General features: G+C 40.4%; 2 protein-coding genes, 2 long non-coding RNA genes and 1 pseudogene across 7 annotated transcripts; 2 read left to right on the forward strand and 3 right to left on the reverse strand.

Annotated features, from left to right (window-relative positions):
* Positions 1-14,216: 14,216 nt before the first annotated feature.
* Positions 14,217-14,714, reverse strand: LOC109446649 (uncharacterized). The gene is made up of 2 exons (XR_002137248.2): positions 14,575-14,714; positions 14,217-14,439 (listed from the first exon to the last, which is right to left on the reverse strand). It is a non-coding gene; the product is annotated as an uncharacterized LOC109446649 (long non-coding RNA).
* A 156-nt stretch (positions 14,715-14,870) lies between these two features.
* SCAF4 (SR-related CTD associated factor 4) lies at positions 14,871-76,764 on the forward strand. Of its 4 annotated transcripts, none has more exons than XM_019730173.3 (20): positions 14,871-15,336; positions 36,697-36,780; positions 37,655-37,699; positions 39,194-39,355; positions 40,413-40,548; positions 40,900-41,042; positions 41,680-41,829; positions 45,761-45,912; positions 46,264-46,372; positions 47,711-47,875; positions 48,378-48,463; positions 49,372-49,562; positions 50,384-50,484; positions 51,187-51,300; positions 52,086-52,242; positions 53,440-53,597; positions 55,441-55,606; positions 55,694-55,780; positions 55,940-56,131; positions 72,333-76,764. In XM_019730173.3, exons 1-20 carry the CDS (start codon positions 15,307-15,309, stop codon positions 73,247-73,249), a joined length of 3,345 nt encoding a protein of 1,114 aa, XP_019585732.2. In that variant the 5' UTR covers positions 14,871-15,306; the 3' UTR covers positions 73,250-76,764. The 4 variants fall into 4 exon arrangements, with proteins under 4 accessions (XP_019585732.2, XP_019585734.2, XP_019585733.2 ...); XM_019730175.3 differs by having other exon boundaries at positions 56,006-56,131; XM_019730174.3 differs by having other exon boundaries at positions 48,378-48,451.
* Positions 76,012-83,502, reverse strand: SOD1 (superoxide dismutase 1). The gene is made up of 5 exons (XM_019730176.3): positions 83,344-83,502; positions 79,825-79,918; positions 78,333-78,402; positions 77,431-77,548; positions 76,012-76,218 (listed from the first exon to the last, which is right to left on the reverse strand). The coding sequence occupies exons 1-5, from the start codon at positions 83,413-83,415 to the stop codon at positions 76,111-76,113; spliced, it is 462 nt and encodes a 153-aa protein (XP_019585735.2). The 5' UTR covers positions 83,416-83,502; the 3' UTR covers positions 76,012-76,110.
* A 140-nt stretch (positions 83,503-83,642) lies between these two features.
* On the forward strand, positions 83,643-88,148 carry LOC141570148 (uncharacterized). Its single transcript, XR_012494062.2, has 3 exons — positions 83,643-83,755; positions 87,306-87,394; positions 88,024-88,148. It is a non-coding gene; the product is annotated as an uncharacterized LOC141570148 (long non-coding RNA).
* A 4,399-nt stretch (positions 88,149-92,547) lies between these two features.
* On the reverse strand, positions 92,548-96,425 carry LOC109446644 (homeodomain-interacting protein kinase 2 pseudogene; annotated as a pseudogene).
* Positions 96,426-144,179: the final 47,754 nt, after the last annotated feature.

Here is a 144,179-nt window from a genome sequence, read left to right on the forward strand (position 1 = left end):
CTACTCTGGATCCCAATGTCACAGCACTGGTTCTGTCACCAAAGCAGTTATTCAGCCCTTCGCTCACCCTCTGGATTTTTAGGAGTCAGACCCCAGTTAGTGGGCTGCCTTAGCTGCCTTAAACATGGTTTAGACACCAGTCCTCTGTCTCCCACCTACAGAAAACACATTTCCACACATTCCCAGTGACCCCTGAAATCTTCCTCATGAGGCACAAGGTTAGAACTTTTTCTGAAGAGAGCCAGGTAGTAACTATTTTAGGCTTTGCAGTCTTTCTTGTAACTACTTGGCTCTGCATAGTAACTTGAAAGCAGCCACAGAGAATACATAAACGGATCAGCATGGCTGTGTCCCAGCAAACTTTATTTATGAAAACTGGAAGCAACCAGATTTGGCCTGCAGGTCTAAAGCTTGCTGACCCCTGAGTTACAGGTAGCATTCCTCCATCCCCCAAATAGCGAGGGCATGGTGGCCTAAGACAGGCACCCACTTTCTCATTACCAATCTCTCTACACCAATTCCTCTCTGTACTCTGACCCCTTTTATCATCTCAAAGTGTGGAAGGGTGTTTAAGAGTAGTGAAGGAATTTCTCAAACATTTCCCTTGAAAATCTTCACACATGGATTTGTCTCACAGTCACTTCTGTAATTAATAACAAATAGGCATCTTAATTGAAAATGAGGCAGGAAGAGTTTCAAATGCATTCAGCTTGAGGTAGCAGCATACTCCAGCTGGGGCATCCAGAAGAGAGTTGAAAGCTATAACTTGAAAGTCACAAAGATGAACTGGCCATAGTTCCTTTCTCAAAAATGGCATAGCCATCATTCCCCATGCAATCATATGCTGCCTTGCATTTTCCAACAAAGAATGTTGTGCATACCCTTAATTTCCATGTTAACTGGAGTCTGACATTACAGCAGCCTTATTGTGCTTTGCAGTAAAACAGATGCCACTCAGGGTTATGGAGGTGACGAGAACTAGTTTCCTTTAAACTGAATGACCCTGACGGCTTTGCCTTTGTGAGTTCTTGTGTCTGCTTTCACAGATTTTTGTTTCCTTCCTCATTGTCTGCAGCTACTTCTTGTAGTTGTCAGTTTGCCTACCTCTAGCAGCTTCCCTCCCTATTTTGCTACTCTTAGTGCGGTTGGATTTAAAAATCAAAGACGCAAGGTGTTAGAATTGTTAGATAATTATACTAGGAATTAGTGCTGAGAGACTATCCAGTGGGTGACATCCATGATCTTAATATGTGGACAACAAGACATCTATTTTGGCTGCTTGCAGACTCGTTTTTATTTATTTGTTTGTTTGTTCGATTAAGTGGAACATCTTCCGGCTGCCTACAGACTTATTTATTCACTCGTCATTTGTTTTACTTTTTTTTTGTTTGAATGCAGGTGTTCAGCCATGATATGTTGCCCAGAAAATTATCTTTGGTTTGGATGGGGTGGGGATCCCTTTTTTAATCTTCTGATTGATTTACGTATTCACACATATACAAAATTTCATACAAATGCATACATGTGATCTATGTATTTTTAGGGCACTATTTTTTTCATTTTTGCTTGCCTCCCCTCCTGCCTTCATATGGCCACATTAGGGCCCCTTCCCCCCACTGTAATGGAGTCAACAACTGAGTATATGTCCGTCCATATTTTCTGCATGGTTATACAATCATATAACACACACTCACTCACAGAATGTCTGTTTGCATAGCGGTCAATCTCTATTGCCCATTCAATAGGCATACTTTAGCACCCTTCCTCCTGGCTAACAAAATTTATTTGTTCAGCTAGTAGGCAAAGATATCTTATTATAGTTTGAAGGAGTCACCCATATACTAGCCAATTAATCCTGATTGGTTTAAAGTAGAAAATCCCATTCTTTTCATTGATTTAAGGATGAGCTGACTCAGTTCCGGTCAATAAGAAGTAAGGGGAACTGTGTGGAGAAGGTTCTGGACTAGCTTCCTTTCTTCACATAAGGAAATGAAGTATGATTGCTGGATTTTACAATGGACCCACTTGAGATTCATGGTCATGAATGTTAACTGAGAATCAGATATCTCAATCAAAATACCATTTTGTTTTTTCTCCAAAATGGATAAACTTTAGCTGAAATATATATGAAAATGCAAGGGAACTAGAATAGTCAAGATAATCATGAAGAACAAAATTGGCGGACTTACACTTCCTGATTTCAAACTTTAACTATAAAGTTATAGTAATCAAGACAGTGTAGTATTTTTGTTCAAAGGACTAGAATACCAAGTTCAGATATATACTCATACATATGTAGCCATTTAATTTTTGACAAAAGTGCCAATGCAATTGGAAAGCTTTTGAATAAATGGGGATGGAACATTTAAAAAAAAGAAACTGGAATTTATCTCATACATACATACGCAAACATTAATTTGAGATAAACCACAGACCTAATATGAGCACTAATACTATAAAGCTTCTCAAAGAAAATATGAAGGATACCTTCACGACTTTGGGGCAGGCAAAGATTTCTTAAACAGGGTACAGAAATGCTTTAACTATAAAAAAAATTAATAAATTTTACTCCATATTAAAAACTTCTGGGAACTTCTGTGTCTAATCATAAGGTAGTAACAAGCTCCAGTATTACCCTTCCATCATTTAAAAAAAAAGGAAACTGGAAAATATATAGGAAACAATTTTCAGGCATTGGACAAAAGGCAAATTACTGACAGAACAAACATAGAATTATCAAGACTTTTCATGGGAAACTATGCAAGCCAGAAAACAATGGAAAAACACATTAAAAGTGCTGGGTCAGGGGGGAACCCTATAAATGTAGGGTTGAAAATAACTTTCAAAATATCTTTCTCACATAAAGGTAAAATATAGACTTTTTCAGATAAACAAAAGCAGAGATTTCACTGACAGCAGACATGCACTATAAAAAATATTAAAGGAACATATTTAAGGAGAAGGAAATTGACACCATGTGGAAACATAGATCTATACAAAGGAATGAAGAGAACTGGAAATATGTGGGAAAATATGAAATCATTATCTTATTTTTAAAATGTTTTAAAGAGAAAAATGATTGTCTAAAGCATAAACAATACTAATGTATTGTGGGCTTATAAAACATATGTAGAAATAAAATACAGGACAACAATAAGCACAAGGATTGGAGAGGACATACATAGGTTAAAAGTAAAAGGATGGAAAAAAAATATCATGCCAATACTAATCATAAGAAAGCCAGAGTGGCTATACCAATATCAGAAAAAATAGATTTCAGGACAAGGGGTATTACCAGAGATAAAGAGAAAATTTTCCTAATGATAATGGGATCAATTCATCAAGGAGACATAATAATCCTCATTTTAATAACAGAGATTCAAAATACATGAAGCAACTACTGACAGAATTGAAAGAAGAAACAGACAAATCCACAATCATAGCAGATGTCAAACCTCTCTGAGTAATAGACAGAATTAGTAGACAGAAAATGAATAGGGGTTACCAGAGGGTAAGGGGGAAGAGGGATGGTAGATGAGGGTAAAGGGGACCCAATACATGGTGATGGAAGGAGAACTGACTGGGTGGTGAATGCACACTGTGATATATAGACAATGTATTACAGAATTGTGCACCTGAAATCTATGTAACTTAACTAAAAATTGTCACCCCAATAAACTTTAAAAAGAAAAAAGAGAGACAAGAAAATGAATAGAGATAGAGAGGACTTAATACTATCAGCCGATCTGACCTAACTGATGTTATAGAACATTCTAACAACAGCAAAATAAACATTATTTTCAAGTGCATATGGAACAGTCATCTGGATAGACCATAGGCCGAGCCATAAAACAAGTCTTGATAAATTTAAAAGGAATGAAATCATACAAAGTACAATCTCTGACCACAGCGGAATTGAATTATGAATCAATAACAGAAAGATATTTGAGAAATTATCAAATATTTGAAATTTAAATAATACTTTTCTAAATAATTCATGGATAAAAGAAGAAAGCATAAGGGAAATTACAAAATATTTTGAATAAATGGAAATGAAAACACAACGTATCAAAATTTTAAGAGGGAAATTTAAAGTTTTAAATACTTATGTTACAAAAGAAAAAAGTCTCAAATAAATGATCTAAGTTCCCACTTCAAGAAATTAGAAAAGGAAGAGCAAATTAAATACAAAGCAAGCAGAAAAAAGGAAATAATAAGGATAAGATTGAAAAATCAATGAACCAAAAAGAACACAAAAAAATAGAACTAATCAAAGAAACCAAAAGGTGTTTCATTGAAAAGATCAACAAAATAGATGAATCTCTAACTACACTGTAGTATAAGAAAATTTTTAAAAGGACATACAAATTACAATATCAGGAATAAATGAGGAGATATCATCACAGCCATTAAGGGATAATAAGATAATATTATGAAAAACTTCGTCAGTAAATCATTAATCTTTAAATAGACAAATTTCTCAAAAATATAATTTGTAAAACCTGACTCAAGAGATAGGATACCAGAAGAGCCCTATATACACTTTTTTAATTGAATTATTAATATAGAACCTTCCCATAAAGAAAACTTTAGCTCCAGATGACTTCACTGGTGAATTCTAACAAAATCCTATGGAAGAAATAATTTCAATTCTACACAAACTCATTCAGAAAAGAGAGAAGGAAGGAAACACTTCTCAACTCATTTGATGAGAATAGACAACTTGGAAATCAAATCATTACAAGAAAAGGAAACTACAGGTCAATATCATTCATAAACATAAGAGGAAATATTCTTAACAGAATTTTTGCAAATTGAATCCAACAATGTATAGAAAAGGTAATGCCCCATGACCAGTGGGGTTTAACATTCAAAAACCAACCAATGCAATTCACCATATTAACAGAACAAATAGAAAAACCAAAACATCTCAATAAGAAGGAAACAGCATCTGACAAAATTTAACACCCATGGGGTGGGCCTGTTAGCTCAGTTGATAAGGGCATGGTGCTGGTAGCACCAAGGTTGCCAGTTCATTCCCCTCATAGGCCACTGTGAGCTGCATCCTCCTTAAAAAAAAACAAAAACAACAAAAAAACCCATCCGTGATTTAAAAGAATAACAATAAAAAAAACTCTCAAGAAAATAATAAAGCAGAACTTCCTTAACCTGTTATAGGACATCTATGGAAAACCTACAGCTAACAACTTAAGAAATAGTGAAAGAATGTTTGTCCCTGAAACACAAAAGTATTCAGTCTCACTACTTTCATTCAGCATTGTGCTGGAGTACTAGTCAATACAGACAAGAATTATTAAATAAAAGATATAGAGTGGCTAGAAAAAACTGTCTTTCTTCTCACAAGACGTGATCATGTACAAATGGCCAATGTGCATATGAAAAAATGTTTATCAGGGTAGATGTTGGACTTTGAAGTAGTCCCATGGGGAAAGAACTATCTGTTTTTGCTTACCATGATATCCTAAGTACCTAGCTGAGTGCCTGTCCTTAGTAGATGTCCATATTTATTTTGAGAATGAATGAATGAATGAACGGGCAAACGTTAGATTGGGGTGGTTCAGTCCTGAAAGGTGACATGTCACTTCAGTCAACACTTGATTTTAATAGTTTCAATTTTGAAAAAAGAATCTTAGATCCCTATTTTTAAGTCAGTCAGGAAATGGCTGAAATTATTTTCCTTTATTAGTTACCTGTGTTGATTAATTTTATGTGTCAGCTTGACTGGGCCACAGAATGCCCCGATATAAACATTACTTCTGGGTTTGTCTGGATGACATCAGCATGTGAATTGATGGAATCAGTAAGATGGATTTCCCTCTCCAATAAGGATGGGCTTCATCTAATCCATTCAAGGCCTGAATAAAGCAGAAGGTGGTAAAAAGGAGGAATTAACTCCTTTTTTCCTGCCTCACTGGTTGAGCGGGGACACATCATTTCATCATTTCCTGCCCTAGGACTGGGATTTACACCATCAGCTTTCCTGGTTTTCAGGCCTTCTGCCTGGGACTGAGCACCAGATGTCTTGATTTGCCAGCTTACAGATACTGGATTTTATGTATGTATAAATCTCTCTCTCTCTCTCTCTCTCTATATATATATATATATATATATATAAATTTCCAGATATATGAGTAAATATATATACATATACACACTAGTGGTATACATACATATATATATATGGTGCTGTATATAATATATATGTATTATATATATAATATATATGTATATATATTATATATATATTATATATATTATATATATATACACACTATATATACCGAGGGTGCCAAAAAAATGTATATACCTTTTAAGAAAGGAAAACTGTATTAAAATTGTAATAATATATACCGATAACAAAAGATGAATACACATCACATTTGACTTCTGCAGTTACAAAAGGTGCTCAAAGTGGTTACCATCAATGCACAGACACTTATGGTTATGGCGAACTACTGCTAGAGCAACGTTGACCACAGTGTCCACTTGTCTACATTTTTTTTTGGCACTGCTGGTGTGTGTGTGTGTGTGTGTGTGTGTGTGTGTGTGTGTGTGTATTCTTATGGTTCTGTTTCTGTGGAGAACCTTGACTAATACATTACTCATATGCTCACCATAAGCTCATCTGCTTATTATCATCATAGCTACAATCATCTGTCCAAAGTATTTTAGGTTTGCTGCAAACTTATCTGTATGATGTCTTCTTTTAAGGAGACTGACTCTTTCTGATCACAAAAGTAATGCATGCCTTCTGTGGGAGTCTAGAAAATGCTGAAAAATTAAAAAGAAAATGAAAATTCCCCCAAATCCTATCACCCCAATTGCTACTGAGCTCTTCCTTCTTCCAGTTCCTGTTTTCCTTATAGTCTGTCCCACTATTTTGGCACTAAGGGCATAATGGGCAGGAAGATAGAGGCTGACACAAAAAGGAATCATGTGGGTCCTTTGAGGACAGAGGGGGCCATCCATGTGGAATTTTCCAGTGGGCACTTGGAAATGCAATTGTATACCAGGAGATTTCACATCCCTAAGTGAAGCAGGCAGAGGGATCACAGATGTGACAGATAAAATCTCAGGGAGGGGAGGAGGATGGCCAGAAAAGGAAAGTAGACCAAGGAAAAAAGAGGAGTCTTGTACAACATAATTAGTTTATATTTGCTCCAGAAAGGATATGGGATAAAGCATTAAAAAGAACCTATTTTTCTTGAATTCTTATCTATAAATGTTTTCCTGGACTCTTCAGGAATGAGATGCTTTCTCTCTATGTTCTCTCCACCTGTGGACTATAGCCAGCATTCCTTTCAAGAGAATGATTTGACATGGGAGGGGCACAGAATTAACCAGAATATTACTTCCTGAACGCCATCTTTTCTTTCCTCTGCAAATTGATTTCATCTACTTTTTTTAAAAACATGAGTTTGGAGAGATCCAAGATAGTGGAATAGATAAATGCTGTGCTTGCCTCATCCTGTGAACACATCAAAATTACAACTAAATTACAGAACAATCAACCTGGAGAACCATCTGAAGTCTAGCTGAACAGAAGTATTATAACTAAGGATATAAAGAAGAAGTCCCATGGAGACTGGTAGGAGGGGCAGAGACGGACTGGTCCCACACCCAAGTGTGGCGGTTGAAAATCAGGAGAGATATCCTGGCCACATATGTTTCCCACAAAGGATCAAGGTACCCCAGCCTCACACCAGGCTCCCCAGCCCAGAGTACTGGTGCCGGGAAAAGGAGCTCCCACAACTTCTGGCTGTGAAAAACAGTGGGGATTCCAACCATCTGGGTGGGACGGAAGGCTACAGGAAACCCAGACATCCTCTTAAAGGTCCTGCGCAGGCACTCATCCTGGGCTCCAGTGGACTCTGGGGGCATTGGAGACACATGAAGAGAGACTGAGTTGTGTACCTTCGGGGCAAGGACTGGAGGGACAGTCCCCATTCTCCCTGCATGGGGCCCTCCTTCTGTGCAGCTGGCAGGCGGGCGCCATCTTTCCTGTGTTGAGCCCACCCCCACAGACCAAATCGGAATCTGATTGGCCTGGTGCGCTCCGCTGCTCCACCCTGCTGACTCACTCAGACCCTGCCTCACCCAACTTGCATACTGCAGGAGGCTTTATCAGCAGCTGAACCTTATGGGAGCCAGCAGGTGGCAGCAAGCCTCAGAGTGTCCTGGCTTTTTGCAGAGGTACCCCAGACCCGGTACTGTGGCAGCTGACCTCGGTTCGCAGCGTGGCCTCTCCCATGTGCCTCCAGGTACAGCACAGGTAACGACCAACCATGAATTGCTCCTACCAGGTACTCCCCAGCCATTCACAGGCAGTGGGCAGTAGTTGACCTGGGCCTGCACTGGGGCCCCTCCTAAGAGGCCCCAGAACCAACATACTTGGAGGTTGGCTTCAGACAACAGCAGAGCACCACCCAATTAGCCCCACAAGTGGCACATCCAAAGGGCAGTCTTGACAGGCATCAGAGCCCCCTGGGGCAAATCCTGCTCTGTGGGGTTAAGCCTCCCCCACCCCCCCGCACAGCAGCCCATAAGCTGTGGACATGGCCAAACCCCACAGCCAGTCAGCCTGAGGGTTAATACCACCCACTGACATGCCAATAGCAATCAAGGCTCAACTATAATAGGAAGGCACACAAAATCCACATAAGGGACACTCCTGAAGCACCTGGAGCAACTGACCAGGGAGACTGTGCCAGGCCCCCACAGGGTACCTACTACATAAGGCCACCCAGCCAAGACTGGGAGATACATAGATCTACCTAATACATAGAAACAAACACAGAGAAGCAGCCAAAATGGGGAAACAAAGAAATACATTCCAAATAAAGAACAGGAGAAAATTCTAGAAACAGAACTAAACAAAATGGAGGCTAGCAACCTACGAGAGACAGAGTTCCCAACAATGGTTATAAGGATGCTCAAGGAACTTCGTGAGAACTTTAATTTGAGCTGGCAAGCACAAAAAAAAGGACATAGAAACCATAAAGTAAATCAGAAGTGAAGAATATAATAACTGAAATGAAGCATGCACTAGAAAGAATTACCAGCAGACTAGATAAAGCAGAGGATCAAATCAGCAATTTGGAAGACAACACAGCAAAAAACACCCAATCAGAACAACAAAAAGAAAAAATAATCCAAAAAAATTAGGATAGTTTAAGAGACCTCTGGGCAACACCAAGCGTAACAACATTTGCACATTTGCATCATAGGGGTACCAAGAGGAGAAGAGAGAAAGTAAGGGATTGAGAATCTACTTGAAGAAATGACTGAAAACTTTCCAACCTGGCAAAGGAAATAAACATACAAGCCTAGGAAATACAAAGAGTCCCAAAAAAGATGAACCCAAACAGGCCAACACCAAGACACATCATAATTAAAGTGCCACAGTTTAAAGACAAAGAGAGAATCCTAAAAGCAGCAAGAAAAAAGTAGTTACCTGCAAGGGAGCTCCCATAAGACTGTCAGCTGATTTCTCAACAGAAACTATGCAGGCTGGAAGGGATTGGAACAAAATATTCAAAGTGATAAAAAGCAAGGACCTAGAACCAGCAAGGCTGTCATTTAAATTCAAATGACAGAAAAGAGCTTCCCAGACAAGAAAAAGCTAAAAGAGTTCATCATCACCAAACCAGTACTATAAGGAATGTTAGAGGGATTTATTTAACATAGTTCTATAATGCATTGGGTCCCAAATGCAAACTGTCCAAAGCTGAACTCAGGGGGAAAAAAAAAGATAAAAAATATAAATAAGAAAATGGCAATAACTACATATCTATCAACAATTCTTTCAATGTACGTGGATTAAATGGTCCAATAAAAAACATAGGGTGGCTGAATTGATAAGAAATCAAAACCCTTACATATGCTGCCTATAAGAGACTTACTTCAGATTGAAGACACATACATACTGAAGATAAAGGGATGGAAAAAATTATTTCATGAAAATAGAAACAAAACAAACAAACAAAAAGCTGGGGGAGAAATACTTATACCAGACAAAACAGACTTTAAAACAAAGGCTATACCAAGTGACAAAGAAGGACCCAGTAATACCCCTTCCTGGTACTTATCCAGAGAAATCCAAAACGCTACTTCGAGGGGACATGTACATCCATATGTTCACTGCAGCATTGTTTACAATTACCAAGATGTGGAGGAAGCCTGGTTGTCCGTCAATGGAAGAATGGATAAAGAAGGGGTGGTGTGTATATACAATAGATTATTGCTTAGCCAGGAAAGGGAATGGGTTCTTGCCATCTGCAATGGCATGGATGGACCTGGAGGGTGTTGTGCTGAGTGGAATATGTCAGACAGTGAAAGACAGATGCAATGAGATTTCACTTATATGTGGAATCTAAAGAACAAAATAAACAAACAAACTGTAATAGACTCATAAATAGAGAACATTTTCATGGTTGCCAGATGGGACGGGGGTTGGAGTATGGGTAAAAAGAAAGGGGGAAGGGATTAAGACGTACAAATTGGTCGTTACAAAGTAGTCATCGGGATGTACGATGCAGCATAAGGATTACAGTCAATAATATTGTAATAACTACGTATCATGTCAGATGGGTACTAGATTTATTGGGGTGATAGATGGGATGGGAGTTGGGGGACAGGGTGAAAAAGGTGAAGGGATTAAGAAGTACAAATTGGTAGTTACAAAATAATCATGAAGATATAACGTTAAGCATAGGGAATATAGTCAATGATATGGTAATAGCTGTGTATAGTGCCAGGTGGGTATTAGACTAGTCAGGGGGATCACTTAAATTATATAAATGTCTAACCATATGCTGTACACCTGAAATTAATATAAAATAATATTGAATATCAACTGTAATTGATAAATTTAAAAAGGGGGGAAAGGGGAAGGGGAATAAGAGGTCCAGATTTCCAGGTATAAAACAAACAAGTCATGGGGATGTAATGTAGAGCATGGGGAATATAGACAATAATATTGTGATAGCAGGGTACAGTGTTAGATGGTTGCTGGATGTATCATGGTGATCACTTCTTTAGGAATATAAATATTGAATAACTATTGTGTACACCTGAAACTAATATAATATTGTATACTATCTATATTTTTAATAAAAATCTTTTTTTAAAAAAAGAAAAATAATAAACACACGAGTTTGTTTGGAATAGCTTTTCAGAACTGTTTTCACACCCACATTATGAACCCATGAATCTGTTTAAATCTATGTTCCTTGAGAGAAAATAAGTTTGCAAGTGGATAAAATGTCTTGCTGATTTTGCTCAGTCACATGTACTTACGATCCTCCAGCCATCTTTTTGATAGGTCGCATTCCTGCTGCTTCAAGGTCTGCTCACAAAGGACAGTTCTCATGACTTTATGTCATTTGCTAAAAATTTCCTCTTGGAGTATTTGATTTGTCTGCCTGGAGTGATAGAGATGGAAGTCCAGCAGTAGCTATGCAAATGGCTGCCAGATGTCTCAGAGCAGATAGAGGTGCTGCCATATTCTGAACAGAAAAATGGTAAAAAATGCTCCCAAAGCACCCAAAGATAACACATATTCCCCAACTTGTTTAAAAGAACTCCCAAACACTACTGTGTTTCCCCGAAAATAAGATCGGTCTTACATTAATTTTTGCTCCAAAAGATGCACTAGGGCTTACGTTCAGGGGATATCCTCCTGAAAAATCATACTAGGGCTTATTTTCCGGTTATGTCTTATTTTCCGGTTATGTCTTATTTTCAGAGAAACACAGTATCAAAATAAAAACCAAACAACTTTATCCAGAACAGAACCTCCAAAATCTATTTACCTCAAACACAAGAGTCTTAAAAGCCAAATCTTGTTTTTTGTATTCAAATCTCAATAGGATGGTGCACAGAAAATGTTCTTCTTTGGCCCATCATTCACTCAATTCAACAGCCATTATAGAGACCAGCAGCTATAATGCATTGAGTCCCAAATGCAAACTGTCCAAAGCCGAACTCACCACCTTCCCCACAAGCCTCTTTCTCATCCCAGTTCAAGATTTCGACCTTCCTTAGCCAAATCCATTTCCCTGACTCACAGGAGGAAAGAAGATTGCTTATATGAATTGAGGGAGAAGGATCCTATTAGGCTTTGTGCACCCACTTTTAAGTTCGGCCACTGTTCACGGGAAGAGGTAGAGGAAGGTGGGGGCAGAGCATGGTGGAGTACTGCAGACTTTTTTTGTTAGATAATAGCAACACACAGTAAGACATGCTACCATATGCATGGAAGCATCTGATAGATGTTGAGTTTGGCTGGGAAGCTTTTCAGCACAGTGCCTTGCACAAAGTAGGTGCTGGATAAACGATTAATAATTGAAAGATGATGTCTAAACATCGGCTAGCTGCTGCATGGGCCTGCATACATGGAGGAACAGAGAGCAATTTTGCGTGAGAGCAAAGACCAACATGTGTCAATTCCCAGATATGTCCAGGGAATGACAAAACATGGGTTGTGCCCTGGCAGTAGGCCAGAAACATGGTGTGGGGATCTTGGACAGTATTTATCCAGTGGACAGTGGATATTCAGAAAAGCCAAGGGATTGATCCACTAAGAACTGCATTTTCTAATGCAATGTTGGTGGTCCTATGGATGACTCTTACAGAAACAAAATGGGTTTTGAAAACATGATAAAAAGGTAGTGATAGGAAGTCATATGAAGTAGATGATGGATAGGTCTGAAAAGAATATTTGGATCTATTTTGTTTGTTCCTTTGGTAAGAGTACATTTCTCTATCTTAAAAGAAACAAGCACATTCTCCCTTCGTCCTGCAGCTTTCCTGGTGCCTTCACAACTTGCCTTCACAGCCAAGTTTCTGTAAAATATCTCCTGTTGCCTTCCCCTCTGAGTGCAAATCAGTTTGGCTTCTGCCCTCACCACTCCTGCCAATGTTTCTGCTGAGGTCCTAGATACTATCAAGGTACTTTCCAACTTTCCAATCCTTGTCTTGCTAACTTCTGCATTCAGCACGGGATGGGAGGACTGCTTCTCGCGTGCCCTTTATCTGCCTCTTCTTACTCCAACTTCTTATCCCTACATACCTGCGATCTCAGTCTCATTTCCATGTCTGTTTCAGCTCCTCCCACACCAGCTGTGCACTAATGACTCCCAGATCTCTACCTCCTCTCAGCCATCTCTACTGACTCCACGTGTTTATCCAACTGCCTCATACACATCTTCACTTATTTGCCCCAGGGGCAGCTCAAACTCCATAGGCCCCAGAAGGAAATAATCTAATTCATTTTAGTTAACTGAATGGGGCCTCACTTGCTCAAGTATAACACAGGGGTATTACTAATAGACACCTCAGACAGAAGCCTGTCGTGGAGACTAAATAATACAGAATAGCATGTTGGATAGACCCTGGCACATGTAAACAATTTACAAGTGTTAACCATTATTCTGCCTTCACTCAAACACATTCCTTCCTCCCGTGTATTTCCTAAATTGACTTATAAACCCAACCAACCACCCACATCGATCAAACCAGAACCTTGACCATCTTCTTTGACACCTCTCTCCTCCTTAACCTCACAGTGGCTGTCCCAGCCTGTCTGTTCCACTTCTTAAACATCTGACCTTGTCTCTCCTTCTCCACTCCAGCGCCTTAAGCCCTCAGCATCCCCTGGGACTAGGGCTATTCTTTCCCTGACCCCACTCCTGTTATTCTACATCTTTTTTTTCTGAAACAGCACATTGCATGACACCACCCTCTTCTTACAATCTTTCAATGGCTCCCCACTGCCTTGGGGTCCAAATCCAAACTCTTTGGAAAGGCAGATTCTTCAGGCCCTGGTCTCAGTCACTCTCTCTCAGTCCACCTCACTCCCCCCAGCTCCAGCTGGTCCTCCTTGGGAGAAGTTGGTGTCACAGTGCTCATTAAGCTCAGTCAGGCTGGACTGTCTTCGCCAACCGCTGCTTCTCCTTCCAGATGTACCTCAGGTGCCACTTCCTCCGAGCCTGACTGGACTTCTAGTCGGATATATTTCTTCTTTGTTCCCCTGGGGTCTCTATCCTTAGAGTTATCATGCTGTAGTAATCATCTAATGATGTGCCTGTCCTACCCACTAAACTGAGTTGTCTGAAGGCAAAAAATGTGTCTTTTATGTCTATGTTCCCAGAACCCAGCACGGCGCCCAGAAGACGGTAGGTACATACTCAGGGGAAGTGAATCAGGGCAGTGTTAATCACCAAAAAGGAAACAAGGTGGTTTGTGTAATCCGTATCACGGTTTGGCGAATCCACTTCTCCCCGCGGTACAAGGCTGTTCCAAGGACCAGGGGTTGCTTTAGGCCTGCATGGAGACCCAGTGCCTGTGTCCTTCTTAGTGCTTCATCTCGCGCAGTCACAAGCCACAAGGCTGCATCCGCAGAGGCTGCACGGGAGCCTGCAAAAGCACGCACAACCAGCTGAGGTTAAATCCTGCGCCCTTTGTTCCAGGCAGCAGAGCCAGCGGCTCCGTGCCCGACCGACCGGGTCGGGTGCAGGGCCTGCGTGGGCAGAACGGCACACAAAAACGCACCGGGGAGCGCCGCATCCAGCAGGGGCGCGCGTGCGCGCGGACCTTCCCCCTGCCAGCCTCCCGGCCCTGGTAGCTCCTGCTCTACGGCAGCCCTAACCCGACCCAACCTCGCCGCTAGGCCTTCTCCCCCGCGCGCGGCCGCCGCGAGCGGGAAAGCGCCTGGCGTCCCGGCGTCACGCGCCAGCGCCAGCTACCCGGCGCGCCGGGCGCGGGGCGCGGGGCGGGACGGGGGCGGGGCCAGCGCGGGCGGGGCGGGGCGGGGCGGGAGCCGGGCACAGGAAGCGCTGGGAGGCCCGAGCCGTCCCAGGGTGCCCCGCGCGGCGAGGACTCGGGCCGCTGCCGCCATCCCGCTGGCGAGAGGGAGAGAGAGAGGCCCGCCCGCTCACCGGCCGGGCCAGTGTGGGCCAGTGCGTGAGGGCGCTGGGGGCCGTGTCAGCGAGACCCAGAGCGCAGCCGCCACCACCAAACGGACATGTTGGAGTCCAGCGCCGCCGCCGCCGCCTCTTTTTCCTCATCCTCCGAACGGGACTGAAAGGGGGCCCGCCACCCCTCCGCCTCCGCCCCTGCCTCAGCCGCCCGCCTCGCCGCCTCGTCTCAGCCTCTTTCTGCCCGACAACTAGCTTCGCCGCTCGTCGCCTGCCTCAGCCCCGGCCGGTTTCCCGGCCCCGCTCAGCCGCGGCGCGAGGTCTATGTGACCGGCGGGCCCGGAGCAGCCGCCGCCGCAACGCGAACATGGACGCCGTCAACGCCTTCAACCAGGAGGTGAGGGGTGCTCGGGGCAGGGGGGAGCCTGGCCTGCCGTGGTAGCCGGGGCGCCGTTTCTCCCGCCGCCGTAGGTTTAAAGCTTTGGTCGGGGTGGGGACGCTTCCTGCTCCGGTTCCGGAGCGACGGGGCCTGCGCGGAGCGGCCTGTGGCCCGGGAGAGGTCGCGGCGGCCACGGGAGCCGACCCCACACCCCTCCCCCACTGCTCACCCCCAGGCGGCGACCTCGGTCTGCCCCCCTCGCCCCCTTCCGGCCTCCCCCAGCCCGTGTCCGCGCCGGTTCCTCTAACTTTGCCCCCTTTCGGATCCGGGCGCTCACGCTCTCTGCTTCCAGCCCCGTTATTGGCTTCGGCTTGCCGGGGAGCCCGCAAGGGACTAAGAAAGAAGCGCGGGCGGGCGTGTGGATTGGGGGCGGGGGAGCGGGAGCATCTGCGGGTCGCCGGGCTGCCGGATCTGCGGCCTCAGCTCTCCTGTTGCTCAGGCCGCAGCGCCGCGGCGGCTGGACTCTGATCCCGGGTCGGGGAGGAGTTGGAGAGGGTGTTTATCCCCTCCCCCAGGATTCACACACTTCGGAAATGGGGTTAACAAACGGAGAGGGGGTGGCTCTTTATCATTTCGAGTCGTGAACCCAACACTCTTTTGGGTTCTGAGGCCCAACGTGACACCTAAAAAGTTGAATGGGAGAGAAGAGCATTTGCTCCGCCTTAGTCCGCTAGAAAGCCGACTGTGGCCTCCAGTGCCCCACGCTCTCACCCCTTCCGCGGTAGTTAATGCTCAGCTCGGTTCTACGGGAGCATTTATACGTGAAAACCTCCCCAAACCGGGAACAAAGCTGCCTGCCACATTAAAGCTCTCTAGTTTTATTTCAAGTCATTCCAGGTGCGGCGTAGAGTCCACACGTCCTATTCATCAGAATGGATTGGGAGGGGGGGGTGGATCTGACCATTGATGATTTAAAATGCAGTTACAGAATGGAAACTTGTCATGCATTGAGTTGGATTATCTTCATTTTTCAAATACTGCAAATAAACCCAACATTTAAAAAAAAACATGTAGTAGTTCTAGATGTCCTGATGGGAGTTAAAAACTTGCTACGTCTCACAATGAGATTTTGTAGATTCACTTGATAGACTTGTAACAAAATTATAGCGTAATAACTTTCTTGTTGTAGTGTAATAACTTTTGATTTGCAGTGCCATAATAATGGGACCCTCCAGTAAAACTGTGGTTAAGACTGTTTATTGTCTTACAAAGTAATCTACAAATAATTTGTCTTCAATTGATGGGTACAGAAAATGTCTTAACTGCAGTAGTTGCAACTGGTGTTGGACAGTGTCTTGCAAGGTTCAGTAGTGATGATTTTTAAAGTAACGAAATAATATTTCCTAATTTTTGATGGCCAGGGAATTTGTGATAGTGCTTCAAAGATTTTAGGGTCCTGAAGGTAGAATTCACTGGAATGTTGGCTCCATGAGGGCCAAATGGGAGAGGCTTAATGTTCTTTCCCTCCTTCCCCCACCATAGCAGGTGCTTGGCAAGTACTTATTGAATGAATAAGAATTTATACAAATAGTACAACAATTTCCTTTAAGATTATGAGTACATTTCTTACCCAAGATGAAAACTGGATATTTTTATGGCAATTTTTAGTGAACAAAGGGATTTTGTGTATTAAGATCAGAAGTATTTAATTCTCATTCAGGCATTACGGAAGTTGACATTAATCATATTATTAAGTAAAGCATCTTGTTAATTCTGGAAAAGTGTGATCATAGTTTTTACTTGGAAAAATAAAAATTAGGAATGATATTGACTCCTTGAAAAGGGGAAATGGCATTGTAAGCTTTTTAAATGTACAAAATGAGAATTTTTTTGTTATTTCTCATTTTCCTCAAATAATTTTCATTTCCGTTCCTGGTCTTACTTTATGAATTGCAAATTGCTCCATGTTAGGTATGTGTTGCTAATTGCAACTCTCCTCTGAAGCACACTGTCTTCTGGAGAAATTAGTTTAACTTTAAAATCCATCTTTTGCCTGCTTGATTTGAGTGCTTGTCAGTTATTTCTCCCCATTTATTAAATGTTATTTATTCTTTCTAACCTCAAATCTCCCATCTTTCTTCATTTTGCAAACTTTTGAGTGCCCACTCAGCTGTAAAACCATGTCCCGAATATAGTGGCACTATGGAGGACCTCTGCCCCACAGGAGTCCAGGCTAATAGAGGACACAAGTTAGACAAACAACTTCAGTATGTGTTAGAACAGCTTTCATTGGGACCCTTATAAAGTAACATGAGATGGCCATGGGGGATCAGTGAAGACTTGGGAAGGGAAGAAGGTAGCAGTTTGGGGATTTCAGAACGTGTAGGAAACAGATTAAAAGGTAACTGTGCTGAGAAATAAGGGAACAGTAGTTTGACTCCGGAGGCTACTGGCAAGTAAGGATGGTTAAGTAGTTCCGGGCATGACAAGTTTTGCGCCTAATGTGTTCGAGTTCCATTTTTAGACTGTGGATAAGCTAAAGGTTTTAAGTTGTGGGGTGATACAATCAAAATACTGCTTGATTTGTCGTATGTATTGTAGAAGGCAGAGATGTGGGGAAGAATGGCGGGTTGGGGGTTGAGGAAGGAGAGAGAAGTAGAATCTGAACTTGGCATGTCTGTAGTGGGAATGGAGAGGAAGGGAAGGATGTGGGCCAGAGGCATCCATGGACCTTGGCATCTCATAGAATTATAAGCACCGTTTGCCCTGACATTCTAGGTGCTGAGAGAGTGGTGAGGCCATTAACACAAGTCAGGCAGTCTCAAAAGTATATTTAGTGGAGGGGAAAATATGTTTGGTTTTTGAACAGCATGAGTTTGAGTTTGAGTGAAACAGTCATGTGGAAATTTTTGGCAAGCAGTGGGTATCTGGGACTCAAACTTGGAAGCAACCAAAAGATAGAGGGAGACATCCACGAGTCACTCTTAGATGTGCTGTGAAGAAATTTGAGAGGGGGAGAGAAAAGGAATTAATATTTAATAAGCATCTGTGGCATGTCAGGCAGTTTATATATACATATCTAATTTAATATTCCTACAACCTTACCTAGATATCCATTTATAGGTGAGGAAACTAGTTTTCAAAGAAGTTAAATAATACTTCTTCCAAGGGCATGCTGCTAGCTAATGGCGGAGCTGTGATTTGAATTCAGATCTTTCCATTGCAATTGCTGCCTGAAGATGATACTTCATGTGATATTCAAGAGAGTTGTCACAGGTTAAGAAAAAGGTAGCCAAAATTTTTGAGGGTAATGGGATCTGAAGTTTAAGGTTGAGTGGTGATGAGGGAGATAAAATAAGAGGTAGCAAATGTAGAGTAGTCTTTTTTAGAAGTTTGGTTGTGAGGGATTCTAGGGAAAAGTTGCTTGAGGATACGGGAAGGAAGAGCAATTAACAATGTACTAGGAACTGGTGCTAGGCCTTTCATATGTTTATATAGTATATGTTAGGTCTTAGCCTTGGTCGGTGGTATTCAAGCCCTGGTCTCTATTAAATGTGAGTAGAAGTTTGAGCATGTTGGGGGAGGGGAAGTATAGAAAAGGATAGTTTAAAGCAACAAGAGGGGTTGGTTAACTTAGAGCAGGGGTGTCCCAACTGCGGCCCGCAATCCATTTTTTATTGGCCCGCAGCAAATTCCAAAAATATATTTAGTTTACTTAAATAAACCAAGTGAGGCAATATGTACTTCACCTCGAGTGAGTGGCCCGGCTGTTTGTGTATTTTACCGCATATGGCCCTTGGTAAAAACCGTTGAAAAAGGTTTGGACACCCCTGACTTAGAGCAAAATTGTCAATAAGAGGAAGGGGTCAGATTGGAAACATGGATAAAAGCAGGTCAGTTTCTATAATGTGGAAAGGAAGATATTAAAAACACCCATTTAACAGGACTTTTACGGTAAGACACTGTGATAAGTGTTGTAAAAGATGAAAATATGAATGAAAAAAATCAATGATCATTATGGTTACTTGATTGAGTTCTATGTTTATACACTCAGCATGAAGAGTTTGGTATTTGGTAAATTTGTTGAATGAATAAAGGTTATAGATTGAATTTTAAAAAACCCATTGGTTGCTATTTTAGCCTTTAATCAATCTTCTCTAAATGCAAAAGAATATATCTTCCCTCCTACTTTTTTTTTTACAGCATCTATGATTTTAAGATGTTTAAAGTACAAAAAACGTGCAGAGAAAATATAAAAGAATTGACAGTTGTTACTATTTTAAGTGTTTTTAACTTAAAAACAAAATATAAATTAGTTAAAGTCCTCCTTTCTTCCCATCTGCCCCCTGCCCCATGTCAAGGCCAAATAATGGATTTAGTATCGATCTCTGGTCTGTAAATAATATATAATTTGTGTTTTGATATACATGAGTAGTGTATTGTACATGTTCTGCACTGTTTTTGTTTTGCTCAAACATTAATACTATATTTTAAGATGTAGTTCTTTCTAACTGCTATGTAATATGCCATCATTTGAATAAACCGTATTTTTTAAAATCTGGGTCACCAGTTGATGAACATATGAGTTGTTTTTTGCTGACTAACACTGCAGTGAACTTTTTCAAACATGTCTCCCTATGTAAAGAGTTTCTCTGGGACAGCTGTTCTCAACTTTGGATTTTGACTCCTTTTAAACTCTTAAAAGTTAAGGACCACAGAAAGCTTTTGCATCTATACTGATATTTACCATATTAGAAATGTAAGCTGAGAAATGTATTAAAAATAACCATAAATCCATTATATGTTAACATAAATAATATTTTTAATGAAAAATGTTTTCAAAACAAAAAATCAGTGACAAGAATGACATTGTTTTACATTTTGTAAATCTCATTTAAACTTTGGTTTAATAAAATTTGGGTTCTCATACCTACTTCTTCAGTCTCTTGCAATCACACATCAGATAACCTCTGGATAACTGCTGTACAATTGTGAGAAAGCAAAGAAATGAAAAGAGCAAGAAATGTCTTAGTATTAATATGAAAACAGTTTTTACCTCACAGATCACTGAAAGGAACTCAGAGATCCTCGGATTACTTTTTGAAAACTACAGTGCTTAGGTGGTGTACATATGATGCTACTTTGAAGCAGAGGAAGAAAATATGAGTACTTTTATTACATTCGTTTTTATCTTTAAAATCAGACAGAAGTTAAGCTGTGTGAATACTTGATGTATGAATTGATGCTGGTACACTGGTCCACTTGAGCTGTCAGTCTTGAGCCACCATGTCCTGAGGGAAGAGTTGAGTTCCACATCTCAGTGGGGAGCTCGCCTATTCCCATAGAAATTGTTCTGTATGGACTAGTGTATATTTTACCTGTTGATTGTTAGGTGTGATTGTCTTCTTCTGATCATATGCTCAGGATACCTTATTTTTTTTAATCTAATATTAATTTTGGTTTTGATCATTCCTTTCTTCTCTGAGAGGTCTATCTAAAGAAATGGACAAAATTGAAACAAGGTTCTTACACTGTGTGTGAAAGAAATGTAGAAGACCAGGGCAACAGTTGAAGTAAAATTGGAGATTACTCTTGCCTCATTTGACCATGTTAAGCTGTTATCACAAGGAGTTTTGGATATTAAAAGTTACAGTTTTATTCCTCTACACTTTCTGGACTCTTAGAGAATTGCTTATCTGACAATAGTAGAGGTCTGGCTTTAATGGTGAGTGGAATAAAGCTGACTCTTCAGAGCCTTCTGTATATATGTCACTGATGTTCTTATTGAAAATATCCCACTCCCAGGCCTATCATTTTGGTATTTTGTTTCAGAAAAAATTACATGGGCACATGATAAGGAACTGATTCAGAGAAAAATTGAAATAATGGAAAAGTTGGCTTATAAAATCTTGTAGAATTCAGGAGCTAAAACTACCTAATGGAAAGTTGACAAAATGGTAGTGGTGTGTGTGTGTGTGTGTTTTTTTACCAGGTAAAAATTGTAGGTGGTTCTCCTCTACCATGGAGCACAAGTGAATATAATTTACTTCAGCATTCCAGGTAACTTTTCTATAGATAACTGCATACATTCAAATCTCATTTAAATACACCTTGATAACATGGTAGGAAAAATGTTGTTACATAAATGATGAACTTTTAGTATTATAACATTTGTTGAGATAATATGCTGAATCCTTTGTTTTTTTGTTGTTTTTTACATACATAAAACATAAAACATTCATGATGGGCTGAAAACAAGCTACACTGTGTTCTCAGGTATATGGAATAAGCAGCTTACCTATTAACAGCTCAAATTTTTGGTAACATTGGTTGATTAATAATACTATTCTGTTCCTGTGGAGTCACAGGAAAGGTAGAATTGCTAGTTGTTAAATTTACATTAGGATTAGACTGTTCCAAGATCTGTTGTGAACTTAGACTAGAAGAGACATGTCTACATTACTGTTAATAGTAAGTGTAATTAATAGTGGTGTGCTGTTACGATTTTTTTTTCCAAGAACTAGATTTCACAAACAATGTTATAATGTATTATACCCTGGCTGTCTTCATCCTGTTCAATATTTGCATGGCTTATTTATTATTTCATTGCTTTATAGAGATTTTTATTGGTGCTTGTGAAGGCATGGATAAATATATAGAAACCTTGATATTCCAGTGAAGCATTGGACAGATTAGCAGTGAATTCAGCAAGAAATCCATATAACTCTGGAGTGGAGTTAAGAATTAGAGACCACGGTTTTGACAGGGAGAAAAATAAAAGATGGCCTCTATGGCTCAGTGAAAATTGGAGGGCTATCCAAGTACCTCTTGAAAGTTATAATTTGTGTTTGGCTAATTGGTGATTTTTGGTATAAATCCATGTGGGTCTGTAATCCTAGTTGGAAGAAACCATAGAGCAGTGCTCTGGAGCAGAACTTTGTCTTTTTTTAAGATTTTATTGGGGAAGGGGAACAGGACTTTATTGGGGAACAGTGTGTACTTCCAGAACTTTTTTTTCCCAAGTCAAGTTGTCCTTTCAATCTTAGCTGTGGAGGGTGCCGTTCAGCTTCAAGTTGTTGTCCTTTCAGTCTTAGTTGTGGAGGGCGCAGCTCAGCTCCAGGTCCAGTTGCTATTGTTAGTTGCGGGGGGCACAGTCCACCATCCCTTGTGGGAGTCCAACAGGCAACCTTGTAGTTGAGATGACGCGCTCCAACCAACAGCCATCTGGCCACCTGAGAGCTGAGTGGCAGCTCATTGACTTCATTCTAGTTGGTGAAGGCGCAGCTCACTGGCCCATGTGGGAATCAAACTGGCAGCCCCGTTGCCCAGAGCCCACGGTCTAAGCAACTGAGCCACCCATCCGCCCCTCTTTTTTTTTTTTTTCAACACCCTTCTACAGCAAAATTATTTTCAGAAACAATCATGAAATCAGCCAGAAAAGAAACTTGAAGTTACAAGTAAAATAAATATTACCGTGGAAAAAAAAGGTAACTAACTGATTAATATTTTTAAATTGCATTAGTACTTTTTGGGGACACGTAGAAAAAGTTATCTACATACTGGTCTGTCACAATAATGAATAATAATAGTCCAGTTTTTTTCAAGCCTGAACTTCTCGTTTGTCAATGACTGTCAAAGTTGATCTTCACAATTCGTGTTCAGTAGACAGTTAGAGCCAGATTTATCAATCTTACCTTCACCCCTAATTGATTGAAGAACATTTAATTTTAATTACAGAAAGTTGTACATGAAGCAGCAGTTATACAAATAGATGGAAAGTCTTAAACGTAGGTTACTTTTGGCAGAAATTTTTTAAAAGCCCACTTCACAATAAATTGTTGAATTCACAATACTATCCATGTCTTTTCCAGCATTGATTGTGGTGACTTCCAAATGTCTCCTCAGTCAAAAAAAATTCACTGAAATATTTTCCCCCACACATTCAGTATGGGTTTCTGTTGTACTTGGTAAACACTTTTGAAGTTGTGTGTAAATGTCCACATCCTTAAATTTTGTTGCATAGTAATGGCATTCTCTTTCATTTTTGTTCATGGATCTTGAAGCTTTGTCTTCCACTATACCTTTGTTCCAAGCTGATTTTGGCTGTTTATCAAGGTTTATACCAGAAAAAAAAAGATATTTCAGGAAAGAATGTACTGTTTAAACACAGGACTGTACGTATGTATGTACGTATGTACGAACCACAGGATTGGGGAGACGAACTGAGCTTGAGGAGAGTGCTGACTATCTCTTTGTAGTGATGCTTCAAATGAACAGGTGTAGTGAATCTGCATGTTTGGGGCGTTGACAACATAACTGGAGGGTTTCCTAATTGAACGTGTACTTAGAGTCCTTATTAAAGAATACATAATAAAAATGTATGGATTTGATACTTACATATTGTTAAAACTTAACAGTAATCACAATAATGTAATTTAAAACTTAGAGTCCTAGTCAACAATATTTTAGGGGGAAGGAGTATTTCACATCCTTGAAATTATTAGAATTACCAGTGCTTAGTGGTAGTGAAACGATTTTCAGTTTTATTGTTTTTAGAGTCTTTGGAGACAATTCACCCACTTATTACCTGCCCGTGGTGGGCTTCTCCCATTGCCCCTTTAAGTATGCTATTACCTTTGTGAGCAATAGTTGACCAAACCTATAGTCTGTAAATCTCCCTCCACATATCCCTAATATGTCTTTATGTACTTTATCATGAGTATTCCACTTTATTTTCTCCTCTTGACTTTGTCAGCTGAATTTTAGCTGGAGTAGAATTATAATATCCTGCTTAAAGGAAACACAATATGGGAATTTACAGTAATACACCTTTTAAGCCTTTAGGAAACAGAGAAAATACTCTTTAAATTTTAATGGCTATACATCATGTAGTTCACTTTAATTAAGAGATGCTGAATGATAAATCACTTTAGATAAGACAGTGAAGTTTGGGGTTCAGTTGGAGATAAGTTCAAATTTTTATGAAGGCCTTTACCTTGTTTAATAAATGTAAATGCATATTTTATAAAGTTAGGTTTTTAAAAAATAACATGAAATGTCCAAAATAGGAAAATCCATAGAGACAGAAAGTAGATGATTCGTTGGGGCAGGGGAGAATGGGGCGTGACTCCTAATGGGTATGGAATTTGTTTGGGGGGATGATAAAAATATTCTAAAATTAATGTTGATGGTGGCACAACTCAATATAGTAAAAACCACTGAATTGTACATTTGAAAGGAGTGAGTTTCATGATATATGAACTACATCTCAAAGCTGTTTAAAGAAAAATACAAAACCATTAGTTTTTAATGTACCGTTTTCATTTTGTTAGCTTGATCTGATTTTCTATCAGGTTAAAACAATATCTAGTAGCGACTCAGTGTGACACTGTAAATTATTTTGTTGATCCTGAATCCTAAGTTTGTTCAAAGGATATCTTTAGTTTTTACATGCTATTTTAAGATCCACTGGGGACAGTTCAAGGGAAGGACAGGAAAGGAATCCTGCATTTGCTTATTATATACCAACCAGATACCAGCTAATGGGTTAGGTGTCCGAGGTCTGACAATTAAGTTCACAGACTCTTCCTAGAAAAAGTGCTACATACCTCATTGCTGACTATCACTACGGTCACCTTCGAAGTACTCCCCTTGGGAAGCTATGCACTGACGCCAGTGCCTAGTCTACCTCTGAAAGCAATTTTGGAACTCTTTTTTCTGGAATGACCATCAGAGCTGTCGTCGTATTACCCTTGATGTCCTAAATGTCATCAAAATGTCTTCCTTTCAATATTTCAATCTTCCTGGTAAAGAAAAAAGTCACTGGGGCCTGGATCAGGTGAGTATAGAAGGGTGTTCCAATACAGTTATTTGTTTACTGGCTAAAAACTCCCTCACAGACAGTGCGGTGTGAGCTGGTGCATTGTCGTGATGCAAGAGCCATGAATTGTTGGTGAAAAGCTTAGGTTGTCTGACTTTTTTGGCAAAAAGCTTAGGTCATCTAACTTTTTCACGTAGCCTTTTCAGCACTTCCAAATAGTAACTGTTTGTCCAGCTGGTACAGATTCATAATGAATAATCCCTATGATATCAAAAAAGGTTAGCAACATCGTTGCAAAAAGTTCGCAAACCTAATTGTCCGACCCCGTATGTCTTTTCGTTCTGTCCATTTTAAAGATAAGAAAACCGGAAAGGTAATGTGAATTGTCCAAGGTCACACAGTGTAGAAACTGGTTCTGAGATTTATCTGAGCCCAGTCCACAGCCCCATATGGCTGCTCTGAAATTTTTAAGTAGCTGTTCTTTGTCTGCTGGATCCTGTATGAGGTGAGAGGGTTTTCACTAAGCAACTTTTGTACATTTAAAACATGGCTATAATGTATACTTGGAAGGATTTGTCAAAATTTAAGAATAAGGAAGTTTGGTAAGTTTTTAAGTCATCCACAGTAATGCAGTAGATACAGTCAGTGTTTAAACCTTAAGATAGGTTTTTAGGCATTTATATTTCTTATACTAATTCATAATCACAATTAAACTTTTTAATTTATTGGGGATTTTATAAATGCTAACATTTTCAATTTTAGTCCCATGATTGTGCATAGATCCAGTCATTACAACTTTGTGGAAATAACTGGGGTATAAATAAAATACATAAAGTATGGGATAATTTTTTCTTCTTCTAATCAAATGATTTTATATCCTGGAACCAATTTTTTTTTCTTCCATTGAAGTCTATGAAGAAATATTTAATTCACAAAAATGTTTTATAGACAACTTTGGTATACACAGAGTGTACTAGTGAGGCACAGTAAAAGTGATTTTGAAACCTGGCATCTGTGCTAGTAAAGTAGAGCAATGGCATGGATACAACATTTGGCCTATTTCTTAAGCAAGTGAAAAGGAAGGAGTTGAGGATTGATTGCAGTTCAGTAAACCAAAATGGGGGTGAGGAATAGAAAGTGACCTATTGTGATAAGCTGGAACTGAACACATTAAAGCTCTGCTGAAGGAGGCAGCCTTGATTCTAAGTGAAAAGTTTGAGTGACGAGTAGACCCTTGGAAATTGTAGCAGAGTTAGTCTTAAATGAAGAATAAATTAGGGCAGACTTTATAAGTCAGTCAGAAAGTAACTACTTAGAAAATTAGTTTTGCCAGCAGTAAAGGGTAACAGAATTAGGGCTTGGTGATATAATTAAAAAGTGGGAAATAATACAAGTGAAGTTTTAACTACTGTTTGCTATATTACTGTATTCTGTTTTCTTAATGCACATTGAAATATAAATCAAAAGTGGTTTCAATTTAGTATTAACTGTATTTGTACTATGTGTGTATTTTGTAAGAAGCTTTGTAAATTTGCTCCATCTTAGGAATATTTCATATTAATGTCTTGTCTCTATACCCTCTCTCTAAACAAGTGGAAAATTGGTTAAACATTTGGGTTTCAAAGGATTTGACTGTAGGGAAAGTAAATAGAATTTACATGGGAGTAAATTATGTATCATTAATTAAAGAGATGTTTTCTTTAATGCACAGATGTCAACAAAAATTTATTTCAGACAGTAATTTCTCAGATTTGGGGTTTATATCCATAAGGGCTTCTGTTAAAGATTTAAAGGGGAAAATTTTTAAATTTATTTTTAAAATTTTGTTTTAGTAATTTTGAAAAGTTTTACATATTAAAGATTCATAAGCCATTGATTTAAACTGTTAACTTCAAAAACAAGGTTTACTCCATGGACAGGTTGTATCTTATCTGATAATGATGATTCTATATGTTTACTATATAATCAAAGCTAGGGAAATGCATTTTTGTGTCTGAGACACAAATTAAAGTTTTTTATTTTTAAATACATGAATTTTAATTTTTTCATTTCAAAATTAATGCAAATTAGGTAAATTTAAATTAGAAAATAAAGAAAATATCTCACCAAATACCATGAACATTTTTGAGTATTTCAGTCTTTTTTTCCTCCTCCACTTGTGTTTAGAAAGAAATTTCTAGAAATGAAATTGTTGGTTTAAAAGATTTGGACATTTTCTTTAGTTCTTGATATAGAGCTTTAAATTTCCCTCTGAAATTAAAACTTTCCATTACGTCTCATCAGCAGTATTTGTCCTCTTTGCTTTTTGGCTAATTTACACTCAATAATTGAGTTAGATCTCATTATTTTAATTTGTACTTCTTTGACTAATTGCATTTATTTGATTATTGAACTTCTTTGTTTATTAATTAGTTATTGGGGTTTCCTTTGTTAATTGAGTTATTCCTGTACATTTTTCAGTTTCACTGTATCTCTTACTGTTTGTACATACAATATTATGCTTTCAGGTAGAATGGCATAGTGGTACTTACTTAATGTGGTTGGCTTGTGGCCCCCACCCTGAATCCCTCATCACGTTAAATTCCCAGCATTAAGAAAGTTTTAGTTTGATTGTTGCTTTCCAGTTTATATCCCATATATGAGTGAAATCATATGGTTCTTGTCCTTCTCCATCTGACTTTGCTTAGCATGATACTCAATATCCATGCATGTTGTCACAAATGGCAGTATTTCATCTTTTCTTACGGCTGAGTAGTATTCCATTGTGTATATGTACCACATCTTTATCAAAACAAACCCAGACACAGACAATAGTATGGTGGTTACCAGAGGGGAAAAGGGGGTAACGGGAGGATGAAGAGGGTAAAGGAGGTCAAATACATGGTGATGGAAAGAGACTAGACTTTGGGTGGTAAGCACACAATGGAATATACAGATGAGGTATTACAGAATTGTACACTTGAAACTTACATAATGTTAACCATTGTCAGCCCAGTAAATTTTGAATTAAAAAAAAAGTATTAGTTCAAACAGACCTTAGGTAAATAACATAAAATGAAATACCACGTAAGAAGGGACAATACAGATTACCTAATTGTTCTAGCAGTGACTGTTTTATGGAGTTGTCTTCTTGTTGTAATTAGATGGGCAAAGTATCTTTGCAGAAAAAATGACTTAAGAAGTTTTTTCCTAATTATCTTTTGTTTAAAAAATTTAATGTGTACTTTTATAAAGTGTTTATATGTTACCAATAAACATTAAAGTTGTGTTGGACTTAACTGAAGCCAGTGTGTCTAATATATTGAGTCAAATGAACAAAAGAGGAGGAAAGACTAGAATTAAATGCTTTGATATCTGCATCTATCGAGAGATTTGAGTACCAGCCTGTCACTCTGAGGGTACGTATTTCTTTTTGGAAGGGTTCATATTTTTCTTTAAATTAAACTTTGTAATTAAATATTAATAACAGGAGCTTAAGGCAAAATTTATCATCTTGGAGGTCATAATAGTTAAGAAAAGAATACTGGATATAATCAATATAATTCATTGTAAAATATATTTAAGGAAAGCAAATTTTTAAAAGTTTAAGGGGAAAAGATTAGGGGTAAGTATCCCTTGAAAGAAATTCTGAAAGGAAATCATGTTTGAGGGATTTAAAAGATTTTTAAAAATTGTTTAGTATGTATTCTTCTAATTCTGTTCATTGCTTTGACAGCTTAATTTCAAAAAATAGGAAAAGGTATAGTCCAGAAATCGTAAGCTTGATGCCAGTAACTTTTATCTCTGCCAGCTGTTAGTTTCTTTTATGAGTTTCTAGAAATTTCTAGTCACAAGGAGCCAGAACAGTTTCACTTACAATTTATAACAGATCAAATTAAACTTTTCTTTTGTAAAATATGTGTTGTCTAGTAAGGACTATAAACCAAATATTTCAGAAAGATATTTGTCATGATTTCATCATGAATACATTAGAAAAAAATAGGCAGGATGAGAGTATACTGTTAAGTGAATTTTAGCTGACTGGCAGTGTCCAAGGAATATCAAATAAGGTCATCCTGTAGATGTAGATTCTGTTCTTTTTAATTTTCAAAAAACCATTGAGTTGGTGGAAGGCATATGAAGCAGGTTTGTGAAAGGTACAAGCATATTGGACTAGCTGCTGCATCAAATAGCAGAAAATGATTTTCGGATTACCTAAGTAGACTGAAAAGACTGTCAGAAGCCAACATAAAGTCAGCATGAAGATCTAGTTTTTGATACAGATTCCAATGAAAACAGTACGTTATAATTGTGAATTAGCAGTGAATTAAGTACTGTTTTAAAATAAGAAATAATGCTGCCGCGCCCCGCCCCCCCCAAGTCCATGTTTTGAATCCTAGAACCTATGAATATGTTTGTCACCTTACATGTGAAAAGATGTGATTAAGAATCTTGAGATGGAGTAATTATCCTGCATTATCCAGATGAGCCCAGTGTGATCCAAAGGGTTACATTAAGAAAGGCAGGAGAGTCCAAGAAGGTGATATGACAACGGAAACAGAGGTCAGGGAGGAAAGATGATGGATGCTACACTGCTGGCTCTGAAGACAGAGGAAGAAGCCCTGAGCCAAAGGAATGTAGGCACCCTTTAGAAGCTGAAAAAGGCAAATGGATTTTAGAGCCTTCAGAAGGAATGCAACCCTGCCAACACCTTGACTTTTAGACTAGTGAGAGTCTGACCTCCAAAACTGTAAGGTAATAAATTTCTGTTGTTTTAGGCTAGTAAGTTTGTTGTAATGTGTTACTCTAGAAATAGGACACCAACACAAAAGACAATCCACTAGATTCCATTAACACAGAAATACATCTGGACCCTGTCCATTTTGGAATATCATACTAAAAAGTAATTAGCCAGGATAGTCAGATCTAGAAAGCATTGTTTGGCAAATAGTTGAAGGTGTTAAGTGAGAGGGAAACATGCTTAGTTATCTTTAACTATTTTATTGTATGAGAGAGATCACTATTGTTCTGTGTTCCAGAGGCAGATCTGGAATAGGAGAGGGAAGGTACCAGAAGGGAGAGTTGAGGTCAGTACAAAGGAGACTGCTGTAATCATTGAATCTGATTCGTTAGGAGTTCTGGAATCTGCCAGGGATACTGTAAAAGTGGTGATGCATTTGGTGTGAGTACTAGAGTCGGTACTAAGATGCTATGCAGCTTTACAAGTCTTTGATACCGTACATTTTCTCTATAAGGAAGATTTCTAAATGCAGCATTTGGATAGTAGATGTAATATAGAAAAGATATGGTAAGCCATAACAAAACAAACTTGAACCGTGAGTATGTGTGTAAAGATTGCCAGTGCACTGTATAGCTCATTTACTGAGCCACTTCCATGTCAGTTATACTGGGCTAAGAGGCTTATGTACATTATCTCATTGAATCCTAACAGCCTTGTGATGTGAAGTGAGTACTATTAATTCCCCTTTTCAGATTTAAAAAATGGTTGAAGTTTAGAAAGTTTAAACTTGTCAGAGTTTATACAATTAGTAAATAGCAGACTACTATCATATTACTTTGACTAACCCCAAACACTGAATTCTACAGGTGTCACAGGTGAAAGATGTTCATTCCTTCTCTTGAAACTTTTTATTGGTATAAGGGATCATGATGAATGATTCTTCATATTTTTAGAATACTTTGTGTGACGCCTTCTATATGTCATGCAGCAGGACCATGTTCGTATTTAGGTTTTCTCATAGTCACTCAGCTAGTGACAGCAAAAAGTCAAACTCATATCAGTTGCTGGCAAGTATGTTTTTACTACTGTACTTAATGCCTTCAAATGTGGTCTTTACCTTTTGGGGCCTACTGCAGCTATTCTATGTAAGAGAATTGCATGGTTTTCTCGGGTTGCTTTGACACATTTGTTTTCATTGACAGATGCCATTAATTGTGATACAGGCTGTAATTGTAAGGTGAGTGCTGCACCTAATGATGTTTATTGAGCACTCGCCTGGTGCAGGTGATATACTAGTCATTCCATGTGCAAAAACTAATTGAGTTCTCGTTACCTGTGCAGTATATGATAGTAATACGAAGACACTGGGGCTTACAGAGCTAAAGTAATTTGCCCAGAATCATCTACATGGCTGGACCCCGTTTCAAAACCAGGTCTATGTCTGCTCCAGAATACCACATTGTCTGTTTTTTTCATTAGTAGTTTATTGGAATAATAATGTTTTATAGTTTTCAGCCTATATATATAAAGCTAGTAGGTTTTTTCCTTAAGGTTTGTTGGCTGAGGTGTTGGTCAGAAATAACTAGACTGAATTACCATTACCCCTGTTTCTACTCTGTATATACTACTATGTGTATTTAAACTTCATTGAAAAATACGAGAAAATTTTTTCTGCCTTGGCAATGTTGCTTTTTCCCCCCACAGTTTGTTCATAGAAATGTATTAATGGTTTAAAGACTACACATTATTGAAAGGTGACCAGCAGTTAGTCTGCGTTTTATTTTCCTTGTTTCCAAAACAAAAGAATTTTTCTCATTTATTGCCTTTCATATTTTTTTACCATGACCCCCACAGTAAGAATTAAAATTTTACATTGAGACTCAGGTGCTTGTACATATACTTAACCACACACAGAAGTGAGAAGTTACACCAAATAGTACTTACCCTTACTGTGTGCAGAACTGTTACATATTTTTTTACTCTATTCCACTAAAAGGTTCTGTCATACCCATTAAGCTCTTTTTTTATAATCTAATGTATCTCAACCCACAGTTTGAAAAATACTCCAAGATTATCGCCAGGATTCTTCCTTTTTTCAACAAAATTATGTGTAGTGATAGTAGGAGTAACAGTTGATGTCTGTTGTGTACTTACTCTGTGTGAGGTGCTGCATTAAGTGCTTTTATGTGTTCTTTGAATTCTTCCCTAAATAAGTAGGGACTAGTATGCTCATTTTACAGATGAAAGAACAGTTTCTCATAGCGAGTGGTAGAGTCAGGATATCCCAGGTGATTGATTGAGCCTGTGTTCTGATTGTTACTCTTAACAGAAATTTGTTTTAGAAAATTCAGTCACTGTAGTCTAAGTCTTAGATCATCACAAGGTTGTATACTTTCAGGAGATTTCCTCAGCCAACATAGGTCACCATGACAGTGAACTCTTTTTATTTAAAATTATTGAATTGCCACCGTGCTCTAGATTCAGGTAAGGAATCAGTACATTTTCTCTAAATTTGTTGCTTGGCTGGACGTGCCAGTTTACCTCTGTGTCACTTTTTTTTTGTTATTAAGAAATCTTTGGGTCCAGTCCCTCATAACAAATATATTTTAGTATTCTCATTTGGGTCTACGTGCATATTTGTTTTTTACTTGACTGTATTGTCTTTACCATCGTTAATGTCTGTGTACTATTCCTCAATACTAATGTATTACAGTATTAATTAAATTCCTTATTGTTAGGTACTTATTAGAAAGGGTTTGAGCTTTGGGAGATGATAGCCCACAGATTGAGTTTACTGTTAATTAGCTTTATGACTTAGAGAAGATTCTTGAACTTCTGTGCATTAGCGTTCTCATCTGTAAAAATAAAATTATAATATCTACCTCACCGTGATGGCTATTAGTTTTTCTATCCAAATAAGTAGTGTCAGTGTACATAGTTCCTGTAAAATGTGTCAATTTCAGCATAATAATTTGGATCTCTATCTAATGAAGGCATTGATCTAACTATTAGGGGGCCTGTTTAATGAATTTGTGCCTTGAAAAAAATCAGTGAAATATTAGTAACATTTATTGAGCTTTTAAAAGGTAATTTTTTAAACCTCTAGTTTTGAAACCTCAATATCTGCCTGTAGTGTTTTTCTTCATAAATCATATCATGTTTAAGTTTTAAGAGAGGCATTGGTAAAGGAAAGGAAAGGGCATCTAAAAAACTTAAATGCGATGGAAGCCTTATAATGCTAACAAGAAGTATTTTAATGATGGTCACCTGTAAAGCGTTGAAAGATGACTGTCTCCTCTTTATGTGCCGAACACTGAGCTTACTTACCAAGTTGCTTACTAAGCTCTCAGATATTTGTTGAATGAGTGAAAAATGACCCAGTACTGCATTTCTTCCTCTCCTGCCATTGGTTGCTTAACCAATTGGATTTGGGCATCACTTTTAAAAACTAGCATCGATTCAGGCACCCAGTTGTCAGACTGAGTGAACAAGGTTGGTTTGTATCCTCATAGCATTTGACCTTGCCAAATAAATGCCTTTGATTTCTGGAATTGGTCTTGGTGTTCATTTGTGCAGCGCCCTACTCTATACCACATGGGAATTTTTGGTATATACCCTTGCTAGGTATACGTTCTTGGCTACCTTCTTAATAGAAGTTCCTTCTCACCCATCCTCATGGCTTCTTGATTCTGTGACCTTTCAGTTTCTAGCCTGGATCGCTCTTCTGTGTTCAAGATTCATATTCTAGTCTCTGCCTGAAGTCTCTGCCTATATATTCAGCAGGCATCCCAAATTAAATTCAATATGTTTTATTATTATCCCTGAATCAATATAATAGACAGGCACATGTGCCTGGTTGATATTTTGCCTGTGTTCCCCATCATAGTCAATGGTCTCTGCATGTACGAGTCAGTAAGCAACATTGTATAGTATGGAGAATTGAAATAATTCTAAGGTTTATTTGGAGAAACATGTATATTAAATCAAACAAGAGATTTAAAATGTCATTATAAAGTTGAATTCACAATTTCTTGATTTAGTCAGGAATAAAAATAACACATTTAACAAATCACACAATAGTAAATCCAACCATCAGGAGCGCCCGTGACAGTTTAAATCCAACCAAGATATAATGAGAGCCCACAGAGGGTTATAAGGATAAAATCCTGACATCAAGAAGCTTATGTCTAGCTTCTTAAATTCTTGTTTTTGTTTTGCTTAATCACAGGCATATATTCACCTGGGACTTCTAAAAGGATATTTCAAAATACGTTTCGGGGCTTCCTGAGCATAATCAACCTTATATGAATCGTATTTCTATTTCTTTCCAATTAATGTTAATATTTCAAATATGAAATCCCTAAGACATGGACCTTTACTAGACTACTACTAAGAGGCCAGAATGATGAACAAGTCTCTCTTCCCAGAGTACAGAGTAAATAGGCCTTCCTGGAAACATATCCTAAAAATTCAGAGAATTTTCACAGCTTTCTAAAACTACAGATACAATAGGACTATAGATAACAATAATTTTATAACTTAAAAATGGTCAGAATATACCCTTTACAAATGTATGTTGTGTATTTCATGGTGTTGATATTTTTTGAATTTGTATTTAAGTTGAAACAATTATAAATGGTTTCGTAGTTTCTCATTGGTTTATATAATTTCAGAGATTACTATCTCCTTGCTAATTGTTTTTCAGCGATTAGCATTTATTCTCAAGGATAATTTTTATTACATTGGTAAATGAAAAAGAATCATGACCTTATTTATTTAGAGAGTCTCTTTTTTAAAAATGAATTCCTGTGTTAATATCTTTGTTTCTCCTATTTTCTGTGTCTTAATATTATTTATGGAAAAATTCTACTTTTCTCTGCGTTTATATTGGTTATAAAAATCATACTGATATTCCATACTTCTAAAATTATTGTTTTCTTTTTCGCTATTTATTTAAAATGATCTTTTCCCATTGTATTTTCTAAATGACAGTGCAGGTATATAGGAAAACTCTTGATTTTCCTTTACTAGCCAAATTTTTAAACTTAGTTCCAAAAGTTTGTTATTCTTAGTTAATAGATTGCAAATACTGTATTTCCCCGAAAATAACACATAACCAGAAAATAAATGTTTTCTGAATTTTGGTGCTTGCAATTTTTCGTCGCTTTTGTGTGGACCATCATTCTTAACTGTCATCATTTTTGTTGCCACTCCTGTCTCGTAAGTCTTCAGTTAACACTTGATTTAATAGTAGATTTAAAGGGAATAATATTTTGACCCCCAGACAAGATGAGTGCAAAAAGAAAGAGCTATTCTGTCGAGTGCAAGAAAGGTATCGTAAAGGACTCCCGGGGCAAGAATCTTACAGCTTTCTGCAAAGAGAAAAAGTTGGATCTCCGAATGGTTCGAAAATGGTGAGCAGAGTACTATGCCTCAGTCAACAGGTGGACAAGGGAAATGCTAAGAAGCACAAGTGTGGATCAGGTCGGCAACCATTATTTCCTGAGCTGGAAGACATCATCTGTGAGTGGACTGCTGACAAGAGAGCAAAGGCTTTGGTTGTGCACAGGGCTGATATTCAAGCATTTGCCCTTGCAATGGCACCACAGTTAGAAATATCCCCAGAAGAATTCAGAGCTTCACAACACTGGCTGGAAGGCTTCCTTCAGCCATGTGAACTGTCTCTAAGTTTGACAACACTGTTCAAGCTGGAAGATACTGAAGGTATTAAATGTGCGCTTGCATTCAAGCCCTTTTTGATGGCACTGACTTTTCTAAATACCAACTCTCCAACATGATTGCTGTGGATGAGACTGCAGTGTTGATGGGCCAAGGATCTCAAACGGCAATTGAGCAGAGAGGGGTGCCTTGTCAATCCACATTCCCTCCATTGGTTACGAAAGTGCACGTGTTACCTGTATTTTGGCAATTCGTCTGAATGGAAAGAAAGCCCCACCTCTAATCATCACTGAGGGCTAGAAAAATAAGGTTGAACGTGTTTCAGGCATTTATGTTCTTGAAACCAAAAAAGCCTGGTGCACACAAGCAGTTACAAGGAAGTGGGTCTATTTAATGCTGCCACTTGTTTTGCGAGGTGGCCAAAGAGGTCTGCTATTCGGGGATTTAGCCAGTACTCACTGTGCTAAAGACATGAAGAACTTCCTTGCAGAGAGAAGACTAGATCAAATAATGATTCCCGCAGGAATGACTGTGTATCTCCAGACTCTTGATATTGTAATAAACAAGCCATTCGAGGACCATTTGCATATGGAAATCAATGACTGCATTGAAAATAGAATGGAAAGAAATCAGCGTGGAAACTTTGTGAAGCCTAGCCTGCAAGAGGTCGTGACTTGGATGAAGAATACATGGGATAGAATCACTGACAGCTGTGTTGCCAGTGCACTACGAGCAGACTACATGGACAAGAAGTGCTCATTCAAGGAGAGCTCTATTGCTGGACATGAGAGATCGGGGCTAATGATTCTACAGGAAATGGAGTCGCAAGAAATTCAAGTTGGAATTCGGGGTTTGGAGAGTTATAATGACGTTCCAGAAGAAGATGACATGACTGTATTTGAATAAATGTAGACTTTTGTACGTGAATAAATGAATAAATGTAGATTGTACATGAATAAATGTAGATTGCTATACATGAAAAAATAAGACATCCCCTGAAAATAGCCCTAATGGCGTCTTTTGGAGCAAAAATTAATATAAGACCCCAAATTAATATGTCTTATTTTTGGGGAAATACGGTATCTTTGTAGAAATGGGGAATTGACCTCTAATTTTACCTTTAATTAAAAACTTTTTTTTTTTTTGCTTGTTTTTTAAGCTCTTTTCACTTATGGATATGAAGCCTCCCATCTCTCGAGCCAAGATGATTCTCATCACAAAAGCTGCTATTAAAGCCATTAAGGTAAAAGGGGAGTAAATATATTTAATTTGAAAATGTTTTTGAGATTTTGAAAATGTTATTAAACATGAGAATTCATCTTGTGAACACTAATCAGCTTTTGCTGAAGGTACATGATACTACAGTATGGTACATTTGCATTGTAACATTATTTCAAAAACGAGTTTTACCCCTTTTTGTTATTAGTAGTTTCCCTGTATATTTTTTCCAGCTTTATTGAGGTATAATTAACAAATAAAAATTGTATATATTTAATAACACGTAGTAGAACATGATTTGATACACGTGTACATTGTGAAATGATTGCCACAATCAAGCTAATTAATTAACACATCCATTATTCATGTAGTTACATTTTGTGTGTGCGGTGCTAAAAAATTTGAAATTCCCAGAAGTAGAGAGTTGAGTGGCAGGTGTTTTTCTTTATTTAACTTAATCCTTGTCATAAATCAGCTGAATATTAGGTTCATTTCTATTGGAAAAAAAAAAACTCCGGCTCCATGAAATTAAATTTCTTATCGAAGATCAAACCTAAATAAAAGTGACTCACTTAGAAACTGCATGATTTAGTTCCAGTTCCATTGTTCCTTTCCCTCTCATAAAGTTGCCTGATATACTGCTTTATGAATGTTTATTGATTAAAAATCTAAGAAAAAGACCTATTTGATGGGGGTTTATAGTTTTTGTTTTAGTTCATTTTTCTGATTTGTTAATGGTTTTTTCAGTTGTTGACTATAGATTATTTCTCGTGGTTTATTCAGTATTGAGAATTATTCAAATTGTGCAAGTTTCAAGGTTTTAAGTAGTTTCTAATTACATTATAGGAAGTGGAGAAACATGTAAACTGGACAATAATTTTCTTTAAATTCTTTTTCAGCTTTATAAGCATGTAGTTCAAATAGTAGAAAAGTTCATCAAAAAGGTAACTATCCATTTATTATTACCTCATTTTAGTTGTGTTCAGTATTTGTAATTTACTTTCTAAATTGTAGTGTGGATGCTTGCTTGTAAAGCCACTATACAAAAAAGTTGTCACTAGAAGTTCTTTTTAATCTCTAGAGGTTGGTTTGTTTTAAGGAAACAAAATGTATAGCAATACTATTGATGGAGCACTTACTATGAAGAGGCACTTAACAGTTTCTTATCTGCTGGGCAAGACTCTTCCCTGAGCCTGATATGCCTCCTCTGCCCTCTGCCCTGTCTGTTCGGTTGGCATTTAACTCATCTTGGAGTATTTCCAATGAAATCACTTTGTAAAGTTTACCCGGCACCAATCATAATTAAACCATTTTCAGTTCTACAGTAGTGATATGTTGTTTATAGCTGTGTGATTGCCACATATCTGTCTCAGTAGAGGACTAAGAACGGAGACTTAGACATCTTTGTCATCTCCGCCAGTCCGGAGCTGTGCCATGTAGTACATACTAACAAGTGTGTGTGCAGATGTCTCTGATCCATGGCCTTGGAAGACTCCCTGAGAGATGCGAGTTAGAGCTTCACCAGCTCTAACTGGTCATAGAGGTTATTATAGTAGGAAATTAAAGTAAAATGGAAAAATTAAGTTACCTGCATGACACCACTCCACATCATTACAAATATTTACATTTGGATCTACTCATTTTTATTATTTACATTTATAAAAGGAAAAATGGAGACGTGGATTGATAACCTGCTTTTCCACTGTATTTATCATAAACATCGCAGAGTATTCCATCCCATGATGGTTTCCACCATTTACTCAGCCAGTTCAGTTCCCTATTGTTGGACATTACACAGTGGCTGGCCAATGGAAAAAAATTAGATGTGTCATAATTGTTTTTCTTAGGATAAATTTCTAGATGTAGAATTGTTGAATGAAATGTCTTTGCTTTTATTGCTAAATCATCTCTCATAAAGGTTATACCACCAAAATGTATGTAGATATGTATTTCCTTATTCTTTTTATCTTATCAATTTCTTAAGCCAAAAATCAACTCTCCTTTTAGTTTTGGTTTCTCTGGTACTATAACAGAATTAAAATTGATATGTTGTTAAAATTACCTTTTTCATAATTTTAAAAGGTAAAAATTATTTTTTTGAGCAGGATGAATTGGAGTAGAAACTATTATAAAGAAGTGGACTTGTATGGAAGTGGCTTAGGGATTGGTAAAGTAATAGTGATTCTGGGAAATTGTGAGTGGGGGAGGTACAGGGATTGAGGAAAAGTAAAATACTGGAGGTATGAATGTCAAGAGAATGGTAGTTCTGTATAGAGCTGTGGGACATTTGACAAGCAATCCAGTAGGAGCTAAACATTGAAGTAGCTTCTCAATAGAAACAGTCACTGGGTATACAGAATTTCAGAAAAGTGAGATTAATGAGTGTCAAATTGTGATTCTGCTTTTCTTGTACTGACTTTACATCTTTATCTTTGTAGTGTAAACCAGAATACAAGGTTCCGGGATTATATGTAATCGACTCAATAGTGCGACAGTCTCGTCATCAGTTTGGAACTGATAAAGATGTTTTTGGGCCAAGATTCTCTAAAAACATAACCGCCACATTCCAGTATTTGTATCTTTGTCCATCTGAAGATAAGGTAGACCTAATAATTTTTTAAAACTTGTGTTCTTGTTTTTAGTTTTATATTTATTTGAATCTACTTAAATGTATTTTAGATATTTGAAGCCTGAAGTATGACTAAAAAGATAATCTCTGTGAACTTGAAACAAAACCCAGTTTTTTCTGTAGTAGTCATGTATTTATCTTATAAAGTCCTTCAGGAGTGTTGTACTGTTGAACTACGAAAGGAGCACCAGCTTTAAGGAAGACGTTGGAAAGTTGAGTGATAAAGAAATTCGGGAGTAGAGAAAGGCAACTCATACAGTTGCTTATTCCAGAAGGAAGGGACCAGTAATTAATGGCTTTACCTAGCATATAGAGATGCAAGAGCATTAGTGGTATTCATTATCAATCAGACTGCAGCATTTAATTCTTCATGTATATAGCTGGTTTTACTATACATAGACTCCCATAAATGGGATAAATACGCTGGTAAACCTACTCAGAATAGTGAAGAATGGAGACATTTACAATAAACAGCATATAAATTTGAGTGTTGTGGATTCTTTGTTTATATTGGAGAAGTGTTGTTGTGAGAAAAACATACACGAGACAAAGAAGATCATTCCTTGAGTAGGAGATAAGAGTTGTAACGTAAATAACACATCTTACCTGGATCTCTTTCTTCATATTTACTGGTCCACGAAACAACATATCAATTACTTGCCAGTTCCTTAAATATTTTAACAGTTATAATCATCCTAAAGAAATTCTTCTTCACGTCTATAACTTGTTTGTTTGTTTGTTTGTTTGTTTTTGTCAGTGATGGGTTTCTTTGTAACCATAAATCAAATATAATGAAAACTTCAAATGCATTTTATTATTACAGTACATTTGATTCTCTGGGTTATGTTTCTTTTTTTTCCTTTCACTGTTTCTTACTGTAGATTACACTACTGAAGAAATGTTGATTAGAGTAATTTAACCAGGTTGTGATTCTGATGAGAGAGATTTTTTTCGTATTTTCTTTTGTAAGAGGTATAATAACTTACACAAATAATTGTTTTGTATTCATGTTTTCTCACACATGACAGAGTAAAATAGTTCGTGTGCTGAACCTTTGGCAAAAAAATGGAGTATTCAAAATTGAAATTATTCAACCTCTTTTGGACATGGCAGCAGGAACCAGTAATGCTGCCCCAGTAGCAGAAAATGTTACTAATAATGAAGGTATGTATGGTCAAGTGTGTCTGTGAACTTAGAAAATGGTATAATTGTTTTGTATATAAAAAGTTTGGGTTCTTATTTATATTGTTGGAATTTTTCCATAAAAAGGAAACTTAAGTTTACATCATGGAAGGAAGGTATGGTGTTTTGTTTTCTTTTTTACATAATTCTTATTTCTAATCAAAAATGCCCTCCTAGCACTTGTTATAGTACAGACTCTAATATCACAGTATATTTTTAGTATGTGTTAAATGGAATAGAATGTTATTTTAGTAAAGAAGCCTAGTGGAATTTAAAAAGGAAAATTCGTAAGTTAAAGGTTTCTTAGGCCTTAGTGACCTTTTCTTTTTTTAGGTTCACCTCCACCTCCAGTTAAAGTTTCTTCTGAACCGCCCCCACAAGCCACTACAAATTCTGTACCAACTGTACCACAGTTGCCCAGCTCTGATGCTTTTGCTGCTGTGGCCCAGCTGTTTCAGTCAACTCAAGGTCAACAGGTAAACTATTTATCCAAAGATTAAATTGTTTGCAGTTCGGTACTATTGTCAGTTCTTATTTTCTGTTCCTAATTAGTGAGCACATTCAAGAGAGGAAATAGTTCTACTTTTCAACTAGAAAAGCCTGACAAGAAAGGTAATGGCATAGGGGTAACGGGAAAATGTGGACAGGTGAAAAGCAAGGGAACAACACACTAAGAATTAGCAATACCCCTTTGACGGGAACTTCAGAGCTAAGTGGCCATTGTTGTTGCTCACAATTCTAGCTTTTCTAACTGATTTCAAAATTATTTGGATTAGAGATGACTTTTCACATTTTTCTAGAAAACATATATTTACCTTACTTATTGTTTGGTGTATTTTCTCTTCTTCGTGACCATTAGTTTCTTACCATTGAGGTTGTCAACATACATTTTTAACTTTAAGTGATAGACATTGTATCCCTGATATGTTTATTCACAACAGACTTAACCATTACAAAAATGTTGATTCTTTTTTCTAGTGTACTCTGCCTGTATGCGATTTTGAGTCACCTTTGAGGTTTTTTATGTTTGTTTGTTTTTTGGTTTTTTGTAAAATATCTTGATACAATGATTGTACTTTGTTATGTGGTTTATCAGTTTTCCCGTTCTTTAAGCTTCAGCAGATCCTGCAGACTTTTCAACAGCCTCCAAAACCACAGTCTCCTGCTGTAGATAACGCTGTGATGGCTCAGGTTCAGGCTATCACCGCTCAGTTAAAGGCAGCTCCGACACAACCACCTGAACAAAAAACTACATTTGACAAGGTGCGTTTCTGTCACATAACCCACCACACTATTTATGTCACTCATCTGGGGGTGTGGAAGTTAGCTCTTTTCTAGCCTCTCTGTGCATTGTTTATTTGTTGTTTTGTGATTTGAGGGATTTCCTCCCTCAACATCAAAACATTGATTATTTTTTTTCTGGTTATAAATGTAACATACTCATCACAAAAATTTTCAGTAAAAAAAATATAAAGGAAAAGTAAACGGGAGTATATTCACCATTAACCCCCATATTTGGAGATAGCTACTATAATATTTTGCTGTACATCTTTTCAGAATTAATTTCCTGTGGATCTATGCTTTTATTTGGTCATACACACACACACACACACACACACACACACACAGAGTTTGTATCTGGTTTGTTTTGATCTTAATCCTCTTACCTCGTTATTATTGTGGTTGTTAAGGTTAATAGATTTAGATCTATGTTTTTACTTAGTGTTTCTTAGACATTTTCCTTTTGTGGACACAACACAGTTTAGCCCTTCCCATAATGAAAGACATTTAAATTACTTCTCATTTTTTGCTGTTAAACTTTAGTTAACATATTTATACCGTGAGGGTGTGGGTTGGTTCAGTGTCTTCCAACTACTCTGTTAGGCAATGTCATGTTTAAGGGGCTGCCACTAAGGATACAGATGTGCTGAATATGCACAGCTCAGAGCTGCTTGTTGAAATGTTAACCCAAACAACTCCACTCTTGTCTGTTTTATGTCTTCTCTAGTTATTGGGTTTATGGCTATATGAAATTGTATTTCATTTTCCAGATTTCACTCAAAAAAACACAAAAGTTTGAAAGTTCTAGAACTAAGTGATATCTTTTTGTTTTAATCATCTCTATAATTTCTTATTCTTTCCAGCATTCTAATTATAAGATATAATTACTGCAGCTAGTCCAAATTAAGAATTCATGCTGTAAATATTGGTTGTCATATCTTCGTGATTTATGAATGACTGCTGATTAAGGAATGTTGGATAAAATTTTGGAGTACCAAAAAAGCACATGCATAAGGGAAAAAATACAAATAACAAAGTTCTAAAGTAAAAAGAAGCAATTTCACTCTGCTTTGAACAGATTTGTGTATGTCTTTTCAGACCTATTTCCATGCACATGTGAACATACGTTCTTACATATTGTGGTTTTGTTTATTAGTTTTCTATTTTGTGTTGTGATTAGGAGACCTCTCCCCAGAATTTTTCTTTTTTCTAATTAAAGTTTATTGGGGTGACATTTGTTAGTAAAGTTACATAGATTTCAGACATACAATTCTGTAATACATTGTATCTCACATTGTGTGTTCATCACCCAGAGTTAGTTCTCCTTCCATCACCATATATTAGCCCCCATTTACCCTCTTCTAGAGCCCCCCTCACCCTCTGGTAACCACTAAACTATTGTCTGTGTCTGTGAGTTTTTGTTTCTTTATTTGTCTTGTTCTTTTGTTGTTTTTAGTTTTATATACCACACATCAGTGAAATCATATGGTTCTCTACTTTTTCTGTCTGACTTATTTCACTTAGCATTATAATCTCAAGATCCAGCCATGTTGTCACAAATGGTCCTATTTCATCTTTTCTTACCGCCAAATAGTATTCCATTGTGTATATATACCACAACTTCTTTATCCATTCATCTATCGAAGGACACTTTGGTGTCTCCATGTCTTGGCCACCGTAAATAAAGCTGCAATGAACATTGGAGCACACTTGTCTTTATGGATAAATGTTTTCAGATTTTTAGGGTAGATACCCAGGAGAGGGATTGCTGGGTCATATGGCAATTCTATTCGTAATTTTTTGAGGAACCTCCGCACCTCCCCAGAATTTTAAAATTCTATGTTCTAGTAGTTTTATATTTTTGTTTTTTGTTTGTCTCTTTAATTCTTTTGGAACCTACTTTAGAATATGGTCCAAGATAGTTAAATCTTTATGTGTCTAGAAATAACCAATTCTCCCTATTTTTGTCATACACAAAATTCCCATTTATTTCTATGTCTATTTCTAGACACTAATAATGTATTTGTTTATTTCTGCACATAACAATTTAAGTACTTACAGCTTATATACCATATTTTATATCTAGGTGTTGTCCTCCTCCTTCCCCTCCCAACCCAAATTTTCTTTGGCTATGTATTAAGGTTCTCCAGATAAACAGAACCAATTTTAAATACACATACACACACACACACACACACACACACACACACACGTTCGCACAGAAACAGGAAGGAAAGGGATAGTCGTGATTTTTAAGTTCTTGCTCTTAAAACCTTCAACTGATTGGTTGGGGCCCACTCACATTATGGGAGGATATTTCTTTATTCAGAGTCTACTCATTTAAATGTTAATCACATTTTTTAAATGTCTTCGCAGCAACATCTAGATTTATATTTGACCAAAAACTGGGCACCATAACCTAGCCAAATTGACACATAAAGTTAACCATCACAGCATATTTTTCCAAATGAACTTCAGCATAAGTTTTAGAATTTATGAATTTATAGGTTAGTTGAAGAAGTACTGGTAGCTTTTTATACAGAATCTCCATTTATTATAATTTCTTTTTTTATGTCTTGTATGTTTCTTGTTTCATTTATTCTTAGATGTTTAGTCATTTTCCAAAGTACTAGGTATAAATAATAAAACTTTAAAGGACATATCACATGTAAGATAAACTGCAAAGATCACAGGTTTTGTTTTTTTTGTAGACAATTTAGACCCGAGTGTTAATTTTGGCTCCTGTCACTATCTTGAGTTACTTAAATATTCAGTGTACACCTTTGCAAAATAGAGATGGTAGTAGCTATACTTTATTGCTGTGATGGTTAAATAAACTAATGTGTGTAAAACAGGTGCCTGGGCCATATTAGATTGTTCAGTTATAATTACTTTAACACATGTCCTAGAATTACATAGAAAGAAACACAAATATTGTCCAAAAAGGGGATTTCCCTTTATAATTTAGAAATCTGCTGTCTAGTAAGATAGAGCCAGAATTTCTAGGCAGAACTATCACGGAACACCACATTTAGGAGTTTGAGGTTTGAAATCCATGAGCAGAATGGACACAGCTTGAAAGAAGATTGCTTGTTGGATACCTGAGACTGATTGATGGCTTTGAGGTTGAAAAGACCAGTGTCCACATTCCAATTCTGCCATTCACTGACTGTACAGTCTTGGTTATATTTCTTAATGATCTAAGCCTTAGTTTTCTTGTCTGTAGAAAGAAAATAGATCTACGTCGCATGCTTCTTGTGATGATGAACTAGTATATGTAATCTGCCAGAACATAGTAGGAGATTTCATTGTGCTCCTTTCCTGCCTTCCTTTCTCAATAAATGGAGCTGTAATTTTTAAATGGCTCTTCTTCTAGATATGTGATCTTGTGAAGTGTCCTGATTCTTTTTATTTTTTAATGAAAGTTTCTGGTAATCTGAGGTGAGCTGTGAAGTTTTAAGAAAGAAGCTAGTATACACAGTTAGTGAGACTTATTTATGGCCTTCTGTGCCATTCTCTTTTTCCTTTTTATATTAGTATATTCTTGAGCAAGCAGCATGTGGACATTTTTCTATAGGCACTTATGGTGATTGTTAAGACAATAAAATGTACACACATTACCATGTGTGCAAACTTCCAGAAGTTTTTAGTCTAGGCACATGGCTATTTTAGTAAAATATTTATGTTGCTAAATTAATAATAAAGTAAGCATATAGAAAATAGAAAGAAAACACTACATTTATAATTGGGGAAGAAAAGCAGAACAAAAAAATTGTCTTTTCCAAATGAGGTTTGTACATGATGGCATGGTGGGATTCTAGATGATGATATGAACATCTGTTGTTCTTACAAAGTTTTGTGCACTGAATCACAGTCGAAATTTTAAAATGGAATATTGACATACCTATTCCAGAAGCTACTTGACAGATTTGATTATGACGATGAGCCAGAAGCTGTGGAAGAATCCAAGAAAGAAGATGCCGCTGCTACCACAGCTGCCACTGCTGTTGCTGCTCCCGTGCCCGCTGCGGTCGCCCCTGCCACCTCTCCTCCGCAGGCGCCCTTGTAAGTTTCTATCTGATTCCTCCCTGGATATAGAGTTGGTAATCTTTGTAAGGCACAGTGTAAGGAACGTTTAGTGACAAAGTCCTTTTTCATAGAGTCGTTCTTTTAAGTTGTGATATTTTGGGTTTTCTCCCAAATTGGAAGGGCATCCCATGAGATTCACAATAAGAAAATGCGTTTTATTTTTGGAATAATGCTGAGTGTATAAGTTACTATATAGGCAAATATATGATTCAGTAATGTTGATTATTAATGACTCCTGAACATCATTCTTTATGCTTCTGTAGTATAAGTGTGGTTGAGAATTTCATGTGTTTTGAATGGGTAAAAGGCTTGCTCATCTTTCTTTAGTGGATTTCCTGGAGATGGCATGCAGCAACCAGCATATACCCAGCATCAAAATATGGATCAGTTTCAACCTCGAATGATGGCGATACAGCCGGAGCCAGTACACCATCAGGTACAGAATGTTGTTCTTACCACTGTTTTAGTGACTGAAGACAGTCATTAGAGCATATGGGTTGCTTTTCACAGACCACTATTATTTAGCTGTGGGATCGAAAGCTGTTGAGTACATAATGATTTGAGTTGCTTTTTGCTTTAATTAAAACAAGGATGCTAAATATTAGAGATTATGGCTCTATTTTAGGGAACTGGCCTGTTTAGTTCTATAGTTCTTTCCCTTGCAAAGATCCCGTTTGGTAAATGTTGTGTGATTAGATGCTTTAGCGATCTTTCAGCTCTCAACATTCGGGACTGTAGTTTGAAATCTGTAGTGAAAGGAGAATAGCACACAGGCAAATTGCAGGAAGTTAGTAGAGATTTGTTCATTGGATTTATTTTAGTAAATCCTCTAATTCAGAGTTTCCTAAACTTGACAATGCATCCAAGTTAATGGGGGCGGGAAGGGGCATTTAAAACAATACAAACCCAGTGCTACAATCAATCTAGAGTATTTTTTTAATTGTGTAGTGATTCTGTTGTACCACCAGCCTTGGGAAATAATGCTTTATAGCCTTAGTTTAGAAAGGGTTGTAAGAAATGTGTTTAAACTATATTCATTTTCTTTTCCATATCATTTTCAGTCTATTCTGTACATTTCGTAATAAGAAATTGATACTGTGATTTTAGTAACTTGTTGATGAAGTTTGAAAAGTCTTTTATAAGCTGGTTTAAAATATGAAGAAAACCTATGAACTTATTTCTAAATGTTTAACAATTACTGAAAGTTTATAAATAATTTAGGAAGACTACTCTTGTGACATAATTATATTTTTAATTGTACTGGCATTGGAATAGCACATGCAGAAATATGTTAGGTTGTTGTCATTATTATATTTTAAAATCCTAAAAGTAGATATGTTAGTTGAAAGTCCCCTTAGAGTAAATTTTAAAAAAATGAACCTAGAAGTCGATGCTTCTAGCCATTCTTTCTCCCAAAAGTCTTAATTGCCTTTAAAGTTGAAGAGAGACAATTTGCAATAGAGTAACTCTAACTTTAAGTTCAGTCTGCCGCATAGCTTTCATATAAGTGAAGTTATAAATCATAAAACCCAACCTGTGTATTCATAATTTTAAAATGAGTTACAAGATTTGTAACCTATATACTTGGATATTTAACAATTCTTTGGATGAAGATTATCTATGGAAATTGTTCATTGTTGCATGTCATTGTAGTTTTTCCTTGATCAAAATTTATTGAAAATATTTTAGTTTTATATAAGGTAAGAGTTTTTCTAATTATTTTTGGTAGTTATTACCTAAAATCTACTTACACACTTTTCTTTAAAAACAAAAGGTTCCACTTCCTCCTAATGGACAGATGCCAGGATTTGGCCTTCTTCCTACACCTCCTTTTCCTCCCATGGCTCAGTCTGTGATTCCTCCAACTCCAGCCGTACAGCAGCCTTTCCAAGCTGCTTTTCAGGCACAAAATGAACCACTTACGCAGAAGGCACATCAGGTAAAACATCATTCTCGATGGTTGATTATTGTACTGGTTGCCTTGACTTGAGTGCAGATTCCTGCCTATTTGCTCCTTATCTTCATTTTTGAAAAATGAAGACAGTTACCTTAAGCACATATTAATCCTCTCTGTTCCCATTTTTCATCTGGGAAATGGACATAATATTGTCGATTTCATAAGGTTCTTGAGGATTGAGGCAGTATAGAATGCCTATTTCACCATTTTAGGTGATGGTTTATTAAAACAGTAGGTAACCTATACGAAGCAATTTCCAGAAGTGGAGTACTTCTAATCTTATAAACCACATAAAAAAATTTTTTCCCACTGAAGGCCAGTCATTATTAAACAAGTAATTCAGTCTCAAGTAACCAAAAGAACCGTTTCAGGGAGATTTGAAGTTTAGTGGGTTTTAGATTTTGTCCTCTTGACATTATTTATAATTTCCACTTTTCTCATGTAATGATTGGTGGTTGTTTGTTTGTTTGTTTGTTTTTTAAAGGAAATGGAGGTAGAACAACCTTGTATTCAAGAAGTTAAGCGGCATATGTCTGACAACAGAAAGTCGCGATCTAGGTCAGCATCCAGGTAATTTATAGAAAATGGTATTCCAATCCTATATGTCTTAGGAGACATAGAGATTAAAGTCAAGCTGGATTGTTTTCAGATATGCAGTGTTAATAAAATAACACTTGGTATGTCTGTTTGTGGATTGGGGGCAGTATTAATTTTCAAAAAATTCTAAGGTCATCTTACCCACATTTTTTCCCTTCGACTTGCTCTAATGGCTACATACAGGTAGACATTATACATGAAATTATAAGAGTTATATACTGTGTTTCCCCAAAAATAAGACCTAGCCAGACAATCAGCTGTAGTGCGTCTTTTGGAGCAAAAATTAATATAAGTCCCGGTATTATATCATATCATATATTATATAAGACCTTGTCTTATAGTAAAATAAGACTGGGTCTTATATTAATTTTTGCTCCAAAAGACGCTTTAGAGCTGATTGTCCTGCTAGGTCTTATTTTTGGGGAAACACAGTACTAATAATTCTTATAATAGTAATCAAAATTTCTGTACAAGTTTATCAGCCAACAAAGTGGAAAGATGATCAGTACTATAATCAGATTACATTTTTAATTGCTGCAGAACAGAAGACTTTACTGAGAAGAGAGATAACAGTAGTTGCAGTATATCTCAATGGTGGCAATTAGCATCTGACACTACAAAGATGTAATTTAGTATAGTACCAGAGGTATCGAAGATGAGAGGTACTTTTGTAAGCTGGCAACCTTCTTTATCTCATTTAAAATATGTGCATGCTTTCTAACTTTGAACACATTAATCTTTAGAATGAATTCCCTGCTATCAAATTCTTATATATCCAAACATTAAATTACCTACTTGTATTTTTTTCTGATTAATACATGCTTACATTTGAAAAAATTTTTTTATGTGCTATCCATTCTCCTCCCTCCTGAAAACATTAGGTCACCAAAAAGAAGGCGCTCTCGATCTGGTTCTAGATCTCGGAGGTCTCGTCATCGACGTTCTAGATCTCGGTCCAGAGATAGACGTCGGCACTCTCCTAGATCTCGATCCCAAGAAAGACGGGATCGAGAAAAAGAAAGAGAACGCCGACAAAAGGGCCTTCCTCCAATCAAATCAGAAACTGCGAGTGGTAAATTAGCCTTTACATTCAAACTTCCTACATTAGTTTTTTCGTGTCATGGGTTTAAACTGTTTTATAGCTTTTAGCAAAATACTGTTTTATCACATCTTATTTGTTTGGTGTATACCCTTGGATTGCTTTTCTATGTCAAACCAGCTGTAAAGCAGCGATAAGGAGTGAAACAATAACAGTATTGAATAATAGTGTGTTTTAAATTTAATGTGTGAAATATAGTCATTAACTAGCTCTCCTGTATACAATGAAAGGGGGTATTTCCCCCATAATAACTAATATCCTCTTTTATAAAGATTAACAATTTACAGACTACATTACACAGACTAAAGAGATTATTTCCTGAATCTCATGTTGTGTTTAGAAAGTTTATAAGGTGTACTATAGTCCATGGCTATTATTGAAATTTTAATTTCTATGACTAGGGCATATATGAGATTTCTGGAAGGCTTATTACCTAGGGCACAACGTAAGAGAAAAACCATATACACTTAACAGTTGGAAAAGGACAACTACATATAATGAGCAAAAAACAAAAGCACTGAATTGGTTGGTGATCAGGAGAGTTGGGATCAAGTGTTAGATCTGGCCCCAAAAAGGCCAGTTTTTTTTTTCCATCTCTTATGCATATTCACTATCCTGGTTTCATTTCTGGAAGTACTAGCACAGTTTTCTGGAATTTCTTAAATGTATGTGGAATCACTACTTGAACTTGAGGTATCATAATGTCACTTAGGCATATTTTCTACAATTTTTTCATGTAAGTTATAGTACTGTTCATTATCAAATGTGTATGTATATGATGATTTTATTTTAAGTTTGTAGTACTACACTCTGGGTGGGACAGCTGGACAAAAGGACTACTCAGCAGGATGTTGCCGGTCTCTTAGAAGAGTTTGGTCCAATTGAATCAATTAATGTGAGTGTTCATTAAATGATTTAATGACAGTGGACAGATGTGATTGTCATTTTACCAAATTAAGGACTTGAGACCTAAGTCAAAATTTGCCCAGGTTTGTGGATATGACTAGAGTTTAGGTGTTGTGAGTCCATGTGTAGCGTTTTCTGCATTTAACCATGTTTCTTTGATAACCAAGTTTAATTTAAAACGTTTTTTTAGAAAAGTTTTTATGTAACAAAGCTTGGGGAACTGTAGGCTCATTAATAATTGGCAGTTGAGAGCAAACTTGAATTGCCAATTTACAAATTCATTTAATCTCAGGTGATGGAACACTGGCTTGGTTGGGGAGGGGGTTATTTAGGGCTGTTGGTACTAGTTACTTACTGTGTTTCCCTGAAAATAAGACCTACCCCGAAAATAAGCCCCAGTTAAGATCGTCAGCCAGACGGACGCATTTAGTACGTTATGACAATGTTCCAGAAGATGACGTGACTGTATTTGAATAAATGTAGATTGTTGTACATGAAAAAATAAGACATCCCCTGAAAATACGCCCTAATGTGTCTTTTGAAGCAAAAATTAATATAAGACCTGGTCTTATTTTTCAGGGAGATAGGATAGAAGACCCAGTCTTATTTTCGGGGAAACACGGTAGTATTATATCTTGTTGCTGTTTGGTTTCGTTATCTTATTTTATAATATTAAAATGTTTTTGAGCAGATGATTCCTCCCAGAGGTTGTGCGTATATTGTTATGGTTCATAGGCAAGATGCTTATCGTGCCCTGCAGAAACTGAGCCGAGGAAACTATAAAGTGAACCAGAAATCCATAAAGGTACATTTTAATGCCTTACAGTTCATTTTTTTTAAACTGGAATTTTGGACACTGAGGCATTTCATATGCATCTTTTTAAAAAGAGGTTATCTGCTAAAAGTTAACGTAAAATTTTAAATGTTAGATTTGTGGTAGAATTTTCTTTGTTTAAAAAAAATGTAGATAGAATAGTTCATCAAGGTATTTAAATGATTAGTGTGTTGAATAAAATGTCATTGAGTAAAATATTTTGTCATTCCAAAATTTTTGGATTTTCTACATTTTAAAGTTTGTCCTCTCATTTTAGAATTAACTATGAGAAATATTCAGCAAAGATAGAAAAGATATAGATACATGGGTGTTCTTCTCCTGAGGGGCCACAGTCAGTGTTTCCTCAATGTCATAACACTCGGTTCTAGGATTGTGCTGCAAAAGGATTTTGTCTAATGCTGAATAATTCCGAGGTACCCAAGACTTTTGAAAGTGGTCCCCATTAGGCTGTGTTGAGCATGGAAGTTTGCACTTTTTCTGATAAACTTTTTCCTTTTCTCTAACTTTTATGCTGGCTCAGTGGGTGGTTGCAGGAGTAGATAGGGAGATGATGTGATGCCAGTCAATTTCCTAGGACAAAGAGGGATAAAAGGGTAACCAGTTTCCTAGCGCCAGATAGGATCTGGGGGTGGGTAGCTAGGCCAGGCTGCACCCTGGCCTCCGAGTCGCAGTGATTAGAATGGTGGGGAGCAGTGAACTCTCAGAACTTACGACATTCTCCCTTCCTTTTTATATTTTAATTAATGATGCAATAGATTGCCTGGGCCTTAAACAAAGGAATAAAGGCAGATTATAAGCAGTATTGGGATGTAGAACTTGGTGTTACTTATATTCCGTGGGACAAAGTCAAGCCTGAAGAACTGGAGAGTTTTTGTGAAGGAGGAATGTTGGACAGTGATACACTTAATCCAGGTAAAGCAGTATTTAATGTCTTTGAAAATTCATCTATTTTCTTGATAGTGCATATAACAATATTTGTTCTTTGCATTTGGAGATTTTTCAAGTACCCACTGTTTACCAGTCTCTCCATTATAAACTGAGAAAATGGTGAATAAGACAAATGTAGTCTTTGCTGTTATGCAACTTATATTAAGCGGGAGAGATGCAAATAAAATAATTACTAATTGTGGGGTTAATTATTAATTGCAATATTAAGCAAATCTTAAATGGAATTTTTCAGTGAAAACCTAACAGATCAAATGAGTCTTAAATACAGTGTTGATATTGTGTTTTAATCTAGTGCTTCATAATAACTTCTTTGAAAATGTTTAAATGTCCAGAGAAGCAACCGAAAGCAAATGTGTAAGACGAGGAGGTGCAGTTATTTGTGCTCATGAATATTAAAAATGCCAGATTGACAGTGAGGTTGCAGTGGGGGAAAGGGCCGCATGTGTGGACATGACCTGAGATTGGTAATAGTCTGGCAAGGGAGGAGTACAGGTGGCATGGCAAGTAGAGTAAACAATTAAAGGAACCTTTAAGCAGGAGTGATGGTTTGAGAGCCCATGGGAGGTGAAACAATGCCATGCCCCGCTTCCTCCCTCCACAATGCACAGTATCTTCACTTAAACAGATAGAGCTTGGTCTCTCTTCAGGCAAACAGGTATTAAGGGCCTACTGGGTGCCAGGCATTCTGGAAGGCTCTGGTCCATGATAAAAGGGAGTCTGCTCCTCCCTCCCAGGGTCTTTTGTCCAAACAAGACACTTGTGGTTTGGAATGTAGACTCTAGAGCCAGATGTATCTCTGGGTTGAGTCCCATGTCTGCCGCTTACTAGGTACGTGAGTTTGGGCAGATTGTCTTTATTTTCCGTGTTTATAAAGTGGGAATACTAATAATAATAGGAACTAGTTATAGGTGATTATGAGAATTCAATTAGTATATATAAAATGTTTAGAACTGTGCCCGGCACACGGTTATACACTTTTTTTTGTATGTTTGCTATTGTTGTTTGTTAATTTAACCAATATTTTTAAGATTTAGTATAGGCATTTCTTTAATAATCAGATTGTGGGGTTTTTTATAATCAGTATTTTAAAAATTATTTCTAGATTTAAATCACAAACCAAAAAATGGTTAACTTTTATTGTTAAATTTCTTTAACTTTCAGAGTGGAAAGGAATTCCCAAGAAGCATGAAAATGAAGTTGCTCAAAATGGAGGGGCAGAAACCTCACACACAGAACCAGTATCACCCATACCTAAACCTTTACCTGTGCCTGTCCCTCCTATTCCTGTTCCTGCACCTATAACAGTACCACCTCCACAGGTAAGAATATTTGGAGCATTATTTAAAAAATTTTAAGACAGATCTTAAAATCTGAAAGATCTGTCTAAATCTTATCACTGACATGAGTATATAAATGTGCATTATTGTTTATAAACTTTTTAACACATTTTTAAATAATGTTAGTAAAACCAGAATATATTCATATTGCCTTACATCTGTCTAGATTATTGAGTGTCTCACATTATAATGTTTCAGACTTGAAATGTAACCCTGTTAGAGTTTCTTCTATTCTGCCTACTCTCATCTTGTTTCCTTATTGGATCTTTGTTCTGAGGGAGTTTGGATTTATACCTAATGAGCAGTGATTTTGGAGGACAGAGAGTTTCTAAAGCTCTAATTTTGGTGGTGCTATCATGAATTTTTTTTAATGGAGAATTGAGAGCTGTTGACTAAATTAAATGCCATTTAACGTGAAGGTATATTCTTATATAGAGTCTTAGCTGTTGTCGTACTTCAGAAGCGAGAATCTGTATTCTGGCAGAGCTGGTATGAATCCCAGACCCTATTGTTTATACTCAGTGGTAGGAGTTTGAGCAAGTCACCTAACCTCTAAGCCTCGTTTCCTGTCTGTAAATGTGCAAATTCCCTTTCCTGGCTCTGGCTCTGGCATTTTATGTCACAGTTGTTTTGGATTAAATGAAATAATGTGTGTTAACTACTCAGCAGGTTTCCTATTAACATGATAAGAGTTGAACCATGAAAACCTTTTGGTTAAAATTATAAATACTTGACTCTTAGTTTTATATGTGATCTACTAGAATTTTCTTTCTTTTGGTTTTTTTACTAGACTTTTCTTGTCTTTCAATACCTTCTTTCCTCAGTTTCTAATATTAAATCTGATCAGATAAATCTGACTATCACGAAAGTGATATACACTTGATTTTCTTAATGTAAGAAGAAAATCATATGCTTTGTTACATATTTAGCTGTGATATTTTATAAATGAACTCCCTAAATTGCCACTTTTAGTTGACCTTTTTGGATATGCCATCCCAGTATAGGGGTTCTTTTTGTTTGTTTGTTTTTTAATTAAAGTTTATTAGGGTGACATTTGTTAGTAAAGTTACATAGATTTCAGGTGTACAATTCTGTATCACATCATCTATAAATCCCATTGTGTGTTCACCACCCAGAGTCAGTTCTCCTTCCATCACCATATATTTGTTCCCCTTTACCCTCAACTACCACCCCCTCCCCCCAGTATAGGTTTTAAGTAAGATTCAATGTATATCAGCATTCATTTAAAGAAACCTGCCTAGTATGTTAAAATTGATCATACTTTTTTTTTCCAAACAATAGCTAATATTTATTGGGTGTTTATTAAGTGCCGGGCACTAACATCTATTAACTTTTTAATCCCCGTAATTATGTGAGGTTGGCACTTAACTATTTTATAAATGAATTAAACTGAGGTCTAGAGAGCGTGAGCCTACTGCTCACGGTCACAAAGCCAGTTGAAAGGGTGGCCAGGCAGGTTGACCCTAGGACCTGTGATCTTAATCACTGTGAAAATTGTCAGATAGCTTTTCTTAGAGTTCTATTTCTCAAACTGAACATGGAACTTTTTTTTTTAAACATACCATATCCTATCAGAGCACCAAGAGATACGGGTGTAATACAATGTGAGTTTGCTGTCATAACGTAGAGAGTGCAACTTTGATATCTGTCATTTGGGGCGGGTACATATACCTATTTTCTATTTTTCTTACAATATCAGCACAAATTTAGAAACATGTATTTTCAACAGATACTTTCTTCATCCCTACTCACTATATGGATAGCAGGGTGACGAGCTATGTGGCTTCATTTTTCTTCTTTGTAGGTCCCACCACATCAGCCAGGGCCTCCTGTCGTCGGTGCTCTCCAGCCACCCGCCTTCACGCCTCCTCTGGGAATTCCTCCGCCGGGCTTTGGTCCTGGTGTTCCTCCCCCCCCTCCTCCTCCACCATTTTTGCGTCCAGGATTCAACCCAATGCATTTACCACCAGGTACACTAAGTTGTTTGAGAAAACATTCTTTATAGAGTGTGCAATAAAATAATACAGTGTAAGTTGACAGTATTTTTGTTATTCTAGGTTTTCTTCCTCCTGGACCCCCACCTCCTATCACTCCACCAGTATCCATTCCTCCTCCTCACACACCACCAATAAGCATCCCAAACTGTAAGCATGTTTTTCCTTTGTGTTTAGTTGTCCTCTGGGAGTCGGGAGTAGGAGGGCAAATGGACTAGTAGTAACAGAGTCTATAGTATGGCGAGAGAATGTTGGCTGGGGAGATACTAATTATTCAGCTTCACATGTTGATGTAATTATATTCCTTAGCTACTATCGCTGGTATAAATGAAGACACTACAAAAGACTTATCTATTGGAAATCCCATTCCAACAGTGGTGTCTGGGGCTAGAGGAAACGCCGAGTCTGGTGACAGTGTGAAAATGTATGGCTCTGCTGTGCCACCTGCTGCACCCACGAATCTGCCCACCCCTCCCGTAACCCAGCCTGTTTCACTTCTTGGTAAGTTAACTTTTTTTATCATTAGTTTTTTCCCCTCTGCTCAAATTAGGCTTTTTTTTAAAAAAAAGAACAACGCTAATTTTGGTAAAATGTTCTGAGGCTGATACTTTTCTTTGAGGAAGGTCTTTCTCTTAAATCAAATATGTGCTCTTGGTTTTCACTAAGAGTAGCCCAAGAGACAACCTCCATGATGAAATCATGTTTGTTTGACCTGAATAACAGTTGGGTTTGCACATCTTAATTTGCTATGGAAAAGTGATTTGTCTCTGTGAAAAGGAATTGGCACAAAGTCCATGACTGACATAACCCCAGATGTCCCAGCTTTATAAGAGATAACATTTCTTTGACAACATAGTGTTTTTTTCCTCTCTGGACCAATTTTTATGCATCTAAAACTGCTGGACTTCAGTAGCATTCTCTGTGGGCTAGCAAAGAAATGATCTTCGATACATTGCAATAAAATGACTTCATTGTCCGAGTGACAGTTGCACAGCCTGAGGTAATGCTTCCCCACTGACCCCTCGGTTTTCTCCTGCTAGAATTTATCTGTTGTGCTCGACCCACAACTTTACTACTGTGATTAAGAGAAGTGTCATTTAGATTGTTTACAACTTTAATAATCAAGAGGCCTTACCCTTGCTTGCTTGAATTATAAATTAATACATACTTGTTATACTGACCATCTTTTAAATTAATAAATTGTTGTACTGGCAGTGGTATTATCAAGTATAATTAACACTTGATTCTCCTAATGCGTAGTTAATTTGTTCTTGGTATTAAGTCCTGTGAGTCCATTGTCTTTTTCAGAGGTATATGTGTGTACACGCTTGCTTTCATAATCAGAAATTTTAGGAAAGAACACATTGGTTACCTGTGAGATGTAGGAGTATGGGACATTGGTTTGTGATGCAGGACTTTTATTTTTCACCTACACCTTTCGGTACTATTGGAAAGTTTTACTTCGTGCATGTACTACATTTATAATAAAAATCAATTTGTTTTCAAATGGCATGCTGTCTTCTGCCCTTTCCAAGACTGAGTTTAGGCTGACAATAAACTTGATTTGTATTTCCCTTAACAAACTGGGTTGTGATTAAAGATGATTTGGGGTTAAAATTTGTCAGAAGTAGTGTAGCAGTAGTCATCATAATGATGGAAAATAATTTGTTTAATAAGAAGGTTGCTTAAGAGGCCTGCGCCCTAATGGAAATCATATAGTAGATGGAACATTGGACTAGCAGCCGGGAAACTTTAACATCTTTGGCTCTCAGTTATGTTTTGTCTTGTTTGTTTGTTTACTTCATATTTGTAATAAGGTGATTGCACAAGAATCACAGAATCTGATTTGGATAGAATTTTCTGGTCAATTCTTTTCCTTCACCCCACACTCCTGATTAATTATGGTTGATAAGAAATTTTCTAGTCTAGCGTCCACAGATATTAGGCTATCTGAGACTATTTACAAAATTGTGTGCATTTGTGCTTTTTTCCGGGCTTAGTAAATTCATTGAATAAGTGAGAAGATTTCATATCTTCAAGAGTTTAATAACCACTACTTTCAAACAACTTTGAAGAATCAGTAGCCTGCCTCTGATTTAACATTTAGATCTTGAAGTCTCTGCTCTTTATTTCTTACCTCTACTGAAATGTATAGTTTAAACTCTACATCTAGCGTGTGATACAAACTAAAACACAGATCAAAAGTTGGTGAGCTTGAAAAATAAACTTAGTACGGCTAAGCACTGCTAGAAAAATTTGTTAGCATTTAATGTTACCTCACATGCCTGTTTGGATATTCATCCCCCATCTCCAACAACCCCCCGAAAGAAATCTTCATGAGAGAGGGGCATTTGTTACACGAGTTAAATGGGTGGATGGCTGGTATTTCAATGCGTGGCTGTTTATACTTCACCTCTGATGAACGTTGTAACTTTTAAAACAAAATTTAGAAATTGAAGGCTATTCCAAATCTGGAAAGGTTAACATTTGACATAACATAAAAACGAAAACTTGTTAAAATGAGCACTTTTAACTAAAATGCAGTTCCAGTCATGAGAACAGGAATGCCGTCCATGTTCCTTCAATTAGAAATCTTGAAAAGAATATCCCATGAAATTTGACCATTTAGAGAAATGAGACTTTTTAATGCAATGTATGCAAATAATGGAAGACTTATCCAAAGGGCTCATCTCACAATTCCATGCTTTTGATAAAGGCATGTACTAATCAACAGCCTAAATAGGATCAGTAGTCAAGTTAAGGGTACTGTCGCTGTCAACCAAGTGATGGAATCCTAGAAGTACAAATGCTTGCAAGTTTTCTCTTGGTGCTCTAATGTTTTCTTTTATGATCATAAAAGGGAATGATGTGCTATACCGGAAAACTTAAAACCTAGAAGTAAGCTAAGGATGATACTAAACTTCAGTTTCTTCATCTGTAAAAAGGGGGAATAAAAATGATATACCAGGATGTCGTGATGCTTCAATGGGCTGACGTATGTAATTAACAACCTGCATGGGGCCTGCCACGGGGTAGGCTCTCAGTGAGTGGTGGGTGCTTATTACAGGTAAGGAATGTCACAGACGATATTTAGAATACCTGGAGAGGAATGTTTATATTTTGCAGTTCTAAAACTAGACTGTAGCTGTTTGTTCTAAACTTACATGTTTTGGCAGACAGAGGAAGCAAACTTTGTAGGAAAAAAATTTATCATAGCATAGTTGCCTCAGACCTTTTCGTGGTAGGTTAGACCAGGTCGTAAGTTTGCACATACTGAATTCCATCAGTTGGCTTACTGAGAAAATGTATGTGTTGGCCATAGTGGTGTTTCATTTAGATAGCACAACATGACATCTATTCTTCCCATTAATGATACTCAAATAGTTTTCTTACAGTGGCAGATGAATGTGTCATTGAGACTTAACCTGAGTTCTCAGATCTTAATTTCTGAAATATGGCAATAATATTTTTAAAGGGGCCAAACAAATGTTGACGGATCTCCCAAAAGTCTGTAGTGAGGCCTGATTGTACTGGTGGGAGGAGATTAGGGTGCTTTAAGGACTGTTTGGTTTAAATAATTTTCTGATGATCGGACTTAAGTGTGGGTGTTAGTGTGGGAATATGACTACATGTTTCTGGTGTTGGGCTAAGGTAGCCCACACTTCCAGAATTGTGGAGAACTAAATCTCCATCTTTTAGAATTTCTGATTCTTTCAGTAATTGATAATCTGAAAGTATAAAATTACTTCATGCACAATAATTGCCACTTGATCTTAAAGAAGTATGTTCTTAGTACCTCACATTCCATTATAGCTAAGTAGAACAGTGGTGGTTTTACAATAGCTAACGGTAACAGTCTACAACTTTGATCATTCAGAGAGGAATATTAAAGATGACAGCAATTTAGTTCATTCTCTTTACTGTATAAGTATATATGTTTACTTTTCAAAAACTTCTGTATGACATGTATCTCTAATATTGATGTACAGCATATTTTTATTAAAAAGTTCATTGTAAATGTGAAATTTGGGTTACTTTGGTGTTCCAAACAATAAAAAAAAATACACAAAAAATGTTTGTTTGTGTTACATATCTCTACTGTGTTACCAGTATATCTAAAATATCTTTTCAAGAAAAAATTACTCTAAGTTGGATTCATTCCTTTTGTGGAAAATTAAAGCCTCATTCCTTGCCAAATACATTTAATTATTAATATGCAGAGAATCTGCCCAGTTTTGTCACACTGCTATAGATGATGGTGAAATTTATAAATAAGAATTGAGTATTTGTAAGACTGCTTCCTACTTAACGCAAAATTCACAAATTGGTGGCCTGCGGCCTGAATTGCTAGATGTCCTTCATTCAGGCTTGGTGTTCATACATCCCTGCATGGCCTCAGTGGGCGTCTGAGATGATGTTCCCAGATTGGGATGCCTTAAGAAATCATGTGAGCAGAATTGGTTTTTGAATTATTAAACTTCAACAGGTGCGCTTACTTTTATGCAGTAGTTTTATGATCCTTAAAACTGCCGAGAAGATGAATAATTTTACCATCAATTTCTGTAATTACTTTAAAATTAATATTTGATCTGTGGTCATTTTACTTAGCTTTGGATTTCTCTGCCCAGAATTTTGATTTTTTTTTTTTTATAGTTAGTAATTTTTAACAATATTTAAATTAGAACATTAGAGCACCAATCTACTAATGTGAATAACATTCAAAGGAAACCCGAAGAAAATCCTAGAAAGTAGTTTTTTAATGATGACTTCTCATTTTTAATATATTTTTTTCTTATTGTGAACTTTACTATATTTGGTTATGTTAAATTATAAGCTGGAGGTATCTGCCAGGTATTTGATTTGCTACCCGAAAAGCCTGTTTACTATTTATCCTATCAAAGTGTTCTTCTCTTGAAAGCTTTAAAATATTTGAATTTGGTACTCTAAATATTGCATTGTTATTCCGTTAGTGTTTTGTAGTAGAAATGGTTCCTAAATGTTCATCACAGTGCCTTCAACTTAATATACAGGTTGTTCAGTAGATAATTAATAATAATCCACAACAATGTTTGCCTTGGACCTGAATTTATCCATGCATACACTATATTTTCTCTGAAGGTAAAGAAGCACTTCAAACAAAACATGGGGAAGGTCTTGCACAAAAACCTAAAAGCTGCTTATCACATTGTCTCCACCGCCCTCCAGCCTGCGCTTCCTGGGCTGCAGAACTCCAGCCTAAAGAGTCTCTTAAGTTTAAATCTCTGACAGATGTCTTTTGGGGCTTGAGGAAGGTGGGAGGGGCAGAAACTGGGCGCTAGGTTCATTTTGGTAGACAGATACTGCTGTGAACAATTTCAGGTAAGATTTTTTTCCAGCCGACATTGAAAATAAAATTCCCTACAGATACTCTCATTCAATGGTAGGTTAATTGTATATTTCAAACTTCTTGATTCTGATAGTGCAACTCTTAAGTCTAAGTCATAGCTGTTTTACTTTGCCAATTATAGTAAAATAGCAATTAGTATACAAACAAATTCTGAAAAGTGGCTGTAAATGAACTATAGAGAGATGACCAAACCTATTGTACGTTATTTTGCAAAAAAACAAGGAGTCATTTTAAAGTGATAATAATGTCTCTGGTTTCTCTTCATTTGAAATTCTGGTTCTCATGTATTAGATTTTATCAAAACAACATAACCTATGCTAAAAATAGATACACATGTCAGTATACCTGCATTGTATGTTATTGAAAATTCAAATTTGTCTTAATCTCACATTCTAAGCACAGTTTTTAAAATAATCTTAAGATGTAATCTAAAAATGTGCTTTCTCTCATTCTGTGAAAACTAGCTCCTTATTCTTCCATTCTCTCTGCTCCCAATGTGGTGCCTACTACAAGAGTTGCCTGGGAGTGTTTTCAAAATAATTATGCCCTATGTTATTGGTGAATCGAGGCAAAAGAAGTACTTATATTGGTTTTACTGTTATTTCAATTTTCTGAAGGTCTGGAATAAAAAGCCACTTTTGGTGACTATATATACCCGATATCTGACAATGAAGTTTGCGAACTTGTCGCAACAATGTTGCTAACATTTTTTGATATCAGAGGGATTATTCATTATGAATTTGTACCAACTGGACAAACATTTAACTAAGTTTACTATTTGGAAGTGCTGAAAAGGCTGCATGAGAAAGTGAGACGACCTGAACTTTTCGCCAACAATTCATGGCTTTCGCATCATGACAATGGACCAGCTGACACGGCACTGTCTATGACGGAGTTTTTAGCCAGTAAACAAATAACTGTATCGGAACATCCTCCCTACTCACCTGATCTGGCCCCCAGTGACTTTCTTTACCCGAAGAGAAAGGAAATACTGAAAGGAAGACATTTTGATGACATTCAGGACATCAAGGGTAATACAATGGCAGCTCTGATGGCTAGTCCAGAAAAAAGAGTTCCTAAATTGCTTTGAAGGGTGGACTAGGCGCTAGTGTCAGTGCATAGCTTCCCAGGGGGAGTACTTCGAAGGTGACCATAGTGATAGCAATACAGTATGTAGCACTTTTTCTAGGATGAGTTTGCAAACTTAATTGTCAGACTGTATAAACGCCTAGGGGCCTCTGGACAGTGGTGAGACATAAGAGTGGTTGGTGCACCTTTTCCTTGTGAGAAAATTTTGATTTCAGTTCATGGAAAATGCCACAGTGACATTCTATTGGGATCAAATCAAAAAAGGTAGAACTGCAACTATGAACAGAAAAGTAGATTGTGAAAGAAAATTGCAGCCTTTCACAAAATACATTTCAGGTCTTAGATTTACAGTGGAAAGAGACTCGCCGCCCTGAGGGGGGCGCCTGGACCTTGTGGCCTCTGCTCTTGCCCCCTGAGAGGTATCTTCTCATCAAGGAGTTTGGTAATCACCTCTGCCACCACCATTCATTCATACGTTCAGCATGTGTTTGTTTATTCGGGACCTACTGTGTGCCAGGCCTTCTTCTGGAAACGAGAGATACCGGAATGAACAAGACAAGGCCTGTCTTCCTGGAGCTCATATTATAGTAGGGACTTACATGAATAAATGAATAATTTTACATAGTGCTATTTTTATGAAGAGAGTAAAGCAGAGAACAATTAAGGGGTTGGAGGAGTGTCACGTGGGATGTGCTATTTTAATTAGGGTGGCCAGGGAGGGTATGGAGATGATACGGAGAGAAATACTAGAAGAGCCATGTAAACACAGGAAAGACATTTCAGGCAGAGCAGAACGAGGGGGCTGGAGTGAGCACGAACTTGGCTTGCTTGAAGAACCACACTGGTCTAGTGTGGCCGGGGCAGGGTGAGTAAGGGAAGGGAGTGCAGGCGACGAGTTCAGGGAAGGTTGTCAAGTCCAATGGGAAGTGCTGTAGGGCTTTGAACGGGGTTATAATATGGTTTACATTTTTTAAATGATGACTATGGCTGTATAATTAGAGAATAAACTAGGAACTGGGGAAAGAAGAGACCAGTTTGGGTGCCATTGCAGTAGACGAGATGAAAGCTAACAGCTTGCATTGGGGTGTGTAATAAGTGTTGGATTCTGAATTTATTTTGAAAATTGAGCCTTCAGAATTGCCTTATAACTTAAAAATGGGGTGTGAGAAAGGTGTCACAATGACTTAAATCTTTGACCTGAGCAATTTGTACAATGTAATTGCCATTCCTGAGATGAGCACATACCGAGGAGGAGTGGGTTTGTGGGGATGTCAAGTTAAAATGTTGGGTGTTTTAACTTTGATATTCAGATACACATGTTAAGTAAACAACTGGTAAAAGTCTGGAGCTGGAAATTCTGATGTCATCAGCAAACCCTGTGAGGTTACTTAAGAGGGAATGTAAATAGAGAAATAGAGAGATGAGCCCAGGAATAAATTCAACATTCCTCAATATACCTAGAACTAAGGTATACATAGTTCCTTATGCCTGGGACCCTTCCAAGGAGTTTGTATAGATCAGTCATTTAGGCCTTACAGACCTATGGGGTAAGTACAGTTATCCGCATTTTATAGGTGGTGAAACCAAAACGCAAAAAGGTGAAGTAACCTGCCAAGGTCACAACTACCAGTGGCGGAGCTAGGATTTGACGTAGCCTTACTCCAATGCCTGTGCTTTTAAACCACTGCTATACTGCCCTATCTAGCAAAGGAAACCGAGAAGGTGCGATCAGTAGTAGGCTTAAGAGACAAGGAGTGGGAGGCATTTTGGAAGCCACGTAGAGAGAGTTGCTAGGAAGGAGGGAGAGATGGACCATCGGATGCCTTTCATGGGTTAAGGAAGAGTGCTGAGACTTGTCAACTGGATTTAGTGAAATGAAGGCTTCTGGATGACCTTATAAAATGTGGTTTCGTTGGAATGATGGGTCCAAAAGCCCAAGTATATGGGGTCAGGAGAGAATGAGAGAGGATGAAATGGATACAATGATTTTAGACATCTCTTTGAGATTTGTTACATACGGGAATAGTAAAATGGGGTGATAATTGAAAGGAGATGCAAAGGGAGTTTATTTTTTTATTTCTAAAAGATAAACTACAGCATTTTTATTACTAGAAAACCCAATAGAGTAGAAATTTTGGGTGCAAGGAAGATTTGCTAGGTTGATAGCTTTATGAGGGATTTTGATGCAGGGTTTAAATAAAGGGCTTAGCCCTTAGAGCACATCTTCACAAATGAAAGGAGTCATACGGATATAGGTGCAGGTAAATTGGTAGGTTTGGTGGTAGGTAGGTAGGTGAAAGTCTTTTTCTACAGGCCTTTATTTTTTTTTAATGATAAACCAAATAGGATAAATAAAATGTGGTTTATTCATATAACGGACTATTGTTTGGTAATAAAAAAAATGAAGTACAGGCATACCTTGGAGATATTGCGAGTTTGGTTCCAGACCACTCACTGCAATAAAGCAGATATCGCAATAAATTGACTAACGAATTTTTTGGTTTCCCAGTGCATATAAAAGTTATGTTTACACTATACTGGATTCTATTAAGGATGCAATGGCATTATGTCTAAAAAAACAATGTACATAAGTGAAAACCACTTTATTGCTAAAAAAAATGCTAACCCTCATCTGAGCCTTCAGCGAATCCTAATCTTTGCGCTGGTGGAGGGTCCTGCCTCCATGTTGATGGCTGCTGACTGACCAGGGTGGTGGTTACTGAAGATTGGGGGGCTGTGGTAATTTCTTAAAATAAGATAACAATGAAGTTTGCTGCATCAGTTGACTTCCTTTCACAAACGATTTCTCTGTAGCATGTGCGGCTGTTTGGTAGCATTTTGCCCACAGCAGAACTTATTTCAGTATGGGAGTCAGTCCTCTGAAACCCTGCTGCTGCTTTATCAACTAAGTTTAAGTAATATTCTAAGTCCTTAGTTGTCATTTCAACAATCTTCGTAGTGTCTTCACCAGGATAGGTTCCATCTCAAGAAACCACTTTCTTTGCTTATTTATAAGAAGCAACTCCCCACTGTTAATGCTTTGTCATGAGATTGCAGCAATTCAGTCACATCTTCAGACTCCACTTCTAATTCTAGTTCTCTTGCTATTTCCACCATATCTGCAGTGACCTCCTCCACTGAAGTCTTGAATCCCTCAAATTCGTCCATAAGAGCTGGAGTCAACTTCTTCCAAACTCCTGTTAATGTTGATATTTTGACCTCTTTCCATGGAGTATGAGTGTTCTTAATGGCATCTAGAATGGTGGGTGCTTTCCAGAGGTTTTCAATTTACTTTGCCCAGATCCATTAGAGGAATCACTATCTATGGCACCTGTCACCTTACAAAATGTATTTCTTAAATACGATTTGAAAGTTAAAATTATTCCATCATGCATGGGCTGCAGAATGGATGTTGTGATAACAGGCATGAAAACATTAATTTCATTGGTGCATTGTCATTGAGCAGTGATATTTTGAAAAGAATATTTCTGTACATTACGTCTCAGCAGTGGCCTTAAAATATTTAGTAAACTATGTTGTAAACAGATATGCGGTCTCCCAGGCTTTGTTGTTCAATTTATAGAGCACAGGCAAAGTAGATTTAACATAATTCTTAAGAGCCTTAGGATTTTTTGAATGGTAAGTGACATTAGCCTCAGCTTAAAGTCACCAGCTGCATTAGCCTATAACAGGAGAGTCCACCTGTCGTTTGAAGCCAGGCATTGACTTCTCTCTCGCTATGGAAGTCCTAGATGGCATCTTCTTCCAACAGAAGGCTGTTTCATCTACATTGAAAATCTGTGGTTTAGTGCAGCCACCTTCGTGAATTATCTAGATCTTCTGCATAATTTGCTGCAGCTTCTACATCATCAGCATTTGCTGCTTCACCTCATACTTTTATGTGATGGAGACGGCTTCTTTCCTTAAACTTCATGAACCAGCCTCTCCTAGTTTCACACTGAAGGCAGCTTCTTCACCTCTCAGCCTTCATGAATTGGAGGGAGTTAGGGCCTTGCTCTGGATTCAGCTTTGGCTCAAGGGAATATTGTGGCTGGTGTGATCTTCTATCCAGACCACTAAACCCTTCAGATGAGCAATAAGGCCGTTTCACATTCTTATTTGTGTGTTCACGGGAGTAGCTCTTTTTATTTCCTTCAAGAGCGTTTGTGCAGTCACAACTTAGCTAACTCGTTCAAGAGGCCTAGCTTTCGTCCTTTCTCGGCTTTTGACATGCTTTCCTCACTAAGCCTAACCATTTCTCGCTTTTTATTTAAATTGAGAGATGTGTGACTTTTTCCTTTCAGTTGAATACTTAAAGGCCATTGTAGGGTTATTAATTGGCTGAATTCCAATATTATTGTGTCTCAGTGAATAGGGAGGCCCGAGGAGAGGGAGGGAGAGAGATGGGCGAACGGCAGGTTGGTGGAGCAGCAGAATACAACATTTATGGGTTATGTTCACCTTATGTGGGTGCAGTTTGTGGTGCCCCAAAGCAACTAAAACAGCAACATCAGAGATCACAGATCAGCATAACAATAAAGAAGTTTAAAATACTGCAAGAATTACCAAAAGGTGACAGACACAAAGTGAGCAAATGCTGTTGGGAAAATGACACCAGTAGACCTGATCACAGGGTTGCCACAAACTTTTGATTTGTTTAAAAAAAGAAAAAATGCAGTATCTTCAAAGCACAGTAAAGTGAAGTGCAATAAAAGGAGGTATGCCAGTTGCTGACACATGCTACAATGTGGATGAACCTTGGAAAGGTAGGCGAAGTGAAAGAAGCCAGTCACAGGATCACATGATTCCACTCCTATAAAACGTTCAGAATAGGCAGACCCGCTGGGACGTAAAAGATGCGGTTGCCTGGGGGTGGGAGGATATTGCAGCAAATGGATACAGGGTTTCTGTTGAGGTGATGAGGATGTTCTAAAATTGATTGTGATGGTTGCCCAGCTTTGAATGGACTTAACCATTGAATTGTGCATTTTACATGGGTGAATTGTAGGCTATGTGAATTTTATCTCACTGAACTTGTAATAAAACATCAGCTCACAGCAGACAGAATATTAAGGGAAAATGTGAACATAGGAAATAAGTTTCTAAAGATGGGAGAATGTGAGTGGACTAGGAAATTAGGATTGCTGGGCAAAATTAAGGGAGTACTTGTGGTTGTAGTTATAAATGTAAAATGAGACCAGTGGGCCTGTTGGTGGGGCAATCCCCAGCCATGTTCCAGAGCGGGTCGGATAGAAGAGCTGCATATAAACCAATGCTGAGGTTCTTCCAGCAACTGTGGTGAGGGAGAACCATGGGCTCCAAGGCAGGTAAGGAGGGAAGTAGAAACATGAAGGGCACTGGGGGGTAACCCTAGTGGGTTTGAAGATTGTTCTGGGAAGGGGGTCAGAGAATGGGGTACTTGAAAAGTTGGAAGTTCTCAATTGTAATGGAAGGGCCGGGACTTCTAGAGGCCGGGGTAGAATGGAAGACAAGGTCATTGGCGGAGAAGTAGTAGAGCTACCTTGCTGTTTCTAACTACTCATTTTGGATGTTCCCGCCACCCTTTCTGCTCCTATCTCCCCCTCCCCTTTATTCATACAGCAAATCCTGTTTTCTTTAGAGATCCCATTTATTATGTGCCTCTTGTATCCCTTACTTACGTTCCCCTGAGATTTCAAAGTCCGCATTGGCTGCAAACGGTGTTACCAACCGTCCCCTCCCTCCCCACCCTTTAGCCCTGTAACATCCCTGTTCCTTATTCTGTGTTATTCTGAACATCTTTGCTATAGATAGCAATGGCACCTCCCCTTCTAGCTTGACTTTTAGTTTTTAACTGTGAAATATTTTCTGACCCATCATAGGAAATATCCACAGTGAAGTCTAGGTTATTTATTTTGAGTTAAACTTCAGTGTATTTCTTAAACTTCTTGAATTCAGACATTTCAGGCTGTCATTTTTTTGGTCTGCCTTAAAATCTTGCTATATTAGAAGTTTTAGAGTCTTCTATCCAATGTGGTATTTCCCCAGGCCTGAACTTTTTCCTTTTTTGTTTTACCAATATTCTGGGTAGCATCATGACTCTTCTCTTCTGAGCTCTAGGTATGCATGTAGTAATTTCACATTTCCACCCAATTTAATCCAGACCTCTCCAACTCTTAGTATCTCCATATGAAATTTGTTATGTTTCCCCCAAAAGGCTTTTCTTCCTAAATTCCTGCGTTGTGTTGATGCTTCCATCAGTCATTCAGAGCAGCGCTGTGTTCCTCCAACTCTTAAATTCTGCCTACTGAATGTCTTAAATCTCTTCCTCGTCTCTAGCAACTTTGTTTCAGTTCAGTCATCTGTCCTTTGTATTGGTGGAATAAGAGCTTACCTACTCTCCAGTGTCATGCCTCCCCCATGCTTTTCTGTATTCTACTTGCTAGAAGGATCTTTCAAAAATGAACATAGGATCACCCCTGCTAAAAAAGTCCTCAGGTGTTTCCCCATCACTTTAGGTCAAAGTCGAAGTTCTTCTCACGACATAAGACCTGAAATGCCCTGGTCTATCTATTCAGCCTCATAAACCTCTTCTTTTTTTTTTTTTTTTTTAGTAATTTGTATTTACACAAATTCTTGGTGCTTCAATAAATGTCCTGTAGTTTCTGCTCTCTGGGTTCTCCTCAAAAGACATTCTATTCTGTTGCAGTCCTCAGAATAACTCTTTGCTGCTTCATTTTCTAAGCCTTTTCAAAAGCTGCTGCTCTCTTGACCAATGATGTTTTCCTTACTCATATTGGCCTGGTATATTGTTCCCTTTGGTACCCAATTCAGACATCCCCTGGAACTCCCACTCAGAGGTGTACACACCAACTTTATCAGTTACACCTTTGCCACCATGCTAGCTTGTGCCACTTATAGCAGTTGACACTTGTCCGTTTTACTAGGCTATGTGCTATTTGAAGGGAAAGTACTGTGTTTTCTTTATATCCCCAGCACATTAAATGAGTTGATATAAATGTAAAGCTCAAATACTCAGTATATGTGTGAATGAATTTAATTTGTAACTCAAGCAAACTTGTTACTGGTATTTCACATCATACTTCCAGATAAAATGAGTAACTGCTTTGAATGCCCTTTACACCTGAGTAACTCACTCTTTATTCCATTGGTGTATGCATAATGTCAGCTTTCCTAATAAAAATAAAGTGAAATTCAGCTAGCATGCCTACCAAGGGCTTATGCCACCTGATACATTTTAAATTAAGTATAACTTATAAAAGCAGTACATGTTCATTGCAACAACAAGAAATCATCCGGTTTCAGCATTTCTGTGGTCTGAAGACCAACATTTGGGACTATGGGAGTATTCTATTGGGAATCCACATTTTATTGGTCCATGAAGGGTTAAAAGGAAGTCCACTTACTCACAAATGAGGGAAGGGATTTGAAAGTGTAACATTTTAAGCAAATTAAGAATACAAATAGCCACATGTATAGAATAAAAGAATTAAGCAATGTTTTTTCTTTATAAAAAATATGCTTTATGTAGGTGGTTTAACTATATGATGACTGTAAACGTTAACCCTGTTAAATCAATCTGTATCTCTGTATGCACCCTCGGACCATGTTATAAAGGACGTAAGAGACATGTTCCTAGAGACAGGTTTATATTGTGTAAAGAATCTTCCCCCCGTTTCTCTCTTCTATACAAGGGTGAGTTGGCCACTGTCAGGCTGTTAGTTGAGGAAGCTGGCCATCTTGGGGAAATCAGGAATAGGATTTTTCCCATTTCCCTACAAGAGTCACTGTTTCCTCTTAAAGACTCACCTGATCTTAATTCAGATGCTTTGAACCCCTTCCCCATTTTTCCAGTGTAATTTAAAATTTTGCCATTGGCTCCTTGATCCTGTGGACAGATACTCGAATGTGCCACACTGACCTCTATAAAACTGAACATTGTTCTTTTTAGTCCTTGAGTAAAAGTTGGTGGGAAAGTCAAATGTGATTAGGTGCCTCTATATGTGATGCGTCTTTATTAATTTGGCCATAGATAGGTACATAACATTTTATGTCGCTTGTTTTGAATTAGTCCACAAATGTTGAGACTATGCAATTTCTTTAAAAAAGAACAGAAAAAAAAAAAAAAAAAAAAAGAACAGGGATATACCTTAGGTCTTATGTGCTTCTGTTGTCCCTCTGTATGGTATATACTCAAATATTCACTAGGCGATTGAAGAATGTTCTGAAATTTACTTCCACGTGAGCTATGGTATAGGAGGTGGTTGTCTGTATGTTCATTGCCTGGAATTTTCCTAAAGAGTCCAAAGAGTCTGAAGGAGCAGGGTCTTTGCCTCATTCACCCATTTCATGTTTTCTGACTTTTCACTGAGGTAATGAGCATTTCTCAACTTCAGGCCTGACATGTGGAAGCTCAGTGGATTCACATTTTTCCCAACTACAAAAGTGCTTGACTTGAAACTGTGGTGGGTATTGGGGGACCACAAGGGGTGGATAGGATCTGAACGGTTGGAAATGAAAAATGTTGGGTTTGTTTTTGCAGTCAGATATTTAGTGGTAGGCTATTTATCACCTGTCAGCAGAGATGTGTGGAGTAATAATGTCAGCATTTAACTGTGTGCCAGGCTCTGAGCTCCTGTGTGTTTTATGCCATTTAATCTCAACAAAAGGTAGGTATTATCACATTTCTGAGGCACACGTCCAAGGTCACGCCTGTGTAAGACTGTATTTCACCAAACATAATATATTTCTCTTTAAGCATTTAGAAGGTATTTTAAGTAAATACCAAAGCATGTGAGGGTTCATGTTAAGAGTCATAAACTAGTATACATAATGTTTTCTGGTCCACTGTAATTAATGCTTAAGTCTGACGGAACAGTACTGGACCACATGTTGTGAGGGGCAAAAACTGACCCAGAAACTCTTGTATATCACATTAGTGTTAATTGTTTATACAGAAAATCTAGGTGCACACAGAACTTGTTAAATGTTTGCTAAAGTGAATGGGAGGAAGTGATTCAAGGTGTAAACACAAATTAACATGATGTTGAGGGAAAAAATTATTAAAATACTGGGTTTGCTCTCGGGTCATTTTTCTATTGGTGTCACAGAAGCATTTCTCTTAGACCATTGCCCCTTGATAGTCATAACCCGTAACTTACTCAAAGACTTTTCTGTGGTATGTGGGTACATAGCACATTCTAACAATATCTGGAACATTTTCTATTATTAGAGTAACTCCTGTTGGTCATAGTAGTGCCCTGTGGTGTTTACATTTGCAGAGAAATAAATTGAGATACAACAATGCCTGTTACTTAAGGGGTGAACCAAAACAGAAATCCTTCCTTCGTTCCCATGCCATCATAAATGATGGATTGTTGACTCTGTATAATTCTTACACTAAAGCACGAGCACACCCTCATCTAAGCGGGCACTAAACCCAATTAGGGGTTTTGACTTTCAGCAGCACCAGCTCGATCAGTCTTGCCAGCTTTGGAAGATGAGCAGGTGAGTGAGTGGCCGAGCGGTCAGCGTTATTGCAGCGGCAGTTCAGCCTAGCAAGTCACACGTTACACTGCACTTTGAAAAGGGACCTGTGGAAATAAACTCTGCGTCTGTGCACGGAATTCTATTTTATAAGCATTAGTGCTTGTGTAATGCTTACTGCAGAAGAACTACTTAAGGCATTTTAATGACACTGAATCTAAGACACCCCCTCTTTACCGAATGTTCTGGTCAGTGACCCCCGTTTTTTCTAGTAGTAAATCAAATAAGACTTCCAGTGTAAAGTTTTCTTCAGAATACGCCTGAAATAGTCATCAGTTCAGTCCTTGATCTCATTAGGACTTAGCCCCTTGCGTTTCTCATGTTTGACATATTTTGAGTGGTGAAACAGCCACGAATGACGGGTCTAGGAGATTTTGACATACTCTTTCCAAAAATTGGTAATTATAATTTCCTTTTCCGGCTTATTTTGACCTCTACCTATCTTAGATACTAATGTATACAGTATACTACTAATATGTATTTTTATATATATCTTTAAGACTGCATGCCATGTCTTGTTACAGGGTCTTCACATTGAGTTTATGACTGGTAGACTGGCAAACAATACAAAATTTTGAAGATTCTGGGTTGAATTTCATTTCAAGCTCCACAGAAAACTGTAGAAAATGCAATACCATCTTCTGTTACTGTATTTACATGTTTGTTTTTATTGCCTTTTAGGTACTCAAGGAGTTGCACCTGGTCCTGTAATTGGGCTCCAGGCACCATCCACTGGTCTTCTTGGGGCCCGACCTGGCCTGATCCCACTCCAGCGTCCTCCAGGAATGCCTCCACCTCACTTACAGCGATTTCCTCTGATGCCACCTCGTCCCATGCCCCCACATATGATGCACAGAGGTCCACCACCAGGACCAGGGGGCTTTGGAATGCCTCCCCCTCATGGAATGAAAGGTCCCTTTCCACCGCACGGCCCTTTTGTTAGGCCTGGTGGAATGCCAGGGCTTGGGGGCCCGGGACCAGGCCCCGGGGGTCCTGAAGACAGAGACGGAAGGCAGCAGCAACCACAGCAGCAGCCGCCGCCAGCCCAGCAGCCGCCGCCAACCCAGCAGCCGCCACCAACTCAGCAACAACCACAACTGTTTAGAAATGATAACAGGCAGCAGTTCAATTCAGGTCGAGACCAAGAAAGGTTTGGAAGAAGATCTTTCGGAAATCGGGTGGAAAATGACCGGGAACGGTATGGAAACCGAAATGATGATAGAGATAATAGTAACCGTGAAAGGAGAGAGTGGGGAAGGAGGAGTCCTGACCGGGACAGACACAGAGACTTGGAAGAGAGAAATAGACGTTCTGGGGGGCATCGAGACAGAGAGAGAGATTCTAGAGATAGAGAGCCTCGTAGAGAGAAGGAAGAAAACCGAGGAAAGGAAAAGCCTGAGGTGACAGACAGGGCAGGTGGTAACAAGACCCTCGAATCTTCCATTAGCCAAGTGGGAAATGTAGACACTGTTTCAGAACTTGATAAGGGGGAGTCTGAGTCTGCAGCCGTAAAACCTTCTGAAGAGTTGCCTGCTGAGGCTACCTCATCCGTTGAACCCGAAAAGGATTCTGGCTCAGCAGCAGAGGCTCCTCGTTAGAGACTGGAATTTGTTAAAATGTGACAGTGACACTTCCTGGAGTGTAGCGCTGGAGGTGTACAGATGCTGTATTATACTTGCTCCTGCTATATCAGCCCCGCGGTAGTTTGTGGGGAACTGTAAGCAATTTGATTGCTTCCCTTCTATTTAAAAATAGCCACAAAATAACAAAAAATACTGAAAATATGAATAAATATTACCCTTTTTGCTGTAACTTTTTAAAAGTTTTGACTTTAAAAAGTTTACAAATCGTAATTAGAAGTGCTCTCTATTTTTTTTTTTTTTAATTTAAGACAAGGTAACGGTGAAAGCTCCTCAAAACAATAGGGATGTTTTTAATAAACTCTATTTTCGTAACAAACTTTAATGTGTGCTATTCTTCGTACACTGCATTAAGGTGGAAAAGGATTGTTCACCATCAAAGTTTGAGCTGTTACTGTGTTGGAGTCTAAATTAGACTTATTTGGTGGAAATGGACTTCTTTATGTAGTTTGCAAACACTTTCATTTGTAATACTTTTGATTTTTAGCATTTCAATCATAAGGTAAAGTGGTTTTAATGTTAGCTTCGCAATTCGATCAAGTTTTTTTAGCCATTGGCTTTGTGGTAATTGTTGCCCTAATTAATTTGTAAAGAGAAATTTTGCTGGGGGAATAATTGGATCCCAGCATTACCCATTGTACTATAAATTACCTGATTGCCTGGGTATTATTTAGAAGGTTGGGTGTTTTTCTTACCATCCTATTAAATTTTTCAAAAGGGTGAGGGAAATTAAGATTAACATTTACAACATAAAAGCTTTTTGTCTTATTTTATATGTTTAAGGACTTAAATGCAACCTATTGTTACTTATAAGCCTTGCCTGTTGCCTTTCTTGACTGCTTTTTTAAACTCCCCTGTTGGGCAGAAGTAGACTGGACTTTTTGCCACCTATGAAGTACTTCATCTCTTTGCTTAAAATTAACTAGGAAAAATAGTTGTAGGTTATCCAAGGACGTTTACATGAAGACATCCAAAGTCAAGTCAAGCCTAGGTGTGGTACAGAAGAGCAGTTCTGTCAAACTGCTCACCCAGGGCAGAGGAAAGACCGCCAGGTACAAGATCCCAGTATTCATGGCCTTGTTGAAACGTTTTTCTTGTTACATTTTTCCGCTGTCCTACTTCCAGTGTGCTGAGCAGTTAACATTTTCTTTGCCCTCATCCTTGGGCGAAGCTGCTTTATTTGGTTTTCAAATATTAAGAGCACTCTGCGGGAAGATCGTCAATGGGGAGACTGTATCTAGGGCAAAGTTCTTGTGTTCCTGCCTTTAGAAAATGAGAGAAAATCCCGTTTCCTATCTGCACACGTGAAGGACAAAATGTGTCCATAGTTTTGTTGGCCCACGGAAAAGATTAAAAGTCCGAACAAACTGCTTTTGGAAAGAAGGAAACATCTGGTTACTTAGTGTTCAGATTTCAAGGATTTGCAGCCTGTATTTCCAGTTGAAAGTATTAAGACCACCTTATTTGCACGTGACAAAACCCCCGAAGTACTAAAAGGGGTAGCAGTTCCACTTGCCTTAACGGTCCCAAGGGAGTCCCTGTTTTGAGTTTCATCACATATATGTAAGATTCTGTATTAGTGAAGTCTTATTAAATACTGTTTTTCTCTACTTGACAGCGGTTTGAACCACTTACTGTGAGCAGTTTTCTCACCTTGAACTTTGAAACCACAATTTGTCCTCCAAATTAGCGTTCCTCTCCTAAATGATGTACATTTGATAAAGTACGTCATACTTATGGTCAGTCAGAATTGCAGCTTATTTCTGGTTTCGCTACCAGAAATGTTTTACAATTTTCAATTAATAGACAACTGTAATCCACAGTCAACCCTGAGTGAGATTAACATTTCATTTAAAAGCATTTTTATATAGGTACTTAAGTACTTACATTAAGAGAAATAGACTTGAATTCACTAATTGGATGGGTCAATTCTTAAAACAGCCAGTACCCACAAACATTTTGTTGGTTCTAGCTTACAGTGCTATCTAGTGTATTTCTTTAAAGGGCTTATCTAAAAGTAGATTGTGCCAACTTCTACTTTTACTATAAACTAAACGTTCACAGGTCTACAAAAGTGGAATATGTGCCATTTTGAGAGGTGGGGAAATTATTCTCAGCTAACAGACTACACATAACTGTGCCCATTCACAATTTCACTAAGTTATCAAAGGGTTCTTGATTTAAATCACAACATCTACATTTTAAAAGAAACCTATGTACTTTTTGAATCAAATGCTAAGTTTCTAAGTAGGGAAACCACCTTAATTTCCCTAAAGCTGACAAAGGATAGCCTCTATGTCCAAAATTAAAGTTCAAGTTATTCTTAGCTAAAAGAGCAGCTGTTAAAATTTAAACATTTTGATTATCTCATTTAAAACCTCTAAAAGAATGCGATGAAATAATTAATGCCTGTCAACCTATTACTAAATCTGTTCCATTCAAACTCTATGTATGAGTATCAGCTAATTTAGATTCTAATTTGGATACTTTACTAGGCTCAAAATACAGTGCCATCTCGGGTATTTGTTTATTGCAGGTTTGAATGAGAACTGAACATATGTAGACAATTAAGTTTAATACCTGTATGAGATTAATACAAAGGTCATTGAAACACATTTTAATTGAATATGAGTTTTATAAAGTACAAATCTTCCAAGTGACCGTAAATCAGTTCTCATTGTAGGTACTTAAAGCAATTTAAAAAAAGACACAAATTACACTTTTAAGGTTACAGTGTTTAATGTTTATCAGGTTAAACTTCTACAACTAGCAAGATAACAGAGGAGTTACTAGGACTCAGACCTCGTCCTAGGGAATGTTTATTGGGCGATCCCAATTACACCACAAGCCAAACGACTTCCAGCATTTCCCGTCTTTTTACTTTCATCATTTCCACCTCTGCCCAAGTCATCTGCTTTTTCATGGACCTTGAAAAAATTGTAAGAACATAACTTAGAACTATCAAGTAATTACCATCTCTTCCCAACAATACCCAGAAGATTTCTAAGAACTGCTTAATATTAAAAAATGTTAAAATAATCCTAGTAGGGAAATACGCTAATATCTAATCTAACAGTAAAAAGTAGAAACTACTAAAAGCTTTTTCTTGATGCAAAGATAAAAATTACCTTTACACACTAGTAAGGGTTGTTATCTCTAAATGAAATACTAAACTGTTACAGTCCATCACATGCTGGTCTTAACCCTCTATGAGAAATCTTAGTAACCTCCGTTACAGTCGTCTTTTTTTTTTTTTAAGTGTATTTCTCCAGGCCCCATCAGCTCCAAGTAGTAGTTTCAATCTAGTTGTGGAGGGCGCAGCTCACTGGCCCATGTGGGGATCGAGCCAGCAACCTTGTTGTTAAGAGCTTGCACTCTCACCAACTGAGCTGCCCCACAGTAGTCATTCTTTTACAGTATAAATTGGGGGGGGGGGGAAGGGAAAGTGAACCCCCCCCTAAAAAAAAAAACACTATCAAAATCGTGCTTAATGACTACAGCATATAGATGAGGTAATCCTAAAAATATCTTGAACTATTTAAAAACAGTACTGTAAATTTTGCTCATCAAACATTTATAAATGATTTTTCTGCTTAACTATGGCTGAAGACAATTCTCAGGATAAAGGGTGAACTGACTGTCCTCTGGGGTAGGAGTTTATACTACGTAGTGTTTTGCATAAAGCAGATGCAGCTCCCAACGGTGACTGGAGGCAATCGCTTCCCACATGTTAAACAAGTGATGATAACCTACAGCCCTGAAGGAACAGTAATACTGAGGTCCATCCAAGACTTCGGCTTAACAACATGTTCCGTATAACTACAAGAGGGAAACCCAGTCGTGGCAAGAAAATCTGGCTGTTCTAAAACTAGATAATGACTACTTCTGTTTCTGCGATGCAGATCTAATATGGTCAAATGATGTAATCTGCTTCACCACTGCAGCTCAGGACGGTCAACTAACCCGGATAATTAATTCATCTTCACTGTAATCCCTATAGAATTGTTTTTTCTAATCTGAACTAAAGGTACAATTTATGTGGATCCTCAGAAACCAGGATGAATAATCAAGAAATCATGAAAAGATACACGACTGTATTAGAAGAAATCTGATGCACGTCCTTAGTATGTGCAACTTACCACCATGGTGCGGCCAATGATGGAATGGGCCCCCGAGAGTGCGATCACGGAATCTTCAATGGACACGTGGGCCACACCATCTTTGCCAGCGGTCACGTTGCCCAGGTCTCCAACATGCCTGACATTAACACAGCATCAGAGGCATCAGGACTGATTTCCATTTAACATCAGAATAGTTCGAGAACCAAAAACTTAACTGAGTCAAAATGTATCAGGATGGGCTAAGATGTGGATATAGTATTTATCAAACAGAACCCACTTTTTCCAAACTGACAAAATTTTGCAAACATACAAATTAAAAAAGTAATTAGACAGTCCAGATGCGCCGCTCTTTAAACAAGTAACGCTCTGGAAGGAGTCCTGGGATGGGGGTGCACCTCTAATTTCAGAGATAAAATACTAACGGGTACAACTCTCAGTTACTGAGTTCTGCCTGTTAATTCTTGGCATGGCTAAGAAATATTCCCCTAGGCCTCTGTCATAAAAATAAATTAATCCTTGTCCTTAAATTTAATATTTTCCTGAAAGGCTCTCAGAAATCAAATACATACACATGGAGTCTCACCGAATTTTCAAATTTTTACCTACAAAGCTTCTATGTTTCACAATGATGGTTTCTTTTGCTAGAGGTTGACAGTACTGTTATTCATGACATTTCCTGTATTAGTTCCCTTTGGCACTTGTATTCTATACTCAATAAATGCTACAAAACCAAATTGTTTTAAGTGTCCCCATTTGTCAATTCCTTAGCCCAGGTAGGAAGCCATTCTAGCATTTGGGGGCAGGAGGGTCCACGGGGAAGACCACTCAATTATTTCAGCACACAATTTGCAAGCAGTATACCTATATTGACCCCAAGAAGCCATTTCCATTATGAAGTGTTAAAAGCACTTGTCACTCACCTCTCTTGGTCCTTTGGCCCACCATGTGTTTTGGAGAGAGGATTAAAGTGAGGACCTGCACTGATACAGCCTAGTTACCAAAAAAAGGGCAGTTAAATTATGAATCAAAATTCTAAAATAAATTCTAAAAAGAAACCAGTCATTGCTAAAACCTCAAATGGAGAAAGTATTGATGTACATCATGATTTCTAGGCTAATAAAAACAGGAAGCAACATGTTAGTGTAAACAAAATGGGCAGGGAATAGAGACAAGTGCTAAAGACTGTGCCACTGGTCAAGTTAATGCCACTCTCTGGGCTTTGGTTTCTTCACTGCCTTGTAAAATAAGAGGGCTGAGATTTGACCTCCAATGGTTCTTCTATGAAAATCCCATGCTTATGACCCTGCTTTGTAAGAAGGTAGAATACCGTAACTACGAAACACTTATCTCCCCAGCAACACACCAGCAAGCAGCTCTCCCGTCCACGGCCTCTACTTGGTGTGCGCGGGAAAGGAAAGGGCACCTTCATCCAAGGGCCAAGGCCCTTGCCTGGGACAACTGCAGGGGGCAGCATTCAGATTGTATTCTGTAACAATGGCACTCCTGCGCCCTAAGGACCGCCATTCCCACAGAACACAGCCACAACAATGCAGGAGTTTTTTCAAGACACAGTGTTGTCCTTTCAGTTGGTTGGAAAGTTTCCACTGTGTACAGCTTCTCCCTGCCCTCCCATCCCCACCCTCAGCACTCCCGGGAGCAGACAGCAAGTTACAGGAAGCAGCACAGTAAGTCAAAGCCACAGAGCAACGGCCTCTCAAAGCAGAGGCAGTAAAACTAAGAAGCAACTTGAGAAATTTTTTAACTGTTGAAAATGGATCAATCTGGTCATTAAATCACTATTTGTAGGAACCAAATTATGCAACATTAAAAACAAGTTCCAGCGAAATGAATCAAGTTCTCACCACAAAAAGTCTAAATACTAAGGTCAGATTACTCAAATATGCCAAAAGATCATTAAATGCATTTTTAACCCATAAACTTTTGTTAACTTGCTTCTAATCCCAAACTGAGAAAATGAAAGTGAATCCAAAGCACCAATAGTTTACACTCTAGTTTGTATCTTCTGTCTCGAGCGGGAGGTGTGGCGCTCCTCACATAGGGCAACGCGCCTCCGTGCAGACCCTGTGCTTCCAGCACCCACCCCAACCCCAGCTCACAAACACCTGGGATCACAGGGAAGGTAAGAAAGTAGCTGAAGTTTTCATTTTTCTTAAAAAACACCTGAGACTCATATAATAATGAAGCCACAATCATGATTATAAAACATCAACTCCTGCCCTCTACCCCTTCCTTTCCACACTTCAAAGTAAAAAACTGGTTTTGTGGCTGATGTCCCTAAGGTTAACCTTAGTAGCCATATTAACTTGAAGTTTTTAACGCTGAGGGGTTTTCATGTTCAGGCGCTTAGCTTACTCGGTTAAGCACGGTGGGTCCCTACACCAGCACACCCACCTTGTGTATTATCTCCAAACTGATGGACGTGGAACCCGTGATCGCCTTCAGTCAATCCTTTGATGGATCCCGAAACCACGACCGGCCCGTTCTCCTGCATTCAGAGAAAAGTGCAACACGTTTGAGAGAGCAAGGGCCTCTGAACAAAGAAAACAGTTGAATTATCTTTAACACTCACAGGAAAGTGGAAAGACCACGGACTTAGGAGTCGAAAAACCCATGTCCAAATCCCAGGCCCACCACTTCCTAGCTGGGAACTTTCAGCAGCTGCTTAACTAGAGCTGGTAACCTTGTTCTAACACTCGGGCCCTGTGGCCAGGCAGCAAGATGAAATCAAACGGCACACAAAAAGCACCTAGCGGAGAGGCGAGCAGTCAGCACTTCAGTGGTCGAGTCTGACTCACCTACAATGAATATAAGTCAATTCTTTATTTTGTAAATACTTTTGAATACGTTATATTTGCACATAGTGAGTATATGTATACACATCAAACTTTTTAACCCAGATGTTAGCACGTCATACTTTTTAGCACCTTGCTTTCTTCATGCAGACACTTTTCCACATATATCAAACCACAGATTTGCGAGACAGACAGACAGACAGACACTAGGAAATGTCCAACTGCCTACCCTCGGATCCCTATGGGTGTGTGTGTGTGTGTAACGGTACACAGCTCATATCTATTTCAGTGTACATTATAATTCCAGCATTGGTATTTTTGATACATAGCCAGAAAATATCCTATCCCACTGCCCCTGGGGGACTGATTCTAATCTAACCAGACATACTTTTTCTGAAGTCTTTTTAGGGATTGAAACCTCAATAACCTTTGTGCTCTAACAACTGAGACTAAAAAGAAAGGACAACAACACAAAAGCAGGTAAAAGTAACAGAAGTATCACCATACAAACAATGGTGATGGTAATGGTGTTTGTTGCAAGGCTACACACATAAATCAAGGCAATTACCGTTGCAGGTGCAGGGAGATCTTAGGAACTGAAAATACACACAAGCATCCACACCACACAGCAACACACACAATGCTGTCTGTGCGTTTAAACAGTCAGGGCCCACAGTTACAAGAGGTGTTCGTCTTGAAAACTGACTTTCCATTGGAAATAGCAATGCAAAATCAAGTAGTGTGGCAACTCCTGCCATTTTTTGCTTTTCTTTTTGAAAACAGATATACTACGATTGTTCTGAGTACAACCATTAATTTTGGAAAAACTCAAATGTGAATGTTATCCCCCAAAACAGGCTGTTATCCAAAGCACAGAGACAAACAGGGCAGGTTCTTCCACACCTCCATTTAATGGTAACGCGTAGAGCACATGTTAGTTCAGCACATGAAGTTAGTAAGCTTCCTGGGCACAACTCTACAGGGCCCAGGCTGTTAGGTGAGCACAACAGGTCAGGGAAGCAAAGCGGACATAAGCTGGTCCAGCACAGTGTTGCCCTGGGCTAATGAAGGCTTGGCATGGGCAGGTCTCCAAAATTACGAAGAGAAACTAGGAATTTGGACGTTTTAAAGGTGAAAATTTCTCATTTAAAAAAACTGGAAAATAATCCAAATTTTTAAACACTCAATAGGCCAAACAAATACAGTTCATTGCCGATTTAACACATCTGCATATCTGTAGAGCTGTAATGCTTAACTATCCAAGGGTCTTTATCAGGTACAACTAGCACTACCAAAGAGAAGTTTGAAACTTAAAAGAGGGAGACATGTAAGCTGCTCAGGGAATATGGAAAAACTCCAGGAACCGCAGTTCTGTATGGATGCACAGCTTGGTTTCTGAATGTAACACCAGGAGCCGTTTCTCAGTGGCCAGAGGAAGAGACCTCAGAGTCTTCTTAGATTCTCTAGTATCGGTGAATTATGTGGGGAGGAGAGAGGGACAAAACAAAGTCTGGCAAACGAAAACAATAAAATTTAATAAAACGCAAGGGCCTTTTCCAGAAAATTTGGAAGCCACTTAAAGGAAAAAATGAAGCTCAAATGTAAGTTCTCCTTTGTGTAAACTTCATAGATGGACCACTTATCTAGATGACGTTTCCTGTCCTCACATTTCTGTAAACCACTTTAGAGACTAAATCTCACTCATACATTAAATAATGTCTCTGAATAATAAACCAAGTACAACATAAACAATTTCCACCAGTTGGTACCCTTATTAAGATTTGGGGGACAGTCTTATCACAAGCACCTTCCTTACAACACGTGTGCAGTATCACTAATGAGTATTTCTGTATACTTTGTAAGATCTGTTCCAAAGTATGTTTTCTACCATCTCAGTAACAGGCCTATTGATAAGAGCAATCTCAAAGTCACTTTCCAGAGAATTTGGTTAAACAAATGCTCCAAGACCAGAGTTAAGTGACATATTCCACGCAACAGAAACACTCCGGGTCTAACTTCCAACTCCCAACCCCATCCACTACCCTCCACCAACAGTTAATTCTCCATCTTGGATGCACATTAGAACTTTGGAAACTTTAAAATTGCAACGCTCAGATTGCAACCTGACAGATTCTGATATAATTGGTCTGGAGTTGGGCCCTGGTACCTGTATTTTTTAAAAGCTCCCCAAATGAGCCTACTCTGCACCCACGGTTAAAAATCGCTGCTCTGGAAACCCACCCCCGACAAGGGAGTTGGTTAGATCTCTCTGGCTATTGGAGCTTTGTCTAGGGCCATCTTCTTTGCCCTTGGAGCCTGGCCATGACCCAGAGTAAGGGTCAGCAAACTTTTCTGCAAAGGGCCACAAACGGATTGTGTTGCATAGTCTTGTTTTTCACGACCCTGTAAACGTAAACATATTCAAAACGAACACCTAAGAAACACTCTTAGCTCCAGGGCTGGACAAACTCCGGTCCTGAAAGGATGAGGCCCGTGCGCCACAGTTTGCAAACCCACGAACGAGAGAGCTCAAGTCGGATACGAAGCCCTAAAGGGGTAACGGACGCGACGATAACCTGCGGCCCGGCGCAACCGCCACCCTCTCTCAAGGGCGGGCCGAGTATTGGACCGCGCAACTGAGAGTCGCAGGATCCTCGAGACCCAGAAAATGACCCCGCAAAAACGGGCCAAAGCCTTTTCAAAAGCGTCAGTTCCCCGCTCTGGCCTACAGACGCCGTGGCGGTAGCCGAGGCCCGGAGGGCGGCTAATCTTCCTCCCTCGCTCGCTCTCCTCCCTCCCGGGCCCACGGTTGTTGGCACCCCGGGGGCGGCCCGCCCTGCACCCCGCCCTGCACCCCGCCCTGCACCCAGGCCCGCGGCACCTCGCCACGCACGGCGCTGCTGCCGGGCTCACCCCGTGACTCAGCACTCCGCGGCCGCGAGCGAGTAGCTGCGCGGAGGCGCAGCACAGCCGCGGGGCAAAGGCCCCGCGCCGCGCGGACGAGCGGGCCAGGCGCGGCGGGGGCGTGGCGAGGGCGGCGCGAGGCCCGGCCCGCCACCCGCTCCCGAGCACAGGTGCGCGGCACGGTCTGGCCGTCGGCCTCTGCCCCGGCCCTTGCCTTCTGCTCGAAGTGGATGGTGCCCTGCACCGGGCCGTCGCCCTTCAGCACGCACACAGCCTTGGTCGCCATGACTCGCGGGTGACGCTCTCGTCTGCGACCCGGGAGCAACCAGCGACGCCGCAGTAAACGCCGACGTAGAGAACTGTGCCGTGGAATTTTTATAGACCTCCGCGCCCCGCCCTCCCCCCGGCCCAGAACCAATCGCCGCCCGCGTGCACAGGCCCCCCCCCCCCCGCGGAGAACTGATGGAGGGGCGGGGGGGCGGGGCGGAACTTCGTACTTCGCTCCGCATGCTCTCTCTTTCCTGTGGCTGTAAAACGCCCAGAAACCTGGAACCGTGGAAAAAAACCACCTTTTTCTTCCAAAGATTGTAATCGTGGATTGCTGTGCCCGACCCTGGGAAAGCGAGGTAGACGTGGCACGCCTTGGAGACCTGAAGTCACTTTGTCTGGAAATGTCATTAGTAATAACTGACTTTGGTCATAACGTTTTCTGATTTGTTATTCAGAAATTGGGACGCATGGAGCTGGGTGGTTTTGTTGCTTTTGTTTTAATTGTCTTGGTGTGGGGGTCTCTGAGGGTGTGTAAAAGCAACACGGCTCAATCCCTGGCCTCACATTTTCTTCCCTGCAGTTGCCTTAGTTCTCAGCACATAGATTTACTTATTCGGTTACCACAACTCCGTATTCTTCTCAAATTTTTCCTGTTTGACAAGGAAGGCCACAGGTAAAAATATCAAAATGTCAGCTGACTGACTTCTACACGTCTCTCATTTTGTCTAACTCTACTGCCTGCCGCAACAGTCCAGGAGAAAGGTAGGATGGGTAAATAATTTATGATACCTCCAAGGAATAGAGTGAAGAAATAAAATGGAGTCACTGTAGTGAAGCTGCTAAGTTACTGAAATCAAGTAGGTTGAGGCATGAGGACTTGATTCTATTGTTCTTTTAACTAGTAGCCTGGGCACTTAAACTGCTAGCTTTCCAGTCCTGCTCAATGCTTGGGTAAATATGTCAGACCTCCAGATAACCCTCTGGTTACCCCCTGAAGGACTAAGGAGACAATGGTCGCATATCCAGACCACTTGACATCCAGTATCCAGACTACCAGTCATATATAGGATTATCATCTTGGACCAATCCAGAGGCTGAGAACGCAGGACTGATTCTTTTCAAGAATGTACTTTTTACAGTAAGAACCCTCAACGTTTCTTTCTTCTCCAGAACACTCTGGGTGCTGCCTTTCGTGTTTTCCTGAGAATAAGACCTAGCCAGACCATCAGCTCTAATGTGTCTTTTGGAGCAAAAATTAATGTAAGACTCGGTCTTTATATTAATATTAATATTAATATTAATATTAATATTATATTATATTATAGACCTGGTGTTATACTACATTATATTATATAAGCCCTGGTCTTATATTAAAATAAGACCGTTCTTATATTAATTTTTGCTCCAAAAGACGCATTAGAGCTGATGGTCCAGCTAGGTCTTATTTTCAGGGAAACACGGTAGTTGTGTTTTGCGTTTGCAAACCACAAGACCCTTGAAAAAGTCTTTAGCATTTATTTCTAGCCAAAGCCTCCTGATTTCATTTACTCTGGTTGACACCTCCATACACCAGAACATTACTTCTTTCAGAAAGATATTCCAAAAACATATTAAGAAATGAGCAAACTACTTTATGGGGGTTTTTTGTGTTTTGGTTTTTTAAGTATAAATATACATTTACTTGTTTGCTCAGAAATCTCTAGAAAGATAGCCAGAATACTATGGATACCTTTGGGGAATTGTGAATCAAACTTTTACTAGTGTTCTCCCCTTAGAATTTTTTTACAGAGAACCATGCATTTGTCTGCAACAATATGGTTTATAATGAGAATACACACATACACACACACACACATTCACACACACACACACAAACACACACACACTTTTGTTGGAAGAATAGTTTGATAAACCTTGAAGGGAGAGGGAGCATGAAAGGGGAGAAGAATCTTCATCTGCTGTGCCCACAGGGTGTGCCTAACTAACAAAGGTGGCTGAACTGTTTCCGGAAGTGAGGTTAATTTAATCTGGAAAATGCATTAGACACTCCTAGAGGACTTGTTAAGCCTCAGGTTGCCATGTTTCCTACTCAGTGGGTTTGGGGTGGGAACCCAGAATTTGCATTCCTAACTTGTTTCCAGGTCTGGAATCTCACTTTGAGAATCTCTGACTTGCAGGTGTTTTTCATGCCCAGTGAAATAAGCAAGTTGGGGACAAGAGCTGGGGCTACTTGACTCAAAAGAGGAAAAGGGGAAAGTGTCCTAAAAAGAAATGTGGAGACCAGTAGACAGGGACAGGGACAGACTTTAGGAAGAAGAGTTCTCTCTGCTGGGGATTTGTTCCACTTGCTTTGTGGAATTTAAATCCTCCCCGTCTCCCTGAGAACTCCTCAACACAATCCACGTTTCCCTCTAATGCTCAGGGGAGAGGACTGAGCTGTGAGGATGGCGAAATACTCAGGCTAATTCAAGGCCAGAGTGAAAAAAGGACAAAAGGCTGCTGTTCAGGCTACACTTTCTTTTTCTTCTCTTCTTTTCCTTTCTTTCTTCCTTTCTCTCCTTCCTTCCTTCTTTCCTTCTTTTCCTTCCCTTGGAATCTAAGGCATCTTCTGTCAGAGATGTACAATCCACGTTTTTTTATCACCCTCTTGAAAATGTATCTAGTTGTGATTTTGCTCAGTGTTGTACTCACTAGCATTTTCCAGAGAACTGACACACGCTAGAGTGTTGCATCAATATGCAAATGCCAGCCAAAGGGCCTTTGCCCAAGGCCAAAGTTTCTTTAGATTTCAGGACGGTAGAATCAGATTTCACTTCATGATGAATTCTTGCCAAGAAGCAGCCCACATGCAAAGAGCTGCCCTGGGCCAGGAAGTTGCTCCTCTTTAAGGATATTCAGGTGAGACCTGGACAGCCCCCTTGTTTGGGTGCAAGGAGGGGCTTGTGTCATGCAGGATTAGAGGACCCCTGAGGTTTATTCTTAGTGGTGCCCTCACACCTGGGCAAGGGGTCCCTGGCCCTGGGCCACACTGTTTAGAGAGCCCTGTTCTGTCCCTCCTCAGGTCACATCCCCCAAGGGGGAAAGAATCTGTGGAGCCAAAAACTTTACCCATCCTTCTAGAGCAAGGTTAATGAATTGTGAACAAAAAGGGGGCACATGCTAAACCTGACAAGCTGGGTGGGTGGGTGGCATGCACGGCAGAACTTACAAACTCAAACACAGGATGGTCTGAACATAAAAATTCCTAACTAGAGCGGGTTGTGGTGGGTAGTCACATCTTAGGATGGCAGCTCCTTGACAAAGGTCAGTCTTTACCAAAAGGGAGCCTGTCTTTGTGCACCTAGCATAACATGCCTTTGAAATGTCAGAGTAATTTTCTTTTCCAGACCCCTCAAATGCACAACTGTCGCCACCAGAGCACGAGATCATAGAACCCTTCGTTGTTATCTTGTTTCCCAAAACCGCCTCTATGTGCTTTAATGTTAATTATTGATATCCTGTACCTACCATGTAAAAGAAGCATGTTTCTCCATTTTGCTTTTTATCCAACCCCAGAGATTTCTCCGCGTTTCTCCTACCTGCTTATTCTACCACTGATGGATTTTATGTAACCCTCTGTACATCTTCTCTTTTGATTTTAATGTCTAAAATAAGCTGCCAAACTGCCCTTCTCTGGAGCATTTTCTCAATCCATTGAGATTTTGCTTCCGGGCATGTCCTCAAAATTTGGCTCAAATAAACTCTTACAAGACTTTTTCTATAGGCTGAACCTTCTTTTGTCGACAGAATTTATTCTTTTTTTTTTTTTTTTACATCTCCCCTTCTTATCCCCCCACCTCCTACCCACCACCTCTGGCAACCACCAATTTGTTCTCTGTAACTATAAATTCTCTCTTTTTTTTTTAGATTCCACATATAAGTGATATCATATGGTGTATGTCTTTGTCTGATTTATTTCCTAATGCCCTCAGGGTCCATCCATGTTGTCACAACAGGTAAGATTTCCTTTTTTTTTTTTTTATGGCTGAATAATATTCATGTGTGTTTGTGTGTGTGTGTGTGTGTGTGTGTGTGAGAGAGAGAGAGAGAGAGAGAGAGAGAGAGAGAGAGAGAGAGAGAGAGAGATTCCCAGGCTCAAGACAACCTAGGCTACTTTAGGATCCTCTTGGAGATAATGACTCTCAATGCAATTGGCCTGGTGCAACAGTGACCTTTTCCAAATTACCTGTCTGAGTCCACTGGTCACACCCCAGTTTGAAACACATAAACTCTATGAGTAGATTATCGGGTAGGAGCAGGCCAAAACCTTTCAATTACGGAATCACAAGGTCTAAATGCATAGGCCTGCCCTAACCTTTACAAGACGAAGGCCAGAACACAAGTGGAAGCCCTCACACCATATGCTAAACATTCAAATGTAAATCAAAATAACAGCTAAATAAAATATAACCTATCCTCCTACCTTAACAAATATAGCTTCACAAAGACCTGAAAAGCAAGTTCAAGTTTGGAATTGTTGGGCTTCTCTGAGTTCTGTGTAGGAAGGTGGCATAGAATGAGAACCAGTCCCCTGTCCCTGGAGTGGCACAGTAACTGTAACTCAGAGACCGTCTGATTTTGTCAGGAATGAGGAAGAGGGCGAGGTGCCTCAGATCAGACCTGGGCAGGTGACTCCAGTGCTTTTGCAGCCTGTCGTTCTGCATTCCTGACAATGAACATCGAGGCTTGGGGACTTCTGTGGCAAGAGGTGAGCAAGAAGGAAGACGGGAAATTCAGACTCGCACGGCCATTCTTTGCTGCTTCCTTTCTTAGGACTCCTTCTTCTCTTTTCTCCTTTATCTCATCTTTTTCCCTAAATCATTTTTTCTTCTGTGACCCAAAGTGATTTCCCTTTTGTACCTTCATCATTCTCAGAGCATACGTAGTTTTATATTGATTTCCTTCACATCACACATCACAAAGGGATTATCACCAAGGCCTTTGCTTATGAAAAACATACCAGGGTTGCCAAAAAATGTATACGAGTGGACACATTGGTCAACGTTGCTCAAGCAGTAGTTCGCCGTCATCAGAAGTGTCTGCACGCTGATGGGAACCACTTTGAGCACCTCTTGTAATTGCAGAAGTCAAATGTGACTTGTATTCATCTTTTGTTATCAGTATATATTATTACAATTTTAATACAGTTTTTCTTAAAATGTGCATACATTTTTGGGCACCCTCTGTATTTTCTATTAATTGTAGAAAAATATCAGAACTCAGAGAAATCCATAAGAAGCAAAGTATAAAAAGAGAGGTTTTTGTAATGCTATGAAACAAATACACTAGTAACTAGGAAACAAATTAGAAACAGTTGAACGTCGTATAAACTAGTCCTACCTGCAACTTCATGTTAGTGAATCACACACACAAAAAAGAAAAAAATCACAAAAGCTGTTACCAATAAAGAAACCCTGTAAAAAAATGTATACCACAGAATCATGAAGTATCTGAGGCATTTTTGAAAGGTGGAAAGGGAGAAGTGTAAAAATTATATTGTTAGTAAACAGAAGTGAACAATCTAGGATTAGAAGTTTGCAAACTATAATTGGGAGTTAGCTGTGTATTTAATAATCTTCCTTATTTGATTAAACAAGCATAACCAGGTTTCTGTTACATGCGATCAAAAGCAATTTCTATCTGATAGCGATGATAAGCCACCAAAGAGGTCTGAGGAGGGAATGTCGTAATTATGTTCATATACAAGAATGATCCCTAGGATATTTGAGTGGGTGGATTGAATGGAGTGGGCTGAGACTAAAGGCAGAGAGGCCATTTGCGAGATGTGATAAAGTCCTGGCCTAAAGCCATTACTGGAAAAAATGGGGGAGAGAGATAATGGACATGGATCCTTGAGCATCAGTGACTAACTATAGTTCAGGGAGAGAGGGTGGGGAGCCAAAGGCAGCTCCCAGGTTTCGGGCTTGTGAGACTGGGTGGCTGGTGGCCCCATTTACCAAGGAAAGCAAGTTGAGGGATAAAGAGCTTAATTCAGGACAGGGTGCATCTGGGTGCCTGAGGAACCTCGAAGTGTCAAGCTGGGAGTGTCCACTTGGACATGGTCTGAACCTCAGGGCCACTTCTAAGTCTGGGCTCTGTATCAGAGTTAACACACATGCTATTCAGATTTGTAAAGAAAATGTAGTCTTTTATTCCCTTTAGGGGATTATAATTGTCTTCATAATTCTGTATCACTCTGGGTGGGTAGGAATCGTGTGAGACTTAGATGTGCCAATGATGTCATGTCAAGTTCTTCTGGTTTAAAAAGTCTCTTTAGAGGAGTGATTTACACCTTTAGTGTACACTAGAATCAGCTGGAAGGCTTGTTAAAACACAGATTGCTGGTCCCCACCCCCAGAAGTTTTTTTCTAAAAACGAAAAACCAGTTTTACTAATATATAATTTACCATTAAAAAATTCACCTGTTGTGGGCCAGCCCGGTGGCTCAGGCAGTTAGAGCTCCGTGCTCCTAACTCCTAAGGCTGCCGGTTCGATTCCCACATGGGCCAGTGGGCTCTCAGCCACAAGGTTGCTGGTTCAACTCCTAGAGTCTCGCAAGGGATGGTGGGCTCTGCCCCCTGCAGCTAAGATTGAACACGGCACCTTGAGCTGAGCTGCCTCCCGGATGGCTCAGGTGGTTGGAGCACGTCCTCTCAACCACAAGGCTCTGCCGGTTCCACTCCCTCAAGGGATGGTGGGCTGCTCCCCCTGCAACTAAGACTGAAAGGACAACAACTTGAAGCTGAACGGCACCCTCCACAACTAAGATTGAAAGGACAACTTGACTTGGAAAAAAGTCCTGGAAGTACACACTGTTCCCCAATAAAGTAAAAAAAAAAAAAAAAAGTACAAAAAAATTCACCTGTTATAAGCGAACACTTCAGTGAATCTTTTTAGTAAATTTATGTCGTTGGCAACCACTACCAAAATACAGTTTTAGAACATTTCTATCAAGTCTAACTATTTTCCTCATGTTGGTTTTTGCTTAATCCCTTCTCCCATCCCTAGCACTAGGCAACCACTGACCTGCTTTTTTTTCTATACATTTGCCTTTTCTGCACATTTCTTATAAATAGAATCATACAATAGTAGCCTTTTGCATCTGGCTTCCTTCATTCAGCATAAAGTGTTAGAGCTTAATCTATGTTGTAGGGTGTATCAGTAGTTTGTTCCGTTTTACATCTCAGTAGTATTCCATTGCATGGATAGAGCACAAATAGCTTTTCCACTCTTAAGTTGATGGACATTTGGATTTGTTATGGGTTGAGTTGTGTCCCCTCCAAAATTCATATGTTAAAGTCCTAACCCCTAGTACTGCAGAGTGTGACCTTGTTTGGCAATAGGGTTTTGTAGATGTGATTGGTTAAGATAAGGCTATACTGGAGTAGGATGGACCCCTAATCCAACATGGTTAGTGTCCTTATAAACAGAACTTTGACATGGATGTGCATACAGGGAGAACACCATGGTGACAGTGAAGGAAGAAATCAGGGTGATGCTTCTACAAGCCAAGGAACACCAAAGATTGCCAGCAATCACCAGAAGCTAGGAGAGAGGCCTGGAACAGAACTCACCCTGCCGACACCTTCATCTCAGACTTCTAGCCACCAAAACTGAGAGACAATCAATTTCTGTTATTTAGCCCCTTTGGTTTGTAGTACTTTGATACAGTAGCTGTAGCAAACAAAGACAGGATTATTTCCAGTTTTGGAATATTATGAATAATGGTGCCAAGAACATTGATATACATGTCTGTGTGGACATACAGTTTCATTTCTCTTCGGTTTACTTTTTAAACTTTAGACTTTCTTAAAAAATTGCCAAATGGTTTTTCAAAGTGCCTATATCATTTTATAGTCCCATCAGCAACATATGAAGGTTCTACTTTCTCCTCATCCTTGCCAACACTTGGTATTGTTTTTTATGATAGCGATTCTAGAGAGTGTGTAGTGTTATTTCATTGTGGTTTTAATTTGCATTTCACTAATGACTAATGATTTTGAGCATCTTTTCATTTGTTTATTAGCTATTTGTATTCCTCCTCCTCCTCCTCCTCCTCCTCTTCCTCCATCACACATGCTTAATGCTATTTGAGGAATAACATTACTTAGGGATTTATCCAGAGTGCTCAGAAAGAGAAAATGCACCCTTTCCCAAGAGGTCTTCCTTCAGCCTGGACACCTCCCCACCCCAATCAGTTGTGACCAGTGAGCTAGAGCCGGGCTTTGCTGACCCCAGATCAACCCCCAGGTAGCCTCCTCAGGCCACCGCCTGAATTTCTAGAGGGCTGTTGACCCTTTAGAGTTGTAGAAAAATCCTCAATTCTTATGTTCAATAATTAACAATCTATTGGAGTTCCCTATCAAGTGTCCCCTGACAGCAAATTCTTAAATATCACTTGCTGCCATGTGAAAATAATCTTCGAAAACATCATAGATAAAATTATTTTTAAAAAACTGCCACTGCCCCTCCCTACCCCCCACTTCTGGAATTTTGGGTGTCTCTCTTCTTCTCCTTGCTAGTTTGTTGCAGAATGGGTTCCTGAGCTCTGTGCTTTGTTACTGGCGTTCTCTTTCTTTTTCATTTTTCTTTCTTTTTTTTTTTTAACAAGACTTTATTGGGGAACAGTGTGTACTTCCAGGACTTTTTCCAAGTTAAGATGTTGTCCTTTCAACCTTAGTTGTGGAGGGTGCAGTTCAGCTCCAGGTCCAGTTGCCCATTGTTAGTTGCAGTGGGCGTAGCCCACCATCTCTTGCAGAAGTCCAGGAATCGAACTGGCAACCTTGTGGTTGAGAGCCCACTGGCCCATGTGGGAATCCAACCGGCAGCCTTTGGAGTTAGGGGCATCAAGCTCCAACCGCCTGAGCCCACGGGCTGGCCCCCTCATTTTTCTTTTTAAAAATAAAAAGCACAGATGCCCCCCCTCCTGAATCCCTACCTTTAAGAAATGTTCTCTTCTGTGCTCTAAGTCCTCCTACTTCCTAGTTCAAGTTTCATTTGTGTTTCCTCCCTGCCCCCCCCCCCCCCCCCATTTTAGCGTTTCTGTGCAGCACCTTCAGTATAAAGAAGCCCATTTCCCATGGAGGTCCCTCCTCCTTCCCTCCTCCCCTCAGCCATCCTCCCTTCTGTCTCCTCCACTTCCAGTGGAGGGTATGTAAGGGTACTGGTTGACTTTGGTGCATCTCAGTGGGTATCCCATATAGACAGTGGAAGCTGGAGAGGTGGTCATGTAGGTCTGGTGGCTGAACACTGATTGGGGTGGAGGGTGAACGAGGCCAGGACCTAGGGTTCCATGCTCACAGGACGTGACGGATGGTGCTAGCTGGGTAGGCAGTGTGCTGCACGGGGTGGAGCACCGAGCTTTGAGAGGCCACCAAGTGGGCCCGGGTGCCTGTGTAGGTGTACAGGTGGGGCCGGGCTGGCTGGGAAGGTGGGTGGCAGCAGCCGCCAGGTAGAGGTGCACGGTGCCGGCGCTGCGCTGTTGTGGGGGGGCTGCCATCGTGAGAGTGACCTTCCGGGTCAGTGATGTGCCGCCGAGCCTGGCTGAGGCCGAGAGGCTGCTGCTGCTGCTGGAAATGTGGTCCTGGCCTCTGCTTCCAGTAGGCCATGGCTCCACATGAGCTCCCTGAAGACTGACCGCTGGTGGAGGTTATGTTGCTGGAGGACTCGGACTTGCGGAAGGAAGAGTGGTGACTGGTGTGGGCCGCGCGACCAGGTTGTCTCGTTCCACTAACACTTCCGGGACGGCACGATGATGGTTCGGGAGTTCCCAGCGCAGTGATTCTCCAGGCTCCCCTTGGTGTCAAAGGTGTCGGAGTTGTGACCGGCTTGGTGCTGCACGGAGTAGGGGCTGGTGATGCTGCACGAGTCAGACTAGGGAGAGTCGTGGACTGTGGCACAGCTGAGGACGTTTTTCCTCTTCTCGGGACAGTGCTGGTGGGGGCCGGCTTCTGTTCCTCCTTGTCTATCGCTGCTGCTGATGGTAAGGATGCTGCCTGTGGGGCTGGGGGCGTTGGGAATGACCCTCATCTGCTTCTGCGATTCCCTGATGGTGCTGGAGGCCCTGTCACATCATCCCAGCCGCACATGACCTACCGCGTTTCCCCGAAAATAAGACCTAGCCAGACAATCAGCTCTGATGCGTCTTTTGGAGCAAAAATTAATCTAAGACCTGGTCTTGTTTTACTATCATATAAGACCGGGTCTTATCTAACATAGTATAAGACCGGGTCTTAGATTAATTTTTGCTCCAAAAGACCCATTAGAGCTGATTGTCCGGCTAGGTCTTATTTTGGGGGAGAAACACGGCAGGAGCTGCTGTGCACCAGGGTACGGCGGGTGGCTGGTCGTCCGTGATGCGCTCGCACAGCTGGCGGGAGCTGGTGGGCTGGGAAGAGGACACCTCACAGGTGCAGGCGTTTCTCGCAGAGGACTGGCGCTGCTTACTCTTCCGGGGGGAGGTGGTGCTGGTTGGCCGCGCGCACGTGTAAGGGCTGAGAGTCTGGAAGGCTCACATGACCCGTCAATAGCGCAGGCTGCTGCCTGATGGGATTGCAATGGCTGACATGAGCGTCCGTGTTCCTCCAGCCCGCCAACTGTTGGGTGACTGCCGTGGTCTCAGGAATCACGGCTGCATGCTGCGCCGACTTGTGGGCGGCCACTCCAGTCAGCTGCTGCCACACAGCGGGGAAGCAGGATCTGCTGGGTCCCACTTGGGCAGGACGGCTGGGCAAGCTGACCTGGTTGGATCTGAAGAGGCTGAGCTCCTGGGGCTTGAGTGAGGACGGGAACTGCATTTTCCATTCGCTCGGAATAGCCAGCATGCTTAGAGGGAGAGGCCTGCAATCCTTGGAAGTCAGGCACACACATGATAAGAGCTTGCTAGCAGGGGTCAGGCCCAGCACATGCGCTGCTGGGCCACTGCAGCAATGGATGCCGCTGAAGGCTGGTTATGTTCAGTGTTCAGCTGGTTGTTGAAGGTCATCATCAGGTTGGTGGACGAGCTGGGGGCCATGTAGGTGATAAAGGGGTTTTGCTTGGCTTCACAGTGTCATATTCACCAGGCACTTGCAAACCTCCATGCTCTAGAAACATGATTTGACATGTGTGCTATGGGGACAATCGAGTAAGTCTGACCACAGGGTGGTTCACGGTTTCTATCAGAGTGATTCTCTTACCGGCATCTATGGTCTGCATCTTCTTTAACTGTTCAATGAACTCTCAACTGTCTGCCTTTCCTACCAATGTGTCACTCCCTTCCCAAGCTGTTGTTACGTTCACCTGGGCCATATCATCTAAACCACTGAAAATGTGCTTTCTTGCTTTTTTTGACTTAATCCCCATGTTTGCTTTTGTGGTCATCTGGTGTCTTCAGCCTCCACAAGGATGAGGCGAATCTGTGTTATGGCTGAAAAACCTAGTTGTCTTTGTCCCTGTGCTTAAATATTTAGCTGGCAAAGCCCACGATTATGAAATATACCAAATCTGATCATACTCGGAAGCTCCTGAATATAGCAGCCAGCCCAGGAACAGCTCTGCAGTGACACAGCCCAGGACCACATTTTAATTGTCTCACAAAATGGTAAACCAAAGGTGATCTCTGGGGCCCTGTAATATCTGGACTGCAAGTAGGTGGAACACACAGCCTTGGACACGTGGCTGGCGGAACCAAAGCTGATGGCCTTTACTCTGATGACCAGGCTCTGGGTCTTTGTCAGGCTGTGGCTACCTGCTGGAGGACTAGGCAAATGTACTTAAAGGGCAAGGTGCTGCACTTGTTCTGCTTCAGGAAGGCATAGAGGTTCTGCTCCAGCATCTCAAAGACCAGGCATGTGTGATTTTTGTGCTGGAAACACTCAGAGGCCTGGACAAAGTTGTAGCTGTCAGCACTGTTTGTGCTCAGGCGGGTTCAATCTGACCTTGCTGAGCATATGACGGGTGGTTCTTCAGGATCTTGATGGCTATGATCTCACTAGTGCCCTGTTTCTAGCACTCGAACAGTTGCCCAAACGTCTCTCGGCCCGAGAACTCTAACACTTCATATGTGTTGGTCAAGGAGCACAGTCCCTCATGCTGGACCAGCTGATAATCACTTCGCTGTTGGAACCACTGTTTTTGGAGGTGGCAGTTGATGTGGTGGCAGTGGCTACATTGGCCCCCCTTGCAGTATTCTTGGATGGATACTCGTTGATCTGGACACCGCTTACGTTCTCAATATGCTCACTGTTACGCTTGAGTCCCCATTTTTGGTAGGTATCAAGAAAGCTCGTAGTGCTTCGACTCATTAGGTTATGTGGTCTGCCGAGGACTTGCCCAGAGTCAGAAATTCTACTTGCTGATGTGATGACTATGTGCTCGGTGCTTCCTGGGTAGGTGATGGTCTGCGTGTAAGGTAAGCTTGGGTTTCGGATGGGAAAGGAGATGCTGATGATTGTGGTGGCTGGCTGAGAAGGTGGCATGTTCTTTCTCTGGCTATACACTGCTGTGGGGGCCATATGCAGTCATGCTCCAGCTGGAACTCGGCTCCACTTTCAGTTTCTTTACACTACAGACGGCATTTGACTGAGGGTGTGAGGGGAGAAAACTTGCACATATGAAGCCATACCTTCATACACAGGGCCCATTGGGGCTGAGGTGTCTGCAATTTATGGCAACAGAAAAGGGAACATGGGGGCCAGCTAGGCCCCCCAGCCTCAGCTGGAATCCGCCATCTTGAACCTCTGTCTCCACTCCATGCAGCCATAGCCGCCAGCATCCACATCAACCACCAGTGCCAGGGGAAGGGGCTGTGGACCAGGTTCCCTAGCCAGGGCCCTGGCATTGCATGGGGACTCTGGGGTGGCCCAGCAGGTGCAGTGGCTGAGGTCCTGGATTGGGTCTGCTGTCAGATGGGAGCCAGGGCTGGCAGCACGCCGCTTGCCCCTGGCCAGAGCTCAGCTCAGCATGACTGTGTGTCTTGTGTATCTTCTTTGATAAAGTGTCTATTTAAGTGTTTCCCCACTTTTTGGCCTTATAACACTGGTTGGAATCTCCAGTGCCATGTTGAATATAAGTGGTAAAGCTGACATCCTTGCATTGTTCCCAGTAGCTGGGGTAAGCATTCAGTCTTTTACCATTAAGTATGTTGTTAGCTGTAGGTATTTCATAGCTAACCTTTATCCAGATTGAGGAAGTTCCCATCTATTCCTAGTTTGGTCAGAGTTTTTGACATGAAAGGGTGTTAAATTTTGTCAAATGCTGTTTCTGCATCTATTGAGATGATCATATGTTTTTTGTCCTTTGTTCTATTTATATAGTGTATTACTTTGATAGAGTTTAAGATGTTTAACCAACCTTGCATTCCTGTGATAAATCCCATTTGAACAGAGTATATTGTTCTGTAATTTTATTTTCTTATGATGTTTTTATTTGGCGTCAGGATAATATTAGTCTTATTGAATGAGTGGAGAAGCATTCCTTCCTCCTCTACTTTCTGAAAAAGTTTGTGAAGGAGGAGTGTTATTTGTCCTCAAAGATTTGATAGAATTCACCAGTGATGACTTCTAGACTTTGGCTTTTCTTTCTGGAAAGATTGTTAATTACTAATTCAATTTCTTTTTAGCAGTCTATTGAGATTTTTTATTTCTTCTTGAATCAGTTTAGTAATTTATGTCTTTCAAGGAATTTGTCCCTTTCACTGAAAATGTCTAATTTGTTGGTATAGAGTTTATAGTATTTTGTTATATTTAAAACTGTAAAATTTCCCTCTAAGCATTGCATTAGCTGTACCCATAACCCATATATAGCATTTTCATTTTAATTTAGTTAGAAATATTCTCTACTTTCTTTCATGATTTCTTTTTTGACCCATGGGTTACTTTGAAGTGTAGTGCTTAACTTCCAAATATTTGGGAATTTCCCAAATTTCCTTCTGTTGTTAATTACTAATTTAATTCCATGGTAAATTAAAAGAATACACTTTGTATGATTACATTCCTTTTAAATGGATTGAGACTTATTTTATGGTCTAGCATTTATTTGATCTGTTCTGAAGAAATCTGCACTTGAAATGAATGTGTAGTCTGCAGTTGTTTGGTGAAACATTCTACATGTGTCAACTAGGTTGCTAGTGCTTTTTTTTTTTTTTAAATTTCTCTATATCCTTGCTAATTTTCTATCTAGATCTTCTATCAATTATGGGATATTGAAATCTCTAGCTATTATTGTTGTATTGGCTATGTTTCCTTTTAATATATTAGTTTCCTATTTTTGAGGCTCTGTATTAGATGAATATATTCTTATAATTGTTATATGTTACTGATACTATAGTGACTCTTATGATTATGAAACATCCTTCTACAGATTACATCTTAACTTATCAAAATCTAGTTGAGATTAATACTAATTTAATTCTAGTAAGATGTAGAGACGTTGCTCCAATATAGCTCAATTCTCTCCCCCTCTCTTTTGTATTATTATTGTCATATGTATTACATTTATATGTGGTATAAATCCAACAATACGGTGTTATAATTATTACTTTACACAGTCTTATGTCTTTTTTAAAGAATTTAAGTGAAGAAATGAGAAAAATACAATTAGAGAGTCTTTTACATTAACCCACACATTTCCAGTGCTTTTCATTTCTTCTTGTGCATTTAAATTGATGTCACTTCTTTTCAGTCTGAAGGGCTTTCTGTAGTATTTTTTGAAAGGCAGGGCTGTCATTACTTTTATTGACAATGCCCCTGGACATGGACATCACCCACGACAGCAAATCAATGAGCCCCCTCAGACAACAGCAGCATATCTGTCAGTCCTCATGGCCTGGTAGGCCCTGGTAGAACCTCCACACCCACTGGGCTGGAGGCGATGGAAACAGTCCCAGGCTGGAATGCCTCACACATCCACTGTTCTTACCCAAAGGTCAGCTGTTTTTTAAGCATAAACACTTCTGAGATTGTCGAATGCCTGTGGTCGATTTCCAGAGCCCTGAATTGGTTGTTGTTGGTTTTGTCCAGTTGCTCTGTGGAAAGGATTTGCTGACCTTTTCACTTGGCCGTAGCTGGAAGTCTGCTTCCTTCCCCCATGTTTCTGATTCATTAGACCTGGGGTGTAGCCAGAGAACTTAGATTTTAATGAGTTCACAGGTAATACTAATGCTGCTCGTCCAGGAACCACACTTTGAAAACCTCTGACTTAGGTTAACTCAGTCTCTTTTAGGGATTAAAACAACTTTCTCAGATATGAATTCGTTATGAGCACACAAAGTTTTATTTTAAATTTGCTGCAGGAGAAGAAGGAATCTAATAAAGCCAGTTCAGACATTCCCTTTTAGTAGAAACTTTTGATAGAGGTAAAGGTGACTAGATAAAATTGTTAATGTTAGGTTCAAAAACAAGAGCTATCAGGTTAAAAAAAGAGCTGTTCAGTGGGTGCTGAACAAAAGATTACTGGTGCAGCACCAGCTAATGATCCGCAATTCAGGTGACTCATAGTGGGACAGTGCAGGTAAATCCAACTGCCCACAGTAGCTCTTAATCTCATCAACATCTATGAGAAAATTGCTCAATTATGTTATCATAAATGCCAGACACTTCCCAAAGGAGGTTGTTAATTTTCCCGAGCCCCACAGTTCTTCTCCAGACCCCCTTCCTCAGATTGTGGACAGTTTTATGTCTCACTGGTAAATGCTAAGTTCTTCCCTTTCGTGCTGTCCCAGAGTGGACACTGGGCGTGTGGTTGGCAGAGGTCAGGTGGCAGTGGGGGAGGGCGCTTCCTGTCTGTGTAGCATTATCAGGGTCCTTGTTGGTTTCTGCTGCAGAGCAGCTGGTCCAGTCTGGTTCTGGACTGATGACAGCTGCAGTGTGACTGGTGCCACCACTGTTGTCTGTGGTTCTGACCATTGGCTTCTTGTCACCACGTTCCCACCTCTTTGTACTTCCCCCAGGCTTCTGCTAGTCCGCCAGTCATGTCCGCCTTTTCATATCCCAACACTCCCCCCCCACCACAGGAACTTCAGGGTACCCTAGGTGATAGGCACAGGCCACCATGTTGAAATGTCATCACAGGGAGCCCCTCCTAGAGCTTTGTTCCTCTTCTGCACACCTTTGCGTGTATGCTACTAGCACTCCCCAAATTCTCAAGATCTTCCATTTCATTCCATCTAAGTGTGTTTACCTCACCCCTCAGAACTCACAGAGACAGAGGAAATGAGGACCTATGTGACTCGTACTACCTGTTTTCTCTACAGTTCTTTCCTTCTCCCTCTCTTCCCACAATACTGAAGAAAAGCAGTTTTACTTTACCCACCTCAGAGGATCTCAGCTTCAGCTGCATGAGAATCCCCTGGAAGGTCCATGTGGCCCCAGCCCTGAGTTCCTAATTCAGCAGTTCTGGGGTGGGACCTGAGAATGTGCATTTCTAATGGGTTCCCGGGAAATGCTGCTGCTGGTGGTCTGCTAACCACATTTGAAGAACCACTGGCCTACCTGGTACCCTGATTTCTTGCTACCCCTGATTTAAAGTAAAATTCTATCATCTTTTTTACAAGGCTTGACTCTTCATTTGTTAGTGGATGCTAAAGGAACTTAGAAAATTCTTTCTCTCAACAAAAGGTTTTCAAACTATTATCTTCTAAGATAGAGTGACTATAATTTATTGTCTAAGCTGGGACATCTTTGATGGTTAAATGGATGGCTATTAATGATGCCAAGACCACAAGAGAAGATGGGGTTGTCTACGGCAAACCAGGATGCCTGGGCAATGAGTCGCTTTCACACTCCTCATCTCAGTTTGTACACACAAGCACCTGTTAAGAGGGCAGGCAGGTATCATGATCCCCGTTTTGTAAACTGGGAATTAAGACTCAGGGAGGTGATCACAGCCTAGAAATGGCAAAACCCAGACTTTAACCCAGATTTTCTGAATTCCAGGCCAGCGCTCTTTCAACCACAGCAAGGAATTTGTTTTAAAATCTAAAATGACATCTTTCATTGTTTTTACTTGATTATCCTAATTCTGCATATTAAGTATGATTAAAGTAAACATCATAACTTCCATGTGCCTTGTTTAAAGTGTAGTCGACATGCAGTATTATGTTAGTTTCAGGTGTACAACATAGTGATTCTACGTTTACATAGCTTGTGGTGTGATCACCACGATAAGTCCATGATTCAAACAAAACACACATTAAGTACCTAAATTTCCTAGGGTATGTTTGGTTTTCTATTACTAAAAATAACAATAATTTTCCTTCATATGCCACTTGACCAGGATTCTTTTTCCCCCTTACAATTTTCTTACAACATGTGCTTTCAGTTAACCTTTTGGTGCCTTATAGGATGGAGTTCAGAATCACATTAATTCTAGGAGTGATCTTTTTATTACTCTTGGCAGTGAACGGATATTTAAATTTATAGCAATCCCATTACATATGTATTAACTGTACATGGAATGGCATGATGTGTTTTTCTTCTTGTGAAGCTCTTTATTTGCATGGGAATACAAACTCTGAATTGGATTGAAGTGGAAATCTAGTCCAGTTTTCCCAAGGAAGACAAGTCAACACAGTTGAGTTGGGTGAAAAAATGGTCTTAATAAGTTGGTTTGGCATGTCCTTATTGTTTATTTTGTTTTTAAGATGCAAAATGTTCCAGAAAGGTTCATAAGCTTAGTTTTTCAAAGAGCAAATTACTTTTTAAATGTTCCAGGGAGGTTTGCTTATGACAAAATGTATTTGAGGTGAAAGGATGTTTATCCTCTCGTTTATTACTTGTGTACACATTTTATAGTGAAAACACCCTTATGAACCAGGAGGTCTGGGGCCGAGGGTTGATTCTTTGGTGTTCTTGCATCTCAGGTTGTTCCTCTGCAAAATGAGGTGTTAACAAAGATGTATGAATTTCCTATTGCTGCTATAACAAATGACCACAAATGTAGTGGTTTTAAATAACACACATTTATTCTCTTATATTCCTGGAGGTCAGAAGTCTGATGGGGGTCTCACTGGGCTAAAATCAAGGTGTCGGTAGGTCTGTGTTCCTTTCTGGAGGCTCTTGAGGTGAATCCATTGCTTGCCTTTCCTCGTATTTAGAGGCTGCCTGTGTTCTTTGGCTCATAGCCACTTCTCCATCTTCAAAGCCAAAGCCAGAAATGTCCAGTTGAGTGTTTCTCACATTGCATCACTCTGATGCTGACTTTTCTGCTTTCCTCTCCCACTTTTAAAGATCCTTGAGATTACATTGATCCAACTCATCCAGACTCATCTCTTTGTTTTAAGGTCAACTGATTAGCAACCTAAATTCCATCTGCAACTTACCTCCCCTCTGCCTAACATATTCACAGGTTCTGTTCATGTGGACATTATTGGGAGCCATTATTCTGCCTACCACAGCAGGCAATCTCTTAGATCTTTCCAATTCAAAATTTTCTGAAAAAGAATCAATATAAATTGTCCTCTATTATTTTGGCTTTAAAGTACAGTAAATAAAACCCAAACAATTAAGTAATAGGGAAAGAAATAGAATGATACTTTATTTATTGTTTAAATTTTATTTTATTTTATTTTACTATTATTATTTTTTTTAAATGATGATCTTTTTTAAAAAAATATTTTATTGGGGAAGGGGAACAGGACTTTATTGGGGAACAGTGTGTACTTCCAGGACTTTTTTCCAAGTCAAGTTGTTGTCCTTTCAGTCTTAGTTGTGGAGAGCGCAGCTCAGCTCCAGGTCCAGTTGCCGTTGCTAGTTGCAGGGTGCGCAGCCGACCATCCCTTGCGGGAGTCGAACCGGCAACCTTGTGGTTGAGAGGATGCGTTCCAACCAACTGAGCCATCCATGAGCTCAGGGGCAGCTCAACTCAAGGTGCCCTGTTCAATCTTAGCTGCAGGGGGCGCTGCCCACCATCCCTTGCGGGACTTGAGGAATCGAACTGGCAACCTTGTGGTTGAGAGGACGCGCTCCAACCAACTGAGCCATCTGGGAGCTCAGCGGCAGCTCAGCTCAAGGTGCCGTGTTCAAACTTAGTTGCAGGGTATGCTGCCCACCATCCCTTGTGGGACTTGAGGAATTGAACTGGCAACCTTGTGGTTGAGAGCCCACTGGCCCATATGGGAATCGAACCGGCAGCCTTCGGAGTTAGGAGCATGGAGCTCTAACTGCCTGAGCCACTGGGCCGGCCCATTATTTTATTTTTATAAAAGGAACTATATCACATAGTTCAAAACCCAAAACACAATAAGGAATAGATTGAGGGTCTTGCACCCATCCCTAGTCATGTGTATGGTACCATTATTTATTGAACCAATCCTTGTTGTATTCATTTCCTAGGGCTGTCATAACAAATTATAACAAACTGGATGGGTTAAAACAACAGAAATTAATTTTCTCACAGCTCTGGAGGACAGATGTCCAAAATCAAGGTGTCAACAGAGTTGTTATCCTTCCGAAGGCTCTAGAGGAGAACCCTTTCTTGTCTCTTCTGTCGTCTGGTGGCCCTAGGCTTTCCTTGGCTTGTGGCTGCATCACTCCAATCTCAGTCTCCATGGCCACGTGGCCTTCTTCCTCTGTGTACATCTGTGTGTTCTCTCCTCATCTAATAAGGACACTCGTTATTGGATTTAGGATCCACCCTAATACAGTATGACCTCACCTTAACTATATTACATGTATAACTTAATTACATCAGCAAAGATCCCATTTCCACATAAGTTCACCTTCATAGGTGCTGAGGGTTAAGACTTGAACTTACCTTCTAGGGGGACGAAATTCAAACTATGGATGGACATAGAAATGTTTTTCAGTTATTTGCTATTAGAACCGATGCTGCATGTTTTCTTATGGACTTATGAAACGCCTCTGAGGTACAAATTCCTAGAACTGTACAAACTGAGTCATAAGTTTTTGCCCAGTTGTGCTTCAAAAAGGTTGCATTTATTTCCATTCCTCCCCTTAGTGTCTGTTTCCCTATAGCTTCACCCAATCTTCATAATACCAATCTCTTTACCATCCGAGAGGTGAAAAATAAAATCTCATTTTTGGTTTCCATTTCTTTGTCCATGCAGGTAAGCACACTTCCATGTGTTTCTTGACTCTGTAAGTCTATGAATTGTTAGTTGTTTCCTATTCCCTTTTGAGCTACTGCCTATTTTTTATTTTAATCTATTTGAGATGCCTTAAGTGCTTTTTTTTTTTAGGTCACCTTTTTTTTTTTTTTTTTTTTATTTCCCCTTCTTCTCTCACATGCACGGAACTTGATCTTTCGTATAAACCTGAGCCAAGAGATTAGGTTTGATTTAGGTGTGAAAGTAAATATATCTACTATGAAAGGGTATTAGCTTCTCAGTGTTGAAATTCTATGAAGCAGCTGTGATGTGAGTATGGAAAGCATCTAATAAGATTATGTGTCCATGGTTAAGTGTAATTTCTGGGCACACATGCGTGCACACACAGAGTGTAAACAGTTGCACCAGAAGTGAGGTATGTTTGAAAGTATGTCGGTGAGTGGGACTTTATATGAATTCGTGAGGAGGTGAAAATCTCTTTCTCTCTTTATAAATGAGAGGGTTTCACCTGGGTTATCAAACTGGTGGTAAACATCCAGCAACCTGCCTGTCCCTCCTGACTTTCTGTTCCCAACTTAGTGTCATTTAGTTTGTAATTAAGAAAAGTGAGGAAGGCAACTCCACTTCCGGGTACATACACAGAAGAGCTGAGAGCCGGCTGTGATCAGATACTTGTACACCATGTTCATAGCAGCATTGTCCACAACAGCCAAATGGTGGAAGCCACCCAAGTGTCTACGGACAGATGAGTGGAGAAACAGAATGTGGTCTACATATAATAGAATATTATTCAGCCTTAAAAAGGAAGGAAATCCTCACACATGCTACATATGAACCTTGAGGAAATTATGCTAAGTGAAATGAGCCAGACACAAAAGGACTGGATGATTCCATGTATGTGAGGGACCTAAGAGCAATCTAATCCAGAGAGACAGACAACAGAATGGTGGTTGACAGTGACGGAGGGGAGGATGGGATGGGGCGTTGTTTAGTGGGTACAGAGTTTGGGTTCTGCAAGATGGAACAAGTTCTGGAGACAGATGGTGATGATGGCTGCACAACAGTGTGAATGTACTTAATGCCACAGAACTGGACATTTCAAAGTGGATAAGACGGAATGCCTTTACTATCTGGAGGGCTCTTTTCCAGCACACTCCTTACCAGCAAAGGACAAAAGGCATGATCTCACAATGCTGTTGCATTACTGGTTACACATGAGCAGCTGGAGCAGCTGCTTAAGGGGAAGTCTAAGTCTTTTGAAGGCTGAGATTTAAAAGAATCATCTATAATTGTTTTAAAATAAACCACTTCCCACATTCAATGTGGAAATAGCCAGCATAACAGGCAATGCAGGTGGCTTGCTACCATCTGTGAGCTTCTGGTTTCCTGTGGGTCAATATAAACTCAAAGAAAAGGCAAGATGAGCCATCTTGTTTTGGGAGGCAGGAGATCAGAGTTCTCGGCCTGGGGTTGGGAGGCCTCATCAAGTCACTTAACCCTTGCTACTCAATGCAGTTAACAAATGTTATGTTGTGTCGATTGTGCCACAATTAGAAAGAAATGAGTAATGTGAAAGAAAGGTGACGAGGGTTGTTTTGGCCTTGTTCACACCAGGTAATTCCCAGCACAAGGGCGCCCTCAGGAGCGTGGACCCTGTAACTGAACTGTACTCTCCTTTCATCCTGGCTTCCATCGCCCACTGGCCACAAGAAGTCTTAACTGGCACTCAGAAATGGTTCCTTGTCTAGACCTGGAGGTGTAGAGCGCTGCTTGAAGATGCGAAATTGGTAATCCACTGGATTCCTGCTTGTGAGGTCTGTTTTATTTTTGTTGTTGTTGAAGAAGAGCATAGTAGAACATCATTTAGGGATCCTTTGTTCACAGAAGAGGCATAAATGGTGGCCACAAAGCCCTTGCATTGTAGATGACTAAGGAAGGAGGGGCTTGTGCTCCCCAATGTGAAGCTGTTTAGTTTGCAGTTAAGAATAGTGGGGAGGGGGGGTGTTTTTGCCCTGGTTCTCATACCAGGCACTCATCTGCCCACCCCGTCCCCGCTCTCCACCTCCAGGAAGGAAGGGTTGCTAATTGCTGTAATTTATTTGTCATGTGTATTTTTCACTCTGTCTTCCCATGTTAGAATGTAAGCTTTCCTGAGTACACAGACTTGTCTGTTTTGCTCGCTGATGTATCCCAAATGTCTAGATCAGTGGCTGGTAACCAATAAGCATTTGAGAATGAGTGACTTTCTTCTCAGCTTCAAATGGGTGGTTAGATATGTGAATTCAAGGCCTTTCTTGGGGGTTGGGGTCTTCTCTGTCTAGCAAGCCAGAGCCCTCTGGTCCAAAGGTCTGGAATAAGACTGAGGAGGGAGCAGAGCTGCTAGGAGCCCCCACCGAGGCCTCAGGCCTAAACTTCACCTGCCATCTCTGGAGGAGGGAGCTGGAGATGGTGTTCGGAGCAGGGGAGGGGCTGACTTTTACCTCTAAGCCCTTTTGGGCCACTTGAATTGACCATGTTCATGTACTGTGTTAACTTTTAAAATATATATTTTATTATACGTTTTTAAAAATCCTTCACTATGAAAAATACTACTGAGCCAAATTTTATAAGATATAAGATTTACCTCTGGTTGAGACTTAAAAACAAGACAACAGGCCCCAAACGGAGTTGCTTGTGCTAAGCCCACATCACTAAATTGAGACTTAATTACAGTTTCAGCCCTCCCAGAAGATGAGTTTAAACCCGTCCATCAGGAATCACTTGATAAGGTCTAGCTAGGTAATCTGCTAGACAGCCCCCTGCCATCCCCTGAAGGAAAGTACCATTCCAATAACCTACCCACATTTTCGCCTGGTGTGTCTTCCTTGCTCCTGCTCCCTTCTGCCTCTAGGTCTTTCATGTTGTACAAATCCTCAAAACTTCTTTCTATTACATGGTGCCCAATTCAACTCAGCTTCTGCTCAAGTAAACTAAAAACTTTTCATCTAAATCAGTTTCTCTTTCATAACAAGACTGAGACAAGGCTTTCAGTTCTGAGTTTTTTTCTCCAGAATTTAAAATAACTGAAAGCCATGTGATAGGGGTGCCGTTCTTCAACTTTGACCTTACTTGTCTTGTTCATCATTAAACCTCCGGTGTTAGCACAGTGCCAGGCACACTGTAAACCCTAAATAAATATTGATGAATAAACATCAAAACAAAATGCAGGCTACTTAAGTTTTTCAATTCTGCATTTTTCCTACAGAAAGGATATTTGTGTCATAGCATGGTATTGTAATTAGATACATATTTAGTCTTTGTTCATTTTTGGCAGAGCTCCTAAAACCCTTGCAATTTCCTAAGTGATTAGAGCTAGAGGGAAAAAAAAAAGTGTCTTTTGTTATGTTAATGAGATGGCTTTTGGATCCACTTCAGGATGGGGGCTGTGCCTGGAGAGCCAATTAGAGGGTTGGAACTTCTGGCCCTACCCCCTTAACCTCTGGGGAGGGGAGAGTAGCTGGATGTTGAATCAGTTGCCAATGGGCAGTGATTTAATCAATTATGCCTATGTAATGAAGCCACCACAAACACACTAAAAGGATGGGTTTGGAGAACTTCCAGGTTGGTGACCATGTGGAGGTGCTGGGAGGGTGGCACACCTGGAGAGGGCGTGGAAGCTCTGCAGTCTTTCCCCATACCTTGCTTATGGGTGTCTTCCATCTGGTTGTTTCTGAGTTATATCCCTTTATCATAAACTGGTATGAGGTGTGATCAAACAATACAGTGAATGTTTAAATTAAAAAAAAATTATTATAGTAAAAGAACATTGCTATTAATCCCCCTTAAAATACTCCCCCTCACTTAGAACACACTTGTCCCATCGTTCTTGGCACTTTCTGAAGCAGTTCTGGAAGTCTTTTTTTGTGAATGTCTTTAGTTGCGCTGTCGTGGCTGCCTTGATGTCCTGAATCATTTTCACTTTGGGGAAGAGTCAGAAGTCACACAGTGCCACATCCGGTGAATAAGGTGGATGAGGACACACCGTAATGTTTTTATTTGAGAGAAATTGTTATATACCAGAAGCGATGTGTGACACGGAGCATTGTCATGATGGAGGGTAATTTACAGCACACTTTATTTATTTATTTTTTATTATTTATTTTATTTTATTGGGGAAGGGGAACAGAACTTTATTGGGGGACAGTGTGTACTTCCAGGACTTTTTCCAAGTCAAGTTGTTGTTCTTTCAATCTTAGTTGTGGAAGGCACAGCTCAGCTCCAGGTCCAGTTGCCGTTGTTAGTTGCAGGGGGCACAGCCCACCATCCCTTGTGGGAGTGAAGGAATCAAATCAGCAACCTTGTGGTTGAGAGCCCACTGGCCCATGTGGGAATCGAACCTGCAGCCTTCGGCGTTAGGAGAACGGAGCTCCAACCGCCTGAGCCACCAGGCCCGCCACTATGGCACACTTTAAAACACACCTTTTCTCAACCGTCGCTCACACCCGACTGACTGCACTGAACAAGTTGAAACTTGTCACAAACTGTTACTAAGGTTTAATGTGCCACTTCCTGTATTGAAGATCCCTGCCTTTCCGTTGGATGGCACTCGGCAGCAGCATTCACCGTATTTTGTGGTGACAATGGAAAGGCTCTGTGTCACACATCGCTTCTGGTATATGGCAATTTCTGTCAAATAAAAACATTACAGTGTGTCCTCATCCACCTTATTCACTGGATCTGGCATCGTGTGCGACTTCTGACTCTTCCCCAAAGTCAAAATGACCACGAAAGGTAAACATTTTGACTTGAGGCAGCCACGACAGCTCAACTAAAGATATTCACAAAAGAATTTGTGAATATCTTTCCAGAACTGCTTCAGAAAGTGGCAAGAATGATGGGATAAGAGTATTTGAAGCAAGGGGGAGTATTTTGAAGGTGATTAATGGCAATGTGTCTTTTACTGTAACAAATTTTTTAAAAACTTAAAGATTCAGTGTATTTTGTGATCATACCTTGTAATCTAGTAAGTAAAATCTTTGAGTTCTGTGAGCTGCTCTAAAAAATTAAACCCAAGGAGAAGGTCTTTGGGAACTGGTCAGCCAGAAGTACAGGTGATAAACTGGTCTTGCAACTGGCATCGGAAGTGGGTTGGGGACCAATCTTGTGGACTGAGCTCTTAACCTGTGGAATCTGATGCTTTCTTTCTCTAGGTAGATAGAATTGAGTTGAATTGTAGCTGGTGTCCAGAAAAATTGTTGTGTGGTGTGGGGAATACCTCCCACCCCCCACCCCCCCACCCACCCACATACATTGGAATTGGTACTAGAATCATTTTACAAAGAAATTAGCAGAGCATATAATATTTATTGTTTATTAATTGAGGTGATAGATGAGAACCTCAGATTTTAGGGTGGGCCAAGATGCCCAGACTCTTAAAACTGGAGAAAGATGGAAAGTATCTAACTGGGTATCCATGGAAGCCCAAGGTGCTGGCATATGGCCTCTAGAGCAGCCAGAATGGCTCACATGAAGGGAAGTCATGTTTTGATCATGTCACATTCATACTGAAGAGAGAGTCGACCATGACATAATTGTTGAAACAGATTATTACCAAACTCAAGGGGCTCACTTTGCCTGCATGCATCAAAGCCAATGGAGACCGAGCAGGAGTTTGCAGCAAAGAAAGAAGAGGTGTATTTAAGGAAATGGCACCAAGCCCAGAGACACAGGTGAACTAGTGCTCAAAGACCTGGTTCATGGATGGCGTGTAGGTTACAGATTACATAGGGCAAAATCACAAGGCCATGCAGGTTAGGGTTTGGTGTCACCCTGGGAGCTGATTGGTCAGAGGTCAGGTAAGGGTAATGAATCATGTCTTCAGGTGTTGAGGACAGTTTTGAGGTCTTTTTCTAGAGTTCCTGTGTTCAGTCTCATAGGAAAATAGCCAGGGAGTTGTTCCACCTTAAGGCTCGGGAATTAAAACTGACTTAGGTCAAGATACTATCTTTATCCTGCCAGAGGTTCAGGCCATGTGACCATTAGTCGGGTCCGGGCTATTGTCTTCTGCTGTTTCAGGGGTTGCTGATTATCTGAGGGAAAGGCTAGGTCTCTGAAGGGTATATTTAGAGAGAGAGAGGGAATGATTTCAAGAACTGGGATTTAAAACTAAATTTAATCAAAGTCATAAGGATCCTCGGTTTCAAGATCAGGTCTCTGGGGTCAATCCATAGCCCTCCAGACTTGGAAGACGGTAATAGACAACTGTCTAGGTATGTCAACTGAAGCCCTAAACCAAGAATATAAGTGACATGTGACTTCTCCAAGGAGAAGTGTAAGGACATCCCCTCATAACTTGCTAAGATGTGGCTAGACCCATTCTTTGACCTGCATCCATCCCATCTTGGTCAGCTAGGTCAGAGTGAGCATTGTTTTTAAAGAGCACGGTTGGCTTGGAGGGACAGGGTGGTTTTCCACTCCCACCTCCAAACTCAAGGCAAGTAACAGAGTTTCAAGTGAAACCTCCCTAGAGGAGGGGGGTTGCCTGCTAGAAAGGGAGAAAAACCCAGTGCCAGGCTGAGCCTGTGGGAGGTACAGAGAGTGGCTAGAGGAGGGCAGAAGTTCTGGCATGGAAGAGGGCTTTGCTTTTCGTTTTTACTCTCTGTTCTGCTTAATTTTTTTTCTTTATGAATATGTATTTCTTTCCTTAAGTTTTAAAAACCTAGTTATAGTTCATATTCAGTTTGTTCGAAAGCTGCTTTGGCCCATTTAGGAGAGAAAGGCTTAGCATGTTAAATCAATGCTTCTCAAACTTTAAGCTGCAGAAAACAACCTGGAGATCTGGTTCATCTGATTCAGTAAATCTGGGGTGTGGCCTGAAATTCTGCGTTTCTAGCAAAATGCCTGATGATGCCAATGCTGTGGGTCGTCCAACCACACTGAGCAGCAAGGGTTACGTGATGTGACGGGGCCTCCCAACCCCGGGCCGAGAACTCTCGTCTCCTGCCTCCCCAAACAAGATGGCTCATCTTGCCTTTTCTTTGAGTTTATGTTGACCCACAGGAAACCAGAAGCTCATAGATGGTAGCGAGCCACCTGCATTGCCTGTTATGCTGGCTATTTCCACGTTGAATGTGGGAAGTGGTTTATTTTAAAACAATTATAGATGATTCTTTTAAATCTCAGCCTTCAATAGACTTAGACTTCCCCTTAAGCAACTGCTCCAGCTGCTCGTATGTAACCAGTAATGCAACAGCATTGTGAGATCATGCCTTTTGTCCTGGTAAGGAGTGTGCTGGAAAAGAGCCTTCCAGATAGTAAAGGCATTCCTTCCTCCTTTCTGAGAGGTGGGGCCACCTGCTTATCCTACTGAAAGGTCTGCTGGGCCAGCCCAAGAACCTTCGCGTGTGGCTGTGCACCACCCTTTGATGGTTATGGCATCTAACCCTCTTGACCTCCCTGAGTGGGAGGGTTCATCGTACCCCTTTTCCAGATGATGAAACTGAGGCTCAAACTCATGAAGTATTTGTCTCAGGTCACACTGCTGGAGTTCAAAGCTTTGTCCCTCTGATGCCAGAGTCCCTGCTTGTCATCTCTCTACTATGCTGAAAATGACGTCGGTCACCATAGGAGCAAGTCTTGGGGGAAGACCCTGAAACTTTTGTGGTGGGCTTCAGTAGAGCAGCCCAAGGCCCTTCCCCAGCCTTCCCCTCATACGGGGAGGACTGTAGCTTTTGTTAAACAGAAAACTTGCACAGCCTAGAGTTTTTCTGAAAGAGAGGTTTTATTGAGAGCAAAATGCTAACGAAAATAATAATAATAATAAAAGAGGACCAGGTCCTAGAGCATGGAGTCTGAGTCCCCAGCAGCAGGGCTGGGAGGAGAAGGCAAGCATACCCACCTCCTGGAGCTGGCGGGATGTGTGATGTTTGGGGAGGAAAAGCGCACAGTGTTTTGAAGGCATTTACTTTGGTTGCAGATAAGGGAGGTGGGAGAAGATGAAGCAGGGCGGTTCTGTGATAGGTGCAGATTCTGTAAGAAGAAATACTTACTACTTTTGATTGGCTACAGGCAAAGTTCATACATAGGCAGGATGTGGTGTTGACGCCTGGGTGGTGATTCAAAGAGCACACATTCGGGAGTGTGAGCAGTCTCTTGTCAGCTGGCCCCAGCTATAACCAGCTAACCGCCCTGTCTCTCTCACTCTCTGGCCCACTGTCGTTTAATTTAGAACATCTCAAGTTTTTTTTCTTTTCACTCTCTTAATTTTCTGTGACTGAACTTAATTTCTGGCACTCATTCCACAGCGATAGAAACTACCTCTCAGCCAGTTTCAGTTCATCTTAGTTGACTCCACATTTTCTAGTGAGAGTCAGGGCTTCCTTGTCAAGTGAAGGTTTTTTTCCGCACAGAAGTTATTCACATTGCTGACACTTTCTTGCTGTTCAACCCTTTATTTCAATGTCAGCTTCTTAAAGACGCCGTTCCTGACCACAGGAGAACCACCCACGCTGTCATTCTCTACCAAACACTATTTTACTCCACCTGGTAGTGGTGACCATCTGGTAATTTTCTGGTTTATTTGTATTATCTGTGTCTCCCTATCGTCCCTCCTACCAGTGCTTGATAGATGCTGAATAAATCTTTGTTAATGAATAATTAAAATATCCCTGGGAAGAACCTGCTCCTCTTCTGGGTGGGGGGATGAGGTGGGCCAGGGGAAATGGCGGAGGGTGGGAAGAAGCAGAATCACCAGTGATAAGGCTTCTCATTGTTCCACTCTCCGTCTAAAATAAGTGCCCACCCAGGGCGCTTTGATAACTCATTTTGGGTTTGGGGCTTGTTTAGCTTTTGTCCGTGTTATGAAGAAATGAAACAGCTGCCTGTGACCCCAGGTTCCTATCCAAGGAAGGATGGTAGAGATTGGAAATCCTGAAAAGGATAGCTGGGATGGGCTTGGGGAACTAGAGAGAAGAGGAGCGTCTCTTGTCCTCTTTTAGGACAGGGCAGTGTGCGTAGAGAAAGCACTGTGAGAAAGCTTCTCCTCACCCCAGCTCCCCTTGCCACCCCTCCCCCACCTCTCCTTCCCGTGCTCCCTCAGACCCAAATCTCTCTTCCTCCCCTCCCCTCCCCTCCCCCAAGTCGGATGCTGGGCCTATTGAAGATTGTCCTTTTTGAGGGTGGAATATTTACCCACCGTCTACAACATTCCCACAGCTAAGATTAGAAAGCAAACAAAGAGATGAATTTACACCTTTTGCACAAATTGCAGGCCAATTTTCATTGTAACATTACCTTACCTGGAGAATAATTGGATAGAAGAATGAGGTTTGGTAATCTTTCAGATCCCTTTTCTTTTTTTCTTCCTTTCTTTTTTTTCTTTATATTTGCTGCCCACGTTGAAAATGGGCACCACTTAGGGGCCCTGGATGCAATAAGAGAATGATACTGATTCCAGCAGGGCCTGACTCAAGAGACAAGTAGGCTCAACCTAACACTTTCTTCCACATTTGATGAGTAGAGAAAAACATTTGATGCAAATTCTCCATAACCAGAATCTATTGTACTTTTTCTCGCAGATTGGCTGTCATCAGAGTCACGTATGCCCTCCCCTGCGCCATTCTTCTCCCTTCTGTAATGCTCGGCTTCCATTTCCCAGTCCATCTATTTAGCCAGCTGGGATAACTCTTGATTACAGTTATCCAGGTACAGAGGCTGAGCTCTTCCTCCATGACGGTGAGCAGGTACCCCCGCTTGTCTTAAGGTATTACAAGGAAAAGGCCTTGTGTCGTAAAAGAATTTAACCTTACCTAAAGAAAGATCTGGTCTTTGCAGGGCTATGAGGAAGTGGCTCACATACGTGACTGGAGGGCGTACAAAATGAAACATCCCTGGTTGGGGGGCATTGAGTGAGAGGTAATGACATTTTACAGCATTTAACTTTTAACCTAGAAATATCACTTCTAGATACTATCCTGAATTACCCCTAACAACACAAAAAAATTATACGTATGGCTATTTATTACAGCATAATTTGTAATAAAAACAACCTAAATGTCCATATGTAAGAAATTGTTTTACTGAATTATAGTATGTCCACACAGTGGAATTCCACGTTTACATTGTTGTGTATCCGTCACCACCATCTAGCTCCAGAACTGTCTCATCATCCCGAACTCTATACCCACTGAACAACTCCCCATTTCTCCCTCCTGCAGCCCCTGACAACTACCATTCTACTTTCTGTCTCTATAAATTTGACTACTCGGGGTATCTCATATAAATAGAATCATCTAGTATTTGTCTTTTTGTGACTGGCTTATTTCTTTAACGTAAGGTTGATGCATGTTGCAGCAAGTGTTAGAATTTCCTTCCTTTTTAAGGCTGAATAATAATAATCCATTGTTTGTACAGACCACATTTTGTTTCTCCCTTCATTCATCAGTGGACATTTAGGTTGTTCATTGTTTTTAATGCTCATTTTCTCAGCTTGAACCAATGGGAACCCCTTGAAGTTGGTCCTGAGTTTTTATGACAGGACACCACTGGTCTTAGATCTTGTTTTCTGTGGCAGAAATGTCACTTATTTCATACATTCCCTGCCAAAACACCTGGAGTTTGGTCTTTCTCAAAGAAACCTGGGCTCCTCTTAGTTGGAAATGGTTTTTGGACACCAAAATGTGGGTCTGTGTCTTAACTTTTCTGCTAGACTCGATTCCCTGAAGAGAACGACACGTCTTATTCACCTTTGATAGCACAGTACCTTACTCATAGCAGGTGTGGAATCAATTTTCATTCCTGTAGACTTAAAAAAGTCTTCACTCTTGATCACAGACTGAACACTTCAAGACTACTAATATTTATAATTTTCAAATTAAAATCTTGGACTGAAAAATATCTTTATAATTGTACTCAGTTTTCAATATCTGAAAATGTATCTAGGCACTAAGACAACTAAAGACTAAAAGTGAAAGAAGTATGTCAATTACAAAAAATAAGAATGGATATCATGCATGATTAGTGTTGTCATTTTGCCACTGTACAACTGATTTTTAATATAAAACCATGATCAATAATGTTTCTATATTATGTATTGCTGCAAACAAATCACCCTATATGTAGTGGCTTAAAATGGCCATTTATCACAGTTCTGGCTTGGCATGCCTTCGACAGAGCTCCCTGTGGGATCAGCCTGAAATTATTCTCCAGTGAAAAACACACGTTTGCTTAACTATCTCCCTGCCCCATCCTGCTTCCCTCATTCCCCTTCCCCTGAGAGCCACCCCTCCATAAATCCCTAGAACAAGAACCCCTCCCTCTCAGGCCCTGCCCTAAGACACTAACACATACTTGCTTTGTACTAGACACGATTCTAAACACTTTATGGTAATTCATTCAAAACACATACATTAATGAACAAAATGCATGACATATATCTTTCTAACCCCTACAACTCAATGAATTCTTGTTGACAGATGATATAGACGCCTTCTATCACTTTGGCTCATCCATTATCCATTCTGTCTTCTGGTAGAATTCTTGATCTTTGCCTACTCCTTCACTTTCATTTCCTGTGGTTTGAGTGAGGCTGACTCATTCCCTAGATTCAGGGGTGGGCACATGACTCAGACCTAGTCAATCAGGGCATTACATTTTTATGGCCACTGTCATTGGCTCAGGGATGAGCACATGATCCAAGCCAGGCCAATAAAACCTGATTCCTGTGATTTCACTGAACCTATTGGGAAAGAAAAGTTTTCTTCCTGCCAGGGTTGCAAAATTGGGAGGATGGGAGTCCAGGGCCACTGGCAGCTGTCTGGCCACCACACGGGAAAGCCTGCCTTTAAGTGAAACCATCAGGGAGGAAATTAGAGCCAGAACATCTGGAGAGAAATGGATTCTTGAAGTTCCCCACTAAGCATATGGATCTAGCCACGCAAGCCTTTTCGTTTTTAGGCCAATAAATTCTCTTTTCTGCTTAATCCAATGTGAGTCAGATTTTGGTTGCTCACACTGAAATTATCCTGACTAATACAGGTCAATTTCCTAACAGGACGCCAAGGAGCATGTATGGGAACACTATTATGTAACAGTGCCACTGTTCAAGTTACCTTCACCGCCTCATAGATTGTCAAAACCACTTTGCCCAAACCACGTGAGACTAGTGGTGGCTGAATGGTTTTTTTTTTTGTTTTTTTTTAAAGATTTTATTGGACTTTATTGGGGAACAGTGTGTACTTCCAGGACTTTTTTTCCAAGTCAAGTTGTTGTCCTTTCAATCTTAGTTGTGGAGGGTGCCGTTCAGCTTCAAGTTGTTGTCCTTTCAGTCTTAGTTGTGGAGGGCACAGCTCAGCTCCAGGTCCAGTTGCTGTTGCTAGTTGCAGGGGGCACAGCCCACCATCCCTTGCGGGAGTCAAACTGGCAACCTTGTGGCTGAGAGCCCACTGGCCCATGTGGGAATCGAACTGGCAGCCTTCGGAGTTAGGAGCACGGAGCTCCAACCATTTTTGTTCGCATACGTCCTTGAGGACTTTTGAAAAACTGTGTTTCCCCATATGCTTTTTGAAGTTTTCACATTTTAGAAATAATTTTTCATGCTAAATTTAAGTTGTTTCAAAGGATGAAATTTCTCTCATATTGACATTTTCAAACAAAACTCTCAGGTCACTTTTCAGGTATAGATTTCCAGCACTCCAAGAAAACTAAGTTCTAGAAATCTGCTGTACAGCATTTTACTGATAGTTGACAGTTCTGTGTTGTACACACAAAAATTTGTGAAGGAGGTAGGTCTCATGTTACATGTTCTTATCACAAAAAACAAACAGACTTCTCAGGTCACTTTTTTTTTTTCCAATGATAACAATTTATTATAATCTGTTGGCAGCACAGGTAGATATGAGTGAGACCAGAACTACTTCTCGGTAGAAGTGGGCAACGATACGCAGCCCTTCTACGGGGAACCGTGTGCACTGTAGCGTCACCATTCTGTTTTACTTCATTGATGGCCTGCTTGTGCCACTCAGTTTCTTTCCGCAGATGCTCAGTCTCCTTTCTACGGTGAGTGATCTTATCTTCATGGTGTTTCTTCAAGGTGCCAGTTGTTCTCTAGTCGGCGCTGGAAAGTACTGTCCCTCTTCAGTCTGCTCTCTTTTTCCCAAGGCCCTACCGGCCTCTTGCGTGGCTCTCACGCCGCAAACAATGAGCCACATCCGCCGCCAACACCGGACTGTCAGGTCCCTTTTAAATGTGTCTGGTGAAACCGAAATTCCCCAGTGATGTCAGTACCCATCACTATACATTTACAAAATAGTGAACAAACTCGTTAAGCGTCAGAAATTTTGCATCATTCCTTTCCTCCCCCAACTCGTATTTCTGTTCCACATCCCCTAGAGAATTCTATCCTAATATAACACATGCTTGAAGCTCTTGTTGGTCACCCATCATTTCTCTCCAACAAAATTATATAAATTTAAATATTTTCAATTTCCTATGCTCGTAAGATTATAGGTATAAATTTTCTTTAATTTGGATTAATTTACAATTACAGTATCAGTAGTATATAATTGATTAAAACAACAAAAATATTGACAATCCTTAAGCATAAAAAGTAATTTTATTAGAAATACTTATTTTAATGAGGTAGATGATTTTTTGGTGACAATGAGTTTATCTTTTTGGTAATAAAAATTTCTTACTGCCAGAATAAATCAGGGTTTGGCAGTAATTCTATCCCCATTTTTCATTTAGAAAGATGTATATACCCTGTGAGAAACTACTCACAAATTTAAAAAAAATGATTCATGCAACAGTTTGGACAGCTCTCAAGAGCATTATGATGCCTAAAAAAAAAACCCCAAAAAAGCCAATCTCAAAAGTCAGATACTATGTAATTCCATTTATATAACATTCTCAAAATGACAAAATTATAGAGACTGAGAACAAATTAGTGGTCGCCAGAGGTTAGCGATGGTGGGGGGAGGGTTGGATATGACAACAAAGGAGCCGGAGAAGGAAGATCTTCGTGGTGATGGAATAATTCTGTGCTTTGATTGCAGTGGTGGCCTGTGAATCTACACGTGACAAAATGGCACAGAAGTGCCCACACACATTGCATCAGTGTCAATTTCCTGGCGTTAATATTGTACTGTGGTCACAGATTAATCATTGGGTGAAAGTGAATGAAGGCTATATCGGACCTTTCTGGATTATCTTTGCATCTATAATTATCTTTGAATCTATAGTTAAATTTAATAATTTTTTAAAAAAGATGTACTGAGAAACAAGTTTCACATAAATCAGAAAGAACATGGACCGGAAGCAGTCTTTTGACAGCGATGCCATTCATTTCTTTGAATTCCTTTAGCATAATGTGTTAGAAATCATTTCGTGATCTTTCATCAAAATTAACTTTAACGATCTGTTGATGGGCAATACAATAGCTCCTCCTCTAATTTTGTTTAAAACACTGCCTGGGAAATAACCTGATTTATCAGGACTTGTTACCCAGTCATTTGTCATTTACGTTCGCATTGCAGGCACAGATGTTGTCATTTGTTCCTTTGGCGTCCCAGGGGATCCCTTTCCTGGGGGACGGTGCACTTTGGTTAAGACTTCAGGTAGGTGACAGGGATGCCTTCCTTCTGTAAAGAGGGAGAATAGTGATTCTGAAGCGGGCAGGGAGACTGAGAACCTGCTTCACACTTCATCTACACTAGTTGTTGGGCAGGTCAATTTTGGAAAAGAGAACAAATGAAACTGTGGATCTGGAAACTGTTTCCCCCTTTGGAAAGTTATCAGGACATTCTCCGTCACCCCCAGGTGAAGCCAGACCCATTCAAAGGCCTTATCAATAGGCCTTTTTACACCAGATGTAAGGAAGCTACGAGCAGTTAGTTGTTCACCCACCACCTCCCAGCAAACCACTGAACTGGGATTAGAACTCAGGTGACTAACTCTTAAATCCATTTGCTTTCAAATCCATTTTCCTTCACAATGTGCTGCGAAACAAGATTTCTGTGTTTCCCCTGGTTATCATAAAGGTAAGTGCAAAATTATGCATTTGTGGGCATCAGAAATTGCCTTGTGTGTTACAGTTGCTAATACTGGTAATCTACCTGCTGAGTACACAAATGCTGGAAAAGATTGGTTGTACAAGAATACAAGGAAAACACCCATCATTAGTTTTCTCTTTATCTCACCCACCAAGGAATCCTGCTTCAGTTGTCCCAGAATTGTTGCTTTGTGACCAGCAGGTGGCATCCCCACCTCATGGTTGTCTTGGTGACCTGGTTGGTTGATTTTGCGAAAATTCCATTCTCTAGTCAGCTATAGATTAAGGTCAAATGGAAACAAAGTTTGCAGCCCTTTCCTTCTCTCCCACTCTGGCCTCGTTCATGATCTTTCCCCTCAGAGACAGGCAGCCTCAATATCTAATTGATTTGGTTTCCTTGAGTTTCTCCTCTTAGACGCCAAAGAGGATTTTAGTTTGTGGTTTTGGCCAGGAGTAGGTGAAGATAAATACGTTATTGTAAGGACTCACTTGCTGAGTGCTTACTGTGTACGGAACACTTTGCTTGGCTCACCTCATTTAACCCTTGCAATTAGAGAAGTCCTATTTTGATAACAGTAGTTCAGGCCTGGGGCACCTCGATTCTGTTTTACCGTTTTACTCTTCAATAACTAACCAACATGTTTTGGGAAATGTTACCCCAATTTTTCTCATTGGAAGTTTATTATTTAGAAACCGTTATTGGATAATGTGGTGTGTTCTGGGTGACTGTAATAAAATGTGATGAAAATCAAATGATTCATAAACATTGTATATATTTTTAAATATTATGTTTACATATATATTTTTTAATCCTGTACTTTTTTAAATTATTAGTTTCAGGTGTACAAAACAGCATAGTGATTAGACATTTACACCCCTCCCAAAGTGATAACCCCCCAAATCTACTACCCATCTGGCACCGTACATAGCTATTACAGTACCATTGACTATATTCCCTATGCTGTACTTTACATCCCGTGTCTATGTATATTTATAGTTTTAAATTTATAGTTGATATTCAATATTATTTTATATTACTTTCAGGTGTACAGCATAGTGGTTAGACATTTATATAATTTATGAAGTGATCCCCCCAATAAGTCTAGTACTCATCTGCCACGATACACTGTTATTACAGTATTATTGACTATATTCCCCATACTGGATTTCACATCCCTGTGACTGTTTTGTAACTACCAATTTGTACTTCCTACTCCCTTTACCTTTCTCACCCATCCTATAATATTTATTATATAAATGTGTGTGTGTGTGTGTGTGGCAGGGGTAAAGAAATCTGGGCAAGGCCAGTGGGTACCAATCCTTACCTGCTCACCTGGTGCCACACGAGCTCCAGGCTAAGGAGGTACATACATGGCTCATTCTCAGATGAAATGCTGTTACCAAATATCACTATATGGCATAAGATTTCCAAGCCCAATCATTAGACTGACCTGATATTACCCAGCTAAACCCCTTACCATGCAGATGAAGATATTGTGATCCAAAGAGATGCTGATTTACTTAAGATGCATAGAAGTAGCAATGGCAAAACCCTGATCCCCTGACCCTACACAGAGTTCCTTCCTGACGTGTAGCTCTGACCTTCTATGTTTAAAAAAAAAATTCTGGATACAGGGCTTCTCATTTATCTCTTGTTAAATGTTGTCTTCTTGATTTGGGCTTCATGACAATTTAGATTTCTTTTAAAAGATTAAATCTATCACCTAACTAATTGACAGTTTATCAAATTTTGTGCTGTTTACAAATTTGGCATTGTCTTCTGTGTCCTTTTCTAAGTGGCCAAGTTTGAGGTTGGAGCTTATTGATCATTTACACATTTCATTTGGGATCATACTGATTTCATTAAACCCAGGACTGGCTACATAATTGTGGAGTCCAGTGCAAAATGAAAGGGCCTCTTGTTCAAAAATTATCCAGACTTTTAAGACAGAGATAAGAGAGCTTTAAACCAAATACCTTTATGGGCTCTTCTGAGTGTGGGGCCCTGTGTGACTGCACAGGTCACACACCTGTGAAACCCGCCCTGATTAAACCCCTGTGGTCTCAGCCATTCGACCTCAGTCATTCGTCCATTGGAATTGCTTCCAGCTGTAAGTGACAGCGATCCCAACAAGTGATGGCTTAAGCAAGTTAAGATTTTACATTTTCCACGAAATGAGAGATCCAGAGGCAGATAACCCAGGACTTCTGCCTTTCTCCCTTCCTTTCCCACTCTCTTTAGCTTTCTCCTCCTGACAAGATAGCTGCAGACTCTCACACCATCATATCCATATTCCAGGCAGGAAGAATGAAGCATGACAAAGTACAAAGATCAAAAAGGATTTGATCCTCCTAAGAATTTGCTATTTTAATTCAGTAAGAGCAAACTTCCTCAGGGATTTCTGCCTGGATCTCACTGACCAAAACTGTGTTAGATAGCTACACCTAGCTGCAAGGGAGGCTTGGAAATAGAGTGTCCCACTTTCCAGCCTCTGGCATCGAGAAAGATAAATGAGAAAGGGGTTGAAATGGGCATGGAAAGTATTTCAATATCTAGTGCTGCAGAATCAACTGCCCCAAAACTTAGTGACTTCAAACAAACATTTTATTATGTCTCATGACTTTGGAAGCAGGCAGTTGGGCAGGGCTCCGCTGGGTGGTATTTTTGTTCCTTGTGGCATTGATGGGGGTCACTTGGTAGCTGGGTCTGTCCAGTGCATCCCAAACAGCTTCCTTTACATATCCAGCATATTGGTGGGGACAGCTAGAAGGCTGAGTTCAGCTGGCAGAGTCTACATATGGCTTTTCCAGCATGGCACTCTCAGGATGTCATACTTCTTACATGGCAGTTTGGAGTTCCCAGAAGGTATGCCCAGCGTGAATGTTCCAACATCAGAGTGGAAGTTGCACAGCCTTTATGATTGGTTTTTGGAATCACAGAGGGTCACTTGCACTGGACTCTTGATCAAAGCTGTCACAAACCTGCCTAGACCCAAAAGAAGAGACATAGATTCAGTAGTGTAGTGAAGCCAGCTCAGTATTGGCCAGCAAAATTTTCAAAAATTTTGCAAGTCGGTTGTTAAACACAGCCATCTTTGAAATCGGCCATAGTGGAAATATTTGCACCGCAGCAACTGGCAAACTCAAAAAAGGGCTTTTCCCCTCAGAAAGACATTTGTTAAACATTTAGCCCACAACTCTGCATAGACCTCACCTCTCTCTAGGAAGAGTTGTCAAAACATTTACAGCCATACTTTAACTCTAACACCACTTCAGTGTCCTCCAGACGCACTTTCTTTGGTCCAGCCCACATTTCTGTTTGGTGCACAAGGAAACCATCAGAGATTGTGTCGAATGCTTTCTGCAAACCACTATCCACTCATCTGGTATCTCTATGCAAAAACAAAATCCAGATGCTTTTGGCTCAACTTGTTCTAAATGAACCTGTAGTAGCTCCTAGTATCACCACTTTCTTTCCAAGTGGTCAATAACTTATTCTAGAATTTTTTTTTCCAAGGATTATTTTGTTATGTAAATTCTGAAAGCCTCCTGCAAATTTTTTTTTCTTGAAAATCAAGACAAACTATTTTTAAAACCTTTAATTGTGTACTATAACATGCATACAGAAAATGGCATTAAATATAAATATGTTCTAATTGATAAATAACTACAAATCAGACATTCCAGGAACTCGCACAATCACTAAGTTGAATGTTGGGAGAATCCCAGAAACCATTATCCATCACTCCCAAGAGAAATCCCTTCCTTTCCTCTAGGAACCAATTCCCTTACTTTTGTGGCATTCACTCCACTGCTTTTCTTCGTAGTTACAGCAATTTTCTGTGTGTTCCTAAGTCATAGTTGAACTATTGAACATTCTATGATTGGAACTGACCTGTATGTATAATTGGAACAAAATTTGCCCAACTCTGATCTTTTAGTGCTTCTTTCTTTCTCCGTCATTTCTCGAAGGTGAATGAGACTGATTTCACTATCACAGTTATAAAATCTTGCAGACAATTTTAGGCCAAAACCTCCCAAATCTTTGATGTACTGTCATGAGATTTCATCAGTAGTCATAAAAATGTTAACTTTTCAGGAAATAGGAGATTCAATATTTAAATATGGTTTTTGCTGAGCTGGGTCTAGGGTTTCTTAATCATCTATCAAATCTACTTTGAGAAAAGAAAAAATAATAGTTACAAATCCTGTAATACGTATAAACATTATAAATAATGTATAATATGTTATACATAATTACAGTTATTATAAACCATAGATTATATTCACATTTGAGGTCATATTTAGCCCTCCAGTTCCCACCCTATGTTTTATGTGCTTCTCAGTGGGGCTGCCTTGACAAGAGTCTCTCCTTGACCAAACCTTAGTGAGGTTCCTCTGAGCTCTCTGCTCAACTAAGCATCAACACCACCCCCTAGTTTTAGCAAGAATCCTGTTAGGCCATCTGAAAGAGAATCCCCCACCCTTGATATCTGATCACTCTTTGATATCTGGTCAAGTTGTCATTCTCAGCCTTTGATGCTTAAGATCTTGATCTGCCATCAGCAGAATCCTGTTCGGCCAGTTTGGCAAGAATCCCCCTGCCCATGACTGTCCCCTCTTAGTAATTTTCCCCACTTGCCCTTGTTTTCAGCGTTGAGCCTGATCTCTCTGCCCTCATGCCGTTGTCTTGACACCTAGTGTGGTCGTCTTGAACAAAGGCTTCCTTACCATTTTAACAGCATCAGAATAATTGTTTTTCCAACAGCCTCTTAAGTCCACTTATTACACCTAATCTCTGGTTCTCTTCATGTTATGTTGCCAAGCATTGAATTTCCAATTTTTCTTCTTCAGGCGCCTCAAGGCCCACTGTTTAAATTTGATGTCTTTTTTTTTTTCCTAATCCTAATGTTTCTCAGCTTATTTAACCAGTCTCATACCTGGAAACCTGCAAGGGCCCAGAAGGAGGGGAGAGAAATCAGCCTCCCACCCCAGGCCAGCCATCTGTTCACCCACATCCCCTGCTCGCAGCCTCATTAAACACACATGGGCACACACACACGCACACACACACACACACACACACACCACCCATCCCATTCTCCTGATAAATACACTGCGCAGGGACATGAGGAGTCCATGCCACTCAGGGGCTCTCAGGATCCCCACAGACTGAACCTCTGTTTTATTGCAAAGCAGGTAGAGAACCTACATTGCCCGTACTTTACTGGGTTCCCCAAATCACAGTCACTTCCTTTTAGTTCTGATAAACGCCACAGACCTTTAGGAAAGCCCTGCCCTGTAGAAGGTGCTATGTGCAGGTGCTGTGGAGGGTGAAAAACGACAACCACACAAGAAGGTAACGCATCATGCAGTGAGAGAAGGGACAACAAATCTTTCTCCCTTCACAACAGCCATGAGAAATGTTCAAAACAGAAAAAGCAGTTCATAGTCTAGTGGAGGTGGGCGATCCTCCTGCTTGGAAATATGGGTCCCAGGAAGATTGAGGTCTCTAAGAGAGGGACAGCGTTATTTGGGGACATGTGGACGACCTGGCGGAGCCTGCCTGTGTGGGGAGGGGAGAGCACTCTGTGAGTGAAGAGCCAGAACCAATGCACACAGGCCTGCCCCCCCCCCCACACACACACTCTAAGACTGTTCTTCCCCCATACTTCCCAGTGTGTCACTGTGCTAGGGCCACCATAGCAAAATGCCACAGGCTGGGCAGCTTAAACAACAGAAATGTATTTTCTCACAGTTTGGGAGGTTAGCAATTCACGATCACGGTGTCAGCAGATTTGGTCTTTTCTGAGGCCTCACTCCTTGGCTTGTGGACGGTCACCTTCTTGTTGTGTCCTCACATGGTCTTCCCTTCATGTGATTTCTGTGCATGTCTGTGTTCTCTTCTTTTATAAGGACATCAGTAATATTGGATTAGGACCCACCCATATGACCTCATTTTACCTTAATTACCTCTTTAAAGGTCCAATCTCCAAAAACCCTCACAATCTGAAGTACTGGGCGTTAGAACTTCAACATATGAATTTGGGGGGATATAACACCCATCTTGGTCAACGTTGTCACTTTTTAAAATCATGAGGCAACACACATGAGACTCAAAATCAACCATGTTGAGGACTGTGGAGTGGAAAAGTTTTAAACACCTGGGTCCTTGAAGACATCAGTGTCCTATCTCGCTCCAGACTACAAGTTAAATGAACAATAACTGCACTTAGGATTTAAGTCACTGTCAGTCAAGCGTCCTGTCACTTGCACCTGAACGCGTTCCTCCTCAGTGCCCTTCCCCAGCATCCAGCACCCAATCAGCGGGTAAGTATGTGTGAATGAATGAACTCTCCTGCTCCAAAGCCTTCAGTAGCTGCCCATCCTCTGTTGTGAAACTGAAACTCCTTAGCAGAGCACATAGGACTTGCTTCCTGCTCAGTCTGGTCTCATCCTATGTCTCCAGCTTCAATCCTTCCCCATCCCTCCCTCGGGCAGAGTCAATCCTTTTGCTGAGGGTAATTAATCAAGAGGGATGCAGAGAACCAATGAGAGAGCCAAAGGCCGAAAGTGCATTTTGGGGACTTGGGGACACAGAGATATGTGTGAATGGCATGGAGGAGACACGACCCTAGAGTGGGAGGGGACTCTCCTAGCAGACAAGGATGAGATTTTCCCAGTTGGGCTGGGAGGACCGAAACTGAGTTGAGAGATTAGGAGGTCTTTGAACAGACTAGGAAGATTGACAGATCTCAAGGTTAAGTAAAGGTTACTTTCCTCCCACAAAATCAGGAACCACACTGAAATGGAAAGTTGTATTCGTTTCCTGGGACTGCCATGACAGAGTACATCAAACGGTGTGGCTTAACACGACAAAAATTTATTCTCCTGCAGTTCTGGAGGCCAGAAGTACAAAGTCAAGATGTCAGTTGGCAGAGTTGGTTTTTTCTGGGGGCTCAAGGGACACTTTGTTCCTTGCCTCTGTCATAGCTTCTGGTGGATGCCAGAAATCTTTGGCACTTCTTGGCTGTAGCTACATAATTCCAATTTCTTCCTCCACTGTCACATGCTGTCTTCCCACTGTGTGTCCCTTTAGGTGTCTCTTTTCTTATAAAGACATCAGCCATATTGGATTAAGGATCAGTCCTACTCCAGTATGAGCTCGTCTTAACCTTAATTATAAAAGCAAAGCCCGTATTTCCAAATAAGGTCACATTCACAGGCATCAGTGCCAATCTGTTTTGGTTTCCTAAGGTCACTGCAACAAAGTACCATAAATTGTGTGGTTTAAAGAACAGAAATTTATTGTCTCACAATTCTGGAGGCTGTAAGTCCAAAATTAAGATGTCAGCAGGGTTGGTTCCTTCTGAGGGCTGTGAGGGAAAATGTATTCCATGCATCTTTCCTGGGCTTGTAGATGGCCATCTTCTCCCAGCGTCTCTTCACACCATCTTCCCTCCATGTGTGTTAGGAGTCAGCATATCCCTTGGTGGGACACACTTCAACGTTCCACAGTTCCTTCTGAGTGTTTTCATGCTAAGGGACGGTCCTGAGGGGGTTTTAGTTGACTTCCTTAGATCTCTGTGATGGTGGGTGTGGAGAATTTTCATGACACTTTATACAGTGGTCTTAAAAGAAGAAAGATTTGTTGTTCCTTTCTCTACAAAAGGAGCTACCTTCTTGTGTCTTACTCATTTTTAATCTCCATAGCACCTTACACAGTATAAAATAGGAGCTCAATAAGGGTCTGTAGAGTTCAATGGGTTTTGTTTTCTCTGTACCCCCAGCAGCAGGGCCGGTGCCTGGCATTTATAGAAGAGGGTGTGTTACAGGCTGGTAATTGGGAGGCTAGACATTTTTATTGGACAGACTGGGTTGAAATCCCAGCTTTGTCTTGTTTTGCCTCTGTGGCACTGGATTAGCCCTCTAAGCCTCTATCTGCTCATCCATAGAATGGGAACCATAAGAGTATCTACCCCATATGCTTGTTACGAGGATCAAAGGATTCAGTGTAGATACAATGTTCAGCTCAGTGTCTGGCTCGTGACAAGTGCTGACTATTTTTGGGCACGCATGAAAGTGAATTGACTGAACTGTGTAGCAACACAATGTTCCCAGTCCAGAAATGTGTTTACCTTCCAATATTTCAGTGTGGATCATAGAATGTGGGGCAGTGCCTGGGTTTTCCTTTGCTAAGCCCAGCCCTAACATACCTGCTTAGCCATCACACGCAGCAGATAACTTTCCCACGATGGCCATCAGCAGGATTGACAGAGGAAAGTCCTGGGCTTTATTCTTCTCAATGCACCTAAGTACAATAGTTCATTTCCGTGGTTAGGAACTCTGCTTTCATTTGTTTGATCTTGGATTCTGGGCCTTTGTTACTGCATTTGTGTCAAAACTCTGGAGAGAAAAACACATCAAAGGGGTGGGAGTGTTGCTTGGCAGGAGACACACCTAGTTAGACACATGGTCGGGGGAGTGGTAGGGCTTTGTCTACCTAATAACACCAACAGAGAGGGTGGAGCACCTTTGTTCCCTGCCTCCCTGGCATGTCAGAACACAGGAATGACATGGTTCTGTGGCAGGATTCCAATGCCGGTGGCAAACTCGGGGGAGAGGAAGTTAAGAGGCCAAGCTGTTTCCATTCCTCACATAGGCTGAGGTGACGCCTTGTCTGGCCTTCCCCACTTTGCAGGACTCCGGTTGGCCTGGGTTGGCAGAGAACGTACAGAATACTTTTAGGGTCAGCCCTGGATCACAGTGGATCTTGGCCCCCATGATACAAAAAAATAAACACAGGTGGGCTAAAGGGCTTGATTTAATGTAGAGCTGGCCTCAGACCCAATGCTGACACCTAAAAAGATCTTCGTCGCTTCCAGATAGAAGAAAATGGTTAGGGTTCGTGGGGGAGGGTCTTTGCTATACTGGAGTGACTCAGATTTCCTGGAAGTGCTGGGGACAGTCGGACGTGGGGTAGAGAAGATGGATGGAGCAAAGTACAGTGAGTTGGTTATGTTCCTGTCACATTTCAATAGTGAAGATAAGCACTACCAGTTCTGAGATTTTCTGTATGTCAGGCCCCCGACTAGGTGATTTCTATATGTTAACTGTGGTCCTTACAACTCTCAAGGTGGACCACATTTATCTATGACTACATAGTAAACCAACCCAAAATCAGTGACACAGAACCGTGTTCACTTTGTTATGCTCACAGATTCCCTTGGTCAGGATTTGGAAAGAGCACCTGGGGACTGCTTGTCACTGTCCACGGTTTCTGGGCCCTTAGCTGGTGTGATCCATCACCAATTCTCTGACATCCACTGGTGTCCCACAATGCAGTTCACTTCTGACACTCATGACCCAGAGTTAGCACAGACCCCACACGTTAAGAGGGAAGTCCTTTACAAGACTGCCCCAACTTCAGACAGCACACAAGTTTCAGGTATCCCGAAGAGGGGACACAGGGTGAGGCCTGGAGGGTCCCGAGCACAGGAACCTCTGTCCCCTGGGAGTCAGTGGGTATCACCCTCGCATTAGATAAACCTGTTCTCCAACCTGGAAGCTTTTCCAAGCCTCGGTGTCCAGAATTTTTAATCCAGGTTTCATATGTACATGTGATTGATTTAATCACTGGCCCCGTGACTGAACTCAATCTCTAGCCACGCCTCACTCCCCGGAGGTCAGTGGGTGGGCTGAAAATTCCAACCCTCCGACTTAGTCTTTCTGGTGAGTGGCCGTATTCTGAGGTATCCCCAACCTCAGTCACCTCATTACCATAAACTCTGGTATGATTGAAAAGGGGCTTGTTATGAATAACAAAAGAAACTCCAGTTGCTTCGGACCTTCCCAGGGATTTAGGGTCTCTGTGCCTGAAAGTGGGGACAAAGACCAAATGTATTTCTTATTGCACTACAGAGTTGTCGAACCTCTTTGAGTCTGAGTTACCTTCTATTTGAATCGGTGTTGTGGCAGAAGGATTTTAAAAAATGACCTCAACAGTATTTCCTATTCCACATGTTATTCTTACAAGGAGACTTTAACCCTCTTCTCACCAAGACATGAGCTTGAATTTCAGCAAGGGCAGAATTGACACTATGTGACTTCCGTGTCTATAAAAGGCGATGGTTTCCACCTGTCTTCCTCTCCTGGGACATTTGCTCTCGGAAGGCGCCATGCTGTGAGGAAGCCCAGGTGACATGGAGGCCTCGTGGAGCATCCTGCTGACAGTCGCAGCTGAGGTTCCCGCAGCCGGCATCAACCACTGGGCACGGGCAGGAGTCATGAATCTCACGATTCTGCCCACCTAGCGGCGCCTCCCCCCAAATTGAGTCTTCCCAGCTGTGGTAAAATAATAAATACTATAGATGGTCTTTGTCCCCATTCCAGAGATTCAAAAACCCTTGGAATTTCCTGAGCGCTAGGAGTGTCCTTGTTATGCTAAGAATGTAACTCATTGTGGTATCTAGATAGCTTTGAAACGGGGGCTCGTCACCAGAAAGACCATTCAGAGGGGTGTCTAATTAGAGGGCCTATAACTTCTAGTCACCTGATCTCCAGGGTTGTAAGTGCTCCGTTAAAAAATCTTGAACAAGACCTGAAAGCGTCTGGGTTACTGAATGCGTCCACGGGCCAGGGCGGTGGTACAGCCAGCTCCACGGGGCTGACGCTCCTGCATTCAGCCCTTCCAGACCTCGCCCTGCCTACCTCTTCATCTGGCTTTTCATTTGTGTCCTTTGTAATAAACCAGTAAACATAAGTAAAGTAGTTCTGTGAGTCGATCTAGCAAATTACCAAACCAGAGAGGGGTTCTGGGAATCCCCAAATTTGTAGTTGATCAGGCAGACGTGTGGGCAGCTGGTATCTGAAGTAGGGGCCGTCTTGTGGGTGGAGCCTTTTAACTTGTGGGTGAATCATGTCAGCCCTTTAGCTGTAGGTAGACAGTGTCAGCATTGAGACGAATTATTGGACACCCAGTTGTTGTTTGGTTGTTGATGTGGAAAAACCTGCACACAGACTCCATGGACCATAAGCTTTGAAGTGCCAGGTCTGATACCTAAACTCAATCCACCTGGGTTCCAGGCACTCTGTCCACATTATTGCCCTGTGCTACCCAAATCCCTAAAGCTCTGAGTTCCCTTTGCTTATCCTCTTTTCCCCTCTAGTTGCAGTCTAACCATGATCTGATCTGCCAGATTCCTTTGATGCTCCTTGATTCTCTCTTATCATCCTTTAAACCATTTATTCTCAAACTTTCTTTCTGCCAAGAAACAAAGGACAGATGTGTTCCCATGCACGCCCCCTTCGGGGTCCCAGGCCACAGGCTGTGGCATAGCTGAGGGAGTTTCGGGGACGTGCCATGGGGCTAACCTTGATCCCACCTTTGTCTCTCCACTCTGGACAGCCCATGAGTACACAGGTTGGGTGAGGGGACTCATTATTGGGATACCTTTGCAATCCATCATAAAACATATAAAAAGTGGATCCTTTACCCCATTAGTAGGTACGTAAATACTTTTCCTAGTAATCAACCATCATCTTTGCCCCTGGCGGAAGCACACTGGTGTGAGTCCACTCCTTAAGACATTTGGATGTGGTAAACCTACCGTGGCAAGAGGTAGATTTTCTTTCCATGAATCCAACTTGCAACCATCCCTATATTGGTTGTTTTATTGTCAACTCGTCTTACGTATTTTCCTCCTTAAAACCTGAGGATCTTTTATCATATACAGTGTGCCTCTAACCTCCACTATTCACCAATTTTCAGCCCAGGATTTCTGTTCCTTCCCAGCGGGGTCATTCCTTTGTCCCTTGGCTCATTGAAATCTCTACATTCTCTTTTATTGATTCTTCCCTGCTTGTTCACACCTCCTAAGGCTAAAAGCCTCCTCAACAAGCTCCTAATGTGTAAGAAGTTCTCAGGGATCGGCTGTTACCGCTGCCGTACCCAACTCAGGAGTCCAGCTGTCTTAGTCAGCTTGGGCTGCCATAACAAATTACCATAGACTGGGTGGCTTCAACAATGGACGTTTATTTTCTCGCAGTTCTGGAGGCTGAACGTCTGTTTGGGTTCTTGGTGAGAGCTCTTTTCCTGGTGTGCAGACAGCCCCTTTCTTGCTGTGTCCTCACATGGTGGAGAGAAAGAGCTCGCTTGTGTCTCTTCTAACAACACTGATCCCATCAGGGGGGCTCCACCCTCATAACCTCATCTAAATTTAATTACCTCCCAAAGGCCCTACCTCCAAATACAGTCACATTGGGGGGTAGGGCTTCAATGAATAAATGTTGGGGGGACACAGTGCAGTCCATAACAGTGATGGACACATTTTAGGAGCCTGCCATGAGTTTTAAATCTTCAGCATTTCCCCAGGACGAGTTGGCAGTGCAAATGGGGAAAATACAAACAATTGTTCCAGAGAGCTTTCTGTCAAGATTTCCCAGCTTCCCGTTTCTCTTATGCAGTGTAGAGTACAAGGGCTTGGGAGACAGCCTGCCTGGGGTTTGAATTCTAGTTTCTCTACTTACTAGCTGTGTGACCTTGGGCACATAGCTTAACCTCTCTGTGTCAATAGTCATATCTACCTTATAGGATAGTTGGAAAGATCATATGACCAAAGAAGATAAGCACTTGGCCCTGAGTGTGCCTTTTTAAAAATGTTAGCTATTATTCTTCCCATCTAATGATAGAAGTGAGCTAGTTTCCTATTGAAAGACTATAAAGTGTAGAGAAGGAAAGAGGAATGTAAAGAAGTAAAGAGAAAGGAAAAGATTAAAGTGAGAGGGAAAATTGGGGTACGGTGGAAGAGATGGGGTGGAGGAGGGGTTAGGACAAGTCTCTGGAAGGGTTTCCCACCATTCTAAAGCAGTGCTAGACAATAGAAGTACAACCCAATCCAATTATGTTAGCTACACGTGTAACTTTAACTTTTCCAGTAGCCACGTTAAAAAGGTGAAAAGAGACAGGTGAAATTCATTTTAATATATTTTATTTAACCCAATTTATCTAACCCTATGTAGTGACTACTTTATCAAATCAATTTAATTATGATTGTATTTTGTACATTCTTTATTCATACTAAGTCTTTGAAATCCAGTGGGAAAGTTTATGCATACAGCACACCAGCCCCCATGATTATATTCTAGTTTATTTGCATATTTATGCTGCTTCAGTTATTTTGTCATTATGAATAGTGAACATATGGACATACTTGCACATAAATCGGTCTGTTAATTTCCTTAGAAGGGGAATTCCTACGTCAAAGAGTAGAACATTTTTAGACTCGTAATGTAAGTTGCTTTCTAGAAAGTTTTCCCCTCTTTACATTCCCATCAGCTATATATGACTTTGATCAAAAAACAAAACTTCGTTTACTTGAATTGTCATAAACAGTTTTTAAAATTTGCCTAAATTTATTTTAATTTAACTTTTAATGGTGATTTTCATTAGCTTTCCTTTGATTACTAGTAAGAATAAACTCTTTAACATTTATTAGCCATGTTAGTCTTTTGTATTTCCTCTGGGAATTGTTTATTCTATTATTGGGGTGTTAGAATATTATCTTTTGTATACTTTATATGTAATCTTTATGGAAAACAATTTCCCATTTTTATGTGACTTAAATTTTTTTATACCCATAATTTTATAAAAGCAAAAGCTTTTTACAAACTTGCAACTCATAGATACAGAAGTCTTAGAGATTTAATCCACAGCATAGTGATTCTAGACAATGCTGTATTATAAACTTCACAGTTGCTAAGATACTAAATCTTAATTGTTCCCACCACAACAAAAGAAAATTACGTGACGGAGGTGTTAGTTTGTGTTAAATCATGCTGCAATAATATAAATGTATCAAATCAATGGGTTGTAGACCTTAAATTTACACAATGTTATATGTCAATTATATCTCAATAAAAATAACTTTTTTAACAATCGTCACCCCAATAAACTTTAAAAAATAATAATAATAACTTTTTTAAGAAAGAGAATGTTTGTAATAGTACCTAGCAAAGTACCTGGCATGAAAATTTCTTTCCCTTTTTATGTTTATTTGTCTCCCTTCCCCGCTCCCCCCCAAAAAAACCTAAGCCTTTTTTTAAAAGTCAGATCTGTCATTTTTTGGTGTTTTCTTCTGTTATTCATATTCTGAGGCACTCCTGAGCCTTCCAAAGTTTACTTAGTTTTTCTATATTTGCTTTTGCCTTTAGCCTTTTAGTCTTACAGGAATTTATTTTGATGTATGAGGTGAGGTATCTAGTTTATTCCCCATTTTCTTTACAGCACATTTTCATTCAGACTAGCTACATTTCAAGTGCTCAATGACCACATGAGGCCAGTGGCAACCGGGTCATCGGACATTCCTGTCCAGAATATCCATAGAGACATGTGGTCCACGCCAAAAGGTCGTTGAAATTTGGTCCTATCGAAAACAACCATACGCACATGTGGTCCCCACCAAATGGTCCTTGATATTTGATCCTGTCAAAAAGGCCCACATTTAGGAAACATCCCTGGGTTCAAATAACCCATCGTTACACTTTTGTTTTACAGGATTGATACATAAAAAAATACTATCATGGGGCTGGCCCGGTGGCTCAGGCGGTTAGAGCTCCATGCTCCTAACTCTGAAGGCTGACGGTTCAATTCCCACATGGGCCAGGGGGCTCTCAACCACAAGGTTGCCAGTTTGATTCCTTGACTCCCGCAAGGGATGGTGGGCAGCGCCCCCTGCAACTAAGTTTGAACACGGCACCTTGAGCTGAGCTGCCGCTGAGCTCCCGGATGGCTCAGTTGGTTGGAGCGCGTCCTCTCAACCACAGGGTTGCCAGTTTGATTCCTCGACTCCCGCAAGGGATGGTGGGCTGTGCCCCCTGCAACTACAAAATGGCAACTAGACCTGGAGCTAAGCTGCACCCTCCACAACTAAGACTGAAAAGACAACAACTTGACTTGGAAAAAAGTCCTGGATGTACACACTGTTCCCCACTAAAGTCCTGTTCCCTTCCCCAATAAAATCTTTAAAAATAAAAATAAAAATACTATCATGTTTTATTGGTCCAATCATTGTGTTGTGGCTGTATTGCCAATAATAACACTTCTTGCCTTGGGAGCCTAGCTATTGATGGCACATGGGGTGAGGTAGGTGGGCCAGTGGGAACCAAATGTCTCTATGGACCTTTTGGACAGGACCAAATATCCTGCGAGGGCTTATCCATATTGGGTAGCACAGGTCTAGAGTTTCAGACATTCATTCTCATTTCTCTGGGTATTTGCCATGATTTGCAAGTATCACATAGAGAGGATATTTTTAGCAGCTGTTAACAAATTGAGGCTCCAGGAAGCAACCATCCAGCTTGCTGCCGCAGCCATAGCCGTCCCTTGTCATGATGCCACCTGCTTTCTGTTAAGGTGTTGGAGCACTTCTTTTAGCTTCCCACTTGAGGGCTGATATTTAAGGGCTTGTTTTGGTTCCATCCTTAGTTTTGAATTCATGTAACCCATGGCAACAGTGAGCATCCTGAAGCTGACTGCTGTGTTCAGTTCCCACAATGCTGAGTCGAGAATCAGAAAAAAGCAGTTGGCTGCAGCATGGAAAGTGGCAGCAGGGACACCAGAAGACACTGCTTTGGCAAAAGTGATGGCACTGCTGGCCACACACCCTCTAAGGGCCACCTGACTCCTCAAGCTTCCATTGCTGGAATGAAGTCCTGAGAGCAGAGTTAATGAGGCTGGATCTGGGAGTTGAGGTCCACGTGAGTCACTTGGCTGCATATGGATAAACAATGTTTTCACAGTCACAGCCTACATCACCCACCTGGGTCAGTCTCTTGAAGCATGTGCTCTTCCAGTTACGCCTGGGGGATGGCTCGAGTACTACATTTGGGCACAGGGCCACTGCAGCACTCCAGGAGGGGTCATTTGCATTGCATTCCATAGAGATTGGTATCCCCCAAGACTACGGATTTTCATGGAATACAATGAGAAAGGTGCTCCCAATCCCAAGCGTACAACCTGGCACCCCTATGGGGAAAGGAGTCAAGAGACCTGGTTCTTTTTTTTTTTTAAGATTTTTTTTATCAGGTAAGGGGAACAGGACTTTACTGGGGAACAGTGTGTACTTCCAGGCCTTTTTTTTCCCCAAGTCAAGTTGTTGTCCTTTCAGTCTTAGTTGTGGAGGGCGCAGCTGAGCTCCAGGTCCAGTTGCCATTTTCTAGTTGCAGGGGGCACAGCCCACCATCCCTTGGGGGAGTCGAACCGGCAACCTTGTGGTTGAGAGGACGCGCTCCAACCAACTGAGCCATCCGGGAGCTCAGTGGCAGCTCAGCTCAAGGTGCCATGTTCAATTTTTTAGTTGCAGGGGGCGCTGCCCACCATCCCTTGCGGGAGTCAAGGAATTGAACTGGCAACCTTGTAGTTGAGAGCCTGCGCTCCAACCAACTGAGCCATTCGGGAGGCAGCTCAGCTCAGGGTGCCGTGTTCAATCTTAGTTGCAGGGGGCGGAGCCCACCATCCCTTGTGGGACTCAAGGAGTTGAACCGGCAACCTTGTGGTTGAGAGCCCACTGGCCCATGTGGGAATTGAACCGGCAGTCTTCGGAGTTAGGAGCATGGAGCTCTAACCGCCTGAGCCACTGGGCCGGCCCCAAGAGACCTGGTTCTGATCCCAACTCCACAATTAACTAGTTTTGTGACTTCTCTGAGGCCATTTCCTCATCATAAAGAGTGATTTGATCAGATGATTTTTGACTAGTAGATTCGGTGTTTGGTGAGGCAGTAGATTTGGTGTTTGGTGAGGACCTCCTTCTTGGTTGATAGATGGCTCACTGTGACGTCATGTGGCAGAAAAGACGGGAACTCTCTGGGGTCTTCTAGAAGGGCTCTAATCCTATTCATGAGGTTTCCACTCTCGTGACCTGATCACCTCCCAAAGGCCCCACCTCGTAACACCACCACATAGGAAGGGAGGATTTCAACATATGGATTTGGGGGTGGGCGACACACAAATATTTAGTGTACAGCAAGGTCCTAATACACTAGAAGGTCATTTAGTACCTTGAAAGGGAAACCATCTACTGCCTCATTGTCTTCCTCTCATCCTCCCAATAGTTACAGGGTGATTTCTTGGTTAAACCAATGTTTCAGAGTTTACCTATTATGATTATATGAAATATCAGTCATTGGTGAGCCAAGTAGTACACCATGGCTATGTTTCTTTCTTGTACAACTTTTTGCTCCTCCTGAAGTTCATAAATATTTCTTTTTCTTGATAGTCTCCCAGTAATATCTTCTCCTTCTTCCGTGTCGTGATAGAAATCCCCCCACCCAGTTTATTGAAATTCTGAAGGAAAGCTATTTTTAACCCAGCAATCTATACATAGTCAAACTATACAAATTGATTCTTACTTTTTTAATATATGATTTCTCTCTCTCTCTCTCTCTCTCTCTCTCTCTCTCTCTCTCTCTACCTTTGGGAGCTTGCTTGGTGTGCAGCACCCTAAAATGCTATAATGACGTGTCCTGCGTTTGTAAGTTTTTGTTTTCCCGGCTAAGCACACAGTAGGTTCTTGTAATTGAGAAACTCATCTCTCTCAATTCTGAAGCATTTCTTGAATTATTTACATGATATTTTTTCCTCTGTTTTCTTCTTTCTTTCTGTAATTTATATGATTTAGATGGTTACACCTCATGCTTTTAGCCTCTAAATGTTTAAATCTTATTTCTTCTATTTCACTTGCTTTGTCTTTTTTTTCCCCTGGAAAATTTCCTCAATTTTATCTCTCAACCCACTGGTGGAGTTGTTATTTCAGCTATAAAACACTTTTAAGAGTATATTGTTTTTGTTCTGGTGGTACAGTAGTGTCCTTGTACTTCTCCGAGGAAGTTAATTATGGGTTTAAATTTTTAAAATTCTATTATCTGGATTAACTCTATTTCCTTCAAATCTTCAAAACAAACTTCTATTTGTTGTTGGTCTTTGCTTTCATATTTGATAATAGCTAGTTGTGATCATGTGAATAGTTCTGGCCAGTGAGCTATAAACGGAAGTCAGCTAAGAACTGGGAAAGCTTTTCCCGTCTTCATAGGAGGGCAAAATGGCTGCTTCCCTCTTCTTCCCTCTTCCTGGTCTGAGTTTAAATGTGAAACCTGAAGCCAGAGAAGCCATTAAGGTGGTAGTTCTCAAAATGTGGTCTGAAGTCCCATGAGGATTCTTAGGAACTTTCAGGGTGTTTATCAGGTCAAAACTATTTTAATAATAATAATAATAATAATAATAGTAATAATATCATATTATTTCCCTTGTTCTCATTCTTTCATGTGTGTAAAATGGATTTTTCCAGAGGCTGGCTGAGGTGTGACGACATTTGCATTCTGACAGCCAACGAACGTGTGCTTATGTATTCTTGGGTTTTCAAATTTTCCCAGTCTTAATTTCTAATACAACAAATATCAATAGGTATAACTCACATAAACAACAGCTTTTTAGGGTCCTCAGTCATTTTTAAGAGTCTAATGGGGTCCAAAGACCAAAAAATTGAGAACCACAAAGGTAAAAAAAAAATTAAAAAAATACCCCTGACCTTGCTGAGTGGCTGAATTAATGCCAGCCTCCCCTCACTTCCACTTTTCTTATTATATTAGAAAAATAAGCCTATATTTATTTAAGCTACTGTTGGTTGGATTCTTTCACTTGTGACTAAATATATCTTAACCAATAATAGCCAGGCAACCTGTCATTTTGTTTGTTTATTTTTTGAGAACACCAAATGTTAGTATCTGCAGGTCTTTTTTCTGGGACAGTTTGATTTCTCCAAGAAAACGCTTTAAGCTCCTGCCTGGAGCTTGAGTAGGAGACGGGGGCTAAACAGGAGGTCTCACCACCCAGTACGTGGACTTGCGCTGAGTGACTGTATTTTAAATATGGCACCGTGGCACCACCCCACTTAAACTGCCTAGCATCTCTGACCTTGGGCTTCTTTAGTGCAATTTTTGCCTCAAGCTTCTAGTCTCCTTTGGGTGGTTGATGTCCACTCAGTCATTTGGAATGGGCAAAGGACAACGACGGTCTCTCTACTTCCTGTGCTCTCTTTCAGTCACCTCACTTTCCCCCTTCTGTTCTATCACCTCTCACTCCCACCTTCTTTGGTTCCTGTGCCTGACTTGAAACTTTTTGGGGGGCTGGGGAATAAAGTGGCTTATTTCTACACGTCATCTCCCTCTGCAGGCATTTTCTCAGCTCTCACAGCTTCTTCATCTAATTACCATTTTCACATGTTTTGTTATATACCTTGTCTGCTGTTGGTTATGCTCTCGTTGTCTCTAACTTTTGTGCCATGTGTAGTATAAAATTGCTAGACTTGATTTTCTGACTTACAGTGAATTCTCTTAAAGAGACCAATATTGATTATCAACGTAATCTCTTTCGCTCTCTCTCTCTCTCTAGAATCACAAGGCTACTCTTGTGATTCTTGAGAGAAGAAAGACAAACGCATATTTTTAATCCACCATGTTTTCTCAGAAGCCCTTCCACCATTACAACCCTTCACCTATTTGAAGACAGGTTTTTCGAGTCATGTCTTCTCCTTTCTTCTTTATTTGCTCTAGTGGCTCTCACGGGACATGGTTAGTACAGCCTCACCAAGGGTGTCACCTGCAGGACACTCTTCATTCAGATGCACTCCTCAGAATGTCTGTTTCATAAAGATCCTGCCCAGATCTGCACACAGAGTGACGGTGGAAGTTTTCAGATGTCCTTGACACAGGCTTCGTAGACACAAGAAGATGTCATTTGGGTTTTCAAATTCATATTTTATTTATTAAAGTTGCAAAAAATTCAAAAGGTAGTTTTCTATAAGCCTTTGAGTTTATCTCACAAACGCTATTTTCATTTATAAATCTAGTAAAATTTAACAACCACCTTCAAAGATCCATACATAAATTTTTATCAACTTCAATTGTGCAAACTGAACTACCTCAAACATCCAGTCCCGTTTATAAATTTAGTTAGTTAAATTCCCCTCAGCACTTTAAACTGAATTTACAAAGTTACTAGACTTAATTTTCTGAACTAAGGAGCACAACCTCCCCAGGTATTTAAACAACTCTCAAAAATCGAATAAACAGACTTCTACTAGTGAATTCTCTTAGAGACTAATATTGTTTGCCAACTTAACCCAGTTCTCTAATAACTTCCCACTGAAAATCACAATTGTAAAATCAGTTACCAAATTACACGTCTGAAATTGCAATCACAAGGCTACTTACTCTCTTATACTCTCATATGCAAATTCCCTTAAATGGCACAAACCTTTGAATGCTTAACGTATGTGTATACGGAGCATCTCAATAAATACAACCCCCCTTTCTTTTCTGATCTTAGTAAGAATGTGTGATTGTTATTGATTTGATTTGATTTCATCTCTATATTAAATTTGAAAATTTTCTAGGAATAGAATTGCTGGTTATAGGGAGTGCATGAATCCCAGGAATTTCCCCCCTTGTTATAATACATATTATCCATAAGGGTAATGCAGGCCTATGTCCATCAAAAGGCATGAGCTGTGAGTGCAGAGGAGCACTATTTGTGATAGCCGCCAACCAGAAACTACACAAATGCCCATCACCAATGGATACTTAATGTGCGGTGTATTCAGCCAAGGGAATAACAGCCATGAGAACGATCTATGACCACACACAGTACTGATGACTCTCATGAGGGTACCTGCTGCACGGTTCCATTTGTATCAAGTACAAGACAAATCTGTGCCATAAGGAGTTCGGATAGAAGTTACCCTGGGGAAAGAAAGGTAGGGACAAAAACAGAGTGTGAGGGGGACTTTGGTTCCATTCTTTTTTTTTATTGAAGTATAATTGACATCTAACATTATATTGTTTTCAGGTGTACAACATAATGATTCGATATTTGTGTACACTGCAAAATGATCACCACAATAAGCCTAGTTAACATCCATCACCATACATAATTACAAAATTTTTTTCTTTTTCTTGTGATTGAGGACTTTTCAGATCTACTCTCGTAGCAACTTTCAAACGTGCACTGCAGTATTAGTAACTAGAGTCCGCATGCTGTACTTTACATCCCCGTGATTCTGTTCTGTTTCTTGTTCTGGGTCTGATTCCATGGGTGTGCTCAGTTTGGAAAATTCTTCTAGCCCTACATTTAGATATGTGCATGTTTCTGCATATAGGTTATACTTCAATAAGTAACGATTTAAAAAAAAAAAAATTTAGGCCCAAGAGAGTCGTTTTGCCATCTCAAGGAAACTGGTTACCCCCTCAAGGGCAATAATATTGCACATCAGGCAGAGATTTTTGCTGAGAAGGAACCTGGGCTGCATGCCTTCTTGGCAAGTCTTCTTGCACTTCTAGAGAATTCATGACCCCCCTTTTTACTGTCATTGTAACAGGGGACCTCAGGCTCATGCCCTCGATGTACCTGAGTTATGTCCCTGTGTCCTGAAGCTCAGTCACTCTCCTCCCCAACTCACCACCCGCCTCATTTCACTCACACCCTCCACTCATACTCTATAAAACTTCCTTCTCTGCTTGGCTGCCTTTCTTTCTTTCTTTCTTTTTTTTTTTTTTTTAAGATTTTATTGGGGAAGGGGAACAGGATTTTATTGGGGAACAGTGTGTACTTCCAGGACTTTTTTCCAAGTCAAGCTGTTGTCCTTTCAGTCTTAGTTGTGGAGGGCGCAGCTCAGCTCCAGGTCCAGTTGCTGTTGCTAGTTGCAGGGGGCACAGCCCACCATCCCTTTTGGGAGTTGAACCGGCAACCTTGTGGTTGAGAGGACGCGCTTCAACCAACTGAGCCATCCGGGAGCTCAGCAGCAGCTCAGCTTAAGGTGCCGTGTTCAATCTTAGTTGCAGGGGGCACTGCCCACCATCCCTTGTGGGACTCGAGGAGTTGAACCGGCAACCTTGTGGCTGAGAGCCCACTGGCCCATGTGGGAATCGAACCTGCAGCCTTCGGAGTTAGGAGCCTGGAGCTCCAGCCGCCTGAGCCACCGGGCCGGCCCGGCTGCCTTTCTTTTAGCTCAAGATATCTCAGTGTCTTGCCGTCTGGCACTTCTATTCCATCAACTCGTTTACATTCTTTTTTATCACCTGAGTTGGGTGGTTGGGATTCTCCATTAAGGTTGCTGCTGTCTTTACTCATAATTTAGACCCCAGCTGAATTCTGGATTCTTTTCATGGCCATCCTCTCCCGAAAGGCCACGGGTCACCTGACTGAGGTCTTTCTCTCAGACAAGGGTCTGCTCTCCTTCCTGTCACGTGAGTCATGCTAACGACACAGATGTGGCCTGACTGGAGAATAGTACAGATTTTTCTTCTCTTCCTTTGATCAACTGGACCCCGCAGAGCCCACAGCACGCTAGCTCTGGGGGTGGCAGGGGTGGGGCAAGTTGCCCTGTTGGCGCAGATTGAGATTGGTGTCAACTGAACGTCCCAGGCCTTTGTCACAACACCAGCTGTTTTTGTGCACTTGGTATTCTGAACCCGTGGGCCAGACTTTACTTTTATCCTGATTAAATTTCAAACGTTAGATTTCATCTTTTATTCCAGCCTGTCAAGATATTTTCCAATCTTAATCCAATCACCCAGGATAGTGTTTATCCGCCCGAGCTCCTGATACGCCTCCATCTCGGCATTCAGTGATGGCAATGCCAGACGGAAACGGATGAGCACTGTGGACGGCGCCTGGGTGTTGACCACCGCTGCCCTGTTCAGATAAAGAAAGGACAGATGGTGCAAGGAGACCTAATCAAGGATGTGGTATTTAAAGGATGGGCTCTTAGATCCTTTTATCTCACAGGTCTGACTTTTTTGGGGGGTGGGAAGAGCAACAGGACTTTATTGGGGAACAGTGTGTACTTCCAGGACTTTTTCCAAGTCAAATTGTTGTCCTTTCAATCTTGGTTGTGGAGAGCGTGGCTCAGCTCCAGGTCCAGTTGCCGTTGTTAGTTGCCAGTTGTTAGTTGCCAGTTGTTAGATGCCGTTGTTAGTTGCAGGGGGCACAGACCACCATCCCTTGCAGGAATCGAGGAATCTAGCCAGCAACCTTGTGGTTGAGAGCCCACTGGCCTCAATCGAACTGGGAATCGAACTGGCAGCCTTCGGCGTTAGGAGCACGGAGCTCCAACCACCTGAGCCACCTGGCCGGGCCCTGTTCTGACTTCTAATTCAAGGACTTATTTCCTGGACCTGCTCCCCAAAGGCTGTGGACCACAGATGGGAGTTCCAAAGGAAAGTTTCAAATGTAATTTTCTGAGAGGGCCCAGATATATTAAACATAGAAGAGGTGGTTTTCTGGTCTTTTTTTTTTGGAGGTCACAGTGAAGATGAAGACGGTAAGTTTTTCCAGTTGCATTAGCGAGTGTGCAGAAATCAGTCACCTAATTGCCCAAATGGGAAACTGAGGTGCAGTGAAGTCAATTTTCTGGCGTTGCCCACTCTGGAACAAGGTGGTAACAAAGCCAGAACAGGAATCCCAGTCCCTTTGCTCCACACGGAGCCACCTGAGTCAGGTGACCATGACGTATGCCTGCCCCACTTTCTAGGAGAGCCAAGGTGCCTCCAGCGTGTAAGGGAAAGCATTAGTTTCTTATTAAAATGTACGAGGATAGATTATGACATAAAATGCTAAAATTACCTGGATTTTAAAGATGAAAGAGGAGGATTCAAAGAAATTTGCATTTACTAGTTACTTGGGCCATGGATCCTGGATCCCCCAAACAGTACAAAAAGAGATTTTACCTCATAGAACAGTTTTGAAGTAGAGAAATACGTTTTCAAATAGGCTTAATGAATGTAACTGCCCTGCTTAGACATAGGTTATGGGAAGTGTGTGTGTGGGGGGGGGACCATCAGTGTTTCTCTTGTGCTACGTTGCTGTTGTTTTGTTATTATTATTAGCTATTTGTAGAGTGTGACCAATGTGTAGAACATAAAAGAAAACACTTCCTTGCAGGTAAAAAGCCTTTGTAAGGTTACCTGTATGTCACTGAGCCCTCTCTGTGACACACGGGTTCATTCATTCTAGCTTTGCAAGGACATCGGTCAGTCCTTGCAAAATTCCAAGGAAGCGGAAAGACTACATGATTGAGACTCGCTTCCGTGGTCCATGAACTGACTTAATTATCCATAACTAATGGTGAGTAACTCTGTGGACGGTATCCTTTTGTTGGCATGAATTTCTAAGAGAACAACATCTTTCAGCGCTGAGCCTTGTTATTGAATGTTGCTATGAGACTGCGGCTATTTATTCCTCCACGATGTTTCCTTCAAGAACTGCGATGTTCTTAGGCTCTGAGGATAGAGGGTATTTTTCACAGGTACACAATCTTTTCTTTTCTGTCTTATTTCAAAAGGAAAAAAAAAAGACCCCCATCATTTGTACGACGTTTCCCGTGACTGCATTAGAATGTTAGAGGGGGAATGGATGCCGGAAGTCTTAGCAGGGAAGGAGGGCTTCCAGCTGTTTAATTTCTGTTTTAATCTGATGATGTGGTAGAGAGTAGATTTGCCTTGAAGAACCCAAGCTCATCAAGATTTCAGTGCATGTTCCAATCATGAGCATAGAGGATTAAACATAGATCTCTTGGAATAATCGATACATGGGTTTTAGAGTAAGTATGTTATCAATATTCTTTTCAATCAGTACCTTGATGCATGTCTATTTCACAACAGAGATGTGTGCAGAGAACATCTATTGGTTTTGCCCGCCTATATTATTCATTCCTTGTTTTTCAGGTAAAATACCTCAGTTCTGTTTGGGTGATATCACCTCTCCAGGGGTGATAGTCAAAATATGTCATCACTAGGATGACATGGGTATTTCCACGTCTCACCAAGCAAAATGAATGTCGACTGTGACAGTTGCTGAACCCAGCCTTCCTCATCAGATACCCTTTCTGTGAGTCTTGAAATCAGGATGTCCTGCCCTTCCTTCTCCAAGGGCCAGGCATGAGCCAAGCCAGGCCCAACAGACTCTCTGTCCTGAGAATTTGTGTATCAGTCAGTGACATAGGCATGACTGAAAACAGTTGGCACAGGCGTGTCCCAAAGGTGATGCCCTGGAAACGCCAGCTTCCTGGAAGCCTGGTGCTCCCCCGCTTCCTGTCTTTTCTAAGACACTGTCATTCAGCTTTTTCTCTGATCCTATAAGCTACCATCATAGCCATCCTATAATGTTTTTCTTACATTTCCCAGAATTTATTCCTTGCAACCAAGTAACTCTGAAACAGTAATTCAGAAAACAAGATATTAACACAAATTTTCTATAATGGGAATACTGTTTTCCTGGCCCATTTCATTATCAAATTGTAGAAATGATACTGTGGGAGGAAAAACACCTTGAAGAGATTAAGTAGGAAATACGATAAAAATGGAAAAGCCTCAGTTTACTCATTGGAGTGACAAACGGCTTGAACCAGATACTGCAGAAGTGCTAAGCTTTCTGTGAGTTATTATTACCCATACCTGGGTATTTTCAATTATTACTTCTTAAAAGTAGCTTTCTACTTCTAGAATTCCCCTTTGACTCTTAGTCACTAGATTAAATCTTCCAGAACATGTTTCTTGAACTCCAACACACATACGAATTGCCTGGGGGAGCTCATGACAATGCAGCCTGATTCTACATTTCCGT

Source organism: Rhinolophus sinicus, chromosome 17 (genome assembly GCF_057876585.1).
Source record: "Rhinolophus sinicus isolate RSI-liver-muscle chromosome 17, RSI-T2T, whole genome shotgun sequence".
Taxonomy (NCBI): Eukaryota; Metazoa; Chordata; class Mammalia; order Chiroptera; family Rhinolophidae; genus Rhinolophus; species Rhinolophus sinicus.

Coding starts and splice junctions, on each gene's coding strand:
- SCAF4 (XM_019730173.3), top strand. CDS start 15,307: ATGGACGCCGTCAACGCCTTCAACCAGGAG. Junction 52,243..53,439: donor CAGTGATACACTTAATCCAG/GTAAAGCAGTAT, acceptor TTTAACTTTCAG/AGTGGAAAGGAATTCCCAAG. Junction 53,598..55,440: donor TAACAGTACCACCTCCACAG/GTAAGAATATTT, acceptor TCTTCTTTGTAG/GTCCCACCACATCAGCCAGG.
- SOD1 (XM_019730176.3), bottom strand. CDS start 83,415: ATGGCGACCAAGGCTGTGTGCGTGCTGAAGGGCGACGGCCCGGTGCAG. Junction 78,403..79,824: donor GTTTGGAGATAATACACAAG/GTGGGTGTGCTG, acceptor TTTGGTAACTAG/GCTGTATCAGTGCAGGTCCT. Junction 77,549..78,332: donor GGGCCAAAGGACCAAGAGAG/GTGAGTGACAAG, acceptor TGTTAATGTCAG/GCATGTTGGAGACCTGGGCA.